The sequence below is a fragment of the Pyrus communis genome, chromosome 10, assembly GCF_041283825.1.
Source record: "Pyrus communis isolate YQ-2024b chromosome 10, ASM4128382v1, whole genome shotgun sequence".
NCBI classification, from domain to species: Eukaryota; Viridiplantae; Streptophyta; class Magnoliopsida; order Rosales; family Rosaceae; genus Pyrus; species Pyrus communis.
The window spans coordinates 24698029-24805000 of record NC_142574.1 but is presented as its reverse complement, the minus strand read 5'-3'; the positions used below and the strand labels follow the sequence as shown (position 1 = coordinate 24805000).

The 106972-nt window shown below is 37.2% G+C and overlaps 11 protein-coding genes and 1 long non-coding RNA gene across 22 annotated transcripts; 6 read left to right on the top strand and 6 right to left on the bottom strand.

Annotated features, from left to right (window-relative positions):
• Positions 1 to 1753: 1753 nt before the first annotated feature.
• Positions 1754 to 2500, bottom strand: LOC137730204 (auxin-responsive protein SAUR71). Its single transcript, XM_068469275.2, has one exon. The coding sequence runs from the start codon at positions 2382 to 2384 to the stop codon at positions 1965 to 1967; it is 420 nt and encodes a 139-aa protein (XP_068325376.2). The 5' UTR covers positions 2385 to 2500; the 3' UTR covers positions 1754 to 1964.
• A 16859-nt stretch (positions 2501 to 19359) lies between these two features.
• On the bottom strand, positions 19360 to 20400 carry LOC137727328 (uncharacterized). The gene has a single exon (XM_068466193.2). The coding sequence runs from the start codon at positions 20122 to 20124 to the stop codon at positions 19516 to 19518; it is 609 nt and encodes a 202-aa protein (XP_068322294.2). The 5' UTR covers positions 20125 to 20400; the 3' UTR covers positions 19360 to 19515.
• Positions 20401 to 23262: 2862 nt separating this feature from the next.
• Positions 23263 to 28036, bottom strand: LOC137727278 (putative potassium transporter 13). 3 transcript variants are annotated; one of them, XM_088678844.1, is made up of 11 exons: positions 27851 to 28003; positions 26700 to 26931; positions 26360 to 26608; positions 26212 to 26262; positions 25737 to 25997; positions 25594 to 25646; positions 25208 to 25322; positions 24568 to 24822; positions 23953 to 24475; positions 23552 to 23864; positions 23263 to 23477 (listed from the first exon to the last, which is right to left on the bottom strand). In XM_088678844.1, exons 1-11 carry the CDS (start codon positions 27890 to 27892, stop codon positions 23433 to 23435), a joined length of 2139 nt encoding a protein of 712 aa, XP_088534970.1. In that variant the 5' UTR covers positions 27893 to 28003; the 3' UTR covers positions 23263 to 23432. The 3 variants fall into 3 exon arrangements, with proteins under 3 accessions (XP_088534970.1, XP_068322244.2, XP_088534971.1); XM_068466143.2 differs by having other exon boundaries at positions 23263 to 23864; positions 27851 to 28001; XM_088678845.1 differs by lacking the exon at positions 26700 to 26931 and having other exon boundaries at positions 23263 to 23864; positions 27851 to 28036.
• Positions 28037 to 34605: 6569 nt separating this feature from the next.
• On the top strand, positions 34606 to 37092 carry LOC137728031 (acetylornithine aminotransferase, mitochondrial). Its single transcript, XM_068466906.2, has 3 exons — positions 34606 to 35178; positions 35416 to 35850; positions 36393 to 37092. The coding sequence occupies exons 1-3, from the start codon at positions 34756 to 34758 to the stop codon at positions 36930 to 36932; spliced, it is 1398 nt and encodes a 465-aa protein (XP_068323007.2). The 5' UTR covers positions 34606 to 34755; the 3' UTR covers positions 36933 to 37092.
• A 55-nt stretch (positions 37093 to 37147) lies between these two features.
• LOC137728032 (uncharacterized) lies at positions 37148 to 39467 on the bottom strand. The gene is made up of 3 exons (XM_068466907.2): positions 39114 to 39467; positions 38502 to 38690; positions 37148 to 38100 (listed from the first exon to the last, which is right to left on the bottom strand). Exons 1-3 carry the CDS (start codon positions 39294 to 39296, stop codon positions 37594 to 37596), a joined length of 879 nt encoding a protein of 292 aa, XP_068323008.2. The 5' UTR covers positions 39297 to 39467; the 3' UTR covers positions 37148 to 37593.
• A 2777-nt stretch (positions 39468 to 42244) lies between these two features.
• On the top strand, positions 42245 to 48637 carry LOC137727631 (cyclin-T1-3). 4 transcript variants are annotated; one of them, XM_068466454.2, is made up of 7 exons: positions 42245 to 42413; positions 43686 to 44007; positions 45304 to 45385; positions 46006 to 46140; positions 46618 to 46793; positions 46871 to 47022; positions 47276 to 48637. In XM_068466454.2, exons 2-7 carry the CDS (start codon positions 43781 to 43783, stop codon positions 48307 to 48309), a joined length of 1806 nt encoding a protein of 601 aa, XP_068322555.2. In that variant the 5' UTR covers positions 42245 to 42413; positions 43686 to 43780; the 3' UTR covers positions 48310 to 48637. The 4 variants fall into 4 exon arrangements, with proteins under 4 accessions (XP_068322555.2, XP_068322556.2, XP_068322557.2 ...); XM_068466455.2 differs by having other exon boundaries at positions 42247 to 42413; positions 46871 to 46971; XM_068466456.2 differs by lacking the exon at positions 46006 to 46140 and having other exon boundaries at positions 42247 to 42413.
• A 3903-nt stretch (positions 48638 to 52540) lies between these two features.
• LOC148693767 (uncharacterized) lies at positions 52541 to 53167 on the bottom strand. Its single transcript, XM_088678106.1, has one exon. It carries the CDS (start codon positions 53165 to 53167, stop codon positions 52541 to 52543), a length of 627 nt encoding a protein of 208 aa, XP_088534232.1.
• A 16886-nt stretch (positions 53168 to 70053) lies between these two features.
• Positions 70054 to 75462, top strand: LOC137727630 (cyclin-T1-3-like). Of its 3 annotated transcripts, none has more exons than XM_088678201.1 (7): positions 70054 to 70233; positions 71066 to 71384; positions 71972 to 72053; positions 72685 to 72819; positions 73346 to 73521; positions 73607 to 73758; positions 74095 to 75462. In XM_088678201.1, the coding sequence occupies exons 2-7, from the start codon at positions 71158 to 71160 to the stop codon at positions 75066 to 75068; spliced, it is 1746 nt and encodes a 581-aa protein (XP_088534327.1). In that variant the 5' UTR covers positions 70054 to 70233; positions 71066 to 71157; the 3' UTR covers positions 75069 to 75462. The 3 variants fall into 3 exon arrangements, with proteins under 3 accessions (XP_088534327.1, XP_068322554.2, XP_088534328.1); XM_068466453.2 differs by having other exon boundaries at positions 71062 to 71384; XM_088678202.1 differs by lacking the exon at positions 71066 to 71384.
• A 269-nt stretch (positions 75463 to 75731) lies between these two features.
• Positions 75732 to 82125, bottom strand: LOC137729378 (peptidyl-prolyl cis-trans isomerase CYP59). 3 transcript variants are annotated; one of them, XM_088678198.1, is made up of 16 exons: positions 82050 to 82125; positions 81927 to 81987; positions 81452 to 81558; positions 80764 to 80868; positions 80515 to 80632; positions 80289 to 80339; positions 79561 to 79652; positions 79373 to 79472; positions 79145 to 79267; positions 78973 to 79050; positions 78833 to 78879; positions 78679 to 78734; positions 78344 to 78384; positions 77793 to 77895; positions 76741 to 76876; positions 75732 to 76607 (listed from the first exon to the last, which is right to left on the bottom strand). In XM_088678198.1, exons 3-16 carry the CDS (start codon positions 81547 to 81549, stop codon positions 75866 to 75868), a joined length of 1890 nt encoding a protein of 629 aa, XP_088534324.1. In that variant the 5' UTR covers positions 81550 to 81558; positions 81927 to 81987; positions 82050 to 82125; the 3' UTR covers positions 75732 to 75865. The 3 variants fall into 3 exon arrangements, with proteins under 3 accessions (XP_088534324.1, XP_088534325.1, XP_088534326.1); XM_088678199.1 differs by having other exon boundaries at positions 76741 to 76870; positions 82050 to 82087; XM_088678200.1 differs by lacking the exons at positions 81927 to 81987; positions 82050 to 82125 and having other exon boundaries at positions 80764 to 80828; positions 81452 to 81551.
• Positions 82126 to 82314: 189 nt separating this feature from the next.
• Positions 82315 to 86293, top strand: LOC137729970 (uncharacterized protein At4g15545-like). The gene is made up of 10 exons (XM_068469022.2): positions 82315 to 82857; positions 83509 to 83577; positions 83823 to 83876; positions 84036 to 84087; positions 84245 to 84316; positions 84597 to 84854; positions 85100 to 85145; positions 85242 to 85320; positions 85428 to 85557; positions 85922 to 86293. The coding sequence occupies exons 1-9, from the start codon at positions 82543 to 82545 to the stop codon at positions 85518 to 85520; spliced, it is 1038 nt and encodes a 345-aa protein (XP_068325123.2). The 5' UTR covers positions 82315 to 82542; the 3' UTR covers positions 85521 to 85557; positions 85922 to 86293.
• A 5701-nt stretch (positions 86294 to 91994) lies between these two features.
• On the top strand, positions 91995 to 93801 carry LOC137728436 (uncharacterized). 2 transcript variants are annotated; one of them, XM_088678582.1, is made up of 4 exons: positions 91995 to 92612; positions 92793 to 92915; positions 93152 to 93316; positions 93471 to 93801. In XM_088678582.1, the coding sequence occupies exons 1-4, from the start codon at positions 92154 to 92156 to the stop codon at positions 93540 to 93542; spliced, it is 819 nt and encodes a 272-aa protein (XP_088534708.1). In that variant the 5' UTR covers positions 91995 to 92153; the 3' UTR covers positions 93543 to 93801. The 2 variants fall into 2 exon arrangements, with proteins under 2 accessions (XP_088534708.1, XP_068323320.2); XM_068467219.2 differs by having other exon boundaries at positions 92000 to 92612; positions 92769 to 92915.
• A 6812-nt stretch (positions 93802 to 100613) lies between these two features.
• LOC148693766 (uncharacterized) lies at positions 100614 to 101910 on the top strand. Its single transcript, XR_015952007.1, has 3 exons — positions 100614 to 100912; positions 101001 to 101087; positions 101656 to 101910. It is a non-coding gene; the product is annotated as an uncharacterized LOC148693766 (long non-coding RNA).
• The last annotated feature ends 5062 nt before the right edge of the window (positions 101911 to 106972 follow it).

Here is a 106972-nt window from a genome sequence, read left to right as displayed (position 1 = left end):
AATATGAGATCAAGTTATAAGCTCTCTATCCCTCTAGCTACCTAATCAATAATGTTACTAATTAAGTGTCTAATTAGTACGTAATTACCATTTAGAAATTTTAGCAGTGACTTCCTGAACTGTGCAGTATTGCTATGCAGACTTAAGGGTAATGTTATGGAGACTAAATTTGTAGACAAAATTTACAAACTAATGATGTGTCACCAATAGATAAGTACGTTTATCAACGTTTAAGTAATAAATCAATCATCAACTTTCATGTCATTTAGTTTTTAAAATTTTGTCTACAAATTTAATCCTCATAACATTACTCAATCCTTATTCATATTAGGTGGCAAATGTATTAAGGAATTAGTCATGGTGTCATTGCTTTAGGTGGACATGCAATGTATGCCTTGATTTGTGTATCTAGACTTATCTAATTTGGACTCTAAATCGTTGGTGCGTTGAATGAGATTTGTTTTGACAGTTTCTTTTAATCATTGAGTTTAGGCAAGATTAACTGCCGGACTATGTGCATGTTCGGCCATAGTTGGTATATATAATTTGCTGTTTTTCTTTTTGTTCCCTCTAAAATATTACTGCTGTACTAAGCAAGGTTGTAAGTTGTAACTACACCCACATTCTTGGTAGAAGGATGTTTTAGTCAGTTTATACGATGCGTGGGTTAATTTTGTCTGGTGATGCATTATGAATTATGTGTACATCAAGAATCAGATCATTCTTGTTGGATTTCACTGACATGATTGACACCTTTAAAACTCACAAGGTATCAACGATCAATATCATCTCTATCTTACCTACTACTAACTTAACTGAAGCCTTTCAAATCCACAATGTGTCAACAGTTTATATTACCTCGACTCGACCCTCGCTCTAATTTGATTGACATCTTTAAAACCCAAAGTATCAACTCTGTCTGACTTACCTAAGAGTGCGTCAACGATCAGTAAATAAATTTATTCACACATGACATTCTGTTTTAATAACTTAGTGTCACGTGGAAAAAAAAAACTTAAATGTAACATTGTATTATTGAATCGAAACCGCATATATAACTTGATTGACTACTTTACTCTTGTAGTGATTTTAAATTCAATTTTTGAAATTAAACTACAAGGATGACACTCTACTTTTTTCTAAGATGCTTGCTTGTGCTTCAGCCCTTCATCTACCACGGTCAAAACTTCATAATCAACCGAAACCATCATCCACGCGAATTGACCAAAAACACCCTTCACCAGAAATCCAGACAGACAAAGTTATCCCTAAACTCAAACAGCCACCAACAAACACGCAAATTACGGAAAAGACACCATTTTCAACTCGGTCGTATGGCATCAAAACTTTTTCCAGATCCGCTTGGGACGTTACAACCCCCGACATTAACACAGTCCCAGTTCCGTGATTTGGTCCCAACTTCGTGTCCTGGTTCCGTGCCGCCCTCATTTTCCCGGAAAACTCTGCCCCGTTTGGACTCCCAGAAAATGCAACACACTGTCTGGAAATACAACTCACTATTCGCTAACCCCAAAACAAATGAATAATTTCTTCATCCAATTTTCCACGAATCTAAATTTTAATACTAGCAATAATCTACTCTAACACATGAAAGATTCGAAATTCAGTGCAGAGGAAGAACATACTAATACCGCCAATTTAAGCACAGGTATGCGGAATCTCAACTGTAGAGCTACATGATCTTTTCTTTACCATTTTCCATCCCATATTATCTTGGGAAACAAGCAGAAAATTAAGACAAGAAGAAACAGAACACAGAATTTGGGACAAAAAAGTACAAATATTTTCCGTTCTGCTACGACTGTAATTTGTAGCATTTCACTAGTATTTCTTCCCTTTACAACAACACCCCACCCCACAAAAAATAAAATAAAAAACGTATCGCTTCGTTTTAATCGATGTATTTACATAAAAGGCCAAAACATTTCCCTGAATTACCAAATCTACCAGGATCTCAGGTCGACGGAGTTCGAGTTGAGGAGGTCGAGCAGGTCGCACGACGGGGACTGTCCGAGGCGGAGCGCCTCGAGCACGCGCTCGAAGACGATCACGTGGCATGGGATCCGGAGGACTCCCTTCTGCTCGTAGCCGTACTCCTGTGCCGACTTGTTGAGGAGCTCGACGAAGACCGGGTGGTTCAGAAGCTCGGCACTGACCACGAACCACTCCATCTCCTCGCCGACATAGACCGGGACGTGGCCCTCGGGGACCACCGGCTCGCCAGCGGATGATCTCCGGCGCCGGAGCTTTACACGGAAGGACTCGTTTCTGCGCGGGCGGGCGGAGGCTTCGGCCGGGGAGCGCAGGAGGCAGTACTGCGATGAGTCGGCGACGCGGGAGAGTCGGCGGATCAGCTGCCTCATGGTGATGTACGGACGGCGTAAGGAGATGAAGAGAGAGAATTGAAGAGTTTTTTAGAGAGCGAAAGAATTGGAGAACTGGGCGTGAGGGGTGTGAGGAGGGGAAGTGAATATATAAAGGGCTAGAGAGAGAAAGAATAAAAGAAAGAGCGGAGGAGAGAGAGAATGTCATAGTGAAATGTTAAAGACATGGAAAGGCGATGATGAGAGAACGTTGGGAGGTACAACTGGGCGTACTTGGCAGGTACAATAAGTGAGACAGACTGTTCTTTTCTTTTTTTTCCCTTCAATTTTTTAATTATTCTTAAACAAAACTATTAAATATCATGGATCATTTTTTATTTCTTGATTGCAGAATTATAATTAAATTACCGTATTGTCTTTCTTCTTTTGTTTTAGATTTTTGGTGGGCACCATCATTCGCACTTGCAGGTAGACTGCAGGTTTGGAGAAATTTTTAGGAGTGCCGGGTACACCAAAAAATTTTGGTGTACCCTCACTCATTAGAATTTGATTTTATTTTTTTATTGAAAAATAAGTGAGGGTAGGGTCCACCATTATGAGTGAGGGTACACCAAAATTTTTTGGTGTACCCGGCACTCCTAAAAATTTCTCGCAGGTTTGGCATTCATCTCTTAATCTCATTTGTTTTTCTATCTTTAAGAAATGCTAACGAGATTTTTTCAAAGTAAAACTCTCTATTAAACTCTTCGTTATTTTATATTTTGATACAATATTTTACAATGTTGGCATGAATATTATGCAAAAAACATAAGATGGCGAAGAATTCATAAAAAATCTTACTTTTGAAAGAGTCTCTTTAGCATTTCCCTTCTATCTGTATATTAAGTGAGAAAGGTAAATAACCAGATATAAAAAGCGAATAAAATTGTAAAAACAAGAACAATTAAAAGAGAGTGAAAACAACTACGCTTCCTTTAATTTTCTTCACATTCTAGCTAACGTTGTAGTTACGCTTTCGATGTAGACAGCAACAAGTGTTGTGCTTTCTACTTTTTCTCTACCCGCTACTTGCACTTACCAAATTAATCGGCACTTGCTCGATGAAGGATGGTAATCCATGCTTGCTAACCATTTGCCCCTTCGCCTATCCATCCTCCTTTGGGCAAGTGACGATTCTTTTGGTTTGGTAAGTGCAAGCAGTGAGTAGAGAAAAGTGGAAAGCACAATACTCGTTGCTAATTACATCAAAAGAGATATACGTTCGAGAAGAAAAGACATCGGCAGTTCCGTCTCCTTCGAGTAACTGTAACGTCAATGTTTGTGAACGTTGGAATGTGGAGAAAATTAGGGAAGCGCAGTTACTTTCATTCTCTTTTAACTGTTTAGTTTTTATAATTTTACAGATGAAAGTTTCAAGGATTTTAAAAGTTTCACCATTTTTGCTAGAGTGATACACAGCAAGTTGCTATTGAAACTTTGCATGCTCCAATCATTTCTTGCCACAAAATCGGTGGTTTTTTTATAGATATAAATACATTCGAAAGAACATGCAGAAAAAAACATTCCAAAACCATTTCACAAAAAAAGCAAACTGTCACGGGATGATATTACTACATGCATGTATGCCATCTGCTCAAAGAAATCAGAGCAAACAAAATTTGGAAACTGGCTCAAAGTTGACACTTTAAAAGTACCACATTACCTTTTTTCCTTATTTTTTTGGTTTTATTTTTTTCTCTCATATATGGATAACAATCCTAAAGAATTCGTTCTAAACTACTTGTAGTTAGAACCGGATGCATACTGGGATCTAGATGGTCTTAGAACCACCTAAAGTTTTGAAAATATAGATGTGAAGATCTTTAAAGGACTTTTCAAATGTTTTATACGGGTCTCATTGTGCTTATCAAGTATTTGATGTAATACATGCCAGACATATCTTAATGGGTTGAGTGGAAAACATCGGACAAACTCTCTCAATATTATTGATTAAGTGTTTGACGAAATGCCTCAATAAATTGATTTTTTTTTTTTCGCGTTTTGCACTTTATTTTTATAAAATTATAAAAATAAAAAAATAATTAAAAAAAAGTTGAATTTTAACAGACCACCTAAATTCAAATGCTGGATTTCCCACCGCTTGTAGTTACCATAATGTCATCATTTCTTTCTTCTTCTTTTTTTCTTTTTTTATTTTATTTTTATTTTTATTTTATATATGATCGATTTTGTCACCATGGGAATCGAAATTCTATGAAAAAGACAAGATTTTCTAATCCATGATAATAATATCAATATGCGTGGATTATGTTCTTCAATTGAAGGGACTCAATAGTCGATCCCTTGATATAAGCCTAATTCTACATCATTAACGCATAAACTCTCGCCATCACTTGGATTACTTTTTATTATCAATTGGTTTTGGATAAAATTCCAAGTTCATTCGTAGTATTGCAGTCAACGTTTGCTCACATGTAAAGTAACTGACTACACATGTTTCGCATGGCAGACTTGTGTATCAATACGACTGAAGAATGAAGTATATATGAGGATTTGAAAAGTCTATATTAAAAAGTTGTCTTTTTGCACATTGAAGAGTAGATATTAATAAGGAAAAATTAATGAAAATCTTTGAGTGCTATTTATTTTAACGAAAAAATTATTTTTTTTATTCTAAAAAGTCACTCATGGTATTATTCACTTACAACACATTTTTATCATTTTCGTTAAAACTCTAAGTTTTCAATTTTTTTTTTATTAGTTTTCCTTATTAATAATCAGTTACTTCCTCCACTTTACTTGGAGGGGTTGTTATAATTAAAATAAAATCGAGAAAGTGGAAAATTGCGTTCTAAGATAGTACTAGTACATGTCATGATACAACATCTACAAGTCACTAATCCATGTGTGAACTTTGTAATACAAAATATAAATATATATACATATAGACATATCATGAAATTTAATTCGGTCAAATAAACTTGGTAATAAAATTATTCCATTCAAATGAAATGAATTCTAATATTAATTAAGTTGATTTCTCATTAGAAATTTCCATGAGGGCCATATAATAAAGAGCAATATTTCTTATTTGCGTCCAAACTACACATTAATTCCAGGACTTGTTACTCATCCATAACACAAGCAATTACTTCACTTAGACTTACCTATTGAAATAATGAAAAGTGTTTTTCATAACACTTGGCTCTAAAAACCAACACCACAATCAGTGACAAATTCAGGATTAGAATCTTGTGGGGTTCCGGTGTTAAAAACATGTTTTTAGATAGAAACAGTGTGAAGCGCTCAAAAAAATCATATTCACTAAGGCATTTCGTTGAACACTTGATGAACTTGTTATCGTCAAACCAAATCATGTTTCGCACACGTCATCACACATGTCAACATACATCGACATGTGTCGAATCAATCTAATAAATGATATAGAGATAATTTGTCAAGTGCTGTCGACGCATCTAATCGAGATATAGCTAGCAAGCATTCATCAATGACCTCGGAAGAACTTCACATGTATATTTTTCGGACCCCGAATGATCCTGAGACTACCTTAGTCTCAGAGTCCATCCGCCTTTGACCACAATTAAATTTGTGTGTATAGTCTGACAAATCAAATTCTCTATGACCTAAACCATAGGCTCAACCTTGGTTATTTTCCCTTTAAAGTTTTTTCATATTTACCTTCTATTTTCTAGTTGAAATGCTAGTAAAAAAGGTAAAACAAAGGGAGCTTTATATATAGAGAGAAAAAATTTAACTATATTTCAAGAAACTTCAATGGCTTTTAAATATGTCAATGAGAGACAAAAATATAAAAATAACTAAAGCCCAACCCAAAAATATGGAAACAATGTTTTAAAATACCAGTCTTACCCCTAAGGCTTTAGGGCAGCTAATATAACCCAACCCTCACAACTCCAACAAAATTAATATGTGTCATAAGCTTAACCCATACTTGACTATTTCTGCATAATTAGTTTTTAAATTATATGTAGAGTCAATTTGTATCCTTTATTACCATAATCAATTCAACTCGTCCTCAACCATTTTTGCAGAATCAGTTGAACCCGTTTTTTACCATTTTTACAGAATCAGTTCAATCAATCCTTACCCACTTTTGCCGAATCAGTTTAATCAGTCCTCGATCTTTTTTGTAGAATCAGTTTAACCCATCTTTGACAATTTTTGCAAAATCAGTTAAACCCGTCCTCGACCACTTTTGCATAATCAGTTCAACCCGTCATCAACAACTTTTGCAAAATCAGTTCAATCAGTCATCAATCATTTTTGCATAATCAGTTTAACCCATTCTCGACCATTTTTACATAATCAGTTCAACCCTTCTTTGGCCATTTTTTGCAGAATCAGTTTAATCTTTCCTCGATCATTTTTGCATAATCAGTTCATCACTCCTTGACCATTTTAGCAGAATCATTTCAACCAGTCTTCAACTATTTTTGTAGAATCAGTTCAACCCGTCATCCACCATTTTAGCATAATCAGTTCAACCCATCCTAGAGTATAGGAGTGAGCATGGATTGGTTCGGTGTGTTTGTGGTGAAACTAAAACCAAAACCGAAACCGAAATTTTTTATGATTCAGTTTGGTGTGGTTTTGAAGCTTGAAATAATATGGAACCAAACCATTTGGTTGCGGTTCAGTTTCAAATTATTTGCAAACTAAATACATTATGCCATCAATACAAAAAAGAAATTCATGATCACCATATTAAAATTCAAGTTGAAATAAAGATTAATAACTATCAAATGAAAATCAACCACATAATAACTTGTAAAGATTTAAATCACATCTTTGTAGACTTTGTTATATAACTAAAATTAGAAAAGAAGTGCTGCACGGAAATAGATGTGCAGCAATTACAGCTCCAAAACTCGTTTTACGCAAGGAATGAATTGAATTTGAACAACAACAAATCCATTACCCCTTCCAATTATCTTCCCCACTTCAACTTGTTTATCTTTAAGATTAATTCCCATGGGTTTGAGAACCTTGTATGGCAGCATTACCAGTCCCTTCACCAATAAAACTCAAAAGTATCTTGGAAAAACCCAGAACCTGTACTCCTTCTGCAACTCGCGAAGGACCAAGCTCCAGTCCACTGCAACTTTAACAATCCGAGGCCCTATGCAACGCTCCTCAAGCTCGCTGTCACACTGTTCTTCGCACCGCAGCCTGCATCGTTAGCCTTGCGTCTGCCCAATTTGGGAACTGCAAACAACACGGTTTCAGCAATCCACAGCTTCAGGGGCTGAAGATTTGGGCTTCGAATTTTTGGGAAATGTGGGATTGGTGAGAACCGGAGACGGAGCGAAACCAAATATGAACCCAAATTGTTGAAGCAAATTAAAAAATAAAAAGAAAAAAAATGGGAATAAAATTGAACGGAGACGAAACAAAATGGAATGAAAGATCAACTTCTTGCCGTCAGTAGCTATTTGGTCACTTAACACAAGTGCATTAAAATTTCTCTCTCCTTGAAATAATTAAAAACCATTGACTCAATTCAAGATTAAAGTTTAAACGTACTAAACCTTAGGTGTAATTTTTCCTAAAAGAAAATCAACCCAAAAAAAATAAAGTCTTAATGAAACAATCATAGTACTATTCATTTTTAACGTTAATAATATTTTTAGTCTAAAAAATCACTCATAGTATTATTCACTTTACCATTTATTTTGTCATTTTGATTAAAACTAAAAATTTTAAGAATTTTTCATGAATTTTCTTAAAATAAAAAATAAAAAATAAAAAAAGAAGAAGAAGAAGTAAAAGATGAAGAATATTGAATAAAATGCAAACAAAAGTAAGGGAAAAAAGGGCGGGGACTCGGCGAAAGCGAAAAGATGGCAGCGTAACTAGCAGTTTCCGAACGGATCGTCTTTCTGTAGTCCATTGCAGATTTGCAGGAATGAGGTTCTTCTCTTGATACTTTTTGTGAAGATTTTAAGAATTTTATCGTGTTTGTTCATTGTACATCACGACATCATAAATAATTTTAAATTAAATATAAATAGTATTTAACGAAACTAATCAGATAATAGACGATAACCGGACACGATTTGAAGATTTCCATAATTCTAAATGAATCCAAAGAGGATCCTTCTGGCTGTTGCAGGTAAGGTTCCATGACTTTGAATCACGCTTTTCCACGCATTCCTTTTCTTACGTGTCACGTTCCCTTGCCTTCACTCGCCACTCATCAATTTCGATTAACTGCGCCGACTATGTCCACACCACCCCCCCCCCCCCAAAAAAAAAAAACAAAAAACTCCCCCTCCACACGAAACCCCTCCACTTAAAAAAAATAAAATAATAATAAAAAATGTTTGAAAATTTTGAATTTCATATTTTTTGTTAAAATTTTCAAAAAAAAAAAAAAAAATCAATTTTATTGTTTGCTTTTTGAAGCCGGGATAAAATGGGAATTTTCGTGTTCGTCCTTGGTATAACGTAATATGTGGTTTCACCTTAACCTCTAACCTTCTAATCCGTTGAACTTTAACTTCAGATCATGGTGATCCAAAAGAAAAATCAAAATTTTAGCTTTTAAGTGTGACGAATAATCTGCGTTTGAAAACCCAGGATTTGAACTAAGTGTTGCCCAATTGTTGGAAAAGAATTTTATGTCCGTATTCTATACAGTATGTCATAAATTCAATTCTTGACGCTGGTGTGATACACAATAATTGCTAAGAGGAAGCTGAAATATTTCTATAAGTCTTCTCAACATATGAAATAGCGGTTTTATCGCAAAACCACCAACCGGTTTTTTTTTATTAAAAAAAATATAACGTCAGAAATTTTGAGAATTACCCAAAAGTACTATTACAATAATCTTGTTAATTAATTAGGGAATTATGTTTCATTCGAATTAAAAAAAAAAAAAAAAAAAAAAAAGTGTGAGATTGCCACGTGCATCACTTTATTTTGTGGGGACGTGTCTGTACTGGACGACTATATCATACTTTTAACCTTATCGTTTATATTTGAGTGCTTAAACCAAAAAATAAATAGACAAAACAAAACAAACCTGTTAACTCAATTTTATAGAGTTACAAAAGAACTTGAATTATATGTTTTAGCTTTAACTGTTGGAACTTTAAAGGCTAGCTACAACACATGAAACAAGTGAAGTACATAGTATGAATCAAAACAAACATGATGAAGACATTACTGAATGATCGGGGAGAAGTCTTCTACTCAATGGGAATCTTATGTTCTCATTAGAACAAATATCAACTCTAACTGATTTCAGTTTCCACTAAACTTAAACCCTTATGTGATAAGTTTAGAGTCCAATAGGGTTTTAATCGGCTATATTTTATGATCAGATTGCAAAGTTTGAGCACTAAAATCCATGCGTTACGTACTTGTTTATGTTTGTAAAAGTCTAATATTCAACACTAAAAGAGAAGGAGAATAGAGTATCACATTGCAAATATAACAAAATAGTATTTTGTTTATAGTTTAGAGGTTCACTACTAATATTAGCACAATATTTTATGGTAAAACTTTACACAAAATAATAAATTACTTTTTTAATTGAAAAAATGACAATGAAGTTAGCGATGACCATGCCGAATTTGTCAAAAGCTTCTTTAATTTCATTTGCGTGATGCACGCACACCAATTACTACATTCACTACTACATTTCATTTGCGTGATGCACGTGTGAACAAAATTATGGAAAAGGCAATACTATTCTTTTTGACAACGTAACCAACAAGAGTTTACAATTAATTAAGAATGCCTTTTTTTGTTGAAAATGTGATTAAATTTCCTAATGTTTGCATTAGTTCCTAATAAGTACCTTTTTGTTGCCCTAGCTAGGTCCCGCGTATATATGCCGCACTCATGGATAGCGAAGCGCAACTAGTTATATTTCAAATTTAGGGTTTACACAACCCAATCCAAGTATAAAGTAATGAACTAACTAGCTAGGGAGGGCCATGGAGATTTTCACAAAGCTCACTTGTTGTCTAGTTGGAAAGCCATCCTTGCTGACCAAAAAGAAAAGGAGTGAGTACCCGTCTGCATGCACTTTATACACCAGCAGATATTGATATAATCAATATATGCCTAAGTTCGTGATCAATCCAAACTCCTCTTTTAACCAAATAATTTAGCATAATTGAAGAAGCACGAGAATTATTTTGGCATATTGTATAAGCCAATGATGAAATCATAATAACATTATTCAATACATACGTAAACAGATATTGGAAAAATCAATGCCGTGGTGCATATATACATTCTGCATAGATTTAAGGACAGAGATTTAGTTCAATTATAATCGCAATGAATAGACTAAATTAATTGACCTACAAAAAATCATAATGTTCGCCATGTGAGAAATAAGATTTAGTAGATTAAAGTTTTGCCAAGAAATTTCAAGTACTATTATTAGCAAGGATGAATGACCTAAAAATGAATGATTTGGATTATGAGGTTAAATTGTGTAAATGCTTAAACAAGGAGTTAGTTTCGTATTAACTTAATAATTGGTAAGCGCTACTATATAAACTGACTTGATTTGAACTGACACAAATACATGTGCCAGGTAGTAGGTATAGTTGTCCCGCATAATTTTTCTTTTCTTTTCCATATTGAGAATTATTCACAGTTATATTACATGATTAGACTGGTAAAATTTAGTTAAACTCCGACACTCTAATCATATCATGTACATAAGAACACGTTGTGACTATGTTGAACATGCTAATTCCATCTGTTTTTTAATCTATACCTCCGAATGATTGGATCATCAATTTGTTGATATTCAATGCTAGCTGGGGATTCATGTTTCGAGATGAAGGGCAAAGCATTTGAGAATATAAGGTGGCCGAATGTGAACTCAATTTGGATCTTCATTGTCATCCAATCAACTACCTACATTTGGTAATGTAGACTAATTTTGTAACCACAGAGTCCCTTTAACTTGTTTACTACCCCTTGTTCTTTATAAAATTAACTAACCAACTGTAACATATATGCTTATTCAAATGAGAACCCCCGGAAGCCATGTTGATGCCATCACGGTGCACCGCAGAATAATAAATATTCATTTTAATTTTCAAAATCCAGTAATATATAAGTTAATCGTTGAACTATGTGTGAACAGAGAGACCAGCTTGAACAAAAGTCATCCGTAATCATTCGCAGGCAGCTCATCACAAAACCCTAGCTATCACCGTTTCCACACCGCGTGGATATAGCGTGTTCTAATTATTACCAATCATGCATGCAAACCTAGTTGTTATTATTTTAAAATTCCACGACTCTGACAAAGCTTCCAAACATATTTAATGAACATGCAAGGAACAGCGGAAATTCTCATTGATTGTGAGGAGGCTGCAGGAATGGAGGTCCATAAGCTTTACTGCATCAGGATTCAGGAATACCAGGGCTGACTCACCGTCCTTGATTCTTTATGTATTTAGGGTCTGTCTTAACTTTGCTAATCTAAATTTGTGGAAAATCCACAGTGCTACGGTATTTCAATGTAATGTGAAATATGAATGAGTGAGATTTAAAGAAATAAATCATATATCGTCATCACCGTTGATCTATCCTATTAATATTCCGGTGCAATTAATTAAAGCCACATAATATTGTAGCCACGCTTCTAACTTTGTTCACAGCATTGGATTCTAGCAGAATTCTCTGGGCAAGATTTAGGAAAACTCCAAATCCAGGGGTATGAACTTTGAAATGCGATATAATTATGGAGGAGGACAATTAATCATTCTTTAATTAGAGAAGTACCCAACATTCAAAAAGCACTAGTATTAGTTCAACTATATGGTTGTCTAAACAATGAAGTTTGGTTTGGGCTGTACTCGAAAGCTACAAAGAGATTATTTCTTGCAAGATACATATATTGCCTTTGATCAAGGAGACAAGCCACCCCCATTTTCACGCATATATTTGCTAGCTTTTAAGAGTTTTAAGTTTCTTCTTCTTGTTGTTTGTCAATGAGATGGAATGGATAATACAAATTTATAAAGCTTCGTAGAACTCCCCGCTTTATTTTTTGAGTATCAAAATTTTTTCTGTCCATATTACATTTTATGTTTGTGCAAAAGAGTGAATTTTATATAATAGTGTCAAGAGAAATCAATAAATTAGGATATTTTTGTTGTTTGGTAAAATTGGGGTAAAAATATACCGCACTTTACAAACACCCATAAGAGTTAACTTGATCCAAGCATGCACAAGTGACGAGTGCCATAGGAAACAAAGCTAACGAGATCCATATTAAAACTCCAATTCGCTAACTGATCAACAATACCATTTTGTTCCAATAGGTAAGATCGATATTGATACAAATGAAAAAGAAAACCCGCATAGGGTTGAAAAGTTCAATGAGCTACGTGGAATCTAAAGTACCAGAAGAAAATACATACCAAGGCAACAGATTCTTGAATTTTGATTACTACTTCAATGAGTTTATTGTAAAATACAAATTAATAGGGACCAACTACAAACAGATCAAGACAGATTAATTTCTACTAATGGCTACTAGAAACTCCGGACGATGACAAACAAATCAGACCTACACTAATATTTACTAATATATTTCACATCTTTATCATCAAACGAACTAAACTAAGACGGTTTAGATACAATCGGGTAAGCAGCGAATTGATCGAAGTCACGATATTCAATGTCTTTTTTTTCTTCTAGCCATGTAATTGTCTCTTACTGTGGTTGGCTATCTGGAACCTAGCTTCAAGAAATACATGCTATCAAAAGGTAGTTAACTGCAACTTTAATTATATTCTAATTTCAACAAGATTTATTGGATTAATCGATATATTCCGTAAGATTTCCTCACCATCTAATATATATGCCCCTTATTTGAAGGCACAAAGGTTTTTTTCTCCATTCCCATCTAAAAAGTTCTTATCAAAGACATAACATACAATAGTATTGTTGGATACAATCAATGATAAATTTATATATGCTAATAACTTATAAATGCGAATAAATAATTTAACAGAGTATGAACAAAAAGAAATAATATTAAACAGACAAATTGAAAATTGACGCTTGCGTATCGCAATATCCTTGAAACAAAAATTTCGTCCCTACTCAGTGCTTGTAGTTCTACGGACGTTTACTTCATCAGGATTCAACGATCTAAGTCAAAATTCCAACACCAAAAAACTTGACTTCTGGCAAATTTCTTTGTGATTCTCTCAATAAGAATGTTTGGGATTGTAGAAGAAGAATTTTATTTTTTTGTGTTTTAAATACCATGCAGATGGATATATATAATAGGTTTATGCAAATGGATATATATAACAGGTATGAGAATGAGATGTGTCTGGCAGGAGACATCTTCTCATAGGGGTGCTTTGCTCTCTCCTGTTCTTTCATCACTACAGACTTCATCTGAAAAGATGACTGTTGACATAAAAAATAATTAATTAAAGGGTTTAATTATTAGAGCCCGAGCCCGAGAGCACCAAGGCCCATCTTTTGATACATCCCAAAACCCAACCCCAAGGTTAAGCCTAATTTTATTCTCCATGGTCAATCACTCCAATTAATTTCTGTAAGGGACAAAGTCTTATAAAGTGAGGGAACCTTTTGGTAACGACTAATGTGGGGCAATGAAATTTCTATCCAAAATTTCCAATAAGTATAATAAACAGGTCGCTATCTAGATTAGTTTCGTTTGGTCATGCTACTAATTTGAGCCTTGGATCAAGCTAATCCAAAATGGTGGGACTTTGTTTGGTTCATTGTACAATTCTACACCTAAACCCTAAATAAAACCACACACATTGTCAATATGCAACTTTAGACGTAAACCTGAAACAAAATCAGACACGGATTTTAGATATAAATTCCAAACAAAATCACACACTATTGAGTTAACATTGTGTGTGGTTTTGTTTCGGATTTGAGTCTAAGACTACGTATGGTAAATTAGTAGGATATTTTTGCATATACAAACAATATCACTCTTGATTTGGAGTAAGCAAGAAAACAGGGAAAACAAATTCAACTATTGTAGGCTAGTTTTTGTTTAAATTATTGGGAGACCATCGAAGAGCAATGTAGGTCCGGGTCCGGCTGGCAGCTTGAGTCTTGTAGAAGGAAGGGCAGAGAGAGTCCTACACGGCCCGTGGAAAAGGGCGCAGAATTTGGCAGTCTAGTCTCTATATATAATGAAATGATAAAGTGAAGTTGTTGCCAAAGTGCCGTACATGTCAGTCAGTCGGTATTGAACTCACCCAACGACCAACACCGAACGACACAAAATGCAGAGAGAAGACATTTATGCCATCACCAATAACCTTAACTACCCACTTGCGGCCTTCGGTTTCTCCTCCAATGTGCCTTTGACAGTGTTTAAACCTCTTTTGTATTTTCGCACATTGCCTATTTGATCACATTGTACTGATTTTCTCAATAAAAATTTTCATTTTCCCCAACCTAACCATTACAATGTCTATTAACATTCCCAATGAGCTAGCATGCATAGGTAATATTTATTCATTATAAAAAAAAAATTCACTATGTTAATTGCTTAGGACGTCGAGTTTAATTTACAAATTTTGGCCACCTAAGCTTTAAGCTCCATCCAATGACATTCCTAAACTCAAAATGATCAATTACAAACCTTGACGGACCTTCTTAATTTACTTGCGATATTTTACAAATTTCAATAGTAGATAAATATTTTTTGTTAAAGGGGGAACTAAACATGCGATAACACACAATTTAGTGCTCCTTAATTTATTGTTTGTTTAATGTTCTTTAATAAATAAAGGGAGCTTCTAGTCCCACCCAATGACCAACCCTATCACCCCAGCCACCTTATAATCTCACGCCCATGAAAACTTAAAAATTAAACAACACTATTTTTCCACCCACCATAATTCCTAAAGATTGTTCTTGTAAATAAAATAGTGTACTAACGTCGTACAATTGATTGTCACGTTAGCAAATATATGAGTCGGGCATTTGTCACATCATAATTTAACGGTTAACTTAATAGAATCTCTAATAGTTGTACGACACTGGTACTAAATCGTGAGCCGTTGCAAGAATTGAAAAAATTTTAAAATCCTTTATTTGAATTTAAAATTGAACAAAAATGGGAGAGGTCAAAATGTAATTTACCAATAATAGGATATTACAATAAGATAAAATACCTGGTCGAAAATTGACTGCCTCGATCCAAGCCATCGATGGAGTAAGTTTCCTTTTCTAATTATGTTCTGCTTCTTTATTCTATTTCCTAGAAAACCAGAGTTTGAGTTGAACTTTGAAAATTGGTTGGCACTTGGCGTTCAGTTGAAATTTGAAAACGATCCGAAACAATAGTCTAGTCTCCAAGTCAATCCGTACATGGGTGCAATAATCTTATCAGATTGGCTCCCATGGCTTATATATCCATGGTAGCACATTGGTAGTTGACTGGCTTTCATGTTGGGTCCCTTATCAATATGATAAAACGTATAGGCCACACTAAGTCCCTACATACCTTGGATTTTCTTGACATATTTCAAGATTTGACCAAGAAAATTTGTAGAAAGTTCAAAAAAAATTGAAGGTTATTTTATTTGTATAAATGAAATACATACACATACAAATACTGAAAAATAATTAATTATTTACTGCCAACGATGTAGAACAATTACGAACAATCTAGAGAAAATCTAGAGAGAGAGAGAGAGATTAGAATCAAAGAGAGAGAACCTGGCAAATGTATTTTGAAATCTCAGTTAATAATTGTGTAATAATGACGGAGCTCATATTACTTATACAACATACATGGTAGATTAACTAAGTTAAGACAAATCCAATGGTAAAATGACGCATGGCATATTTAACACTCTATCATCCTCATCAAGCTCATGCTTTGAACAAATAAATTAGGGAGAACACAATCCTTTTGTGAGTATACCTATACATACTGATCTGCAAAAGCCACATGCTGCAACATAATAGTTCCTTATTGAACTCTTTCACGCACAAAATGATAGTCAGTCTCTATGCTTGGCCTTGGAATGCAATACAGGATTAGTGGCCAATGCCAGAAATGTAAGTCCTTGAGTAGCTGATGGAGGATCTACTAACAGTGTGTATTCTACTTCTATAGAGGATCTACTGATAGTGTGTTGCGTCTTAGAACTCCAAGAAATAGGATTGGAGCCAATAAATACTACAAAATTAGTATGTTGCCCCTGTGATACCTCAAAAACCTTTTGACTGCTGCAAAATGAGATTCGAGAGGTGAATGCATGAACTATCACACTTGGTTTACTATGAAAGCAATGTCTGGTCTAGTAAATATCAAATATTATAGAGCACCTACAATACTTTTGTAAAATGCAATATATGAAAAGAGAGCACTTCAGGATTCAACAATTTCTGATTAGGATGATAAGAAGTAAGACAAGGTTCACAATCCAACATGTTGGCTTTTTTCAGTAAATCCTTCACATACTTCATTTGATGTACAAATAGCCCTTGTGACTGATAATAATTTGAAGTCCAAGGAAAATTGCAAAATACCCAAGTCTTTCAAATCAAATTTCCCTTGCCGATTGAGAAATCTTGAATTGCACCACCACTATCATCAGTGATGATAATATCATCAACATATAATAGTAAGACAATAATAGACTTACCATCATACTTGACATACAAAGAAAGATCTTCATAAGAGGACTTCAATCCTAACTGCTCTAGGAGCCTGTTTTAACTTTTAAACCAGATAAAGAACTCTCCAACTTACAAACATAATTTGGGTGAGTACTATCACTGAACCCTTGGCGCTGAGCCATATAAACTCTCTCATCAAGAAACTCATGTAAGAATGCATTGTTTTTACATCTAATTGCTTAGTTTCCAGCTATGTGAGCAGCCAATGCTTTACCAATCTCACTGTGGTTGGTTTAACCACAAGACTAAAGGTCTCATAGTAGTCTAATCCAGCTTCTGGAGAAATCCATTGGCTACTAACCGTTCCTTGTATCTAGCAACTGATGTGTGAACTCGTAAAACGTGGCTGCACCTTCGGTTCAGTCAAGAAGCTGTGGTTTAGAAAGTAGAAGTTTGGCAGTTGGCATAAGGGATCCTCGGCTTTTCTGATGGTTAGGACTTGAGAAGTCATATTTTTGCTAGCAGAAACTTGAGTGCCAAGAACAATGAGTTCTCTACTTGGCTGAAAGAAGAGAGAGACGTGTTGTTCTCCGATCTTTCTTCAGATTCTGCAGGTCAACTAATTTTCAGACTTTGCCAAAGTTTGGAAAGAACAGAAGCTTGAACCCAAGTACTACCAGTGGATCACGCGTACGTGGAAAATTAAAGGGTGAAATGCAACCGCAGGGGTGGTTTCCTGACTAAACGTCGCAATATATATATATATATATATAGCTTATTTCCATATGTAATTTTCGTATTTGTAGATTGGTAAAACAAATTGATTTTCTATATATGAAATTTCAAATTTGTAAGATTAAATGGAAGGATTTCAGTTTCGGAATCAATGAATTACTCACAAATTAGTGTTTAATTCCTTTGTTTAACTCCTTACCAAACAAGTTAGTGCAGAAGTTGCAATCTCCACCATCCTTTTTATTCCGGTAGTTAAAGTTATCGAACAGAGAGTAGTATTATCAGAAAATTACAGAAATCGGCGAAATAGAGACATTGTAGACTGCTTGTAAGGGTGGAATAACTAGCCATCTCCATTACAGTGGCCTATTTTTTCCCCTACCTTGAGAACCTCGCGGCCATTGTTGGCTCACTGTTTAATATTTTAGTTTCTTTCTTACTCCCCATGCATGTGCTATCTCAAATTTTCTTCTTCTTAGAACATCTCCAACACATGGGATAAAGTTTAAAATATAAGCTTTAAAACTCCCTCAAACCATCTCCAACCATGGGCTAAAATAAGTCATGGGGAGAAAATATATCATTGAGCTAGATTCTTCTAGGATTTAAGTCTGATTTAAATTATTCTGGACCCACCAAACAGTCATATTTCAAACATTTTTTTTTGTTTTTTACTTATAATATAACCGTTATAATCAAACGAGATCAAATCTAATAGTTAAAAAAAAAAAAAAAAAAAAAGATTTGACGGCCCGAAATTAAATATAACGTTTAAAATAATTTAAGAAAAATATTTAAATCAAATTTAACTTAAAACTTTATAAATACCTATGTATTTGTATGATTTTTAATTATTTATCGGAATTTAAATATTTTTAAATTAAAATGTTCATAAAAATCAATTAAGATAATCTACATAAATTTTATTTTAAAAATAATTACTAAAAACAAAAGTTAGGCTAAAATCATTATTTAATCATCATAAGCTAAAATTTTAAGCCACATTTCTGGCTTATGGCTTAAAATTTTAGACTTTAACCCCAAGGGTTGGAGATGGTCTTATGGAAGATGGAATTGCGAGGTTTTAGGCATTGTTGGTTTGGAACTTTAGCAGGTCTCTTGGGGACTTACTCTTCCATTGCAGAACTTGTACAAAAGTATTGAAAGGTTTTAAGGGTCTATTGTATTAATGCCTAGAGCAGTTAATGTTTGAGATTGATGTAGATCAAATGACAAAGTAGATCTGTAATCAAATTAAAAGGTGTAGATCTGGCAACAAAGTTTAGCAGTGCACATTTGGGCTCTAGTACTTGATTTGGGCCCATGACAACCGTTTTGGAGAGAACGGCATCACAAGTAAGAGTCGACACTTTACCCGACCCCACAAAGTTCTTCTCCCAAAGTTGCAAGTTTATGAAAATTTTCACTAATGACATCAACATCAAATGGTTAAAAAAAACTACTCTTTTTATTACATTGTGAGAATTGCAGATAATGGCTTTGCTCCACACCAAAAAGACTTTTATTTGGGATTCTAATCAGTCAAATTACAGTTAATCAAATTACAAACTATCAAATTACAAAAAAAAAAAAAAAAAAAAAAACATATTAAGGCTAATATAAGCAGTCATCCAGATTTGTTTCATAACTATGCCAATGTAAATTCCCCGAAATACAAATAGCAGAACAAAGCATTCTGCAACCAATTTCTTCCCCCACCACTTATCCAAAACCCAACAATTAACCAATCTAATCCCCGATTTCGACCTTCCTAGTTACACAAAATAACTCTGGTGACAATGATCACAAAGCAAGACACAGTGAAGAAAAACAGTGTCACAAAATCCCTCGCATTCCACTTCCTCACCGCCTTTGCTTCGACTCTCAAACTCTTGGCCCTCCTCAGCGCGTCAACCTCCTTCAACAAATCGAACTCCAACCCCTTCTTCTTCAGCTCCTCAATGCACTTTCCCAGCAGGTTCTTATCCTCCTTTTCTCTCTCCAACAACTTCTCCAGGTGCCCCTCCGTGTCGCTTTTATACCTTATCGCCCAAATGATCCCCAGCGAGAAGCAGAGAGAACAGAGCAACGGGATCCAGGACCTGCGGCACGCGAACCCGTGCGGGTCCCTCGACGAGGAACTGAAGAGAAGGGTGAGAACCGTGGAGTGGAAGAGGAAGAAGAAGATGAAGAGCATCGTGATCTCCTTTCGAACTGAGTCGATTTGGGACTCCTTGAGAGAGACCCTGTTGAGGATTAGCTCTTCTTCTTTCAGCCATTGCTTCAGGAGAAGCTTGTGGCTCGGTGACTGAGCGATTTGGTGAAGTGGGTGTGAGAACTTCGGCTCCATGATCGATTTGTTTGTGCTCTCGTCGGCCATGGATTTTTGTGTCAGAGAAGGGGAGTGGGAGTTTCTGGGGTAAGTGGTGAGTGGGACTTTGAAACGGTCGCGAGGGTTTCGAGTGTTATAACGGTCTAATTTGGAATAATTTTAAAGTAGATTTCCGGAAGTACCCCTACCGTATGCGGGTATTCACGAGATCGCGAGCTTTTGTAACGGCTAGGATTATTCCAGATCATCAGATCTGTGATAGTGAAATTTCATGTTTGTCCCCTGAAGTGGCACGCTCCAACGGTCATGATGATTTAAATTAGTGCCAAAATATTTGCACGTTGATTTAGAAGTAAGTGTTTTTCTTTTTTTACGAAAACTCGATATTTTATTGAATTCAAACCACTACATCAAATCCTGATTAAGGAGGTTCTAAATAAAATCAGAAGAGTCTTCTAATCATACAATTTCATTGCCAATAGAAACGGTAAAATATTTGCATGTTGATTTTAGAAGTAAGTTACCTCTATTTTCTTTACCCATAAAAAAAAAGAAAAAAAAAAAAGTTACCTCTATTTTCATAAACTTTTTACTTTATTTCTTGGGGAAACTTGATATAAGTCCAATTTTTTGAGCCAATAGTAGGAATAGTTCAGTTTATTAAAATAAGTCCAATTTGTTATATTTAATTATTTAATTATCAATAGTTATCTGTTCAATGATAAGATTTATTATAAAAATCAAATTTCTTCCCAATTATCTCTTTGCTTATTTCTTTTTATTTATCTTTTTTGTTATTTCTTGTTCTTCCTCCTACTTTAAACCCCTATTTATAGATTTTATTTTTAATTTTTATAATCGACCTATATCACAGGTTAATTATATTTATCTACCTATATGACAGATTCTTTTTTTATAATCAACCTGTCACAGATTAATGTGTCTTACTTGTAGGTATGTTATGTTTTTTTCTACCCTTTAATTAGGTTTCATATCTCACGTATAGGTATATTATATACATTTATATATTTGTTACTTGAGTTAGGGTAGAATGTTTTGTAGATAAATTTATTTTAGTATATTAGTTTTTTTGTTATAAGATATTAAATATATTCTTTTGGAGTTGGAAAATGCATAATATTAGAAGATTTTAATTGATTTTTAATATTTTTAGACAATATAAAATGAGTATAAAAGAAATAAAAACATATAATTAGATAACTGGACTCACTCCTAAAAACACTCTACGTTTTTGGACCTGGATCTAAAAGCCCCTTATTTCTTTTCCTATAGTTTATACTATTATCATGTTTTCTATATTTACGCTCAAACCGTCATCAACGACTATTAGTATTTCGGTGTTAAAATTTTTGGTCGGCGCATATACAAAAGTTGCTCTTCACAACCTTCTACGTGTAATTGTGTTAAATTTGACATTCATAAACGATTGAGCGTCAAAACCTCAAGGACGGAAACAGATGGTAAACTTTTAGAGGTAAATAAAGAAAAATGTTCATACAAGAGAGGTTTATAATAATTGCCCGATTTTATATATCATTCTACTCAAACAAATTTCTTAGGGATTTTTTGGCATCGGAATTTTATGATATATAAATCAATGTACACATCTTCTGAAATTTTTATATTATATATCATTCGTTTTGGCACGAAGTTGTGTGTTTAATTTCCTCACTCCGTCACTCGTATTGCTTGCACCATACTTGCTACAAAAAGTTAAAAAAAAAAAAGAAAAAAAAAAAAGGAAACTTCATTTCAATCCTTGGCAAAAAAGACTTTTAGCAACTTTACTAAAACCATGAGTAAGATGAAAATTAATTAATACATTTCAGTACATACATTTCGGTAAATACATTTCGGTACTAACATTTAGGTACATTAATTGAGTCTTTCAAGTTTGAAGAATGTTAAATGAGATTAATATATTAAAATCCTTTTCTTTTTCTGTCAAAAAATAAATTAAAATGTGTATATTAATAAATTCAAATATTTAATAGGAGACATTGAATAAAATATACATTAATTAATTTGAATTAAGAACGCATTAAAGGATTATAATCAATATGTAATCTAACACCATAGTTTTATTAAATTTCAATCTATTTCAAGGATTAAAGTTTAAAAAAAAAAAAAACCAAAAAATAATACCTTGTTACAACTATGAAAGCAAATTATTATGATTTTTATATCAAACTCCATGGCTGACGACCGACGATCACAACCGTCCATGCCTTCGATCTCCCAAACCAGCGGTGGCGATCATCTCACCTTGACCCATTATATGCAGTGGTCTCTTGAAACCGGAGATAAACCAAGTTCCTGACCTCTTGCTTGCAACCAAAGGCAGATAATGCATGAAAGCTCTTCATTCTCTCAAAGAGTAAAAAGACATAAAGTGAAACCAAGAGAAGTAGAGCAAGAGTAAACATAACCCTAGATGCATTGAAGAAGATGCTATAGGCAGCCAAACACAGATAATACATTTTGTAACCCTTAAGCCCTTTTGTTTGGAGAGAGAGATTCTTGTGTCCAACCGGTCGTATGCCAAGACAAAAGTTTTCAGATGGGTGAGCCCTACTTGCAGGGGGTGTGGGGTGTTGGTCCGACGTCGACCGACCATCGGAACTTAGAGAGAGAGAGAGAGAGTGAGAGATGAATGAGAGAAGCTATATAATGGCAAAGTAACCCCAAAAACTTTGAAGGCAACAAAAGTGTGAGGTTGGACAGTTAGTTGGTGTTAGGCATTGATTTAAGGGAGTGATTTGCGGTCACACAATTAATTGATCACCAGGAGGTTGGTGGCTTAAGCTATCAAATTTAAGTTTATAATGTCTATGTCGCAGCTCTGAGGCCACTCATTAATTCATGGCCTTCATTTGGTTGTTTGTCAATTTCTGTGAAAGTAACCCATCATACAGTTACGTTCATACAAACTAAAATTCGGAAAACAAATAAAGAAATGACAGAGTTACCGGGTTTCCAATCCTTTTTGCATGAAAGGTTTAAGGAGTTGCTAATGAATTTGACGTTAAAAAAAAAAAAAAAAAAAAGTCATCATGCACTCCTCTCTAGCAAGCTAGTTTAGAATTTCTGTCTAGGTCTTCTAACGTGGGAGAACATTAGTGTAAACATGCTTCACAAAAGTAATATACTTTGAACGTACGTGAGTTCTTCGCCAAAACTTTCTTGCTTATTTATGATCATATTACAACCTGCACCATATACACATCTAAGCAATTTCCATGTAATTGGTATCCATAAGCATCCTGTCTTACCTTTGAGTTTATTTACTCCGTCTCCATCCACGCTATATTTACACCTGATAAAGCATTCCCACTTCAATCAGCGAGGTATGCGGAATTCCTAGTGTGACTGCTGGACGCCTGCAATTCCGCCTCAGAAAATTATAGACAATGTCAATCGCAAACTTCTTCAGGAACGGTGATACCTCACTTGCCTCAACATAAGGATTGCCGACCATGTAGGCCATGCCACCAGCTTCCCGTGCCTCCATGAGTTTTTTCATCCACTGCTCAGCACTGCCAACTCCATCTCTCCACTGCTCACTACTGCCGCCACTAACATCATCACTCCAATGCACAGCTCTGCAGCCATAAACCTCATTTCGTGTTGCTGCAGATATTAGGTTCGGTGACTGCCCTCTAACTGCCAATTCTTCACTATTCCTCTCCTGTTTCAAGAACTCCACCACCTTTTCAATCAGTTGGGTTTCAAAGTTGTAGCAATCTTTCACATCCTTGTATCCATACCTGACCAATAATAGTATTAGAGAAGTTCCGAGAGCTATTCATGCAAAAATTCAATGAGGTTTGGCTTGAGAAACTTTGTGGAAAGTACCTTACAATACACCGGAAAATGGACAACTCTGGTGGGCCAATCCGCTTAACAAGAAAACGCTCACCAAGTGGAACTTTTGGAATCATCAGATATTTAAGGGTCACAAAGATGAGAGTATGATGAAATGTAGGGAAGTTCGTGACAAAATGTGCAAACATTGGAGGGAGACCAAACGCAACTTTAGAGTAAACTAGGCAGATTCCAGGGACCCTTGTAATACCTAGGCTTGGCCCAAAGCTTAGAAGTCTATCCAACGATACCTTGTTATCTAGCTCAAATGCATCCTTCTTTACAGTCCCGTAATTCCAGATAGACATCAAAGACACGATGACAAGAGCGAATACAAGGGGAAGCCAGCCTCCGTGATGTACTTTTCCAAGGCAGGCAGAAATATAGAGTAGTTCAAGGGATCCAAAGATTACAAAAAACAAGAATGCCACGATAACCTTCTTCTTCCAAACCGTACTAATAATTAGAAACATCAAGCAGGTCGTGATGAACATCACTGTCACTCCAGCAAGCCCTGTAAATGCAACATGGTGTAAAACCGCTTATTTCAAAATAGCAAAAATGCAGAGAGAGAGAGAGAGAGAGAGAGAGAGAGAGAGCACAGACCGTATGCATTGCCTATCATATGAGTGTCTCTGAAACCTATAACAACTGCAAGACATAATACCATCAACATCCAGTTCACCTCAGGTATGTATATCCGCCCATGTATCTGATTTGATGTATGTTTGATCTTCACACGAGGGAAGCACCGAAGGGCCCTGCACTGACTGACTATTGAGAAGGTAGCTGAAATTATTGCTTGACTTCCCACCGCAGAAGCAAGAGTTGCAATAATAACGACTGGCCAAAACATAACCTCTGAAAGGAAAGAAAATATTTTACAAAAAATTATCAGTTCAAATTCAACACCGGCAGCTTCTGATTAAATAAGATTAAAATAAAGCCCAAAACTGGTGAAGGCGTTCACACAGATTGAAGCTTCTAAAGATGCAGAAGCTACACCAGAAGGTTTGCAGGTTAAAAAAAAAAATGCAGACAAACGTGTAGCAGATAAAAGCTAATAATATAATGAACACTAAAAATAACGGCCGTATACTTTGAAAACTGTAATAATGAAGAATAATGGCATGCCTTAGGTGCAAGTAAAACTTTCTCTAAATCATTTGAATTCCTAATAAGAAGAATGACGTTACGGGAAAGAACTAGTTGATGTACCATTGCATCAGAAAGAATATAGATTTACCAGGAATGGCCTTGTAAAAACTGCAACGCAGATCCTTTTTGTTCTTGGAGAGATAAGCAGCTTCTCCCATGTATGCAAGAACTAAACAAGGGTAAACGAGCGCAGTAAATGCAATCTGCAAGATGAAAGAACTAGTAGTAAATAAATACATAAAGAATAAATAATTAACTTGCATATGAAGCCCAAAGAGTAAACAAAGCTATATAGTTAGCAATGTGTGACACTATTTAAAACAAGCATGATAAATTGTATTGTCGAAAAAACTGTAAAACTATGAAGAATTAGGATGCAAGAGAAAATTTTTGAACAGCCGAAAACACAACAATATAAGTACTGAGCAGTTTTTCGCTTCAAAGAGTTAAATTAAAGGATCAGAATGAGCTTACCCTGATAGACAGTTTGGAAAAGTGCCCAAGATCGGCAAACATTGCTTCTGTACCTACCATAGCCAAATAATGTTTTAGCCTTAGAAAATATGAAGTTTTCTAGGCGACTGCAGAAGATGTGGAACTTTTTTCTATGAACCAACCTGTAACACAAAGAACAACGCCTCCAAGGGAACTCCACCCAACTCTTCCAGTTATTTTGAAGAAGTTATAAATATAGTAGGGCGACAGAGCATGTATAACACCAGGGTTCCAACGGAATATATTGTAAATGCCTACCCCACAAATGCATAGTAACCATGTTAACATGATTGGAGCAAAAAGAAACACAACTTTGTGTGTCCCAAAATGCTGAAGAGCAAAAAGTCCAACCACGATGATGCACGCTATCAACACGGTATAATCTGCCATGTACAGACGTAAAGGTAATTAGAAAAGGTAGTTTTCAATGGAAATCGAATAGAAAAAATGTGTATTGCTTGATATCAGACAACAAATAATGTTGCACTATATCCATTATTCTCAACTCCACGTATTGCCAATGTGAAAATCTTTATGCAAGAATATACTGCAGAAATAATACACGTGTACACACACACACATTTATGATTGACTTACTCTCATGTAAATTTGGAGCTTTGATTCTAATTCCAGAAACTGCAGAAAGAACTGCCAACATACACAACAAAACCTCATTAGGTCAACATCAATAACTGCAGAAAGGGTCAATTGGTAGGGCCAGAGAGAGCATTTTAGAATATCATACCGGACATTGTTGGCGTGAGGATACCATCACCAATTATCATGCCAACCCCTATAAAAACTACAAGCAGCAATACTATTTTAGAACTCTTATGCTTCTCGAAGAATTTTTTTATGAGTGAGCTCATTCTTGTATCCTTGGTAGATAAACCAGAACAGTCAGATGGTATGCTTTCATATTCAGGATGAACTGTGTTCCAAAGGCCCATCCTTGAGTGTCGGCATAGCGATGAGTACAAAGCAAAAGTTCCACCTGTAAAACTAAAAGTGAATCTCTAATGTCCAACAACTATCAACCAATATATATTCTCACAAGCTGCTATAAGATAACTGAGGGTAAGCACCTTCACCATTGTCATCTGCTCCTAACACAAATATAATGTACTTGCAAAGAGGGATAATAGTCAAAGTCCAGAAAACCATTGAAAGCACGCCAAGAATCTCGTGATCCTCCGCATAAAGATTCAAACCATGTGAGAATGTACTTTTGTATACATAAATGGGGGATATGCTAAGATCCCCATAAACAATACCAAGGCTCTGATAAGCGAGGCATAGAGTGGTCGTGTAAAAATTCTGCTCATAAACAAGTAAGACAAGTGTTATTATGCTTACAATATTATAAAGTAAACTGAATTCCGCTGCAAATATAACCAAGAAGGAACAGTACTGGAAAGAAAAAAGATGGATAGCATAACTAGGACAAACTTCCCCGCTGTAATTAAACCAGTCCAGGACCATGATTAAAGTTAAAATTACTAGACCTATAAATATCGATGTTAAAATCAGCCCAAACTAGTTTGGAGTTTGGATACTGTTCTTCTAACATGCTGTGTCTCCAATGCAACCAATTTTTTGTGGTGCTCATACAAAAGGATCACTTAAAAGTGAAGCAGTATTAAACTAACATGACAAATAAGGCAGATAGAATCCGTGAACTTAATCTTGAAAGAACCGATAATTCTGGTTTATAAAGCAGCAATGGAAAATCAGGATCAAAATTACCATGAAATAACTCATACTTGACTTTGTTGATACAACAGAGATATAATCAGGATCAAAATTATATAAGTTAATCCTGAATCGACTAAATTGCCCAAACAAATGGAATAGTAGAAAATCTATAGTACAACCAGAATTGGAGTCCAAAAGGCCATAAACAGAAAGCAAAAAAAAATAAAGAAAGATATTCCATAGGCCACACCAACTTAAATTATAACACTTTTCACAAAACAAAATTGCATCTACTGTTTGGTTGCTAAGAAAATCCGGAAGAAAACAGTCAAAAACATTGTAAACACTGAACGAACATTCATTGGGAATCAAAAACAACAAAACCCCATTTTCCAAAAACCAAAAATATTATAAAAAAAAAAAAAAAAACTCAAAATTTCACTCTTTACATTCCTCTATTACTTAACTTCCATGGAAATAAACACACAAAAGAAAGAAAGCAAAAGATTGAACACACATAAGAACGTAACGAAACACTCACTGGGCGCAAGCCCCCGGAAAGGGAAGCCGATTCCGGGTCCATTTTCCTTTCCAGTCGAACCCCAAATGCTCTGAATCAATGTGAAGTTCAACAGACTTACTCCACCACTAAAGCTATTTATACTGACGTGGGTTTTCTGAATGGTGAAAAAGAAGAGGACCCAAAGGGGAGACGGTGGGGTAAAGAGCAGAAGCTAAAGGTTCAGACTTTTGAAAAAAAAAAATTATCGTGCCGGAAATATAGGTAGTATGTCACGTGTTTTTATAGAAATTAAAAATTTACTTTTTAAGTTATTAACTTTTTAACACATATATCTCATCATTTGTATAGTAACACATGGTGTACCATCTGTGTACCGGTCACACTGAAAAATCTCTCTAAAGACGGTGGATTTCTAAATTTTTACAGTAAATAATGTTATTGATTATCTGACTTAACAAGTAATTATTCTCCTTTAAATGGTTGAATACTTAATTGTGGCGGAAGTTTTAAATTCGATTTTTACATACACAAAGTCTTCCACACAATCAAGAAAAGTTTAGCTCCAATACATGGGAATAATGCATTTTAAGATTAAGTTTGAAACCGGCTTCATTTTACTCTACGAGATGCAGTACTGAATTAGGTCAACCATAAATCATTCAGTAATTAGATATCGAATTCAACATAAATACGATAGATTTTACTATTCATATGAGACGAATTTCATTCCACCAGAGGTGAAGGAAACCAAATATAAATGAGCGTTCAAGAATATAAGTTTATGTCATCAGCCGTTTGTCGGTGTTGTACTTTCTCAACTCCTCATGTACTACGTTGATGTTTTGATACTGTGTTTTTTAAACTATGGCTACGGCTGTCCAAAAATATATTCTCTTCTGTGGCAATATGTTCACATGTGTTAATCAACTTGTCAATTCAATGAAATCTGTCGGAAAGTGTGGCATCTTACAATGTTTGTATAAAATACCACGTATAATAACAAAGTATAGAGCAAGAACTACACAGTTGACTATTGCATATTTAACGCCCGTCACGAACAATTATTATGCAGAACTCTGGAGTAGTATGATCACATAATATTCTGAAGTGTAAAATATTAACATGTTCGTCTATCTATACAATGTGATCACATTTCACCGTTAAATAATCACTTTCTCGAGTTACAACATTTTTTTTTTTGTTCGGCTCGAAAATTTCTATATTTTTGCTCATATTTCTGACAACCTTTTCTTTTCCTCAGTGTCAAAAATCAGAAGTCAAGATTAATTAGTCGTATCTGCAAAATGAGAGTGACAATCTAGCATGACATATAGGAGTTGAAAAATGTAAATAAAGGAGTGACATCTAAGTGAGAACATCTAACTTGGGAGCATTCTTTGGGAGACCATGGCAAGTATCGATGGTAGCCCTCCTTTCTGTGCATTGGAATATCAGAGGGAGAGGGAGAGCTTGAGGACTCCAAAGCCAGTGAACTATGGCAAAAAGTTATTCTTGTAAAAGATGAAGGAAGAAAGTTTGCCTTTGTCTTTCTCTCTTTTTAATTTTCTGTCGCATAATATTGTTATCATTTTTGGTACATTTTGATAAACATTTTAAGTCCCAGTATGGCCCGGGACTTTGGTCACGGATGTTGCTTTCAACTTAAACATATATTACTAAGTTAGAGGTTTTATAAAAAAAATACATCGGTGATATTAGTGGTGAACCCTTCATATATAAATTGTATGTTATTTTGTTATATCTCCGATGTAAAATTTTATTATATTCAATATATTTTATTGTCACATATTTCATTACATAACAAAACAAAGATTAACTTTAGAGTAAATTGTAACAATGATTCTTTAACTTTAACTCAATTGGTGCAATGATCCCTCAACTAAAAATTCATTACCATTGGTCCTTCAACTTTAATCCAACTGAAGAAATGATCCCTCAACTTTAACCACAATTGGAGCAATGATTCCTCAACTTTAACTCAATTGCAGCAATAGTCATTCCAACATAACTCATTTTGACAAATTATGACGAAGTTGGAGAAAAGGACCATATCTACATGTTTTGATGAGTTGAGAGACCCAAATTGTAGCAATCCTTCCAACATAACTTATTTTGACAAAATTCTGACGAAATTAACGAAAAAGACCATAACTACACATTTTGATGAGTTGAGGGACCAATGATAATGGATTTTTAGTTAAGAGACCATTGCTCCAATTTAATTAAAGTTGAAGAACTATTACTACAATTTACTCTTAACTTTATAAACACTAGATATTCTGCAGCATAACATGTTCGTGGGGCAGATAAGAAGGTTCATCACTTTCTAGTTCAAACTGTGCAATGCATGGGCTAAGCAAATCATCTGAAGTACACAATTGGACTAGTAGTTTGCTTTGTTTCTTTTTGATTAAGCAGTGGCGAACTCAGACAGTGTCAAGTTTTTTACCAACAAAATTTGATTTGGCTTGGTTGACATCATGAATATAAAATCCATCGTAGGTCGTACGCACTAAAAAAATCATAGTTAAATATAGATAAAGAAATAAGTTATTGTAGCCAACTTAACTAAACTTATACATATGATACAGATCATTTAACCTAAAATCATATTACAAAAAGATTTGCATGTCACATATGTAAACTGTTAAAGCAGTGGCGAACTCAAACTCTGTCAAGTTTTTTACTAATAAAATTTGTTTTGGCTTGGTTTCGGTACAAATATTGACATTACCAATACAAAATCCATCACACAAAAATATCAAACTTGAATATAGATAAAAAAATATGTTGATATAACCAACTTAACTAAACTTAAGTCTGCCAAAGAACATCTAACCTAAAATCATACCACAAAAAGCGCTGCATGTTACATACGTAAACTACTGTCATGTGGTTTGCATGGTCTCTCATTGCATTGGGGGTTTGAAATGAAAGTTTAACTCAAAAGTCAAATGTTTGACCTTACCACCCAAATCGAATTAACCTATTTTAGTTAAACATAAAATGTTTAAATTTAGTGGTCCAGCCTCTTTGTCACATTTTACTGCCAATAAGCAATAATATTGTTTAAACCATTTTAAGTCATTGGACACTCCAATTCGTCTATGTTTAATTTTTGTATTTTGTACAAGTATGCATCCAAATTGCAATTCCCATCGTTTTCTGGTTGACATTCCTTGCGGAGAACTCCTTGTGATCTAAAATATGGAATACAGTTGTTTGAATCTTTTGCACCGCTTTTGTGTGTGGTTTCTATGTAGTTTCTATCAATGATTGATATTGTTCATAAATTTAACATTCTTTAACTCTGTTGTCGTAAACTTAACACGTATAAATTAATGATAGAGGCCACAAGAAGGCTCACACACAAAATAAGTGCAGAATATTTAACTTTAGAATGGCATGCATGCTTTGATTTTTGGAAAAACTATTGTCACCGCTCAAATATTTGAGTTCATAACATGATGTAGCATTTCACCCGGTGAGGTTTGAGTTTTGCATGTTTTACACCTACGGTCTCATTGAGTTTGCTGACTTGAAGGAAAAGTAATTATAAGACATTAGTTCACACGATCAAATGCTAAAAACTATGATGGTTGTCTTTACTTGGTCGGAGAAAAGCTCATGTTCGGCAAATATGGACGCGAACTTGGTAACAACATATATTTCTGATGGGTTCGGCCCATCAGATTTGAACTAATATTGTCATGTAGCATCTTGATTACATGAGATTATCTCTCTTTTATTTTTCCGTGCAAAAGGCTAATCAGAATGGCCAATTATTATTACGATCTAGTGTTATTCATCTTCACTAGTAAATAAAAAGTTTCAAGTTTCACTCGTCACATGAATGACAAAAATATAATACACTTGCATTGAGTTCCATATCTAATTTGTGTGACTTAACCTAACCTATCTTTTCCTTAGAGCAGATTATTCCCTCCTTAAAATTAGAATATTGTTGTATATAAAAAATAATAATAATTAAAAGGCTCGGAAAAGAATGAGTTCAAAGTTCATGAGTGTTTACATGGTGGCAAAGCTGCTGATGGGCTTCGAATAAAGAAGGGTCGAATGTAAGACATTTTGGTTCGAAAAAAGGGCAAAAAGCTAGCATAGTTTTAGCTTGGACAGTGAAAGAAACTTCACTCATTAAACAAGATCATTTGATATAATTACCCCCGATTTGAAGTTCTACTCGAAAATTTAATTGCAGAACTTGCAATGATCAACAGAACGGCTTTGTTCACAAATGTCCTAGTCTTCTCTTCTTCTTGCTATATATCCATTCGTTCGTCGACTCCAAAACCTAGCAATTGCAGATGAGAACTGTTCCAAGCGGAACGTCACATTGCTGAGTTGCCAACATCCTGCATTGAGTGCCTTATATCGGATTAGCGTGCCAAAGAGGCTGGAAGATTTGGGATTGCAACTATACTCATAACTTGTCAGGCATTGCTTCTGGCACCAAAGATGTAAGAAGAAGTATTATTCCTAAGCAAATACGGTGACCCTTAAAGAAGTTGGGAGTTTTTCTTTATTCATAAAGAAGATCCTTAAAGCTTGATCGTTCTAATTAAAGCTTTGTGATTTACTAATTTTTAATCTCGATTGTGATTTACTGAGTTATGTTTGCTCAATATTCACAGGCATGCACTCCTATATTGTTAAGCATTAGTTCTACTTAACCTTGTTGGTTGGATGAAGTTGAACACCAGATGGCTTTGGTCAGGAAAGAAGGCTACAGCAAGCTCATCCTCGTCGTCGAGACAGAACCATTTTGCCGAGTGGCTGCCAAGCGCAATCAGCGGGTGGGTGAATGTCATCTCCATGCTACTCTTCTCTTATATAGTATGCCATCAAGCTTACAGAACCAAGAGAGAATCCCAATAACAACCAGACTCCGTTTGAGAGAAACTCATAAATATCAGTAAAAGAAAGATCATATATCCAAATGATTAGATAAATGTCTAAATGACAATATCAAATCCTAAACTTGTGCACAAATCGGAGGTTGAGCTCGATGAAAATCATCAAAATACAGTCACAATCCAAATATGTCAATATTTTCCAATTGTTAAATGGATATGATTTTTTTTTTTTCTCCAAACGGCCTTTACGTTATTGGGAGATTCAAGCAGACTCTTTACAAAGGCCAGGTGAGATTCCAACTTAGAGCCATCCTTATGGTTTAATCTAAACGCGCCAGCTCTCTAAATGTTCCAAATTGAAGACAAGTGATCCCAAATCCCAAGTGTTAATGATGCTCTAACACTGCACTGTTACTTGTGCAAAAGCTTGTGGACAACTTGGACTACAAGTTAACGCGAACCTAGTGTCGTGCGGAAGCTTCAGATATGAGGCCATTTAACAAGGCAAAATATGACAAATACAAAAATCCAAATAACACAAGGATTTGTACTGGTTCAACGTAAGCCTACGTCCTACGTCCTAAGAAAATTTCACTAATATCAAACGGAGATTACATATTGTTTAAGCTTTCACAACCCAAATCCCATAAACAACCAGATCACTCTCCTACAAACAAATCTCAGATTCTTGGTCACAGAGATACAGTCAACAGAACTCTTACAGACGTGTGAAGCAAATATAAAAGGGCCAATGAAAGAGAACTTAAACTAATGAGTGGAAAGGGCTGTGCTCTCCCATCTTTCGATGGTTTTATTAGTCCGGCGTCCGGTTGATAAGAGTGAGAAGGGTTGGGATTATTTATAGGTTACGGATTGGTCGGCGTTTGGAAGTAATAATTTAATCAGATAAACGGTGTCGTTTTAGGTTCCCTTTACTGTTCTAAAAGTTTTTGCCTAGGGCCGCCTAGGTCACCGTCCCGATTAATACCTAGACGTTTGAAAATTAAAAAAGGTAGCCTAAACCTGCTGGCCGGCCTAGACCGCTTAGGCACCCACCTAGGTTGTGACTCACTTAAACAGAAAATAGATAATTTTCATTTTGCATTTTATTTTTTTAATAAATTATAAGATACTTGTTAAACACTTAAATGAACACACATTATATGTTTGTTTTCATGTTTTCATTATATTCTAATACTTCATAACATATATGTCATTTTATTTTATAATTTATGATAAAATTATATATATATTTTTAAATATAAACAGACATGTATTATATATAATAAATTTACTTAAATTTGTGTGGTCCGCCTAGACTGACGTCTAGGCGCTAGGCTCTAACCTGCGCTAGCACCTAGCGTGTTTTAAATCTTGCCTTAGAGCAAGTCCAGCGAAAGAGATAGCCCGGTGGACCAAGGACCCTTTCAATCCAATTGCCTCCCTTCTTTGCTCCAACCCATGCGGGCGATTGGGCTGAGGGGGGCTCGTGTGAGAGGGGAGGCACGAATCAAAGGCCCGAGCGCCTAAGGGACGTCAGTCATGTTAAAAAATTAATAAAAAATCCGAATTTTTTTTTAAATTAAAAAAAAAGTTGATTTAATTTTTCTATAAATATCTTATCATTATCTTCCATCTTACACCACAATTTTATATTTTCTCAAATACTTTGAGTTGTAATTTCTTACTTAATGACACGTGGTGCAATGAGATTGATTAAAAATCATATCCGAAATTACAAATAAAATTATTTTTTTATTATTTTATAAAATAAAAATTACTAAAATTTTATTATTTTATAAAATAAAAAATACTAATATTTTATTAAGTAATGTCATAATTCAGTTTAGGAATGAGTACTATTTATTAAAAGCAGTAGGGATTTAGGTAGTCCAATACTAGAAGTGCTCTTAATGACGTTTTCAGATTTCTTGCATTTTCTTTTGGGGTTCTGACACATTCATTCTCACCCGCCAAGCAGCCTCCGCCGCCAAGCCCCGATTTCGCACCTTCTCCTTTCTCACCAGAATGTCATCCCTTCACGTTTCCCCAAACACCATTTCCCAGCCGCCTCTCAATCTCCGCCGTCGATGCATCCCCAATTTAGGCAGAGAAGTCCGATTATTCAAGGGCCGGAGGCCGTCCGCGGCTTGCCTGAGCGTGGACGTGGAAGCACCGGATGCGGCCTCCAAATTAGGGATTTTGAAGAGCAAGGAGGTAATGGAGACAGAGGCGAAGGTCCTGCTACAGACCTACGCGAGGACTCCAGTGGTGCTCACCAGTGGCAATGGTTGTAAATTGTACGATACCGAGGGGCGCGAGTATTTGGACCTGAGCTCGGGGATTGCGGTGAACGCGCTCGGCCATGGCGACGAGGACTGGCTGAAGGCGGTGGTTGATCAGGCCGGAACGCTTACTCACGTCAGTAATCTCTACTATTCAATCCCACAGGTTTGCCCTTTATCTTAAATTTGGGTTCGTATGCTTGTTTGGTTCCCGAGAAAGTGTGGAAAAATTGTAAAAGATTGCATTTTGCGCATAAACAGCGTCGTTATTCTGGTTTTGGGCGTCTGGGTATTGCTTGGTTGCGCAGAAAGTGTAGGGGAAAATGTGAAAGGTTGCTTTTGCGTCTAACCGGCGTCGTTTGTCTGGTTAATGGACTTATGGGCATTGCTTGGTGTAATGTAGGTGGAGCTAGCAAAGCGTCTGGTGGGTTCTAGTTTTGCAGACCGTGTGTTTTTCACTAATTCTGGAACCGAAGCAAACGAAGCAGCCATTAAGTTTGCAAGGAAGTTTCAGAGACATAATCACCCTGATGCGAAAGTGCCTGCCACGGGCTTCATATCTTTCACAAACAGCTTCCATGGGAGGACCATGGGTGCTCTTGCCTTGACTAGCAAAGAGCATTACCGGTCTCCTTTTGAACCTGTTATGCCTGGAGTCACGTTTGTGGAGTATGGAAATATACAAGCTACCAAAGAACTGATTCAGCCCGGAAAGACTGCCGCTGTGTTCGTTGAACCTATTCAGGGTGAAGGCGGAATTTACAGTGCTTCAAAGGAGTTTCTGCAGTTTCTGCGTACTGCATGTGATGATGCTGGTGCTCTTCTGGTGTTCGACGAGGTAATCAGCTACTTTTTATCTTCAGTTTGTGCTCAATTTAAACAAACTAGATGGTGTATTTTGTGCTGGATTCTCTTGTTAGCATGCGCTATACTTTTATGTTTTCTCCAAAATGTTTTGAATTTGTTTGGTTCGGATGGCAATTTCCCTGGATGATTCGTGATTTCATTGGTCCCTTGGATAATGGTCGTTATGGCCTCGAGCCATTCCCTTTCCCAACATGAAATATGAATCCTTGCATAATGCATCTGATTTTCTTGTAGTAGATTCTTCCTACATTCCCAATTCTTATATCGGCAGTATTACTCTCATTGCTTCTTTATGTTATGATTTCGTCAATCTGGGAGTGTGGAATGTTAAATAGGCTGCAGTTCGAATTCTCAAAAGCCAAACTTCATTATTATGCTCACATTCCTTCATTGTTGTTCTTGTTGTTTCTTTTACTCATTGTATTTTTAAAGTTCTTTCAGAGGGATAAGTTAAAGGATTCAAGTTAATGCTTTCATCGATGAGGTTTAAGAGTAATGCTTTATTTTCTGTAGGTTCAATGTGGTTTAGGTCGAACTGGGTATCTCTGGGCTCATGAGGCTTATGGTGTATTCCCAGATATAATGACACTTGCTAAGCCACTTGCTGGAGGCCTGCCCATTGGAGCTGCATTGATGACCGAAAGAGTGGCTTCAGCCATAGCTTTTGGTGACCACGGAAGTACTTTTGCTGGTGCACCTCTTATCTGTAGCGCAGCCTTAGCTGTTCTCGACAAAATATCCAATCCCAAATTTTTGAATAGCGTCTCTAAAAAGGGTATCTACTTCAAAAACATCTTAAAGCAGAAGCTGGGAGGGAACCCACATGTTCGGGAAATACGTGGTCTAGGGCTTATTATCGGAATTGAATTGGACGTCTCTGCCTCACCCGTTGTGGATGCATGTCGAAACTCTGGCCTGTTAATATTGACTGCTGGAAAAGGTAATGTTGTGAGGCTGGTGCCTCCATTGATCATAACTGAGCAGGAGCTTGATGTTGCAGCTGACATTCTGTCCCAAGCTTTGCCGGTACTTGATGAAACTAATTCAAATTAGGAGGATGAAAGTTGCATTTTGTAGTAGATTTCTTAAGTTAACTGTATTTATATTGTTGTAATTTCATAGCTCGTTAAGTATTTTTTTTTCCCCCTTCTTTAGGGCTTGCCTGATAACGTTTTACTAAGAAATAATAGATTTGGGTTGAGTTTGCTTGTTATTAGGTACTGCGTTCGATTACTAATCTACAACTCACACTACATAAGAAACCAGAATGCAGTAAAAGAATATATTGAATATTGAAAGTTTATGTCATCTTTCGGGTTTCCAAGTTGATTGAGGATGGAAGCAACCCTGGAAACCTATACTTTTCATTATTTTCTTACAAGCATTGCGGTAAAAATTTACAAAAGCATGTAATTACATCACAACCAACAATTTTACCTGACCCTGTAAGGACTAGTCTAGCCTGGACAAGTTGGAATTCAACTGTTGTAGACCGAGCTTCCGCTTATTTTTTGTGCCACAGCATGAATTGTTTGTAAATTGCAGAATCCTGTTTCTTCAAATGATGCATTGCCAGAGCTCGCCCACACGTCAAAGCCAGATTCTCATAGCTTTCAAAGTTTCTCCAGTTGTAACTACCACAACTTTCGCATGCTGCTTACTTCACTATGATTTTTTGACTTTGTGGTTCGTTGTCCCAAAAAAATATGATGCTTCACTTCACTGGTCGGATACCAACAGTTCTAACACGGAATCTATACTGAGGTTGAGAGTCTTCATCATCATCGTCATCATCATCCTCTTCACTAGAGTCATCTTCCACTCTATCCCACCGTGCATAGTCCAGAGAAGAGTGTCCCTTTGGTTTTGGAATTGCTTGCCATCCATTTTCTTTTTCTTTTTCTTTTTCAGACGATACCTTGACTGCACAAGCGGCAACAACTTCAGCTGGGGAAATGGTCTTTATGTAGTTACCTTTTGGATCCCTTCCTTGTGGAGGAACTTCCCTGTTTACCGGTGTCTTAGGGGGAATAACATCGGCAACAGTAGTTGTCTCATTAACCTCAGGAATCTGTTCCTTTCCTGCACCTGAAAATACTGCATCTTCATTTTCTTCGCATTGCTCCTCTTCCTCCTCATATCTATTTGGCTCTGCTTCATCCTCCTCGTCTTCTTCCTCTTCTTCTAGCTCTGCTTCGGATTCAGGTATTGGAGCGAGTGACTTTCCTCAAGTAGAAAAATAAACTCTTTACTCACAGCCAGGAAATTGACAATTGCAAATTTATGATTTCAGCACCGGCTGCATTGCTGCTGACGATGATGATGTTCATAATTGTAAATTTTTGCAACAGCGGTGTTCATGATTGTAAATACAATGATGAATAAGATGGTTATAAGTCTACAAAATGTCCCAAATGACACTGAACAAAAACCTAGAGGTTGTTCGAAGGGTAGGGGATTTCTTTCGGGTTTTAGGTGACAACCAAACCATCCATACTAACTGGCAACCAAACCTCAAACTGCCCTTAAGCTTCTATTATTGATTTGTACCAGACAATAAAGGTCAATCATTTGTAAAACAATGTAGAAAAAAAAAAAGCAGAAAGAACGAGAGAATTATACCACTTGTGTCTTCAATCGGGCTTGAAGGTTTTGATAAACTTCTGATGATGGATTTAACTCGATGAGACGATGAACATCAAAGAGTGCCGAGTGATATTCCTTGAGGGTAACCAAGGTCTGCGCCCGCAACATCAATGCTCCAGTGTGATTGTAATCAAGCTCAAGCACTGAGGTACATTCATCTGCTGCCTAAAATATAGTCTTATGAAGTCAACCAACAGATCAACCATTAAAAAAAGAACAAAATTCCAACCATCAAATTCCACATTTTTATTTAGCAAATCAAAATCGAGATCCAGAGCACGATTTCCAGTCGCAAAATCATGTCTTGAACTCACGATACCCTCACTGTCACTGGATTCATCATTAGAAAACACAAATTACTTGCTCTAATCAACTCATTGGGATCAAATTGTGAAAACGACGCAATTTTCAGCAGAAAAATCGTGTCTTGAACTCGCGATAACCACACTGCCATTGAAACTTTCGTTCGAAAACACGAATCGCTAGTTCTAATCAACTCATCGAGATCGAATGTTGAAAAAGTTGAACAATTTCGTACAGCAAAAACGAATAGATAAAGCGACAGAGTGGGAAAAAAAAAGCGCGAACCTTTTTGAAATCGTGGAGCTTCAAGAAGCAAGCAGCTCGGTTGCTGTGGAGGGCGATCTTCTGGGGTTTGGTCTTGGCCATGGATAGGGCTTCGGTGTAAAACCCTAGCGCCTCCGAGTAGCTACCTTCCCGGTACATCTGGTGGGCCCGCTCAATCTTGTTCACCGGCGCCGACGCCATCATATCCTCCTCCGTCCGTCAATCTCAGCCGCCGGAAATTTCACAGTTGTTCACTGTTAGCTTGCGATTACTGCCACCAACAAGTGAATCAGGGAGAGAGGGAGAGAGAGAGAGAGAGAGTGTGTTTGGGGTGTTTTTGAATTGTGATTTACAAAGCTGGGAGAGTCTTGATACAGCGATTTTGATTTTGATTTTCTTTTTATTTAAATTTACTCTTTTATTTGGAAAAAGAAAAAATAAAAAGACCGATTGGGTGTTCTCACGTGACTGCCCACATGTGAAGTCAACAAACGAGTGTGAGTTGTGTACTTTGTATTAGGGGCGGGCAACAGGGCCTAGACCCGCGGTCCGGGCGGTTCGAGACGGGGTGGGTTTAAGTATATGGCGGGATGGGACAGGTCTAATTTCTGAGTATACACGGTCCCCAGCCTAGACTATATGCACATGCATTCATTCATTCATTCTCTCTCTCACACACAAACGCGTCTCTGCAATTCCTCTCTTGATTTCTCTGGTTATCCTCAGTCCTCAATTCTCAATCGTCTTCGTTGAATCTTGATTGTCTTCGCCGATTCTTAAACTCGGAGGCTCTCATCCTCTTGATCTCTCTCCCCTATATCATCTTCGTCAATTCTTAAACTCGGAGACTTTCCTCCCTTTTGATCTCTCTCTCCCAGACTGATCGACTCTCACTCACCCAGATTGACCGAATTCTCGATAGCTGAGCTCCCTCCTCAGCCCCTCTCAACTCCAACCACCATGATGATCCATCTCAAAGCCAAATCTTCAAACAAAAAGTATCCAAATACGACTGTTTTCTTCTTTCCATACGCACCCAATCCATCCAAATACGACTGTTTTCTTCTTTCCATACGCACCCAATCCAACTCAAATGAGTACAGATCTCAGAAATTAGCAATCGTCTTGTTGGAAGTCTTGGTGGTGGTGGACTTGGTAATTGTGATTCTTTCGTTGCCTTGACCGCTTGAGCTCCACTAGGAAGCAACAATTATTCTCACTGGAAATCGTGTTGAAGTTGACCTTTCCAGTGACGAGGATTCGCTGGCGAGTCTCCGTTGAGGATAGGAAAACAGTGAATTGCCTCGACAAGATTCTGATCTTGTGGCTCAGAACCGACAGGAACTGCGGGAAATCAAGCTTTGGGTAAATGACAAGGTTGCCGATATCGGTATCGGTCTAGCTGTATGAGAAGACGATAGGAAACGAGACGTCTCTTTCGGCCTCCATCATCTTTACTCTCTCCTATCTCCAGCGAGATGACATCAGAAGGTGGTGGTCCGACATCTCCTGGAACAATCGAGATTCGAGAGAGCTAAAGAAGAAGAGAAAAATAAAAAAATAAAAAAAAAGAACCTGTGGATCGGCCCGTTTCAAATTGGCCGAGTTAGGTCCAGTTCCTGTATTAAAATTTGTTGTACCTGCCCCGACTTGGTCCATTTCTTTTTAACCCGGGTCTGGTCCGGTCCCTTCAAAATTGGGCCTGGCCCGGCCCGTGCCCAACCCTACTTTGTGTGAGGATTGAGGAATTCAAAGTCGAGAGAATAAGCACGTAGTATTACGGTCCAGTAATATTTTTTTATTATTATTAACTGAGAGGTATTAAGTTCGATTATCTCCAATTGAACCATATTATTGCTAGTTTATTATGAGGTTTAGCTTAATTCATAAACAAATTTAATTTTTGACAAAAAAAAAAGGATAAAAGAATTTTATTCAGTTAATTAAAAAAATCAATTACTTTTTTTTTTTTTTTTTTTGATAAACATCAATGAGCTCTTTTGAGGTCATCATTTTCACTATAAAAAAACAATAAAAATAAAAGGCGTTTAGTAGTTTAGAAAATGGACAAGTTGCACTTGGCCAGTCACCGCAGGATGTCTCAAACATTGTTTGACAGAAAACAGGTGATGGTAGCACCACTGGAAAACAAAGGAAGTTGCAGGGCGACGTGACAGAAACAGTGAAGTTGAGTAATGTGCATATTTGCTCCTTGCCCTCCTCGTTACTTCGCTGGTCGAACACCAACAGTTGTGACATGGAATCTTTACCGAGGTTGAGATTGTTGATCATCATCATCATGGTATTCCTCCTCTTTCGCCCCATGTCTACTACATTATTAATGATGTGCAAAGTTCTAAAAGATGCTAAGTGTTGATTGGGCGTTAGGTTGGACCTAGGTAAGGGATTATGCGGATTTAAATAAATTTATTATATATCGTATAAGTAAATGTCTATTTATAGTTGAAAAAATACAGAATTGTATTGGGATACATAATGTAAAATAAAATGACATATATATATATTATAAAGTATTATAACATATTGAAAACATGTGGAACAAACATATAATGAGTGTTCATCCAAATATTCAACAAGTATCTTACATTTTATTGAAAAACATAAAATGCAAAATAAAAAGTTATTGATTTTTTGTTTAAGTGAAAGCCGAGACATAGGCGGGGTAGGCAAACGTCTAAGTAGGTTTAGACGTCATTTCTTAATTCTCAAACGTATAAAGATAAATCGAGGAGGAGTAGTCAGCCGTCTAGTACCTAAGTGAAATTTTTTAGAATAGTAATACTATGTATGTTAAGACCGAACAACAAGCGATCAAAATTTTCTTAAAATGATTTTAAGAGAAGAGACTCCTATAACAAATTAAAGAAAAGGAAAATAATTTTAGTTTATTTATTTTTTGAGTTCAGAAGGAAAATAAAATTTGAACAACTAAAAACCTTATACTTTTTTAGATATATTTTTTTTTGTTGGAATGAGATATTTAGAAACCAAATTAAAGAACAATAAAAATGACAAAAATAGAACACGTGTTACTTAATCCAAACAAGGAGAACCTATTCGGATGAGAGATCTCACACATCTGTGCGTGCCAACGTGGCAACCATAAAACGCCAATCAGAAAAATCGCAAAAGAATTATTGAAAAAAAAAAGAAGAGGAAAAGAAGTCTTAAAACACAGCGATTATTTTCTCTCGCGCTCTGTCTCTCTCTCCAATGTCTGCACAGCATAAACCCTAAAATCCAAATTGGGAAGATTGGGTGGGATTTTGCCCTAGTGCTGCCGTCTTCGCCAAATCAAAGGTAACGTTAACTTCTCTTAACTTCGGTTTCGGGCTTTTAGCTTCTCCGTTCAAGTTTTCATTCTCGTCTCGAGTTTTTTTGAGATTTTTTTTACGTAAATTAGCTCATTTGAGATCGTAGAAGTACAAACAAAAAATTGGGTTTTGTTTGTTTGGTTTGAATAATCTGTTTCTGTAGTTATTTTTATAATCTTGTGGAAGTTTGGGGTTTTAGGATAATCTTCTGTTTATCTTAATTGAATTTGGAAAAATAGGCTGCAGAAAAGAATCGCGGGTGGATTATGGATTAAATGGGGAAGAATATATGTGTATGTGTGTGTTCTGTCTAGTTTTCGTTGTACGGTATTGTATTTATATTTGTAAAGTTTGATAATTACAATTATGATTATATTCATAAGATACGTTTTAATTGATTTTTTGAGTTTTTAGCTTTCGCGGTAACCAAAGGAGTAACAATGAGACCATTTACTTCACTTGTTTACAAATGGAGTTTGGCAATGGTTGAGGTAGCGAAGTTGTTAAGAAATTTTCTAAATCTTTTGAATTCATGCATGCACATTTTTGCTATTCTTTTATTTCGAACTTCTGAAATTGAGGCTTGGTACTCTTTCCGAGATAGAAATGTGGTGGTGTTTATATGGTTCAATGATGAATGAAAGTAGTTCTCCTTGTCTCATGCGGTAAATTAAGAAAATAGTGGCTTTTGATAAAGATAGTTCATGTTGTGCACAGCATTGTATTCCACTAGTGTAATAGATAGAATGCTGTTGAAGGACTTGAGAAGGATTGGAAGAACCCTAGAGATTATTAGCTTTTGAATTATTTGCCGATGTAGGCACCATCAAATAAGTCAATGAGGGATCAAGATTTTCTGTCCAATATGTAGATTTGGACCTTGTTTTTTTTTACTTCATTGTGGTTTTTACGAACTGAATCATTTACATTTGAATAAACTTAAGTGGAAAACACCAAATTGGACCAATTTGAATCATATTAGACAAATAGAAACTTCAGGCGTATGTGCAAATTTACTGAAACGGAAGAAAAACTTTAAAATGTAGGAAAAGAGCTAGAAAGCTTGATTTCGTAGAAGATGCTGCGAACAAAGTAGAATATGAGGGTAAAAAATGTGTCTGATTTTCTTATCTAAGCGTATAGCCTATTTTATTTTATCTTTTTCATTTGTAAACTTTGTGATTACTACTACTTTTTTATTTTGTTTTATCCTGTTCTATAATAGTCTTTCTGACCCATTTTGGTAATCCATGAACAGGAATCTGGTGAACTTTGGTGATATAGTCTTTACAGTTTTCAACAACAGAAGTTGTTTATATCAATTTTATTTTAATTTGGGGATCTGAGATACATATGGCTACTTCTTCCCCTGCTGAATCCACTCCTCATAGCATGAATGATGGAAGTACCCATAAAGACATTCAGGACAGGATAGAGGAAGGATCCTATTGGTACTTCTTTAGAAAGGAAATTGAAGAAAATTCTCCATCTAGACGAGATGGCATTGACTTGAAGAAAGAGACATATTTACGCAAGTCATACTGTTCTTTTCTACAAGATTTGGGTATTAGACTTAAAGTGTGAGTTTTTTAGCCTTATCTCTTATTTCGTTCACTTTTTCTTTGTCTCCAACCAATTAATATTTCTGTCAGATGTGATTCCATCTTTGGTAGTATGTCCTTAATCTTAAGCTTGAATTAAGTCTATGTCACTCCATTTATTTTCCTTTTAGGGTAACTCTCACTTTACTACCCTCAACTATCGTGAAATTCACACTTTGCTACCCTTAGTTTTTTTTGTCTTAGTTTCATACCTAAACTTTGATTTTTCTGAGACTTTAATACTTCCGTTAGGGTTTCCGTCAAGTTCTTTGTTAAGTAATGACATGGCATAACTTTGGCCCACCATATTGTTTAGGCTTTTAGAGTTGAGGGTTTAGTCTCAGGGATTTAGATGTCAAAATCACTTAGAACCCCTAAATCCAAATAAAATCCAACAGTCCTTAATACCTACTAGACCTTCTATTGAACAAAAATAAATGATGTGCAGTATAAAAGAGACTTTGTGACAAACTGATGGATCACGTATTTGTTAATGTTTATGTAGGTAAATGTTTTGTTCAAATGTTACTTGAAGTGATTGTGCATTATACATAATGCATCAACGGGTTTAATTGGAAACATTAATATAACATTAGGGTGGATGTGTCTAATAAAAATGTCAAAGCATTAATAGTTTAAGGAAAGAATGAATTAAAAGTTAAAACCAAATCATGTTTGTTCAGAACTTACTGTATGGATAATGGGGTAGTTTCAAAATGCAAAAGCATAACCCTTTTGAAATGCAATTCAGATTGGGTATGAACTCTTGGATTATATGAGAATGTTCTTACTTTAGGAACTTGGTATGTTTGAATACTTTCTTTAATCCCGATTTGTGTATGAATTGAATTATGATTATTTGAGTCTTATGAGGGTTACTTTGACCAAAAAAAAGTCTTATGAGGGTTAAAGTCTAATTGAAAACACACCCAATTGAATTAATCTGACAAAAAGAGATGTGTTATTCTTTTAAAAGTCCAAAGAGGTTATTATGATTCATGCATGTAAGTTTAGACAGACATATTCATATATGTTTTGAAAAGTTTATTCATCAGCACTGAACTTATCCAACATGCTCTGAGTCCCATGTAAATGGCACTTAATTTTTAAAAACAGAATTAACTTTGAGTTGAATCTTACTCAATATCCCTGTATGTTTGAAAACCTCATGTTAACCACTGGAACTATCCTTGTCAATATCATACTACATATCTTTTATCTTGTTTTGACTCATTAGTTCAGCATGATGAAGATCCTGAATACTTTGTTATGCAGACCCCAGTTGACGATTGCAACATCCATAATTTTCTGTCATCGATTCTTTCTTCGTCAATCACACGCAAAGAATGATAGAAGGGTGAGTATTTGAAACTTGAACGCCCCCATGCCTATGGCTTGCATTGTCTATTAATCTATGTCTGACTTAGCTTTAGACTTTCTACGTGGTGTGAATGCTCACCCATTAGTTACTATCACATACATGAAAGTTCGTCTAACTTTTATTGTACTTGTATTGCTAATGGCATGCAAGGCAACGGGGTCACAAATAAGCCGTCATGTCCTTAAAATTCTCATTATTTAGCCTCAAGTGTACCGTAATCCCCAGTACCCAGGTCGGGGCAAGTGACATTGTCCACCCTCTTTAAAGGATTTATTGTATTGTTTTACTTAGGTGGGGTTTGGGGTGGGGGATATAGTGTTTAAGTTCATAAATGTGAAATCTCGTGAGTCAATGTATTACAAGTTACAACGCTCTTTCTCAAACTTTGCATTGTCTCTATATAAAGGAAATACCCAGACTTATATCATTGCAAAGTTCAATTTCATCCTTTGTATACGTGCACCTGCAGCGTACAGGTGCACACGTGTCATAGAGAGCAGGTAGATTGTAGGGTTCAATTCATCTTTGTAGAGAAAGAAGAGTCATGGACAAATGATCAAATTTTGTTCACTAAACTCAATTAAAATGTGCCGCAGACAATCGCGACAGTTTGTATGTTTCTTGCTGGGAAGGTTGAAGAAACTCCACGGCCACTAAAAGATGTTATCCTTGTGTCTTATGAAATTATGCACAAGAAAGATCCTAAAGCAGTACAAAGGATCAAGCAAAAGGTAGTCTTTATTAGAGTGTCTTTATGCATGACATACCTCTACGTCATCTATCAAGATATTTCTTATTGATGCTACTAATCTGATGTGAATTCATTCAGATCATTATAACTTTTAAGGTAGTCATGGTGTGCATACCATTACTTTTTTCTGGTCTACCTCACAAAGCTATCAGCTGTTTATGCTTGCTTTTTGGTTATAAAATGGTATGTCAACTTACACCCTACTGGTGGAGTGGACATTTGCATCTTGTGTTGCGATTTTGCAAAACAAGATGTTGTACTGTTTTCTTATTAAAAAAAAAAAAAAATGAGCTGCTAAATCTTCTAGATTGAACTTTGATTAATTGTTATTTTCTTTCGTCCATTTTATTTAGATAGTCTTTTTTTATCTGAAAATGATTCTATTTCATGATCCTAGAGTGTCTTCTCTATCTAATTCTGCTTTACTCATGGCATAATCCAAGTTGAAATTCTGCAGGAGGTATATGAACAGCAGAAGGAATTAATTTTACTTGGTGAGAGGGTTGTTCTTGGGACGCTTGGCTTTGATCTTAATGTACTCCATCCATATAAACCCCTCGTTGAAGCGATAAAGAGATTCAAAGTAGCTCAAAATGCCCTTGCTCAAGTTGCATGGAATTTTGTTAATGATGGGTATGCTTGTCCTAGATCATATATGCTGTTTTTGGCCTTTCTTCATTTCATTCCTGAACTTGGAATGTGCCATGCAGACTTCGGACATCTCTATGTTTGCAATTTAAACCCCAGCACATTGCAGCTGGTGCCATATTTCTTGCTGCCAAGTTCTTAAGAGTAAAGCTCCCGTCAGATGGTGAGACAATCTGGTGGCAAGAGTTTGACATCACCCCACGCCAATTGGAGGGTGGGTGTCCTCATTTTTAATTCAGTAGGTGATGCTACAGAGCAATCAACAGTGTCCTTACCTTCTCACTAATTCTTCACCACTCCAGATTACTCCTTTACTTGCATCCCTGTAATTATTTTTGTTACTCGATATAGATTGTATGTTTGAGGATGAACTAAAAGTAAAAAGTTTTAAACAAATTAAGAAGATTGTTAGATAATTCTGTGATTCTATGGGTGTCAGCTCTAATGGTAAACATTTATTTGTGCAGAAGTTAGCAATCAAATGTTGGAACTGTATGAACAAAATCGAGTTCCAGCTTCCAATCAAGTGGCAGGAAGTGGAGGCGCTCATCGGACTCCAGCCAAAGGTACAGCTAGCAATGAAGAACATGCTACAAGCAACAGTCATTTACAGGCTGGAGGTGCAAGGCCTGAAACCTTGAAACCTGCATCAGCTACACCAGATTTTGGAAATGATGACGTATTTCCTAGAACTAACCAATGTCAAAATAATGCCTACACAAGTACAGAAATAAAAAACGTTCTGGACCAGAATGTTGATGTAGAATTCAAAGATAATCAACACGCTGCACCATTGTTGTCCGATCAGGAGAAGATTGGAGATGCTCAAAACGTATCAGAATTTCAGTCAGAGGGATGTGGTGAAGAAGGTCTAGAAGATAATGGGAAACTTGATACAATAGAAGCCGAGAAATTGAAGGACAAACAATTAGGTCAAAGCCTGGAAAATGGGCAAGGTTCACTTGGCCAGTCACCCCAGGATGTTATAAACAAGATTGACAGAAACAAGGTGAAGGCAGCACTAGAAAAACGACGAAAGAGCCAAGGGGATATGAGTCAAAAAAAGGATCTGATGGATGAGGATGATCTTATTGAGAGAGAACTGGAAGATGGTATTGAACTGGCTTCTGGGAGTGAGAAAGTAAAGGGAGACGGGACTCAAAGCCTGCCGAAGCCCTCAAGTACACCAGAAAATGAGTACCTGCATCCAGGAAAACATCATGAGGGTGTCCGTGATGATGGAACTGATCTAAATAATGCCGAAGGTGAGGGGTCTGCACTTGCTGATGGTGGCCAAGGATCACCCATTTTCAGTGACCACAAGAGAAAAGCAGTAAGCCCTCCTCCACTCGATGATGCAGAGAAGAAGCAGCGGCATGATTATGAACCTGGAACCCTGAACCATAATCAGTTTGATCATCCAGAAGATCACATCATGGCGGGCCTGGTTGGACACAGCGATATGGATCACATAAGGCCAGTACAGGAAAATCCTGTCTGAGGTGGTGTGTACTGCTTGCAGTTGCTGGAGATGTCTTGATATAATCACTTGTGAATTCTCTTCTTGTCCGAGTGCTTATTGTGATTTCTTCAGTGTCCGTCCTTGGTATGCTCTAATCTTTCATCTATTTCTTCCCCATTGTCATCATTTGCGGACATATACATTGTGATGAATGTGACGTTTATCATCTCATCTCATTTCAACAATGTTTTGGACACTTCGTTGATGGTGATGATAAATTGATAATCAATTAGTGGAAAATGGGAAGTAGGGAAGAAACTTTTGGCGTTGTTGAATCCATCAATTAGCAAATTCTGCATCTTCCATCTTTGGCTCTCTCTTCCTTCTTTACTTTCCTCTAATTTCAATGCATTTCGTGTACGCAATGAAGCAACCACATAGGCATCACTTACCAGCCTTGGAAGTGAGGATACTTTTATGAGTTGCGAAATTAAGATACATTTCGTGACAAAACATGACAAAGCAATTATGTATCCTAAAATATAAGAACAAAACAGAGCTATTATTCGCACATTTTGTATTCATCTGCCGTCTAATATTTTAAGGATTTTTATCACAATAGTTCTTGAAAAAAACACACAATTTTTTGTAACGAATGAAACAAGAACACGTGTACGAAATAAATTTTTATATTTTTATATTAATTCAGGGTTTCAATCAATGTCGATTATCTTGTACAATAATATTCTTTTGATCTGTTTTCTAAAGTAGAATTTGATTCAAAGGTGATGAACACTTGATCTTGAATCAGGCTTGTGATTTCTTCAAGGGTTGTCGAGGCTTGATCTTGAACAAATCGGGACCACGAGTAGTGTCACGTGGTCAGTGATTTTCGATTTTGGTGGTGGATGGATCAACACATGTATTTATTGTGCTTGTTGATTTTTCACAAGCCCAATGAAGAACACAAGGGTGTTTTTAAGTGTTTAATATTTGTTTTGGGCAGAGAGTTTTTAATTTTCTCTAAGGCTTGAGCTTGTTTCCTTTCATTGAAATCCGTTTCTTCAAAATGAGTTGGGTTTTTATAATACAATTATGAATTTTAGCACTTGTGGTATTGATTTTCTGATTTGATAAAAGGGGTGTAGTCAAATTAGGATTTAAGAGGATTTTAAAACACTTTAAAATCCTAGTGTTGTCAATTAAAAGATTTTAAAGGATTTTGGAATTCATTCAAATCTAAGTGTAGTCAATTAAAGGATTTTAGAATCCTTTAAAATTTAGGTGTAGTCAATTAAAAGATTTTAAAGGATTTTAAAATCCATCCAAATCCAAGTGTATTAAAAAAATTAAGATTTTGAAAGATTTCAATAAGTTGTGGATTTGTGGGATTTGATAGCCAAAAGTATATATAACCAAGACTAAAAAGAATCCAACCTCACCCCCTAGGATTTCAAATCCTTCCACCACAATCCACCACAATCCATTCAAATTCTTTAAAAATCCAATGAATTTTGTAGGAGTCTTTAATCCTCTTAAATTCTATCAAATCTATCACTTTTAAAATCCTTTAAAATTCTTTAAAATCTTAGTTTGACTACACACCCTATTAATTATTTAATTTAGCTCATAATTAAATCAAAATATTTAATTTAAAAAATTAAATTTTAATTGATATAATTTGATCAAATTTAGGTTAATTTGTTTCATTTTGTTGATTTGTTTGATGTAGGTCTCATGTCACATCCTGACTTGGGGCGGATCATTTTCTGGGCCCGCCTCACCACCGTAGCACAATATTGTCCGCTTTGGGCTTACCATTTCCTCACGGTTTTGTTTTTGGGAACTCACGAGCAACTTCCCAGTGGGTCACCCATCATGGGATTGCTCAAGCCCCCTTCTCGCTTAACTTCGGAGTTCCTACGGAACCCGAAGCCAGTGAGCTCCCAAAAGGCCTCGTGCTAAGTAGGGATGAGAATATACATATAAGAATCACTCCCCTGGGCGATGTGGGATCTTACAATCCACCCCCCTCAAGGGCCCGACGTCCTCGTCGGCACACACACGACCAGGGTTAGGCTCTGATACCAAATTGTCACATCCCGGCCCGGGGCGGATCACTTCCTGGGCCCACTCCACCACCGTAGCACGATATTGTCCGCTTTGGGCTTACCATTCCCTCACAGTTTTGTCTTTGGGAACTCACGAGCAACTTCCCAGTGGGTCACCCATCATGGGATTGCTCAAGCCCCTTTCTCGCTTAACTTCGGAGTTCCTACGGAACCCGAAGCCAGTGAGCTCCCAAAAGGCCTCGTGCTAAGTAGGGATGAGAATATACATATAAGAATCATTCCCTTGGGCGATGTAGGATCTTACAATAATTGTCACATCCTGGCCCGGGGCGGATCACTTTCCAGGCCCGCTCCACCACCGTAGCACGATATTGTCCGCTTTGGGCTTACCATTACCTCACGGTTTTGTTTTTGGGAACTCACGAGCAACTTCCCAGTGGGTCACCCATCATGAGATTGCTCAAGCCCCCTTCTCGCTTAACTTCGGAGTTCCGACGGAACCTGAAGCCAGTAAGCTCCCAAAAGGCCTCGTGTTAGGTAGAGATGTGAATATACATTTAAGGATCACTCCCCTGGGCGATGTGGTCTGTACGACAAGCCTGGGTGTAATATAAGTACGCTCAAGTGCTACGATCACGTGAAGGCTGGGCGAATAATCGCGGGTCACCTACGAGTCGGAACCACCTAAAGTGGTCTGTACGACAGGACTGTGCACCTAACTTGGATCCAAGATGAAAGTGTGATGCGGGAGGTGAACATCACGTGAAGGACTGTGCCCAACTCTGGGCGGGAGCACTAACACCGGGGTGCAGGTTATGAGCTCTCTATGCATATCAAATCACTACTGAATGTAACACATAAATTATACTCACCTGGCACTTACCTGTGCGTCCGCAGCACCAAACATACATACATATATACATATATATATATATACATATATACATATATATATATATATATATACACACACACAACTAACAATGCCTAAACAACGGCAATATAATGCATGGCATAAAAACGAATAAACGTTTCAAATCAATTTCTGGGAAAAGTATAAGTATATAAGTATATACGGAAAACCAAAAGCCCACTCACTGGTATATGGAAGGGTCGTAACCCCCTTGCCTCGAGTGACCACGCTCGTCCTTGGGATAGGTCTCACCTATATGCGAAACAACTATAAAAACGTTAATTTTAAAACACATAACCAACCTTAAGAAATAACTTCTCGTACAATGCTCAAATGGGGTGTATGAATACACCAACGTGATCTACTCAACCTCAGGAACATCCCCATATTTTTAGAAAAAATTTTCACCGTCGCACGTGCCCCCACGCGCCGGCCACGCACAGGCACGTGCCTGGCACGCTGACGGCGTCAGTTAACGCCATCAGGAATATTCCGTTAACTTTAACAGATTCCGTTAAAGCAGTTAGGAATATTCCGTCCAAACTGATGGAATATTCCGTCGTCCTCTCCGGCGCCGGAAAATCGGGAAAACTTCAAATCGTGATATCTTCTTCGTTTTTCAACCAAATTTCACAAAATTGGTACCAAAATAAAGCTTACAACGAGAGGAACAAAATCATACCACTTTCAAGTGCTAAAATCCACGGAATCTCACCGGGAAAACACCACCAACTCCGGCCAACCTCGAAACTCACAATCCTGACGTCCAAAACCTTCAAACGAACCACCCCGAGCCTCCTAAGGACCTCACCAAGCTTCATACAAGCTTGAAATTCCAAAAAACATAAGAATTTACGTGTGCATGAACAGTGCCAAAAATCCGGTATCCCGAGTTCGACGTGAAAACGAAGGTATCCTTACCTGAAATGGGTATGGTTGAACTTCTACGGACCTCACGAACATGAATATGTATTTTATTTCTTCGATATGTGAAGATTACAAGGGTTTTGGGGTATGTCCGTACAATGGGAATGAAAATGGGGAAGCGAAATGGCACGGGACAGGTGCAGGGACAGGGAAAGGGTGAAGGAAATGTGTGGGGGAAAATGTGTGGTGCAAAACCAGCCACACCAAGCTCAAAACAACCACACAACTTAAAAATCACGCTAGGGGCAAAATCATCTTTTCACGTGTACGTTTTTAAAATTTTCGGAACGGGCTGTCACAACCTACCCACCTTATAAGAATTTCGTCCCGAAATTCAAAACAACCATACAACAAACCCCTAGGGATCAAATAACAACCGAGGATACAAATCTCTCATCTGATCTTCAGTTTCCCAAGTAGCTTCCTCCACATAATGATTCATCCACAAAACTTTTACTAAACTCACTGTCTTGTTCCTCAGAACTTTTTCCTTCCAATCTAGGATCGTCGCTGGTTCCTCATCATAAGTCAAATCCAGATTGATTTCCAAGGGTTGAGGAGGTATCACATGAGACGGATCAGCAACATAATGTCGAAGCATGGACACGTGGAAAACGTTATGTACTCTAGCCAACTCCGAAGGCAACTCCAGCCTATAAGCTACCTCGCCAACTCGCTCGGTGACCATGTAAGGTCCGATATACTTGGGACTCAACTTACCTTTCTTTCCAAACCGTACAACGCCTCTCCATGGTGAAAGCTTCAAAAATACCCAATCGCCAACCTCATACACTCTGTCAGTAGCATGCCGATCTGCTAAACTCTTCTGCCTATCCTGGGCTGCCTTCAGGTTAGACTTAATTACCTGAACATTTTGAGTAGTCTCCTCAACAATCTCCGGACCCACCAAAACTCGTTTTCCGACCTCTGACCAACACAACGGTGTGCGACAAGATCTACCATACAATGCCTCAAATGGTGCCATGCCGATACTCGAATGAAAGCTGTTGTTGTAAGCAAATTCCATTAAATCCAACCGTTTGTGCCAAACATCACCAAACTGTAACACCGAAGCTCGCAACATATCCTCCAAAGTCTGAATGGTTCTCTTTGACTGTCCGTCCGTCTGAGGATGATATGCCGTACTATAAAGTAGTCTCATACCCAAAGCTTCTTGAAAAGCTACCCAAAACTTAGATGTAAATCTCGGATCACGATCCGAGACAATACTCACAGTGACACCATGGTATTTCACGATCTTCGAGATGAACAACTCAGCTAATCGGCCCAAAGAATACTTCTCCCTTACTGGAATGAAATGCCCCAACTTAGTAAGCCGGTCAACAATCACCCAAATGCCGTCAAAATCATTATGTGTACGCGGAAGCTTGTACACAAAATCCATAGTAATGTTTTCCCATTTCCACTCTGGAACGGGAAGCGACTGCAACAATCCAAACGGTTTCTTCCTTTCCGCCTTAACTTGCTGACACACTGCACACCTGCTCACATACTCAGCTATCTTCCTCTTCATACCCGGCCAATAATAAAATGGTCGAATGGTATGATACATTTTAGTAGCTCCTGGATGCATAGCATAAGCCGAGATATGTGCTTCATCGAGAATTGCCTTCTTTAAATCCAAATTATTAGGCACAAACATCCTACCCTCCTGCATCAGCATGCCATCTGAATGACGATCACTGAGGTCTCTCCTCCTCCCTCGATCTCGAGCTTGAATCAATTCTTGAGTTTCCCTATTAGCTACCTGAGCTTCAAGCACCCGTTCAACTAAAATTGGTCTCACTTGAAAATTAGCAAGTGAAGCCATCTCTCGATCTTCTGTCTCCAACCTCACTCCCGTAGATCGTAAGTTTGCCAAAAGAGGAATGCGACTAGCGTACAACGCATTAATACGGCCCTGAGACTTCCTGCTAAGTGCATCAGCCACTACGTTTGCACGACCAGGGTGATAATCAATCGTGCAGTCATAATCACTGAGCAACTCCATCCACTTCCGCTGACGAAGATTAAGATCTTTCTGCGTAAAAAGATACTGAAGACTCTTATGATCTGTAAAGAGCTTACATTTCTCTCCATAAAGGTAGTGTCTCCACAACTTCAACGCAAAAATAATAGTGGCTAACTCCAAATCATGTGTAGGGTAATTCAACTCATAAGGTTTCAGTTGTCGTGAGGCATAAGCAATCACCCTACCATGTTGCATCAACACACATCCCAGACCATTCAAGGAAGCATCACTATAGACCTCGAAATCACCACTATCGTCCGGGAGTGCCAACACAGGTGCATGAGTGAGACAATACTTCAACTGCTGAAAACTCTGCTCACACTTATCATCCCACTCAAATTTAACATCTTTTCTCGTTAACCTCGTCAGTGGTAAAGCAATCACAGGAAAAATCCTTAACAAACCGTCGATAATACCCTGCTAAACCAAGGAAACTCCTCACCTCAGTGAAGGTTCGCGGTTGTTCCCATTTCTCCACAGCTGCCACCTTTTGAGGATCCACCAAAATACCCTGAGCCGAAATGACGTGCCCCAAAAACGCAACTTGGTCTAACCAAAACTGACACTTGCTAAACTTGGCATACAATTGGTGTTCCCTCGACCTTTTCAACACCAAAGTAAGATGTCGAACATGTTCCGCTTTAGATTTAGAGTACACCAGAATGTCGTCGATGAAAACAATAACAAACCTATCCAAATATGGCTGGAACACCCGGTTCATCAAATCCATAAAAGCAGCTGGTGCTTCGTCAATCCAAATGGCATAACCAGAAACTCGTAATGACCATAACGAGTCCTGAACGCCGTCTTAGGAACATCATCCCTACTAATCTTCAGCTGATAATATCCAGACCTCAAGTCAATCTTGGAGAATACACAAACACCTCGAAGCTGATCAAATAAATCAAAAATACGCGACAATGGATAACGGTTCTTAATCGTCACCCGATTCAATTGCCTATAATCAATACATAGCCTTAAAGTTCCGTCTTTCTTTCTCACAAACAACACTGGAGCTCCCCAAGGTGAAGTACTAGGCTGAATAAAACCTTTATCCACTAATTCCTGCAACTGAACTTTCAATTCCCTTAACTCAGCGAGAGTCATACGATAGGGAGTCAAGGAAATAGGATTAGTACCTGGAAGCAACTCAATGGTGAACTCCATGTCTCGGTCTGGCGGCAAACCAGGTAAATCCTCAGGGAAAACATCGAGAAAATGTCTAACTACCCTCACATCCTCTACTCTACTAGGAGCAGCCTCATCCAACACCACATGAGCTAAGTACCCCTGGCAACCCTTAGATAACAACCTTTTCGCTCGCACGGCCAAAATAACACCATGTCTCACCCCACTCTGCTCGCCCACAAAAGTAACCACAGGTAATCCAGGACGATGGAACATAACTATTTTCCTGTAACAATCAATATTGGCACGATTGAAATGCAACCAATCAGTGCCCAGAATCATATCAAAGTCAACAATATCCAACGGGATAAGATCAGCTGGCATAACAACATCCTTCACTATCACTGGACATCCTGGGTATACACGATCTATAATACATCTCTCCCCTCTAGGTATAACAAACTCTAAATCATACCCTAGAGGTGTGGGGCGATGTTGCGTCATTTGAGCAAATGTATGAGAAATCACAGAATGTGTAGCACCACAATCAATTAATACTCTAGCAAAATAATCAAGGATATTTAACGTACCCATGATCAAATCTGGATTGTTCTGGGCATCCTGCAAAGAAATATTATGAATACGCCCCTGGGTCTGTTGCCGTCCACCTCGACCTCTGCTCATCTGGCCACCACGACTCTGAGTGCCACGCCTCTGACTGGGCTGACCAGACTGCCTCGAAGACCCCGTACTACTAGTAGCAATCTCCCCCTGCTGAAACTGTCCTCCCTGAAACCACTAAGAACCACCTGCTGGAGCTGGAGGATACGACATAGAGCCACCAGAATACTGAGGATAACCACCCTGAGAATATGGGTCCTGGGGATACTGATACTGTCCCGGGGCATAAGGAACAACATCGCCCTGATAGTAGTAGGCACCACCCCGACCTGTTTACCCATAACTACCCGGACCTGGAATCTGCTGAATCGGTACAGGTGATGGTAAGAAAGTCTGCTGTGGCTTCTGCTGCTAACTCTGGGGACAATTTGCAGCACGATGTCTCATCTCCCCACAAGTAAAGCAACCACTGCTGCCTCGCCTACACTCACCAAAATGCCGATTATTACACCTGCGGTAAACTGGGGCCCTACCTCTACCAGCATCACCATGTCTCTGGCCTCTAGCACCACCGGTAAACCTACCTCTACTTCCCTGACCAGTGGCGCTAAAACCACCGCTAGAAGAGCTAGAACTAGTGCCACCCTTCTTGAAATTTTGTGTCCTACGAGGTCCGAGCGACGCCTGACCTTTACCCTTATCATCATTCCTTTGATTACCATCTTTCTCTTCCTTCTCACTCTCGCTCGGCATATTTTCTAAATCCTCAATTCTTAGCAAAATCTTATATAACTCCTGGTAGGTATCACAAGGGGTAGTGGTCGCCATCGAAAGCCACTTCTTCTTAGTGCCTAAACGGAAACGACGAAGCATCTCCGCTGGATTGCCAGCAAATCTGGATGATAGCGAGACCAATCAGTGAACCTCCGGTAGGACTCATTTGCTGTCAACTTCCCCTGTCTCAACTCAGTGAATTCCTGCTTCTTGTGGTCAATATACTCAGGAGGCATAAACCTTTTCCTGAACAACTCTTGGAATACATCCCAATCAGTCTTCTCAGCTAGAGTCAAACAACGAAGTTCCTGCTCCCACCAGGATGCAGAATCCTTACCCAAAAACCACGATGTCGTCTCTACCCACTTCTCGACAGGGAGATTCCCCTGATTATGCAAAACATGAAAAGTCTTCTCAATATGTTCTAGCCACCGCTCCGCGCCCTCATAACCCTCGTTTAGAACTTATCCAACTTCAAATTATACATAGTCTCCAGAGGAGTCCTCTGGGGAGGGCGGATCGCCGAATGAATAGCTGTAGCAATAGCTTCCCCCAGCTGAGCTATATCGGGAAAACTAGGCTCAACAGAGCGACGTGGTTCCTGACGAGGCAACATAATTCTGACAGAAGACACCAAAACTATTAGAATACTCACAAAAGTACAGGACTGCCAAACCTAAGCTCTGATACCAAAACCATTAGAATACTCACATAAGTACGCTCAAGTGCTACGATCACGTGAAGGCTGGGCGAATAATCGCAAGTCACCTACGAGTCGGAACCACCTAAAGTGGTATGTACGACAGGACTGTGCACCTAACTTGGATCCAAGATGAGCGTGTGGTGCGGAAGGTGAACATCACGTGAAGGACTGTGCCCAACTCTGGGCGGGAGCACTAACACCGGGGTGCAAGTTATGAGCTCTCTATGCATCTCAAATCACTACTGAATGTAATCATAAATCATAACTCACCTGGCACTTACCTGTGCGTCCGCAGCACCAAACATATATAAACATATGCGATTCATAATGCGTAATTCAATGACAAACTATAAACATGGCATATAAACGAATAAACATTTCATTTCACTTTCTGGGAAAAGTATAAGTATATAAGTATATACGGAAAACCAAAAGCCCACTCACTGATATGTAGAAGGGTCGTAACCCCCTTACCTCGAGTGACCACGCTCGTCCTCGGGATATGTATCATCTATATGCGAAACAACTATAAAAACGTTAATTTTAAAGTACATAACCAACCTTAAGAAATAACTTCTCATACAATGCTCAAATGGGGTGTATGAATACACCAACGTGATCTACTCAAACTCAGGAACATCCCCATATTTTTAGAAAAAATTTTCACCGTCACATGCGCTGGCCACGCGCAAGCACGTGCCTGGCACGCTGATGGCGTCAGTTAACGCCGTCAGGAATATTCCGTTAACTTTAACGGATTCCGTTAACGCCGTTAGGAATATTTCGTCCAAACTGACGGAATATTCCATCGTCTTCTCCGGTGAGACTCCGGTGCCGTCGCTGGCGCTGGAAAATCGGGAAAACTTCAAATCGTGATATCTTCTTCGTTTTTCAACCAAATTTCACAAAATTGGTACCAAAATGAAGCTTACAACGAGAGGAACAAAATCATACTACTTTCAAGTGCTAAAATCCACGGAATCTCACTGGGAAAACACCACCAACTCCGGCCAACCTCGAAACTCACAATCCCGACGTCCAAAACCTTCAAACGAACCACCCCGAGCCTCATAAGGACCTCGCCAATGGGAATGAAAATGGGGAAGGGAAATGGCACGGGACAGGTGTAGGGACAGGGAAATGGTGAAGGAAATGTGTGGGGGAAATTGTGTGGTACAAAACCAGCCACACCAAGCTCAAAACAACCACACAACGTAAAAATCACACCAGGGGCAAAATCATCTTTTCACGCGCACGTTTTAAAAAATTTCGGAACGGGCTGTCACAACCTACCCACCTTATAAGAATTTTGTCCCGAAATTCAAAACAACCATACAACAACCCCTATTGATCAAAGAACAATTGAGGATACAAATCTCTCATCCGATCTTCAGTTTCCCACGTAACTTCCTCCATGGAATGATTCATCCACAAAACTTTAACTAAGCTCACTGTCTTTTTCCTTAGAACCTTTTCATTCCAATCTAGGATCGTCACTGGTTCCTCATCATAAGTCAAATCCGGATTGATTTCCAAGGGTTGAGGAGGTATCACATGAGACGGATCAGCAACATAATGTCGAAGCATGGACACGTGGAAAACGTTATGTACTCTAGCCAACTCCGGAGGCAACTCCAGCCTGTAAGCTACCTCACCAACTTGGTTGGTAATCAGAGGAAGGATGATAAGGGCAAAGGTCAGGCGTCGCTCGGACCTCGTAGGACACAGAACTTCAAGAGGGGTGACACTAGTTCTAACTCTTCTAGCGGTGGTTTTAGCGCCACTGGTCAGAGACGTGGAGGTAGGTTTGCCGGTGGTGCTAGAGGCCAGAGACATGGTGATGCTGGTAGAGGTAGGGCCCCAGTTTGCCGCAGGTGTAACAATCGGCATTTTGGTGAGTGTAGGCGAGGCAGCAGTGGTTGCTTTACTTGTGGGCAGATGGGATATCGTGCTGCAAATTGTCCCCAGAGTCAGCAGCAGAAGCCGCATCAGACTTTCTTACCACCATCTGTACCGATTCAGCAGATTCCGGGTCCGGGTAGTTATGGGCAGACAGGTCGGGGTGGTGCCTACTACTATCAGGGCGATGCTGTTCCTTATGCCCCGGGACAGTATTAGTATCCCCAGGACCCATATTCTCAGGGTGGTTATCCTCAATATTCTGGTGGCTAAATGCCGTATCCTCCAGCTCCAGCAGGTGGTTCTTAGTGGTTTCAGGGAGGACAGATTCAGCAGGAGGAGATTGCTATTAGTAGTGCGGGGTCTTCGAGGCAGTCTGGTCAGCCCAGTCAGAGGCGTGGCACTCAGAGTCGTGGTGGCCAGACGAGTAAAGGTCGAGGTGGACGGCAGCAGACCCAGGGGCATATTCATAATATTTCTCTGCAGGACGCTCAGAACAATCCAGATTTGATCATGGGTACGTTAAATATCCTTGGTTATTTTGCTAGAGTATTAATTGATTGTGGTGCTACATATTCTGTGATTTCTCATACATTTGCTCAAGTGACGCAACCTCGCCCCACACCTCTAGGGTATGATTTAGAGTTTGCTATGCCTAAAGGGGAGAGATGTATTGTAGATCGTGTGTACCCAGGATGTCCAGTGATAGTGGAGGATGTTGTTATGCCAGCTGATCTTATCCCGTTGGATATTGTTGACTTTGATGTGATTCTGGGCACTGATTGGTTGCATTTCAATCGTGCCAATATTGATTGTTACGGGAAAATAGTTCCGTTCCATCGTCCTGGATTACCTGTGGTTACTTTTGTGGGCGAGCAGAGTGGGGTGAGACATGGTGTTATTTCGGCCGTGCGAGCGAAAATGTTGTTATCTAAAGGTTGCTAGGGGTACTTAGCTCATGTGGTGTTGGATGAGGCTGCTCGTAGTAGAGTAGAGGATGTGAGGGTAGTTAGACATTTTCCCGATGTTTTCCCTAAGGATTTACCTGGTTTACCGCCAGACCGAGACATGGAGTTCACCATTGAGTTGCTTCCAGGTACTAATCCTATTTCCTTGACTCCCTATCGTATGGCTCCCGCTGAGTTGAGGGAATTGAAAGTTCAGTTGCAGGAATTAGTGGATAAGGGTTTTATTCAGCCTAGTACTTCACCTTGCGGAGCTCCAGTGTTGTTTGTGAGGAAGAAAGACAGAACTTTGAGGCTATGTATTGATTACCAGCAATTGAATCGGGTGACGATTAAGAACCGTTATCCATTGCCGCGTATTGATGATTTATTTGATCAGCTTCGAGGTGCTTGTGTATTCTCCAAGATTGACTTGAAGTCTGGATATTATCAGCTGAAGATTAGTAGGGATGATGTTCCTAAGACGGTGTTCAGGACTCGTTATGGTCATTACGAGTTTCTAGTTATGCCATTTGGTTTGACGAATGCACCAGCTGCTTTTATGGATTTGATGAACCGGGTGTTCCAGCCATATTTGGATAGGTTTGTTATTGTTTTCATAGACGACATTCTAGTGTATTCTAAATCTAAAGCGGAGCCTCGCCGGAAAAGACGACAGAATATTCCGTCAGTTTGGACGGAATATTCCTAACGGCGTTAACGGAATCCGTTAAAGTTAACGGAATATTCCTGATGGCGTTAACTGACGCCGTCAGCGTGCCAGGCACATGCCTGCGCGTGGCCATGCCTTGGCCGGCGCGTGCGACGGTGAAATTTTTTTCTAAAAATATGGGGATGTTCCTAAGGTTGAGTAGATCACGTTGGTGTATTCATACACCCCATTTGAGCATTGTACGAGAAGTTATTTCTTAAGGTTGGTTATGTGTTTTAAAATTAACGTTTTTATAGTTGTTTCGCATATAGGTGAGACCTATCCCGAGGACGAGCGTGGTCACTCGAGGCAAGAGGGTTACGACCCTTTCACATACCAGTGAGTGGGCTTTTGGTTTTCCGTATATACCTATATACTTATACTTTTCCCAGAAATTGATTTGAAACGTTTATTCGTTTTTATGCCATGCATTATATTGCCATTGTTTAGGCATTGTTAGTTGTGTGTGTGTGTGTGTGTATATATATGTATGTTTGGTGCTGCGGACGCACAGGTAAGTGTCGGGTGAGTATGATTTATGTGTTACATTCAGTAGTGATTTGAGATGCATAGAGATCTCATAACCTGCACCCCGGTGTTAGTGCTCCCGCCCAGAGTTGGGCACAGTCCTTCACGTGATGTTCACCTTCCACACCACACGCTAATCTTAGATCCAAGTTAGGTGCACAGTCCTATCGTACATACCACTTTAGGTGGTTCCGACTCGTAGGTGACCCGCGATTATTCGCCCAGCCTTTACGTGATCGTAGCACTTGAGCGTACTTATATTACACCCAGGCTTGTCGTACATACCACTTTAGGTGGTTCTGACTCGTGTGCAGGTATAGTTAGTGAGATGGAGATTTGAGCTCTAGATTCAGCCGTACAGGTCACGTTAGGTGACTCCGGCTGACAGATTATATGACATTGATGTGATTTTACCTGAGCTCTTGCATTTTACTTCGAGGTTTTGGCATAGCATAATTCTGAGCATGACTTATATATATGTATATTATATTTTCTGGGAAGTATACAGGTTTTACGGCGAGAGGTTAGAATCTTGTTTATGAAATGGTTTTTGAAAAGCTTTATTTTTGCCCACTCACACCTTTTGTTTTGCGCCCCTCCAGGTTCTAGTTGGCTAGCACGTTGGGTGGTTTCCCTGGGGATTTTCCCGGCATATCTGACAGACGATCACCAGTGTAGGACCACCTTCGGGTGTACTTTGGTTGTGTCGTTTTCTCTCAGACTGCATTAGGTCTTCGCGCTCTGAACTTTGTTTTCACACTTAGGCTTGTACATGTTTGTTGTTACTTTGTGTAAAGCTGGTTTTTATTTATTCGTACTATTTTTATTATTATTTTATTAGCTTCCGCACTGTGCACATGGTTACGTCACTTCCACGTGACGGCCAGCATGCCCTGATCTCGATCGGGGTGTGTCATCTCAAATGTAACATGTGTCATTTATGATTGCTTGTCTGATCATGTGCCACCTCATGAATTGGCTTTAGTTATTTTTTACTAGTCAAGTGATCAAACAGAATTGACCATCGAAATTTTCATGTCTATAAATGCCCACACTTTTAGACGCGGCGTAAACATGTGATTGTCATGAAACGTTTTATTTTGTCTACTAAAATTCTATATTAAATATACTTTGATTTGAGAATCAAGCAAAGTCTATCAAATTCCATAGATGCGTAAGTATAAATAAAGGAAAACTAATGAAAAGGGCTTGAAAACTTTGAGTTTTAATGATAAGGACAAAATAAAGGGTAAATTGAATAGTATCAGGATTGACTTTTTAGTGTAAAAATGTGGTTTTTCGTTAAAGTGAACAGTACCGTGGGTTTTTCGTTAAAACTCCCTATAAATAAAGGGGAAAATGTTGTAGCCTATTTTATCTGGCAATGGAAGGGGGGCCGGCGGCAAAAAGAGAGATTTGAGAGAGAGATGTGTTTGTAGGATTGTGTAGAAGAATGTGTACAGAATGTGTTATGTCCCTTTATTTATAGTAATAAGAAAGAGAATAAATCCTTCTCCTCCAAGGAATACAAGTCCATATAAGAAAGAATAACTAGAATCAAATATAATCTAGGATTTACACAATCACACTTAAATAAGAAGTTTATAACACTCCCCCTTAAGTGTGTAAATACTCAAGTAGATTCGGCATTATGTAGAAGTTGAGGAAGTCGACTTGTTAGCACTAATTCCAGGAACAAGCTATTCTCAATAAGGTAGGAACTTGCATAATGAAGTAAGTCTCACAAAAAAAACCCTATGGCTATGGTAAAAACCCAAGTAGGGACAAAACGCATAGTCTAGGGAAAAATGTGTGAGAAATGCAAAGTTAAATGAAACGTATATGGGACGTCATCAGGGATATGATCAACCCAAGGTGGGTGCCTCGTTAAAACCTAGTTAGGTGGCAAAAACCTAGTGGGAAAAATGCTCCTAATCGTAGGGAAAAAGAGTACATTAAGATCAAGTAAGAATACTTCAGATAATCCCCTTGAGTTTGACACAATTCCAAAGAGAACTAGTAATGTTACAACTCAGAAAGTTTACGCATACCAATTCCATGAACAAGCTTATGAAATGTCGCCTTTGGTAGTGATTTGGTGAAGAGGTCGGCCAGATTATCTTGTGAACGGATTTACGTGACTTCAATCTTCTAATGCTCTTGTTGTTGATGTGAGAAGAAGAATTTTGGTGCAATATACTTGATATTGTATCCTTTGATGTAACCCTTCTTAAGCTGTTCGATGCATGTTGCGTTGTCTTTATAGATTGTCATTGGGATATTAACGATGGGGTAGAGATCATAGGAGCTTTGAATATGGCCTACAATTGCTTTCAACCAAAAGCATTCCCGAGTTGCTTCATGTAAGGTGAGAATTTCAGAATGGTTAGACGAAGTAGCAACTAAGGTCTGTTTAGGTAACCTCCAAGAGATTGCAGTGCCTTTAATGGTAAAGACATAACCCGTTTGAGAACGTGCCTTGTGCGGATCAGATAAATATCATGTGTCGACATAACCAACAAGGCAAAAATCAATTCGAGATAAAGGGGTGCGACATCACTTGAGGATCTGTAAAGATAGAACAAGCCCAAATACACAATGCCCTTAAGGTAATGGAAAATGCCTTTAACACCAGTCTAGTGTTTGTGTGTTGGTGCATTACTGTATCTTGCCAAAAGATTAACATCGAATGAGATGTTGAGTTTAGTGTAAAGCGCATATCGCACTTAGATAAGGAACTTTAAGCTCCAAAATCTCTTCATCATCCTCATTCGGACATAAGGGATATCGTTTTGCATGTAGCGATCGAACGAACATATGAGTACTCAAAGGTTTCGCTTTATCCTTGTTAAAGCGGCGCAACACCTTCTAGGTGTAATTTGTTTGATGTACTAAGATTTCATCCGAACAGTGTTCTATCTTGAGACTAAGACAATATCAAATTTCCTAGATCTTTTATCTTAAATTTCGACTTCACGTGTGCGGTAGTTCTCGCGAGCCATTTAGGAGTTCTAATGAGGTTCATGTCATCGACATAGACTGCAACAATCGCAAAATCGAAATGTGACTTCTTAATGAACACATAAGGGCATAGTTCGTTGTTCACATATCCTTGACTAGTCAAATACTTACTCAGACAGTTATACCAAATTTTTCTAGATTGCTTCAAATCGTAAAGTGAACCCTTCAGCCAAATTGAGAGCGTGTTCTGGGGTTTGGAAATATTTGATCCAGTCAATATAAGTCATTCGAGAACTTTCATATAAATTTTCGTATCAAGATCGCTATAGAGATGCACAGTTACTACGTCCATCAGCTGCATACTCAGTTTTTCGGAAACTACCAAATTGATAAGGTAGTGAAAAGTAATCACATCCATAACGAGTGAATAAGTTTTGTCATAGTCAATCCCGGGGTGTTGTGAGAAGCCTTGCGCAACAAGACAAGCAATTTCGTTCTTCTCATTATGCTTTTGAACGAAAACCTACTTGTAGCCAACAGGTTTCACGTGTGGAAGAGTATGAGTTATAGGTCCAAACACCTTACGTTTCGCAAGAGAATTGAGTTCAACTTGGATTGCTTGTTTCAAGTTTGACCAATCGGTTCTATGTCGACATTCATCAATGGAAGGGGTTTAATGTCATCGCTTAACATAATCTCAATAGCTATTGCATATGTTAATGCATCGTCGACGACCATCTTATTTCTACACCACACATCATCTAAGCTAGCATAGTAAACCGAAATCTCACGATTCTCGGGAGGTGGATTCCTCTCTTCAAGGATGCTTCTGTAATCTAGAATTTCCTCATGAGCTGGATATAATGCGTGAGTGACAGTCAGATGCACGGTAGGCTTTTCAGGTTCCTGTGCCCTGGGTTTCATCTTTCGAGGGTGTGAATCATTTGAACCAAGAGGTCTGCCACGCTTATGTGTAATAGCAGATGATTGGCTAGCCGCTAATGTATGTGGCTCACCAAAGTTGGCGTCTTGAGCCTCCAAGAGGGAAATTTGTCGTACATTTTGTACATTCATCTTTGCAGGCACATTCGCAGCTAGAATATGTTATCTTGTCACTCGCGCTTGCTCGGTGAAAGCATCTAGCATGCTTTGAGCTATACTCTGGAGATTTAATATGCGCTGCACTTTAGTCTTAGACTGAGCGGTATAAAGATCTAAATGAGACAAAGTGAAAGTCATCCAGGATAATTTGCGTCGTTCTTCAAGAATGTTGACGTTCTTATCTCCTCCTAATGATGGGAAAATTGTCTCATAGAAGTGACAATCCACGAAACGATCGGTAAATGGATCGCCTGTCAAATGTTTTAAGTAACGAATGATCGAATGAGAATCATATTCGACATAGATTCCCATCCTTCGCTGATGCCCTATTTTTGTACGTAAGGGCGGTGAAATCAGCACATAGACCGCAAAACCATAAACGCGCAGATGCGATATGTCGGGTTTGTATTTGGTAATCAACTGAAGGGCGCTATATAGTTGGGTCGCAACAGGCCTCAGGTGGACCAACATGGTTGCGTGCAATATTGCATGGCCCCAAGCAATCGGGAGTTTAGTACGTATGACTAACGATCAAGCAGTCATTTGTAAACGCTAATGAATGCCTCTGCCAGGGCGTTTTGGGTGTGAACATGGGGTACTAGATTTTCAACTTCAACCCCAACCGACATGCAATAGTCATCAAAATTTTTAGATGTGAATTCTCCAACATTATCCAATCAAATAAATTTGATTGGATAATCAGGGTGGTGATCCCTGAACTTGTTAACCTGAGCCAACAGTTTGGAGAATGTAGCGTTCCTTGTGGACAACAAGAACACGTGTGACCAACGTGTGGAGGCATCAACCAAAACCATAAAATATCTAAATGGTCCGCATGGAGGGTGAATTAGTCCACAAATGTCCCCTTGAATCATTTGTAGCAAAATAAGAGGATTCGAATGAATCTTGTCATAAGAAGGCTTAATAATAAGCTTTCCCATAGAACATGTTTGACATGCGATTCCTTGAATCGAACCTAAACTTTGGGTTAATGGATGCCTGTGTGATGATTTGAGGATACGACGCATCGTTGTTCGTCCATGGTGTTTTAAACGATCGTGCCAAAGTGTAATTTCATGAGCAGTCCCAGAGTTAGGGCTGGCCACATAGTGGCCTTCTATGGGGTGTATGATTGTAGTATACATACCACTCGGGATACGCTTTATCTTTTCTAGAATATGTTTCTAGCCATATTTGTAGGAAGTTATGCATATAAATTCAACTTCGTTTTCAACATAGGTTTTAGCGTCGTAATTATTATCTCTAGTATCCTTAAAACTCAACAATGGTCTTCCAGAACGCAGAGAATAAAGTGGATCAATGGTCAAAATTGTACCTGTCACATCCCGACCTGGGCTCCACCACATCCCGAGCTTGACTCCGCCGCAGCACAATATTGTCCGCTTTGGGCCCTGACTACGCCCTCACGGTTTTGTTTCTGGGAACTCAGACGAGAACTTCCCAGTGGTCACCCATCCTGGGAATGCTCTCGCCTGAACTTGCTTAACTTTGGAGTTGCAATGGAACCCGAAGCCAGTGAGTTCCCAAAAGGCCTTGTGCTATATAGAGGTGGGCATGTACATATAAGGCATAGATGATCCTCTCCCTTGGGCGATGTGGGATCTAACAGTACCATTAGACAACATTATACGTGCCTTACCGTATCTTTCAATCAGGTTGGATGGGCCTAAGAGAGTTGTCAGATGTGCATTCTTAGGTATGAAGTTAGTGAAATAGATGCGTTCACGCAAAACGGTGTGTGACTAACTTTCCTACTAGTCATACCTAGAATGAAAATTAATTTGAATCGGTCACATACATAAAAGTTCTTAAAACAAACATCCATTCAAAATAATTTTAAGTATTAAAGGATGGTAGTTAATTAAAAATTTAATATCCAAAAACAAATCACCAACAAATAATCCAAACATAAAGGATGTTCAAAATTAAACCAAAAAAAACAAGGGGGTTGCCCACTAGGTGGAATTCGGCCCCAATGTCTAAATTTCAACTACAAAAATAGTTTATGTCTAAGATTCTAATCTTCCATAGGGGTAATAGCCTCTTGAAAGTCAGAAACCTCCATCTTGGTACTCTTTGGTTCATCCACTTGCACGAAGTTTGATTCAAACTTCTTACGACGAGAATGACATTCAGCTACAACCTTCTGGAGAGCTCAGCAAACACAAGACCAATGATCATTTGAACCACATCGATAACACATATCTGCATTCATGGTTTCAGGTGCTTTGCCCTTATTCTTGAAGTTTGAGGCCTTGGGAATGAGGTTAGGGCGCTTCTAGGCTTTGTTTCCTCCTTTAAATGGGCTTTGGCTTTGTTAACCTTGACAAGGTGGCTTTTGGCCACCCCTACCACGCCTATTATGGTGTTTTGTGCGTTTGTTTATGCTATAATATGCTTTAGGCACATCAGTCGCCCTAGTAGGTCGAGCTTGCTGATTCTTCATCAACAACTAATTCTGCTTTTTAGCGAGAAGTAAAACAGAGATCAATATATGAGAACTTAGTGAACTTATGAGCTCTATATTGTTACTGCATGACAATAACAATATTAGTAATAGAGAAGGTCGAATAGTTCTTCTCCAGGAAATCTTCTTCGGTTAAAGTTTCATTACAAAAATTGAGAAATGATCGGATTCAACAAACTTTAGAATTATATTTATTAATAGACTTAAAGTCTTGGAAGCGCAAATGCTACCAATCATGTCTTACTTCAGGTAAGAAGATGTCCTTTTGGTGATCAAAACAATCAGCCAAAGTGACCTAGAGTACTCGTGGATCATCTTCAACAAGGTACTCGGTTTGCAATGCTCCATGAATATGTCTTCGAATGAAGATCATGACAATGGCTTTCTCAGCTTCGCCAACTGGGTTGTCCGTCTCATCTTCAATGGCGGGACATAAATTCTTTGTAGTGAGGTGGAGCTTCACATTTTGGACCCACCTCCAAAGAGGTAAAGTTGAGTTTATTCAAATTTGACATGTTCCTATCACAAAATAAAGGACAAGATGTGATTAGTGTAATGGAGAAAGAAAATCAATCCATTCACATATGAGTAGAACATTCAGGTTCTAATAGACATGTATTTGTTTAAATTCGCATGAAAAAAACTTTGGGTTTTCATGGGTGATGTTTTTAAGGAAAACTTCATGTTTTCAAACAAGACATGTTTCTTGAAACTTCAGGTTCATATGTTCCTGCAGACAAACACAAATATATATACAGAAATATGCAACAAGAAAATATGCAAATAGAACTTCAGGTCTATAATTATAATTGAATTAATTATGTGGACTTCGGGCCAAATTTAAAATTTGGGTGAAAAATTATAAAACACATTAGGCCTTAAAAAAGAAGGCAATTAAAACTTGGGGCCCAAAAACTTGGACCAAAGCCCATTGGTGGGCTGAATAAATTTGTCTGTGAGGTTTAGGCCCAAAGAAATTGGATTGGGTAGGTTACGACCTATCATGTAGGCGGGTTGAGTATCGCAGAAAAATGGGCTGCAAGTGTAAGCCCAAGGGTAGAGGCCCAAACAATCTACTTCGGTGGATGAGCTTTAGGTCGTCGGGTCGGTGACCCAAGATCAAGGTTGGGTTGCAGGCCCACCTGTGATGGTGGAGATGCTATTGAAGGCGTCATGTTTTTTGGGTTTCAAAACCAGGAGCCAATGGCTCCAGCTCTATGGTCTTGCGGCTCGGCGTGGCTCAACCATACAAGTTACAGGCCTAGGCTAGCGGCTCGGGTTATGAGTTCGAAGAACCCTAGTAGTTTTCAAGTTTTTTTTCTTTCAATTAATTCAATTCATATTCAATAAATAATTTAATGAATGAACATATATTTGAAGCAATTCATGACAATATCAAATTCACATAATTCAACAACTATGAATATAATGCATATACAATTTATGTAGAATCTAAAATTCGAAAAACGTAAAGTTGGGTCATGTATTATGGTGAATATTTATGCTATCAGGGCTGCAAAAATATCGAGATAAAAACCGTTATTTTGGAAAAACTTGATTGCGTGATGATACTACTTCCACATCAGATTCCTAGGCGCAGTGGTAGGAGCGTGCTGATAACGTGTTGTAGCCTATTTTGTCTGACAAGGAAAGGGGGCTGACGGCAGAAAGAGAGAGAGATTGGAGAGAGATGTGTTTGTAGGGTTGTGTATAAGAATGTGTAGAAGATGTGCTATCTCCCCTACGCAGTACGTTTGTTTATAGTAATAAGAGAGATAAGAAATCCTTCTTGTTTGAGGAATACAAGTCCATATAGAAAAAAAATAACTAGAATCAAATCTAATTTAAGATTTACACAACCACACTTAAATAAGAAGTTTATAACAGAAAACAAATATTCTTTTTAAAAGAAAAAAGAGCAACGAGAAGTGGAAAAAAAAAGGAAGTAAATAAAAAGGAACCAGAACCAAAACCAAAACCAAAACCAAAACAGAAGACACAAAAGAGGAAAGCCCAAGGGTGGCCCTCGAAACACTGAAACATCGACCTCTCTCTCCCTCTTGCTCTTGCTCCACACTACGAAAACCTAACTTCGAAATTCGAATTGGGAAAATTCACCAGCTTTCCTGCCCTACTGCTCTTCGTCTTTGTCAATTCAAGGTAACAATTCCTCGTTTAGCTTTGTTTTTTCCTTCTTTTCTGTTTCCACAATTCAATTGGATCCCATGAATCGTAGTATTTGATCCCTGTTTATTGTTTAAGCTAATTGTATGAAATTTAGGGTTGATTGCTACTTTACGCAAACTAAATATCGGGTCTTTTCTGTTTCGATTAGAAAAGTAATTGACTTTGGCGGAACTTGTGTGTGTATCTCTTTCCTTTTCCCTTCGCTAATTGGAAAAATTAGGGGTTTTTTTTATAGTGCCCGAGTGATTATCAGCCATATATAATGACATAACTTATATCCTTATGTGGGTTTTAATTTATTTATTACTAGTACAAAAAATTAATGAAAATTTTAGAAGTATTTTTATCTTTTTAATCTGGTTGTTTATTGAATGAGGTGACAATGTACTAGTACACGGTTTCTTTAATGGGTTGTTTATTTTTATTTTTTATTTCTGGGTACATGTAGGTCTCTGTAAAGCTTAAGAGAATATTAGTGATAAGGAATTTATGTATAATTCTGTTGTGTAGTAATTATTTGGTTTTCTTTTGCATTTTCTGAAAGTAAATGGTTATTTTGATCCTGGAAGTGGATGAATAGTTAAGTTTGATCCTGGAAATTTGTTTTCCATATAATTTGGTTTGCTTTTGAAATCCAAAACACAAGTAATGCTAATAAACAAAACTTGGAAGAATAATACCATTGAGATGCCTCCTACTTTATGAAAAAGTTACACGTGTTCAGATCTTGCCTTTTCTTTATTAAAGTTTGTGATACTATTACGATACTTTTCCTGACTTATGATGATGATCTGTTGGCAGGAAGATTCTGTAATTTGTGATTTAGTCTTCACAGTTTCAGCACTGAACTGAATGAACTGTCTATGTCATTTATGTTAAGTGGTGAACAGAGTATATATGGCTTCTTTCTTGTCTGGTGATTCCTCTAATTATGGAATGAGTGAAGGTGGTTCCTATAAACACACTCATGACATACCAGACGAAGGAGCCAATTGGTACTTTTCCAGGAAGGAAATTGAAGAAAACTCTCCATCTAAACGAGATGGCATTGACTTAAAAAAAGAGGCATATTTGCGCAAGTCATATTGTACTTTTTTACAAGACCTGGGGATGAGACTTAAAGTGTGAGCAAGCCTTATCCATAAATTTCATTTCCCTCACTTTTTATCTTCAAACTAATAGTGTTACTGTTGTTTGATTGTCATTCTATGTTTTTATGTAAACCATTGTGCATCTCCCTTTATTATACCCTGTTGAGAGGGAATTGCTAAGGGTCTAGCTTTGGGTGTGGATGAGAACTATGCTGTTTCAGTGCCTGAATAATATTTATATCATACAATGTTAATTAACCGGACAAAGTCAGTAATTATGTTTTCTGACACCTGGCGGAAGGTTATTATATTCTGTATATGTAGTATGTACATACGAAAAATTAGGTAGGATTTAAAGGGCTAGTTATCAGCACTGAATATTTCTATACCTATCACTAGTTTCCTTACAAAATGCTTTTTAACTTCTAAAACAAAAATATTGAATTCAATCTTACTCAATATTTCCGTATTGAACTTTACGAGCATGTTCGTTATTGGAACTGAGTATCATTGGAGTTCTCCTACTGAATGGTAGATTTAATACCATTTTCTTTTGTGACTTAAATTCTACCACGTAATTTATGATAATAATTTCTGATCCTGAACATTTTCTTATGCAGACCACAGGTAACAATTGCGACGGCCATAATTTTCTGCCACCGATTCTTCCTTTGCCAATCCCATGCAAAGAATGATAGATGGGTGAGTATGAGCAGCCTTGATGGTCCCCAACCCCTACAGTTTCTTATATCTAAGTACAGTTTCTTATATCTAAGTTATCTTTAAACTTATATGTAATGCATTGTGTGCCTGTTTCATAATTCACACACTAACATGTGGCCCACACACACTAACACACCCACAGAGGCCCCTTAAAGCATCTCGTCTGTCAGGATTTGAGAGGCTGTTCAAACAGCCCCTCACAAGTCATATTCTGTAAAATAGGGTCCTTTTGATGTTGTGTGTGTGTGCGTGTGTGTGTAGCAGTCACAAGTGTTTGTGGTACCCAATGAGGAAGTAAGATGTTTATCCCCACATATATTCTTACTGGTAGTCATTTGTGAGTGACTCAAAAGAATGAAAACCTGAGTCGGCTTGGAATTATGCTTTTCATATTTCTGGGATTTTCTTATGTTGGGTATTGCTATAATTCCTGAAAGTACTTGACATGAACAGCAAGGTTTATGGTCTTACTTAAACATCTGACTTTAGGTCATATTCTAAGTTGAAATGCACAAAGTTCTCATCTAACAAGTAATAGGAAAATGACTTCTAATATCGAAAAAAGGGAAGTTTTTTTTACTTCACTAAATTCTGTTATACTGTTATGCAGACCATCGCAACGGTGTGTATGTTTCTCGCTGGGAAGGTTGAAGAAACTCCCAGGCCGCTGAAAGATGTTATTCTTGTCTCATATGAAATTATTTATAAAAAGGATCCTGCAGCAGTTCATAGAATCAAGCAAAAGGTAGTTATCAACTTATCACTCTAGTTCTTGTACCTACCATTACTCTACTTTATCAATCAAAAACATTTATTTGATGTTTCTGATTTTACTTGTTTAGGGCTTCATTGTTTTTATATATAATCCTGATATGTGAATCATTATTCTTCTTCTTTATCATTTCCCCCAAGTTCGCAGCTGCTGACTATCAGCCCTCAGGTTATACAATATCCAAGTGCCTACTTACCTCTATAGGTTAAGTACAAAGACTCTGCATACCCATGTTGCAATAGTAATGTGGAGTCAGCTGCTAAATCACCTAGATTGAAAATCAACTTGCTTTTCCTCCCGTCTACTTCTCACCTCCACATTGCTTTTCCATTTTCTTAATATTTCTTTTATCCTAAGAACATACTTTTGGATGTTCCCCAGATATGCGCACTCTATCCAAATTCAATATTTAGTTTATTGTTTGTTTTGTAATGCAATTACGTTTCTATTATTCTTTGTAACAGTTTAGGTTATTCATACATTTGCAACGATCATGCAGGAAGTATATGAACAGCAGAAAGAATTAATTTTACTCGGAGAGAGGGTTGTTCTTGGAACCCTTGCTTTTGATTTTAATGTACACCATCCATATAAACCCCTGGTTGAGGCAATAAAGAAATTCAAAGTAGCTCAAAATGCCCTTGCCCAAGTTGCATGGAATTTTGTAAATGATGGGTATGGATCTCTTAGTTCATTTGTCGTTCTTGTTCTTGGCCTTTCTTCAGTTTCTTCTTGCTTGAACTTGGAATGTGGCATGCAGACTTCGGACATCACTTTGCTTGCAATTTAAGCCCCACCACATTGCGGCTGGTGCCATTTTTCTTGCTGCTAAGTTCCTCAAAGTAAAGCTTCCATCCGATGGCGAGAAGGTCTGGTGGCAAGAGTTTGATGTCACCCCACGCCAATTGGAGGGTGGGTGTCCTTGTTTTATTTCAATTACTGATGCTACAGAGCAATCAAAATTGTCCTTTGCCATCCTCTTTTTCTTCATCTGATGAATATACTCCATCACTCTTCACTCTTCCATTACTTCTGGCCCTTTTATTCTTTGTGTCAATCAGTGTCAAACCAATCAATAAGACAGAGAAATGTTTCGGAGAGTAGTGAATTCTCTCCTTCTCTCCCCACCTCCTACCTTTGTAAAATTCTTTTGATCATGTCTAAATTATTAATTAGGATTCTTTTTGAATATGGTGGTATGAGTTTTATTATGCTGATACGAGTTCTAATTGACAATTATTTCTGCAGAGGTTAGCAATCAAATGCTGGAACTATATGAACAAAATCGGTTACTGCCTTCCAATGACGTTGAAGGAAGTTCAGTGAGTGGTGCTATTCATCAGGCTTCTGCAAAACCTACGACCAGCAATGATGAACAGGCAACAGGCAACAGTCATTTGCAGGCTGGAGTTACAAGACCTGGGACCTCAAAGCTAGCATCGAGGCAAGGGTCTGAGCAGTCATATGCTGAGAATGGTGGACCTGCTAGAACAACCCAAAGTCAAAATAATGACAACAGAAATGCTGAATTGAAAAGTGCCGCAGAGCAGAATATCGATGCTGAACTTCAACCCCCTGAAGCTCCACCGCACCAGGAGAAGGTGGGTGAAGCTCATGTATCAAGGTTTGTATCAGAGGAACATAGTGAAGATGGTCAAGAAAGAGAGAGCAATATCGGGAAAGGTGAAACAAGGGAAGGACGGGAACCAAAGGATAAACATTTTGGCCGAAATCTGGATAATAGGCAAAGTGCACACGGCCGATCACCTCAGGAAGCTATAAAAAAAATTGACAAGGACAAGGTAAGGGCAGCACTTGAGAAACGAAGGAAAGCTGTTGCTGATGTTACTCGAAAGACAGATTTTCTGGATGAGGATGATTTGATTGAGAAAGAACTGGAAGATGGTATTGAACTGGCTTCAGGGAGTGAGAAAAACAAGCGGGACCGGAGGCAAAGCTGGCCGAAGCCCTCGAATAGACCAGAACATGGAGATGGACCACATTTAAACAATATAGAAGAAGGTGAGGTATCGGCACTTGATTCAGGACAAGTATTTCATTCACCCAAGTCAAGCAGTCGCAAGAGAAAGGCAGGAAGCCCGCCAGATGATCACCGTAATCACTGCAATCACAGTGATTATACAGATGATCGTAACAGAGTGGGCCGGTTTGGACACACAGAAAGAGATAACAAAAGGCATTCACAGGAGAATCATGTGTGAAGTTGTACTTCATGTCCGCTGCTTGCCCCGAGGATTTGATTCAATTCTCAATTTCTGTTCACGTCCAAGATTATCGCAATTTCTTTGGTGATGATCATGGGAGATCGTTTGATGTTTTTGACCTACTTCCCTCGGCCGTTCAGCAATATCGAAGAGGCTGATCTAAGCCCCAAAAGGACTCTAGCTAAAAGGTTCCCTTTGAATCTCATGTCTTACTAAACAGGTTTGGATGTAAACTCTGTACCATAGGTTAGATGATGCTAATTTTATTGTAGAGTCATAGCAGTAAAAGTAAGAGAAGAAACCCTTTTGGATATTCTGTCTAAACAGTTCAGTTGTTATATCTATTGAAACTCCTGTCACTGGAATTGAATGAATATTTGTTCTTTTGCTATTTTACAGTTCAACGTTATTTTTCTGCTCAAACTTGGTAAACGAGAGCCGTTATTTGCACTTCAAAAAGTTATTTGCACTCCACTCCCCTGAATACAAAATAAAGGAAGCGCGAGATGATTTTTACGGTGCTAATAATTATTCCCCGTTTAATTCTAAATAGCGGGGATTAAAAATTTAATACCAAACACCGTTTCCTTTCTCTGTAAAAAAAGTTTATGGTATTTCATTCTTCCCCCGTGATTTGATTCAAAAGTTCAGGCACAGACCTAAATCCCAACTCCAAAATTTTTATAACTTGTTTGGTAGAAAAGTACACTGCTACAAATGGAAAAACACGTCTGAAGCAACATTCGGAGGTTAAAATTATACATCTCGTGCCATTTCTCGGGATCAAGATGTCATTATCGCCTTCTATGTTCTCTTTCCCTTGTACCTCTATGGGCATCAACATCTGCACTTCTTTTCTTATGGACTCGGTCGTCTCTCTTGTCTCGACGTTCACCATCTACATGTCTCTTTTTATAGTCTGTTTCATCCCTCCTCTCTACACTGCTCTTTCTATAATCTCCACTGTCACTACTCCGTCCCGCTAGTCTATCACTATCTGCACTCCTCTTTCTGTAATTTACGCCACCCCTCTCACCATCATCTGCATATCTCTTTCCACTCTCCCGCTGATCGACCTTATTATCTATGTTTCTCTGCCTCTCCTTGTGATTCTCTCTATCACTGTCTGTACTCCTCTTTCTGTAATCTTTATCACCCCTCCTGTCTGCATAGATACCATCATCTGCATCTCTCTTTCTGCTCTCACGCTGATCTGCCTTGTCATCTGTGTCTCTTTGTCCGTCCTTATGCCTATCTCTATCCCTTCCCTCTTCAAGACGATCTTGACCACTTCTACTTCCACTGGATCGATTTGCTTTACCGTCTCGACTTGAATCCTCTCTGTACCCTCTACTTCTGTCACTGTGCCTATCCCTATAACTTGAGTCTTTGTTTTCTCGATCCCTATGCCTCGGTTCCTCGGAACTCCGCCTATTCATCCTTTGTTTCTCGACTCCGCCGTCATTATTGTGACCTTGACTTCTCTTTTCTTGCCTTGGAATTTCCGGAGTGTCTCCATCAAATACCATATCATAACTACAAGAATCATTTCATATCAGAAATATATTTATATAAAACGTGTGTTTGATGTGTGTGTGTGTGTGTGTGTGTGTGTGAGAGAGAGAGAGAGAGAGAGAGAGAGAGAGAGAGAGCATGCAAGATTACCAACCTAGAGTTCTTGCCGCCACCACGCTGTCCATTATCATCCTTCAATATGTACTTTTGAGGTTGTTGTGTGTTGGCAGGATCACCAGTGCAATCCTTGGCAATGTGATCAAGTGCACCACATTTGAAGCACCCTTTGCCTACAGCCACAAAAAATAAAACTTGATTAACTCCATCGTATTCAAACTAGAGGATAAAAAATTCAATACAATTTCAAATACAGGACACCTTTTTGACGATAAATCCAGGAATTTTACTAAAACCAATGATAATGTAGCAAATTCTTTCCAACAAAAAGACATCCAAGGAATTTGCTAAAACATTTATTTTATCCAATTTCCTCTTTAATTTACCGTATTTTAATTCTTTTATTCATAAAATCATGACCAGAAACCCAACTCCAAACCATCTAGGCGCATTGGAGCATATAAGCTTATCTACTTTGATCTGTCAGCAGAGTAACTGTTACTCACTCAGGTAGTTATAAAACAAATATAAGTTGCATGAAACTTACCCCTTTAAAACGATGATTGATCCAAGATATTACCAACTCATTTCAAATTTAGAAGTTTACATAATTTTGTTTTGTATTTTACCGCTAACAACTAGGCTGATACATTGCACTTTACTAAGAATGAAACAACTTCTGGATATGGACCCCGAAGGATATTCCATCATGCAAGAAAACACACTTGAGCAACCTATTACAGATATGTCACTTCTACAATCGATTTTTCACAACTATGACATACGAATTTAATGCTATTTATTTCACAGCACAACAAACAAGTCCATATGTTGGCTAAGTTGATTTTCATAGGTCCACTTCAATTTTGCCACAGGCAGGCCTAACTGATTATGATAATCATAAAAATAAAAAAAGAACGAGAGAACAATAGCACATACTGAACAGAAAAAACAATAGCATACAGAAAGATGTACAAAACATTCCTATGAATAGCAGGTGATTAAACAAGCTTCATCTGAGCACACATTGAAAAAATGTACAAAAAGAAACCAAGCATATATGTTTTCCGCGTGCTTCAAAATCTATACCTTTGCCCTTTTGATCTTTGCGCCTGTACTGGGACCACAGTTTTGCAACACTTTGACTAAAATCCACGTGTATTCTCCGGTCATCAATCAAAGCATTATCCATCTACCAAAAAGAAGTCATATACGACGAGAAAAGCAAAATGGTTTCATACATAGCATATATTCAAATAATTGCACTCTATTTTTTAAAGGAACTGCATCCATATGAGAAGCCAAAAATATTCAGCAGGATTCACATAAGCTCTGCAACAAGAATCTTTGCAATCCTAACTTGAAAGGACTATCTGAGCGTGCCTTAAAAATACACGTGGAAATGCAACAGAAAGGATTTTAAATCTATAGAGCAAAACAGAAAAATGTCAAGGGGTTTGTTGGTAGGGCAACAAAGTTTGTCTTTTCCCCATGATCATAACTACAAGATTTCAATCATAATGAACTCTATAAAAGTTGTTACTTACTACAGCTAAGAACTAAAATAAGAATCAAATGGCTGGAGCATCAACTAGGATTGCCTGGCATGGAAGCAGGAAATGTATATTAGATCACAGTACCTTAAAATATGCTTGTTCGCATGCTTCTCTGGTCTCAAATTCTGGCATTACAAATGTCATAGTGATTAGGTTTTGTCCTCAGAAAAGTGAATATTCATTCAAAACCTTTAAAAGGAGATTAAATAGAAAGAACATAAGCAGGACAAAGAGCGTTATAGTACTTAAGGTTTATGGTCGAGCATTAAATTGTGAACAGAATTTAAAAGGACAGAAATTTTGGTTGGAACTCATCAAACAAAGGTGCTAAAACCCTACATTCTCCAGCATAACAGTTAAGAGATCGTGTATTTCCTACTACAAACAGAAAAATAAGGAATCAAATATAATATACTCACCTATGAATGCATAGCATAAGCTATCGCCAGTCTTGAAATCACGGATTATATCAGCCCTGCCATCATTCACATATCATTACATACACACCTTTACAATCCATAACCCACCAACCCCAAAGCCTACTCATAATTAACAAACAAGATCAATACTTACGCTTGAACAGTTCCAAAACGCGAAAAAATTGTGTGCAAGTCCTCATCCTGCATAGAAAGTACCAGAGCAAAAATTATACGCACCACTCCACATGTTAAAACTATGAAAGAGGAATCTGGGAAAAGAAGAGAGCTACTTACTTCAGTGACTGGATTCAATTTACAAACAAAGAGAACATTGTCGGGAGGTTTTATCTCAACATCAGGAATATCCCCAATCTGTTATACAGATATGGCAAAAGAGGATTAACATGTGATTGCACAACAGCACACTCTGAAACTAGAAGAATGGGATTATGATTGAGGTGCTTACACTCTCAAGTACAACCGCACTGGAATGTGCGTCTTTGGCACGAAGACGCTCTTCAAGTTCTAGTGGACTTAGTTGTTCATCCAGAGGAACCCAGTCATCTTCAAGCCGCACATTATCATCAACCTAGTCAGGAGGGAGATGAGTAAGACCATTGTTAATTTTTTAATGTATATTAATGGTTAGCTTGTATCCAATAGATATGGAATAACAATGGAAATTAGTCACTACCTCGTCCTTTGGTTTTCCTTCAGGGGAAGCGTCGGGAATTAACTCAGCTAGTTGTGAAGGATCATCAAAAGGATCATCCAATATGTAAGTATGTTTGATTCTGCTAACACAAATAAATATGACAGTGTCAATCTAGCTTGAGACAAGCAGGATGTGAAAAATATATGCAAGAAAAAACAGGAACTGACCGGATATTCTTATAGGGTCTGTTGTTCTCATCCACATAAGCCTCATTGATCCTTGTCAATGTCTCAAACCCCTCTGCTATCTCACCAAAAATCTGCAATAACATACATTCCTTGAGTAATGCCGGACATCAAACAAAAAACAAAAGAGAAAAATCCCCACTAGCAGAAGGCAGGGGAGAAGACATAGCTTGGCTTATACTTGAAATTACCAAACCAAAAAGACTATAATTATCCATTTTCTTTTGGGTTATTTAGGGGTAGAAAAACTAAATAATCACCAGACATGCATACACCATCTGCTTACTTATTTTATTGGAAGATGGTATCTACTATCATAGATATATCTAATACACCCTATATAAACGCACAAGGAAGGATAATCATGTAAGCCCATCAATCAGAGAGAGGACTATTGCACAGGAAAAATCGTATACTCACATATGAAACACAAACTCATAAGCACCTATGCACTGGAAGGTGATAAAAAATTTCAATTCTCCAAATTAAGTGAGTGCATCAGTTAATTGACATCCCTCTCCTACTACCCGGCATTTATCAACCAGATGTAGCAACTAAGAAATATTGCTAATTTTTTTTATACATTATATTCTTGAAGACATTTAGACTGGAAAAACTATCGTATATGCCATATAGTTGACAAAGTTGGGTAAACAAAATTCCAAGACATACAGTTAGTAAACGATTGGTAGATGGGACTGGAGACTTACTGTGTGCCTTCCATCAAGATAGTCTAGATCATCACGCAATGTCAAGTAGAACTGGAAAAAAAAAAAAAGTAGTCAGTGCATCACCACAATGTTATTGAAAATGAAAATTCACCATCCAAAAAGCATAAGTTTTAAAAAATACACAACTCAACTAAATGAAACCTTATTCTCAATAAGATTAATGCAGGGAAAACAAACTTATACCAGAAAAGCATTAATCTTATACCTGAGAAGCATTGAGATTCTCTCCCGCACTAGCCATTGCAACCGTGCCTGTCTTAGAATGCTTCAAATCAAGATGAATCTCATCGTTGAAAAAGCGCGCCTGATCACCATATAAAAATCTGAAGGTAGATCATGGTGCAAGGTGAGTTCAAGTGTAGACAGAAGAGAAAAACATTTAAATATTTCAGCATAACTAAAAGATTCTACGTGAGATATGCATAGCACGAAACAGAGTGTGCAGATTCCTTACTTGTAGACGGAATCGCCACCAGAACCTGTTCCAGTTGGGTCACCAGTCTGTGCAGTAAAATCCTTCTGAACCGTGTGAAAAAGACATCCATTATAATACTTTATCCTGAATCAATATATAGGTTAAATAAAAGAGGCAAAAAATAGTAATGAGATGATATTCTAAAATAGAAATAAAAACTACAAAACCACTGATTCATAATTTCTAAATAAAAATTCAATTCCGAAGAATCATAACAATGGTGCACCAAAAATTCTGAGGCAAGTAAGATACTTTATGAAATCAACAAATATCTGTGAAAATGTGTAAGCAATTCACATTATAACCTAGTAATTGAACATGGCCGAGTAGTAGAATCTCAAAACTCAACAAATATCGGAAAATCCTCAACAAAAAAAAAAAAAAAAAAAAAAAAAAAAAAAAAAAAAAAAATCAACATTAACCCACTTTTACTTTCTCAAAGCTCATATATCCATAGCTGAAGTAAAAAAGATTGTTGATTGCTCAAAAAAATATGAAATTTGACCCAATAAAAAGGAAACTCAGGCCATAACTATTAATTTATTTGCAAAGCTTCTTAGTTTTTAGCTGAAATAACAAAGACATGCCCTTAATCAACACAATATAAACTAAAAAAAAAATTTAACACGATTAATTAGATGGTAATCAAGAGTGCAGATAGACTTACTTGCAGAGCTTCAAGAAGTTTTTACAAGTCAGAGGGCACTTGTCTGTATGCAAATCCACAACTATCTCTCCTAAGCTTGTCACTATAAGCACTGACATGGTCTCTTACTGCATTCAACCAAACTTTTCAATCCGTGTTTTTCGATAACAATTGAAGCTAAAGCTGAAAACCTACTGATGCAAATCACACTACATATAGCCGAAAAATTCAAATTGGGCCAAATTTAATCCGAAACTTACGCTTTCGATAATTAATTTCCTAATATGTTTTCAATTTTTCAGTCTAGAACAGAAATTGAGCACTTACATATCGAAAGCAAACCCGAAAAAATTCATTACCTTGATATTAGATTGAAACTCTAACAACCCAATATTGCATTACAATTAAAAAAAACCTCAAAAGACTATAGCTTTGACCTCCCACATTGAAAAAAGATCCTTTAAATCGAAAAATAACAGTTGGGTTTTTTACAAACCTTTCGATTTCCTTCGTTGAAGCTGCTGATTGAAGATTGAAGTGCTGTTCCTGTAATCCTTCTGCGATGTAACGACAGAGAAGGAGAAGAAATGAGGAATAAGATAAACCCTAAACCCTCAACAGGTAAACGTCCCAAGCAATTGGAACAGTGAGAGAGAGAGACAGATAGGGGTCTGGGTATAATGTTTGTTTTAATTTGGGGCCAAAATATAAAAAGCTTTATTTAACCCAAATACTATTGGGCCCAGATACTATTAGGCTCAGATACTATTGGGCCCAGATACTATTGGGCTTATGTGTTTCAAGCCTAATGTTTGTTTGGATTTTGGAGGGAAACCCCACGCAAATTTCGAAATAAGACAGCGACCCCGAAAAGGCAAAAATTATGCTGAAAAAAAGGAAACAAATTTAAGAAATAAATAAAAAAAGAAAAGAAAAGGAAAGGCCGGAGGGTGGGAATTTATTCAAAATTAATAAAATGAGATTAAAAAATAAATAATAATTGCAGTTGCGCCCAATGTGATATTTGAAGAAGGAAAATTCAATCGAATTAAGCCAACAACCGCAACCACCGCGCGAAGATTCCAGAGTCGGAGGAGGAGGAGGAGTCAGCTATGTCGCAGGGCAGTGGAAGCGGCGTCGTCGTCGGCGGTGGTGGTGGAGGTGACAGGGGGCTGGAGTTTCAGCTGCCGGACGAGATCTTATCGGTTATACCGAGCGACCCGTACGACCAGCTGGATCTGGCGCGGAAGATTACGTCCATGGCCATAGCGTCTAGGGTTTCGAAGCTGGAGTCTGAGATGGGGAAAATGAGGCAGAAGCTCCAGGACAAAGATAGGGTTGTGTTTGAGCTGGAGGAAAGGGTTTCCCGCCTCCAGCACGCCAACCACGAGGCTGAGTCTCGCCTGAGAATTGCCCTGGATGAGAATGTAAGCATTTCAATCCCCAATTTTCCTTTTTTTTTTTTTTTTTTTTTAATTTATCTGCTTTTGTCTTTTGAATTTGAAATTTAGGAGCTTTCCCCCAAAATTTTGTGTTTTTTATGTATTGTTTTGGCTGCTGAAAATTGATCGAAATTTAAGAGATGGAAGAAAATTTAATCTTTCTTTGTCTTTTGGGCGTGGGAAAAGGAAGGGGGTTGAGGGTTATCACAGTAGTCATCTTCGACCAAAAAATTAGTATCCGCAAAATGTAAGACCTTGCCTCTGAATTTGATTCCGGTCAGAGTTTTTGGTTGGTTGGTTGCGCAGTGAATTGGTCGGAATTGTTAGAATTCATTTATTGTTTGTAATAAACATGAACATGAGTTTCTTTGGATTTGGTTTGTTGAAGAAATAGTAATTTACTAATGCATTTATCAGAGTTACATCAACTTGTTGTAACAGTCAGTAAGGTGGATGCATCTTTTTTCTGTATTACTGTCTCGAGAAACAAAACAATAGTACTGTTCAAGATTTGAGCATTCTTTTTTCCTCGTAAACTTTATATCCTCAGCAATGAATGGTGCATCACTTTTGAATTTCATGTTGAAACAAACTTGCATTAGTTGTGACTTTGTTACGTTCTTGTTGTTCATGAAGTTGAAGGTTTCCAAGGAACGAGATTCATTGGCATTGACTACAAAAAAGCTCAGCCGTGATTTAGCAAAGGTGCGATTTGTTATTTGTTTAAAGGACGAGGCTTTTTTCTTTGTTGTTCAAGGATATCCTAATGTACGCACTATTCTTGTTTTGAAATTGAAGCTAACTCATAATTTATTTCCTTGTTCCTTCATCCTTCCACCTATCATTATACTGCAAATGTATTTTCATTCTGGTAGCATGTTAACCTATGGACTGACTTTTTTTTATCCCTGTTAACCGATGCACTGACTTTTTTTTTATCCTGTTAACAGTTGGAGACATTTAAGAGACAACTAATGCAGTCACTGAATGAAGATAACGGATCCGTAAGCACTTCAGCTTAACAGCTTATGGTTTCTTATTATATATTTGGAAAATCTAAGTCCGTTATTTTTCTTCTAGTGATGGAGGTTTTCATGTGGATCTTTGTATTCTTTTTTATGTTTTCTTTATTCAACTCATTCGCTATATTTTCCGTTTTATAGCCAGCTGAAACTGTTGATATTGGCACAGTTCCTAAGGCATATCCTGAAAAGGGTACGGTATCTTTGACTTGATCAAGTGCTCTATAGTTTTCTGCAATAAATCAATGATGTTTAGCAATTTTTTCCCCAATGGTGTAGGTTCTAATTTTGCTTCTTGTATTTCCTTTCATTTGGTGGTTAATGTGGATTGTTTCTCTGTTCTGCTACAGATGAGGACACAAATGTCTACACTGGACAATATTCCTCAAGCGGTTCCACAGATAAGGGAGCAACTGATGAAGGTATATAATCTGACTTTACCCTCCATGGACCTCTATCCTGCCTGTGTGCTACCTGTTAGAACAAGTAACATTGCAAAAAACATTTCCGAGGTATATTTTTTTTTTTGCATTAGAAAAGAACATATGAACATATGAGGACCATGAGGTGGTTGATTAATGAATTTTTTTCCGAGTACTTCTACCTAAATTATCTCAATTTGTTATTATGAAGTAGCAGATTCAAATATTATTCAGTTATTCTTTTTACCGAAACTCATGAAACCAACTGTTTCGTTGACAGCCTTGAAGAATTCTGGTCAAGGATTTTCTATGACTCCATATATCACTCCGCGGCTTACTCCAACTGGAACTCCAAAGATTATTTCCACAAGTGGGTCACCTAGAGGGTATTCTACCATTTCTTCTCCTCAGCAGTCCTCTGGTGCCACATCTCCCCAAAAACCCGCCTATAAAGAACGGAGTTCATTTTCTTCATGGTACTCGTCAAGCCAGCAGTCATCAGCAGCAAACTCTCCACCTCGTGGACGTTCACATTCAGGTTTGGAATTCATTCTTTCATCTGAATTCGGGAATCTCTGGTTCTCTGTGGCCTGTTTTATCATTTGCCACAAATATGCGATTATGTTTCGAAACCAACCCCTCCCCCCCTCTTACTCCAAAAGTAAAAATTTCTGCGTCTGTCTGTACAACAGTCAGTTGTTGATAACAGTATATGAACTTCTACTATGTTGAATTATCTTTTGGAATTAAAACTCTTCATCTTCTGCATTGCAAATTTGGTAGGGCGCACTCCTAGAATTGACGGAAAAGAGTTCTTTCGTCAAGCCAGGTTGGTACAATTAATGCAATTCCTGTGTACTGTTACTGATTTGTTACTATAGTAACTTGGCCCTTCGTAGACTGATCTAAATATACTGCAATACAGGAGCCGTCTATCATATGAGCAGTTCAGTGCATTTCTGGCTAACATCAAGGAACTAAATGCTCATAAGCAAACCAGAGAGGTAAAGCACTAGTCAACTGTTTGATGGTTTACCAAATGATACAACTAAACATCTAGAAGACCATTGTTTACCAAAGTAGTTAAAATTTTGTGCACATCTTTTTTCAGGAAACTTTAAGGAAAGCGGAAGAAATATTCGGGACTGATAACAAAGATCTTTATTTATCATTCCAAGGACTGCTTAACCGCAATATACACTAGCATTTACAATACAGTTGCTTGGTACTGATAATAATTGGTATGTCTGACCTTAGTTTCTCTCTCTCTGCTTTCATATCTATGTGTGCACATGCTAGCCATATTGATGTAAAATTTACAATATGAGGCTCCAGACATCATTGTTATGAGTTGCATGAGATGGCACACCGTTTATGCCTCAAATTGACCTGTGACGATAGACAATGTATGGGCCCTTAATAACAAAAGTCAGTTATCTTTGACTTTTCTAAGTCGTGAAATCCATAATTGATGGGTTTTATGCCTTTTGAGTTTTCATTATTTTAAAAGTACACCACCGATGTTTATCCTTCTGAATTATCCCATATGTTGAGTTCATCATTGGGCCCTGTCAATGAAGTGAACAATCAAGTTCTTTTTGACAGGTTGTGCAAAAGTTGTTCGCAGATTCCTTTGTTAGGCTGTGGGTTGAGCTTGTTCTTGGCTACTTTGGTCCTTTGGATGGAAGGTCCACGGGTTGTCCTCTGAGGCATATCAATTTTTGAGATGTAATCAACATCGAGTTGAGTTCCAGCAAACTAGAGTAAGGTTTTGTAGGCTTGAGAATGTCATGGAATGCAGGTATGCTATGTAAATAATTGCTTTATCGTTCAGACTATACCTGCTTGTTCATTTGAAACAGAACTAATTGGCATTACCTTTTTGCGGTTGTCATTTGTTGACTTTGGATGTAAAGTTGGAGCTCTCTTTATTAGATTGAAAATTGCAATATCTAACTGGTTATGTGGTTTCTTAAACTAGTTCAACCGCTGTGCAAGTTTAGTCTTTGTTTTGTTTGGTCATCGTCATATCCAGTCACATTTATCACCATTATGCTGCATAATGCGTCTGAGCTGCATGATAAATGTTGAGTTGTTACCAACTATCGAGTGGATTGATGATCAGTGTAGATTGTAGAATAAGTTCCTAGTCAATGTGGCACAGAAACTGGGAAAAGCAACTCCGATAGTTTATTTCCTTGAACAGCTATAGTGACTTGGGATGTATGTCATTTTCCAAGAGCATAGCATAATATCTACACTCGACGTTTTAACTGGTCATGAACATTTTGTGTGGAGCTATTAGATTTGAGTGTTACTTAGATTTGAATGGTTGGTTATCTTGAATCCATGTCGTGATCCTGTGGTGATAATTTGATGTAATGTTCTTTTTTAGCCCTGAGAATGGTTGGTTATCTCGAGTCCATGTCGTGATCCAGTGGTGATAATTTGATGTAATGTTCTTTTTTAGCCCTGAGTTGATTATATGATCCAAGATGTGCGTGCATTAGCGGTATTTTCTGTCTGCTTTTCGTATTAAGCCAAGTACAAAGCTTAAAGTACTGAAAACATGTGAGTGCATGCCGTAAAATTGAGACAGAGGGAATAAAGTGTTATTCACTGTTCCACAATCTGGGGTTCGCAAGCTTTTGGCTAGTTGCGTGCATGTAAAATACTTCTAATGCCGCAACTAAGTTGGCTAGAATTGTGTGTTCTCTTAATGTCCTTAAGTTCGTGTTGGTCGCCTCGTAGTTTAAATTAAGGCTCAAGTGTAGCCTATTGTTCAAATAACTTTAGGGTAATATGCTAGAGAGACTAAATTTGTAGACAAAATTTGCAAACTAAATGATGTGTCATCAATAGAAATGAGTACGTTTATCAATGCCTAAGTCCTAATTAATTCATCAACTTTCATATCATTTAGTTTATAAAATTTTATCTACAAATTTAGTTTACCCGTAACTTTATTGATGAGAAATAATATTTATACACCATTTTTCTCGTTTTGCACACTCCTGTTTGCTGTTTTCTCTTGATTGTCCTTTGGTTTTTTCGGTCCATAAGCTCGTAAACATGGGTTGTGCATGAGGAGAAAATGGAAGCTTTCGGGGGCTCTAACTAGGGTCTAGACTTGATATCTTTCAATAGATCTCAAAATTTTCAATAGATTAGGGTTATCCATCAAATTTCCAAGATGCATTTTTGACTTTGTACTATCGATTGACTCCTCCCAACCCTAGTTTCTTGTAAAATCATTCTGGTCGCAAACATATCTTGGAAGGGAATACGAAACAAGAAAAAGCGGTGCGATGGCATTTAATCAGAGGGGGCAATTTAGACTGGAAAAGGATTTATCCTGTACGGTAAAGTCTGGACAAATCTGAGCAAGAAGGATCTTGACTGGTAAATGATGGGAAACAGAAAAAAAATGCTGTGTTGTGATTTTATGCTCTCAGGAAAATCTGCCTTTGGATTCATTTCCGAACAACACGCACGTTGTACCAACATGAACATGTTGGATTGGTCTAATTGTATTTGGGTAAGAAAACCCCTAAACCCTAATCACTAAAACCACACTCCGCTTATGAAGGATTTTGTTGCTGTTTTTCGAGTTACTTCTATGGTCATTGTTGTCATAAAAGGATCCTTTGCTATTTGCTCTTATGCGTAGTTATTAGTTCGTTGCAGACTGAGTTTTCTCAATATCTGCCCTTGTTTTACAATTGTTTCTTGACTAGATGTGATCGGCTTGATGGCAAGGCTCTTGTGGTGGCAATGATGCTTATGATTTAGGATTAGAGCTTGCTTTAGAGTTAAGGTTGTTTGGGGTTGTGTGAAGTTTGTGCTTTTGGTTTTGGTTTTTTGTTATCTTATACATTGTTTGATGTCATCTTGCAATTTAATCAATATAAAAACATTAAATTTAATTTTAACTTTTGAAAAGTAAGCCTACTTTTAGTTCAATTTGGCGCACTCAATTTTCTCCTTCTTAACCGGCCACACTTAGTGTGCTGATTTCCGGGAATATGCGAAAAGAAAAGGACGTAAAAGTGAGTTTATCTAATCTACTCAAGATGCTTTTCAACTTACTTATATACCCTAGGAAATAAGGGGTTGGCCTCATAAGATCTTTATTTTATTTTTTTTAGAGAGAGGGTTAAGAATTATGATCTTCTATACGTCTCATCAAAATTTGGACAATACTGTGTGTGGATTTCAATCAAAAGAAGAGTGAGAACGTTGCTTAGTGAGGAACAGTTTTTCACATGCAAGTGGGTGTAGGGGTCTGCAGGCAAATCTCGTCTGTTGATGGCATGGAAAGTTCTACCAGAGGACCTGATTCTATGCACTACTACCGCCTACAAAATCTTCAATTCTATCTCAAATTTCACTTTTTGTGGCAAATAGCTAGTGAGAGATAAACTGCACCCACACAAATTGGTACCCAAAAATGCTCTTCTAAGAACGAGAAATTTTTATGTGTATCCAAAATACAAGGTAGCATGCAATGTGATATGATATAAGAGAACGACATAGTGTACCGCCTTGTGTTTCAAGTATATTGAAAAATCTTTCTCAAACAAACACGTCCCCCAACTTGTGATCCCTTTTGATTTCTCCATATTTTATTTGATACTGGAGTTGGTATGAAAAGAAAGCCCAGAATCTTTCAACGACATGGTGAACCAGATACCGTACCCTCTTAGAAAATCAGAACTTCATTAGAAGAATAAAAAAGAAGATAGAAGCAGTGCTTGGTTTCTGTTTCCGAGTGACAATCTTTGTTGCTACATTTCACCACCATCAACATTTTGCCAAAATGTTTAAAAGCCAAGTAAAGGATGCTGTGAAATCAGGAAAAAAGGGAATGAGTGTGTATGAAAGTTCCTAATCTTTTTTTTTATTTATTAAAAATATTCTTCTACGAAATTTCTGTTTAAAAGCCAAGTAAATGGATGCTTACCACTAGACCACAGTTAGAAATAAATTTGATAATAACATTCATTCATGTCAATCAAGTATGAGATCTCTCAGTTAGATATTCTACTTTCTTTTAGACTTTTCCCTCACACGAATGATAGACTTACAGAAGAAAATATGGTTATTCCATCTTCAAATTCCATAGGCCGGCGTTCTTACCTAAGCTAAATATCCTTATCTTATATTTTATACATAAATAATTAAGCTTAATCAAATTTGAATGCCAATGAGACCATGCCCTGTATAATGACGAGCATTTGTGGCTTGGGCACCCATGGTTATTTTATGAGAGGAAAATTAAGCAATCTCCGCCAAACTAATAAACTTTATGAACATCTAATTTTATTATTTTATACTATTGGGTAGGCTTAATTGGCAGGATTTTTCATTTTTTAAACCTTAATTCGATTTATTCGAGTTGTTACAGAGCCGTAATTTGGGTCCAAGATATGATTGGGATATACATTCCTAGCATTAGAATGTCTCTTAAGAACATAAGGAGCAATATATATATATATATATATATATATATATATTTGCCATTTTACATAGGGTAAATTCCAATATCTAATCACATATATATTATTTACTCGTTTACCTAAAAAAAAGAAATAAAGAACAACAAGAACATTACCAAAATGTGATTAAAACAGAACATGAATGAACCCATGCTCATGCATATTAAACTAAGCAGCTTCCTAAGTACGAGGAAAAGAAAAATACTAGGCTTCCCATTGTTCTTTTTTTAAAAATAAAAAATTGATCATGTTTGCAGAGATATGTTCATATATGTCTCAGACAACATTTTTTTTATTGATTATGCAGGAATAAATCTTTACATATAAGAAGCAGTGAAATAGTTTAGTTATATTTTGGTGTGTAAATGAATGATCGAGTTTGAGGCAGGCATATATGTTGTACTTGATTTCTTGATGCAAAAATCATACATGCCCATGTGTTAGATTCTTAGCGTATAAGTAGGTCAGTTCTTTAGTAGTACCTATAGGTTGGACAGCTTTAAACAGTATAAGAATAGTATTCACATGAGGCCCTCTATTTCTCTTTATCGGGTCTCTTCAAGCCGACTTTTCGTTCTATGCTTCTTCAAAACATTTTTTTTATTGTTTTAAATTTTATTATTATTAATGGAAAATGAAAGAATTCAAAACTATTACAAAAACTTAAAGAAGAGGGAGTTTCGAACTTGAACACATTTATAAAAACCCAACACCCTATCCATGATATTGGATCATATATATGCTTCTTCAAAACACTATTTTAACCTTCAAGGAAGGATAACTAAAACTCTTGTAGAATGAAAAAAATTTCCTTATATTATTTCCTACTCTCTCTTGGTTGTGTAGTTCTGTTCCTATTGTTGAATATGGCATGCACGCGCGAGCCAGCAATTTGGGGGTGAGCCTACTATAATTCTCTTGGTTGTGTATTCCTCGCTAAGACGCTTTGTTGTAATGTCATTTTATGCAAGTTTAAGTTTTAAGGGACAAATCTAACAAAAAGAAAAGTAGGGTTTTTTTTTCTTTTAATACAGAAAAGTTAGGTCATAAAAACCGGAGTTTCGACAGAGAGTCCCTTTTTATTAACGATTTTCTGTTAAGAAAAATAAAGCAATTGCAAAAGGAAGGGGATGATGTTTGACAAAAAAAGAAAAGAAGGGGATGATGATTTTGGAATCAGAAATGTAACCAGCTTTGCTGTTTATTATCGTCTTTCTTTTTCTTAATTAAAGTAAATATATATATATATATATATATATATATATATATTGCAAAGTGTTTTTATATACAGTTACACACACCCATTATTATTATTACTCATTATTATTAATAGAACTCAAAGCAATAAGGTTGTGTTTGATTGAGTGTAGGGCCATGCATGGTTTGAAAGAAGGGGATGATGATTTTGGAATCAGAAATGTAACCAGCTTTGCTGTCTATTATTGTCTTTCTTTTTCTTAATTAAAGTAAATATAAATATATATATATATATATATATATATATTGCAAAGTGTTTTTATATACAGTTACACACACCCATTATTATTATTACTCATTATTATTAATAGAACTCAAAGCAATAAGGTTGTGTTTGATTGAGTGTAGGGCCATGCATGGTTTGACTTGACTTGTTTAGTAACAGAAGACATTTTTGTGTTTAAAAAGTGCGGTTGGAGAGAATAGTATGCAGCACTATAAATATGGAAAATATGAAAATACTTTTTTTTTTTTCTTTTTTTTCTCACACAACCCTGTTTAATCTAATTTGTTATTTTTATTTGATTTAAGTATTAGATTTTCCACATGTTTTTTTTTCTAGTAAAAGTTACTATTAGGTAAGGCGGGAATCTAATGTTGAACCTAGGGTGTGTTCTTAATCACCACATGGGTTAAAACTCCTCACTATTCTATATGAAAAGACTATTATTACTTTGTAAAACTATCGATTGTACCAACAGGAGAAGTGCAATTTATCCCCCACATATGTGTAGATAGCATCTTTACCAAATTCGTAGTGTAGTTAATTAATTAACAGCACTAGCTAGAACTTGTCTTTAACCTTAAACAGTTAAACAACAAAAGTTTACGCGCTTACAACCTAACAGTAAACTAAGTGTGACAGTTACACGGAGCTAGCTATGTTGATTAGCTATTTTTGTCTAAGCAGCAGCACACCAGTCAGTTGCCCGAAACTGTACGGGTGAACAACTTGTCCAAAAAGACAGTGCTCTAGCTACTATCCCATCGACCATTGCTATATATATGTTCAAAGCCTCACTAACACAGTGCATAAAAAATTCAGTTCCTTATTAGCCCTTCACCAGCTAGCTCTCTTGTCCATGGCTTCCATTCCTCATCAATTCTACAATGACAATTCACTCCCTTCTGATTTTTACGGGCACCCAATTCCGGTGGTGAACGGAGAAAATGGTTGCAGTACTGCAATTTTAGGTGGAACTGTGTGGAGTGCTAGTACTACTTGTGAAGAAAGCTTGGTACCGTTTTGTGATAGTAGCAATGCTGCGGCTAATTTTGATGTGGTGTCACCAGAATCCGACATCTCTTCGTCTGTTATGGCAGCTTCGTTCCCAGAGCGACTAGGATTATCGGAAGATATTGCTGTCCCTGGTACATATTCGGAATATGGTAATATGGGGTTGCATGTAATTGGAGGGACTCCCAATTTTGGTGGAGAATTAAACCTTCCTTATATCTGCGAGCAGTTCGGGGAGGATTGTTTCACTGGACTCATGTCAGCCGATTTCAAGCCGTTTAGCTTTGCTGGTCAAGAAAATTGGGTATGCTATTTCTGCCTGATCATATTTATCATAACGAATTTGTATATTATATTTTTGTTTTTTGATCATTAGTACGTATTGGTGCAAAGTAGTGCTGTGCATATATGGTTAACTGAGATCCTGTAGAATATTAGTTGTGTAAAATTTTGTGTGTAGGCAATTAATCAAGAGAATCAGCAGGTGCCTACAGTCGAAGATCAGTCTACAATGAAGGTGGGAAGGTATTCAGAAGAAGAAAGGAAAGAAAGGATTGACAGATATTTAAAGAAAAGAAACCAAAGGAACTTCAACAAAACTATTAAGGTACAACAGATTTAAATATATTTAACATTGAAACTAAATTACTAAACTGCGAATCTAAATCACAAAATGAGACAAAAAAAAAAAAAAAAAAAAAAAAAAACTAATTAATGTGTTAAATTCACAGTTTGACAATATAATTAAACAGTATAACAACAGAACATTTTTATAAGCAAAATATATATGCAAATACCATGTTTTAAGAATTCATTATTAATTACTTTTCTATGTATGCACAGTATGCTTGTCGCAAAACCCTAGCTGATAGAAGGGTCCGAGTTCGTGGGAGATTTGCAAGGAACACTGCTCATCATGAGGAAATAGCACAGAAAAAGACTCAGAGCAATATACAAACTTGCAAAGATCAGCGATCAGAACCGTTCTGTAGTAGTGGTGCAGTCCAGGTAGGTTTTAAAAAATATAATTATGCCAGGCAAATGCAATATCTTAATTTATGCATGCATAAAAATGCAAATTAACCCACACATTCAATAATTAGTTATCATTTTTTGTTTACAATAACCAATAACCCATTACCATTTACTCGTCAATTTTCAGAAATATGACGAAGACGATTGGCTGCAAGAGGCTGTGGCAAGTCTAATGTACTTCCCTTATGTCACTGGTTGACATGGTGAAACCTAGCTAGCTAGCTGCTGTTTCAATGTTATAGCTAGTAACGAGCTAATTTGAAGAGGGGATTTCGTATTAATCGTAGAATTGTACGATCTAACTAGCTAATATTTGTAAAATTAATTGGTCGATTGATATTAAAGCTCATAATTTATCATTGAGTTCTAGTATATACCCTTCTGCCGTTTAAGACAATTTTCATCATTAATTTGATGCTTATATATAGACAATCCAGCACACGGACATTATTTTCTTATGGCTCGGAAAAGTTTAGTGCGTGGCATCGATCATATCCTTGCGTACGTGTACATGAAGGCGTGTGCACAATAATTTGATTAACCTTAATATAATTTAGGTTTCTAATTCTTCCTTACTATTTAACCAAATATTCTTCAGTATGTATGCCCCACACACTCCACAGGCTGAGCCTCTAATAATAAAAAAAATTTAGAAAAGGCATCCACTACTGTATGGTTGATCTCACCACTATGACTTGGAGTTTAATTAATATTCTTAAAGACTTAAATATATTCAAACAGATCCAAGTGACATGTAACTTAGTTGGTTGTGAGTATTCGTCATTGCACAGAAAGATCTGTGTCTAAATCCACATCTTTGTAGTTTAATGTAGATTATCATATTGTTTGTCAAAAAAAAGAAAAAGAAATTATACTTGAACAAATTAATTAATTTAAGGGAATTTTGTGAAAATCTCTCAACTAAAACCCTAGAATTTGGGGATTTGCATTGAGAGAAGAAAGAGAGAACAAAATCAAAGAATTTGAATACTGTAAAATGATCTTGGATCCTGTTCTTATTTCTTAAGCGGCTATTTGACTAGCTAATATTGTAAAATTAATCGTAGAATTGTACGATCTAACTAGCTAATATTTGTAAAATTAATTGGTCGATCGATATTAAAGCTCATAATTTATCATTGAGTTCTAGTATATACCCTTCTGCCGTTTAAGACAATTTTCATCATTAATTTGATGCTTATATATAGACAATCCAGCACACGGACATTATTTTCTTATGGCTCGGAAAAGTTTAGTGCGTGGCATCGATCATATCCTTGCGTACGCGTACATGAAGGCGTGTGCACAATAATTTGATTAACCTTAATATAATGTAGGTTTCTAATTCTTCCTTACTATTTAACCAAATATTCTTCAGTATGTATGCCCCACACACTCCACAGGCTGAGCCTCTAATAATAAAAAAAATTTAGAAAAGGCATCCACTACTGTATGGTAGATCTCACCACTATGACTCGGAGTTTAATTAATATTCTTAAAGACTTAAATATATTCAAACATATCCAAGTGACATGTAACTCAGTTGGTTGTGAGTATTCGTCATTGCATGAAAAGATCTGTGTCTAAATCCACATCCTTGTAGTTTAATGTAGATTATCATATTGTTTGTCAAAAAAAGAAAAAGAAATTATACTTGAACAAATTAATTAATTTAAGGGAATCTTGTGAAAATCTCTCAACTAAAACCCTAGAATTTGGGGATTTGCATTGAGAGAAGAAAGAGAGAACAAACTCAAAGAATTTGAATACTGTAAAATGATCTTGGATCCTGTTCTTATTTCTTAAGCGGCTATTTGATAACTATTTCGTTTTTATTTTTTATTTTTTAGAAAATTGAAAAACTAAAAACTCGATTGGTTACTACTTGAAACAGTTCATTGAATTTTCAAAATTTGCCTTCAAGTTTTTGTTTTCAATTTTGTATATTAAAACCCTAAAAATTAAAAATAGTTACCAAACGTATTTTAGTTTTATAAAAAATAAAAATTTAAGACTGAAAATGAAATAGTTCATCAAACCACCCCTAGGCTTACAGTCCATCGTCAGCAACAGGACTTGTCGGTGGATCAGGATAAGTATGCCACTAAGCTATTGAACAAAATGGGAACGCGCAGGACTGTAAGCCTTATCTACACCTTTAGGTCCTGCTCGAAAATGGATCAAGCATGATGGAATTCCCTTCTAGATCCTAGCTTGTTTCAAAGTATAGTAGGAGCTTTACAATATACCTTACATATATATTCAGGTCCTAGACATTGCATTTGCTGCCAATAGTACTGTTAGCAATTAATTAATAATCCAACTTCAGTTCATCTCATGGGATTTAAGAGGATTCTCAGGTATATCAAGGGAAATTTGATCTTTGGAATTCAATTTACTCCTAATTTCCTTGATTTACAAGCATATTTCAATGCTGATTGAGCAGAGTGTCCCAATAATCGTTGATCCACCTTTGTATATAAGCTTATCGCTTACTACAGTTGTACTTGTGATAATAAGTCGAATGAGAATTCAGTCTTTCATCTCTCTCTATGTTTTTTCTGAAAGCCTAGATTTCTTTTTCTTCAACTTTTGGTGAACGGTGAATTCTGTGATTTTTAGCAAGGACCCACGATTCAATCACTTTATGCACTTAAGGCCTTGTGCTCAAGTACATTTCCCCTCCCCCAACATGTCAAAAATTATTAATAGTCCAAATTTGGAGTGTGCAACATAAATTTTTTATTATTATAATAAAGCGATATTCTACACTAATCTGTACTAAGAAAAATGGAGATAATTTGAATCCGAAACACAGCGGGCTGAATAGGAAGACCATATTGTAGTTTGACTAAATAACATTCCCTAAGTGTTTTACTCTACTATACATTGTGGAAAAGTAGTGGTAATATTGATTCCAGCCCTCACTTCCTTATATGACTGTCAACTTCACCTAGTTCTGAGTTTTTCCTAGTGGTGTTATTTTCATGATAATATTCCCCACCAAGTCTCAAAATGTATGATCACGTTCACAATATTTGGGGGTGTAATTTGGCTCACCACCTCAAGTGTTGATAATATTTACCACCCTATTTATCATCGTTGAATATGTTTAAATAATACCACTACATAAATCTTGATAATTAAGTTCATCTAACCATGATAAATAGAGTGGCGAACATCATCATCACTTAAGAATGGTAAGAAACATATTTCCAAAATATAATGATAGCATGTCACTTGGTTTGATAAACTTGCGTTTGCACCGTCGCAAAATGATTAAGATGCGTCTTATATATATGCATGGAAAGTGAGGCCACATATATACTTGACGACATAGTTTTTCATTAAGTAGTCACAATTTTATTTTCGTAATTAGTATACTATAAATCATGAGTACAATATATATTTGTCACTCATAACAAGTTATAGTTCAAAAATCAGTAATCAGTGTGGAGAGTATTTTCTAACACAGAACAATTGTTGAATCTCAAAGTTTTCCTCTAAATCACAATGTTGAATTATAAATATTTTTTTTTATACAACAACATATTTAAGAGAAGAAAAATAAATTGACATCGAACTTTCCAATTCCAAAATTCGAATCTAACACCTCTCATTTATAAATAAATAAAATACAACTAAACCGTAATGCTAATCATAAACTTAAAACAATAATTATCACACTCTCAAATACAGACACACTTTCGTCAGGCATCTTGTTTTGGACTAATCAAAGTTTTCAATTATTCAATTTGTTAATGTGTCCGTAGCTTCAAAGTCCATCGGACTTGTTTTGATAATTATTCTGTTATTATTTTTTATATATAAGTCATATTGGGAGAGGGCCGTATTCGAACTCAAAATCTCTGATGCAAGGAAGAATGTACTTAACCAATCAAGCTAGTAGCCCCTTGACAACTATTTCGTTTTCAATTTGTAATTTTCGTCACATGAGAGAGAAATAAAAGAGTTGGAGGAAGGGTTGTGTGAAAGACGTCAAATGGAGAGGCAATGAGATGAGACACAAAATGAAAACTTAAAAAAAAAAAGAAGATATTTTAATTTGTTTTCACTTTCAACATTTTGTTTCATGTTGTAAAGTTGATGATATGTGTACGGTGGAATAAAGTAAATAAGACACAATATTTACGAGGTTCGGCAAATTTGCCTATGTCCTCGGGCAGCAGTAGTACTTTCTTTCATTATCTGAAATAATAGGAGTATAAAATAACTCTTACTATTTTCTCCTTTCTCTCTAGCCTGGCTCATTGGTAATTTCTTTTGCATCTCTCTTCTTTCCTCTTCTCTTCCTTTTCCCCCATAACTCCTCTTTCTTTCCTTTGTATGTTTTTCTCCCTCTTTCTTCTTCTTCTCACTTCTTCCTTCCTCCTTATGCTCTCATCTTATAGGCAAAAGATTACTATAGCTACACTATTCATTTTACAAACTTTCCTCAAATGAATAGTGAAATACTGTGCATGAATAGTAACTCATCTGTTTTTCTTTATATGAATAATAATCCATCTGTTTTTTCTTTGGATGAATAGTAATGAACTATTCATGTGGCCCATCCATATATTATATTACAACAGTCCCCCTTGGATGGCCATACGTTAATTTCGGCCGCCTCGTTAAAATCTTGATATGTTTTGAATGATCCCTCTTATGAGTATCTCCTCCTGATTTCAAATTCTTTAATCTGACTGATTACTATGTTGATGTAATCTGATATCATTCATGATAGTTGAAGTGTTTGCTTCTGAAGGTGGTTCGCACACGCTCCAACTTTTAATGGCCATAGGTTTTAACCAAACTCCTGTATTTCTGAGAGATATGAAGATATGGTAATGAATGTTGCTTCCTTGATTGTTGTAGGATCAATTTATTTCCATATGTAAATGCAAATCATTTCTGAGAGCGATTTGTATACAGGTTAGAGAGATATTTAGATTCTTGCTTGCCTAATAAGACCATGAATGAGTTCTTTGGAATAGAAAAAGCACATGTCTATAATTTCCTGGACTTATCAAAAGATAAACTTTACTTCATTCTAATATCATATGTTGGTATTGTGTTTCACAGGAAATGTAACATCTGACTCAGTGTATTATGTTAAATGCAATAAGGCACATACCTCACTAAGATATGGTACTCCTGGACCAAATATCAATTCATCATTTCCGTCACGAGGATGAATGATTTTTCTTAGTGTCTAAATATTGGTTAATCATTTGAGTATTTAACTCATAATCTTCAATCTATATGGTTTTTTTTAATACCATAAACATTTTGGATAAGATTTTTGTTGGCATATTGTTTGATTTGTAGCTTGAGACAATATTCATTTCAACACTTTATAATATTTCTAGACTCTTCAATAGTTCCAATCTAATATCAACTCTTGCAAGAGATTCAATGTGTTGCAACGATATCATAATGAAAGTACTCATTAAGGCAATTTATATCATTCATTGGTATTGAGTACATAATTTATGTTTTACCCTTCCAAGGCTTTCTTCAAGCAATTTGAATCCTTCAGGGATTCTCTACACTTCATGGCACATTCTCCTTTGGAATTTATACATAGCAACTTGCTTCCATGTATACTTGAGGGATTTACTTGTGAAGATATGCTTTGGGAATGCATAATTCTCCACTGAAATGAACAAGCTTCACAATGAGAAATCATGTTTCCAGGAGTGTATTACACTTTCTGGTTTCAATTGAAAACCTTGTGTCATATTATGTGAGTGTATTTCACTATATTACAAATGCCCATATGTAACCTTTTGGATTCAACATCATTTGGCGATTTGTACTATAGGTCCATTTTTCCACGTTCTTAATAAATTGTAATGGAATTGCCTTTCTCCATTTTGGCCAATAATTTTTCTTTTTAGTCAACGAATAAAAGAACGTGGCTCAATATCAATACAACTCATTGATGAATTTAGTAGCTACTGTAAAACCAAAATTAACATTGGTAATCATCAATTCTTGTTCCCATAATTCTCATGTGCAGGCGCATGCATATTTATAAGTATTTCATTACTTTGGATATCCTTGCCTCTTCAGGCGTTTTACATTGTCTCTTCTAGGACAATAATCTCTTATTAGATGAATTGTTTGAGAATTTGGATCATAACCTCCTCTAGAACGTTATAAAACTTGGAATTTTAATCTCCACTTCTGGGGAGTTAAGTCATTGGAACTAGGGGTGGGTTTTTCAATCGGTTCGGTTTTTTGCCAAGACCAAAACCAAACCGAAACTTTGGTTCGGTTCGGTTTGTTCAATTTTTTTTGGTTTTTATTCAGTTCGGTTTTTTTGGCTCGGTTTCGGTTTGGTTTGGTATTTTTATAAAACCTATTTTTTTTAATTTGAAAATTGAACTATGCTCTACAACTTTGCTTACAGTTTTTCCATTTCAAAGAAAGTAAAGGAATAAAAAAGAGAGAGAGAGAGAGAGAGAGAGAGAGAGAGATAAGATGCAAGAAGAAACAAAGTGAAAGAAGATGCAGGGAGGGTCGCGTGAAGAGAAAAAAAGAGAGAAGAAAGCAGAGGGTCGGATGGGGAGAAAAAAATGGAAGAAAGAAGAGGGTTAGGTGGGGAGAAGAAAAAGGACTTGGATTATGGGTTAATGGTTGGCCTAAAACAAAAGCTTAAAACTTGAGTCTAAACTTAAATTGCGCTTGGAATATAAACATTCAAATATTAAATAAATAAATAAACTTAATTATATTTAATTCGGTTAGGTTCGGTTCGGTTTGGTTTGGTTTTTGAATCACCGAAATCGAAATCGAACCAATAACCTTCGGTTCGGTTCAGTTTTTTTTTTTGTTCGGGTTTTTTCTATTTCGATTTGGTATTTGGTTCCCTTTTTTTTGCGATTTTCGGTTTTTCCAACTGTAACGACCTGTCCCCAAAAATTATGGTTTTTATAATTTTAAAATGTGAAATTACGAAAATGACTTTGTTAACTGCCGTATCGTGTCACGTAAGACTTGTTTCCTTGGCATATCCTCGTAGTACTTGTCGTTACGAATGTGTGGGTATGAGTGGAATTGAAATTGGAGTTAAAACAAAGATTTTACGGGACTTGGAAAAATAACGGTATTTTGGTCATTTTATAATTGAAGATATTTTCCTATCAAGGACCATTGGGGTGTTGACACGTGGCATGTATGTTCCCCATTTCTGGGGTGTCTTTTCTCTCGTGACATCTCTCTCTCTAGAATTTTCTCTTCCTTTCTCTGCCTAGAACCTTCCCCTTTTTCTTTTTCCCCAAGACACACTCTCACCCACTCCTCAGCTCTCATCTGTCCCCTCAGCCACCCCTCTTTCTCTCTCATCTTCCATCTCTGCAACTTTCTCTTTCTCTCAGAGTACCACACACACACACTCATGCACATGTAAAACAACACGACGATTGCACCACCATCATCCTCACATCGTCCTATATTCTTCCCTAAGCCTAAACTTATGGAACAATCCTTGGACCCACATTCAAATAAAAAAAAAAATCGAAAATGGAGAACCCCGACGAGTTCTCGGATTTTTCCATTTGGGTAAGCCTCGGGACATTCTAAATACTTTCTTTTATCCTTGTGATTGTTATTGATCATGTTTTGTAAATTTGGATGACAAACTACACAGAGACATCGTGGAAACTTCTCCCCAGATTCCGGTGAGGGAACCCAAGACTTGCCGGCTGTTTTCTAGCCACGGCAAGCCATGAGATAGGTATGGTTCGATTCTTTGTTTCACAGGCTTCAAATTGATATATTGGGGTGCAAGGTTTGGTGGAGTTTTGGGCTCGATCGGAGCTCGAGAAATTTTTGGTCGAAATCTGACCTTTTTCTTCGTGGGGTCCGGTGACTCGTGAAGCCAATAGGTCAAACTTGACCCACAACCCAAAACCAGCCCAAACTGGCAATTGGGCCTAATCCAATCATTTGGCCCAAGTCCTTAACCAATTAGTCTTAACCCAGAAATCTAAAGCTTATTACTTGAGCCCAGCCCAATGATTAGACCTAAGTTCATGGCCCAAAACCAACAACCCAGGCCCAAAATCCTAACCGGCCTAACCTTAAACCTGGTCCAAACCCCCTCAGACCGTCGACCCGATCCGGTCCAGCCGTTGACTTTTTCGGTCTGCGTTGATCGTTAACTGGTCAACGTTGACTTTTTAGGTTTTGGTCCAGACCCCTCCTAGACTAATTTCGACGTCCTGAATCCGAATCCGGTATTTGTTTTCCCAAATTTGACCGGTTTGATAGAGTTTTACTAAATGACCTCTATTTGTGCTTAGGTGTGTTGGTGGGAAGTGGCACAATCCTCGCTAGTTTGAGCGGCTCTCGGGCAATAAAATATCTATGAGTGGATCCATTCATAACTTGCGTGTTTTTATAAAATATTAGCCTAGCATGTATTGCATATTTCTTAATTTGAGTATGTTTTATATTATGCTTATGAATTTCTATAATTATGGTTTACGAAATATTTATGATCTATCGAAATTATGTTTTTACGAATGGTTATGAATTATTGGATTTGCATATATGAATTCCTATGGCCCTTGAGTATAATTTGGTTATGGATTTACTAGTATGGTTTACCATGGATTATGAAATTTTGAGCTTATGAGCTCTGGATTTAATGTAAGACTCTTGAGGTATGTTTTCGGTACTTATCTAGCGAGTAATCATACAACACATCCACAAAGCAGGGGTAGATATGTCTATGGCCATAGGACACAATGAATAAGTAGTGAGAGATTATGATTGTACCCCCAGCTTCACTAGCCCGGGGTTAGTGTCGGTGTGTGATGTAATATGTATAGGCCTATTTTCTGGCGTAACCTAGAGATGTATAGCTTCACCTTCAGATGATGGACCTGCTACATATACATATAGATATGTTATATCCTCTTCTCCGACATAACTCGGAGTTGTACAATTTCATCTTTAGGTGATGTACCGTGGTTTCTTCACTGGCGTAACCTAGTGTTATACAGCTTCACCTTTGGTGATGGTTATGCCTTCGGGCCACTATGATACCCCTAGAGAGTATAGTATAATAAGATTTATGGATTTGCCTTCGGGCGACTATATTCCCATTTCTAAGCATTAGTTTCACGTACATGTTTTACAAATGTTTTTCATTGCATGCTAAGGTTTTCATAAAACCTATATGTAGTATTATATATATGTTGGCAAAATACAGGGTTAGTATGTTCAGAAATAAAATGGTTTTCTTATTATTAGTATTATTATTATAAACCTTGGTCTATTCACCTTTTGGTTTTTACGCCCCCTCAAGAGTTAGGATCGAGGCACATGATCCTAACGTCAAGACTCTACAACATAGGTATCCTCGAGTCTCTTCAGTATAGGTATCATTCCCTTCTTCGTATCTTTTCCTAGTAATCCTTCCATATTATTCTTAGTAGTTGTATGCTCTGAACACGTTCTTGCATTGGTATAATTGTTCTAATTACATATATTTCATTTGTATGCATGTTTAAAATAGCTTCATCACCTTTGGGTGTCGACCATCACATGCCTACCTTGGTATGTGGGGATATTGGGGTTAGGGCGTGTCACCAACCCACCCCTAATTGGAACCTACACATCAATCATGCTTCATGCATAAATATATTAAAATTGCCATGTTCATGGATTATCCCTTTTGGAACTTGAATCCATGCAGCAACTGTTATGCTTTAGTCATGCAACAGTTTAGTAGTGATAAGTCTGGATAATCTAACCGAGACTTCAATCTGTGCGGCATCTCTGTAACTTGCAATCAATTAGTAATTTTCATTACCCTTTTGTACATCATGTGAATGATATAAACTGGTAGAGTTTGCTGGGGTTGTGATTAGGATTCCCATCATTGAACGTTGGTCTTCCATTCACTCAGTCAGCCACCAATTTTCTCCCTTTGGACCTCCGTGGACTCATCGTTGATCATTCTGCTTCAGTCTTTTGCCCAGTAGAGGTGGTGTGCAATCTTTGCCCTTGGATGGTCCATCACTTCTTGGTGACTCATCCATGCTTTGCAGTTTCAGTGTAAAGAGCCAACAACGTACCAATTATTCTGCGGTGTTGGTGACTTGAGGCCTGACTTCAACAATAGTTGAAGATGACTTCTTGAGAGAAATACAAGGTAAGGAATTAGGGAAAAGTTCCAGGCAGTTAGTTCTTGACTGGAAATTTGATTTCAGGTTCCAACTAATTGCTTTCTTTATCCTTGTCTTGTAGGCAGTAGTAAAGGCAAAGGAAAAGATAGGGAAATAGCATGATATAAGATACTCTTGCTCTTGACCCTGATGATATGAAATGTTTTTTCTCTTGAAGAAAAACAGTATTAGACTTTGATACTGATGTAAAACTTCTCGACCAAAAATATTTTATTGCTGTGAAATTGAGTTTGGCTTTTTGATGGACTTGGTTGAAGAGGTATTCTCGTAGAAAATGAAGACTGAATATGTTGAGAGGTTTTGTTGTAGATGCATTCTCGACAAGGAAGATGAGTTGGGTGTTTTAGAGGTGTGCCTTGCCATGGAGGACTAAGGTTGACATATATGGGGATTTTCCAATAGCAGGTAGTGGTGCGTATGTGGCCTTGTCACCCATGCTTGTCAGGAATAGTGGTGTAGTTAGAATAGTGAACTTTACGCATTTTAACTTTGCCAGAGATATTTTGACAAAGTTATCCTTGATTTCCAAAATGCTGAGATTGTGTTTGAGAAATGTTGACGAGCTTTATTCAGGAAAATCTGGCTTTTGAAATTCAGAGAGCGGTGTCTCTTCGATTTTTTAAACAAGTGGTTGTGTTGTCTCTCATTTTATAAATGTATCAATTGTATCCAACATGCACGCTTTGAAAATTACCCACCTGTGAAAATTGTCTTTGTTGTATTTTTGAGATTTCACTTTATCCAACCCTTTTGTTTCATCATTTTTGAAAATGGCTTGCCTATCCAACCTTTATTTAGATTTGAGTCTCGGAGGAAATTCACACGTCCCACTTCAGGATAATATATGGTGTTCGTTCTTCTTATCTTCTAATAACCCTCTTATAGTTGGAGACTGTGTGATGAGGGATGATATAACGGCTACAATAGTAGCTAGGAACCTTCTCACTCCCAAAGACAAAACAATACTTTCAAAGAGGTATGATGAATTGGTCATTCAAGACTCTTTAGCTTTCAGTGTTCAATGTGCGGGTTCTGTATCCAACATGGGCTAACGCTTACTTGTTCGAACTCGCCAAGTTGAAACATTAATGGCTGAGGTGGCAAGTCTTAGACAAGAGATTAGAGGGCTCAAGCACAAGAATAAAGAGTTGCATAAACTTGCAAATATTTACTCAGTGAGCATGAAAAGGAAGCTCGACCAGTTGTAGGAATCCGAAAGTCGAATTCAAAATGATCACCTAAGATTCGTGGCTAGACTTCGAAGGCAATTGATGCCTTCCCTTTCTAGTGTTTTGCCAGGTACTAAGGCTTCACATGAGCAACCTTTGTGAAGGCCCCCCATTTGTTTGTTTTTGTAGTTGCAACTCATATGTATGTGTGTGTGTGTGTATAGGAAAATTCTTTCTCTTCTGGTTTTATACATGCCTGAAACTTCTGGTTTAGTTTGTTAGATATAGGAAACTATAGAAACTTTTGGTTCCATTAATATGAATCAATGAGCCTTTAAGCAAAGATGTTTTCTAATATATATACTTCCAAATGAATTCTTAGGCATTATGAATTCATGAAAGTATCTCTTGTGTAAGATGTCAATGGTCACAAAATTGGGTTTTGCTAAGTTCATTATTTCCTTATTCCCAAAATGAAGAAATTTAGGTATGATAAAAATTGCGATAATTAACTCATACCACATATAACACATGTCTACACAAAATGTTAGAAGTTCAAGTTCTTTACATTATTCATATTTTGAACTTCAGGTCAAAACAGTATTCATATGGACTCGAAACTTATTCTCAATATCGACATCATTTTAGGTTCATAGTTTTGGAACTCATGCCCCTACTTAATATGTACACGGATTAAGGAACTCATGGTCCTCATTTACATGAATCAAGGGACTTATGGCTTTCATTTAATAGTCTATGGACTAAGGCGCTTATGGCTGTCACTTTAATTTAATTGAGGAACTATTGTTCTCTCTATTGATTCAAAAACTTCAGGTTTTCATTTGATCAAGGAACTTTGGGTCCAATCTTTTTTATATAATGATGATCAATGAACTCCAGGTATGATCTTTTTTAATGGTGGAACTTTAGGTCCAATCATTTTATATGATCAGGATTAAGAAACTTCAGGTTCTAATCTGATCAAGGAACTTCGGGTCCTTTTATATACTCATCATAAAATATAGTACACTAAATAAATTAAAACAATAGGTAGTAATTCCAGCTATGGTAAATAAATTGCTTTTAAGTAAATAAAACTTGTGACAAGGGCTAAGGGCTTTGATTCAGCGTCATTCACATAAATATCAAAGCTTAAAGTAAATGGTAATAATTCCATCCACTGTAAATAAATAGAATTTGTGATAGGACTTTAAACCAGCACCATTCACATAAATATGCCAAAACAGAAAAGGCAATGATTAAGTCTGCATCTTTTATTTTTTATTTTTTTTCTTTGTCAGCCACTTTCTTTTGTTTCATCCTTTTTATTTTCATTTCACAGTTTTAAGTCCCTTTAGTTACCCAGGAAGTAATAGTAACAATAAGTCCCAATTGGTGTTCCTCCTCCGATGAGTTTCGAAAAAATCAAAATGGTTCCCATAAGTTTTGGAGTCAAGAGTAGTGCCTGCAACTTATAAGAAGATCAAACCGTTAGATTTGGCTCAAAGTTTAGTATGATATGGATAGGAAGATACTGAACAACTTTCATGAAGAAACAATTTCGATCTGAGCTACTGAAAAAGGAGTTTTGGTACTCATAAGATGGCTGTCTAGTTTTCTGCGGAATTGAAAACTGGCTTGGTGTTTCAGACATCTGCAATGATTGCGCCATTGGAATATTCTGAAAATTTGATATGTCATAGGTATTGGGCGGACGAACAACCTTCAAGAAGAAAGTATCTCAATCCGAGGTCAGAAAATTAGAGTTCAGAGGTTGTTTACACGGCTATCAGATTTTCTGCCAATAATAATAATAGTTATATAACCAAACGTATATTTACTTTAAGAAAATTAGTCATACAAAGATATGAAGATGAAATGAAGTAATTTTCTTATCTGTGAGATTCCAGCCAACAAATGTGAGATAGGTTGTGCTTCATCGAATTTATGGCGTTATGTATTCTACCGGCACAAGAGCTTCTCGTGCTGATAACGTATTGTAAAATCGACAATATGTGTACAGTGGAATAAAGTAAATAAGACATAATATTTATGAGGTTCGGCAAGTGTGCCTACGTCCTCAGGCAACAGTAGTACTTTCTTTCATTATCTGAAATAATAAGTTTACAAAACAACTTTCACTATTTTCTCTTTTCTCTCTAGCCTGGCTCATTGGTAATTTATTCCGCATCTCCCTTCTTTCCTCTTCTCTTCCTTTTCCTCCGTGACTCCTCCTTCTTTCCTCTATATGTTTT

Bases quoted from the DNA above. Each gene is read 5' to 3' on its own strand.
- LOC137728032 (XM_068466907.2), bottom strand. From the start codon at position 39,296: ATGATGGCGTCGGCGCCGGTGAACAAGATTGAGCGGGCCCACCAGATG. The intron at 38,691-39,113 runs GTTCGCGCTTTT...ACTATATTTTAG, and splicing joins AGCTCCACGATTTCAAAAAG to GCAGCAGATGAATGTACCTC. The intron at 38,101-38,501 runs GTATAATTCTCT...ACTTGAGGAAAG, and splicing joins CCCGATTGAAGACACAAGTG to TCACTCGCTCCAATACCTGA.
- LOC137727278 (XM_068466143.2), bottom strand. From the start codon at position 27,892: ATGGACCCGGAATCGGCTTCCCTTTCCGGGGGCTTGCGCCCA. The intron at 24,823-25,207 runs GTAAATCTATAT...CTTTCCTTTCAG, and splicing joins TTTTTACAAGGCCATTCCTG to AGGTTATGTTTTGGCCAGTC. The intron at 23,865-23,952 runs GTACTTTCCACA...ATTATTGGTCAG, and splicing joins ATTTTCCGGTGTATTGTAAG to GTATGGATACAAGGATGTGA.
- LOC137727631 (XM_068466454.2), top strand. From the start codon at position 43,781: ATGGCTACTTCTTCCCCTGCTGAATCCACTCCTCATAGCATGAATGAT. The intron at 44,008-45,303 runs GTGAGTTTTTTA...TTTGTTATGCAG, and splicing joins TTGGGTATTAGACTTAAAGT to ACCCCAGTTGACGATTGCAA. The intron at 45,386-46,005 runs GTGAGTATTTGA...AATGTGCCGCAG, and splicing joins ACGCAAAGAATGATAGAAGG to ACAATCGCGACAGTTTGTAT.
- LOC137727328 (XM_068466193.2), bottom strand. From the start codon at position 20,124: ATGGCCGACGAGAGCACAAACAAATCGATCATGGAGCCGAAGTTCTCA.
- LOC148693767 (XM_088678106.1), bottom strand. From the start codon at position 53,167: ATGGCACCATTTGAGGCATTGTATGGTAGATCTTGTCGCACACCGTTG.
- LOC137728436 (XM_068467219.2), top strand. From the start codon at position 92,154: ATGGCTTCCATTCCTCATCAATTCTACAATGACAATTCACTCCCTTCT. The intron at 92,613-92,768 runs GTATGCTATTTC...TTTTGTGTGTAG, and splicing joins TTGCTGGTCAAGAAAATTGG to GCAATTAATCAAGAGAATCA. The intron at 93,317-93,470 runs GTAGGTTTTAAA...GTCAATTTTCAG, and splicing joins GTAGTAGTGGTGCAGTCCAG to AAATATGACGAAGACGATTG.
- LOC137729378 (XM_088678198.1), bottom strand. From the start codon at position 81,549: ATGTCAGTGCTTATAGTGACAAGCTTAGGAGAGATAGTTGTGGATTTG. The intron at 79,473-79,560 runs GTCAGTTCCTGT...TTGTGTTAGCAG, and splicing joins AGACCCTATAAGAATATCCG to AATCAAACATACTTACATAT. The intron at 78,735-78,832 runs GTAAGTATTGAT...GAATGATGGCAG, and splicing joins CGTTTTGGAACTGTTCAAGC to GGCTGATATAATCCGTGATT.
- LOC137728031 (XM_068466906.2), top strand. From the start codon at position 34,756: ATGTCATCCCTTCACGTTTCCCCAAACACCATTTCCCAGCCGCCTCTC. The intron at 35,179-35,415 runs GTTTGCCCTTTA...GGTGTAATGTAG, and splicing joins TCTACTATTCAATCCCACAG to GTGGAGCTAGCAAAGCGTCT. The intron at 35,851-36,392 runs GTAATCAGCTAC...TATTTTCTGTAG, and splicing joins CTCTTCTGGTGTTCGACGAG to GTTCAATGTGGTTTAGGTCG.
- LOC137729970 (XM_068469022.2), top strand. From the start codon at position 82,543: ATGTCGCAGGGCAGTGGAAGCGGCGTCGTCGTCGGCGGTGGTGGTGGA. The intron at 84,317-84,596 runs GTATATAATCTG...TTTCGTTGACAG, and splicing joins TAAGGGAGCAACTGATGAAG to CCTTGAAGAATTCTGGTCAA. The intron at 85,146-85,241 runs GTTGGTACAATT...ACTGCAATACAG, and splicing joins GAGTTCTTTCGTCAAGCCAG to GAGCCGTCTATCATATGAGC.
- LOC137727630 (XM_088678201.1), top strand. From the start codon at position 71,158: ATGGCTTCTTTCTTGTCTGGTGATTCCTCTAATTATGGAATGAGTGAA. The intron at 71,385-71,971 runs GTGAGCAAGCCT...TTTCTTATGCAG, and splicing joins CTGGGGATGAGACTTAAAGT to ACCACAGGTAACAATTGCGA. The intron at 73,522-73,606 runs GTATGGATCTCT...TGTGGCATGCAG, and splicing joins TGGAATTTTGTAAATGATGG to ACTTCGGACATCACTTTGCT.
- LOC137730204 (XM_068469275.2), bottom strand. From the start codon at position 2,384: ATGAGGCAGCTGATCCGCCGACTCTCCCGCGTCGCCGACTCATCGCAG.